Here is a 144179-nt window from a genome sequence, read left to right as displayed (position 1 = left end):
AGGGTTAGTAGTGATGGGTTCATAATACGTGCTGTCGCTCAGTAATCTTAGACATTCTTGCCTGTAGAAAGTGGTATCCAGAATCACTATGGCTCCCTCTTTATCTGCAGGTTTTACAGTGATATCTGGGTGGTGATAAAGAGAGCGAATCGCTTCTCTCCCTAAGTTGGACATATCCTGAAAAGGAGAGGTAGGTTTTAGGTTGTAAGTGTAGTTGTCATGGCGTACTGCTTTCTCAAAGGTAAGTACCTCAATAGGCACAAAAGTAGAGAGGGGCATGAGAGTTGATGGATTCCTCAAATTCGTATCCCTCTTCAAGGTTAGTGGAATCCAATCTTTAAAAAAGAAATATAGGCGGATCCTGCGCAACATAGCCGTCATTTCACAATTCAATCGGAAAGGATCCTCTTTAGGAGTGGGTACAAAACCCAACCCTTTCTCAAGCACAGATGATTCTGTAGGGAATAATATGGTATCTGATAGATTGACAACTATGGTTTCTTTGTTGGTGCTGCACTGCAGCTCCTGGTTATCATCTGCGGTTCTTCCTGGGCCCAATGTACACTTTGTCCTCTTCCTCTGTTTCTGCCTCTGCCTCTGGCCAGGCCTCTTCCTAAAAAAGGATTGTAAGAGAACTGTAGTTGAGGTTAAAAGAACGGATAGGGGGGCTGTTGCCACATTGGAAATTGTTGTTAGGGGAATATGGGGGCCATATTCATATGAGGAAATTGGCATCCGATTCATTGTCCATTCCTCTTCGCTACTCCAGTCGTCAGAACTTGAACTATAATACTGTGCACGAGTTCTACATTGGGAATTGTCAGTATCATCTGAGGATTCTGAACCACCCTCACGTAGGTAGTCCTCTCTGGTATATGGGTAGATCTTCTCTCAACTAAATTTCTTGATGTCCCTTTGTAATTTGGAGATTTTCTGACATGTCAGATGCTCTTTGGTCTCATTAAGTTCTGAATTTATCTCTGCTAGACGAGATTTGAACTGGGTACGTTGAATAGTAGTCTTAATAAATGTTTCCATCATGGAAATTTGGATGGTAATAGAGTCAGCTAGTCGTTTGGAGGTGCTAATTATCAAAACCAACCAATCACGAGTGCACTTCAAAGAAATTTGTGCCCAATCATTACGGAACTGTAGATCTTGTAGAAAAATCCTCAGGACATTAGTGACAATCAAACCATTGGGTGAGATATTAGCTCTGAGGTATTCCGTCATGACTGTGTCATGTAAAACTGTCTTGATTAGCTATTTTTTCAGAGCTGATAGTCTATCCCAATCTTCCTTAGAGCAGCCAGACAGACCACTGTTGTCATATACTAATATAGGTGGAGTTTGTAAAATGGCTTGGACAATATTGTCAGCGAAACTAAGGCCTTGTAGGTCTGTCATGATTGCCACAGGTGATACTAGACCTGGGTAATAGAATGTATATGCCCCACAGCTAAACTGCTGTACTAAATCATCAAAAACCAAAAAGGAGAGCTAGAATATTGGGAGATTTTAGAAAAGTAAATAAAGCTGGTCCTGTGTATAGTACTCCCATCTGAATCGCAACACAAAGAATACACAGTTCCAATAAGGGATAAAAAGATGAACCCCTAAACAGAGCAAAAAAAAGGGGGGAGAAAAGGGGTTCCTGAGAGTCCAGATAAGACGGAACAAGAGCCCTCACTCACCAGTTGGTGACATGCTTCATCATCGGGCTTTGCTCCTTGTCAGGCCGGCACTGCAATGCCTGACTGGCGCCACAAGGGGGCTCTTTGCCGGAGATCTATTACTATAGGATTATTACTGACCATTCTAGTTCGCCTGCTGGGACAGTGCTCCTACTGTTAAAACAGTTACTTAAATGCGTAAAGTACAACCAAGTGATCCAGAAACCAGGGAAATTGATGTTCTCAAATTAATGTTTACATATGTAGAACCTTTATAGGGTAGAACCTGCATAGGGAAATTGATTTAATATAATATAGACAAAGTGAGATTTCTGAGCAAGGTAACTATGAGATGTGTGTGTGTGATTGATATGATAGGTTTAATGAATTAGCAGAAGAATATGAAATTGATACACATATAATAAAAGTAATGGCACTGGAACTGTAGAATGGGTTTAGGTGATGAGGAAATTAACAGAATGGGTGTGATAGTTGTATATGCACTTACGAGAGAATCAAATTTGAAAAGTTTTAGAGAAAAGTGTGATCAGATTCCTTGCATTTACGACAAACTTTCCAAACTTAGTTAGAGCCACACAAACGGTATATGTAGGTGGGGGTACTGATGACAATTTCAAAGGTGCTCTGGGTAGATTTAAAAACATTATTTGACATTATTGTCCCTAAAGGTTTGTTGACTGAGTGTGAAGTGGTGATAACATGGCCAACAGAAGATCCTCCAACTGTGCTTTATCATAATGTCCCAGCTGTTATTGTTATGGAAAAGCTCAAAGAAGTTATTTGGCATTTGAAACAAAAAGTTCAAGTGAATGAGGTAATCTGGTTAAAGATCATGAGGGCTACTTAATAGCCAAAAGAATCAGTACATGCTTACTATGATAGAAAGGGCATTGCAGTTGAAGATTCAACAAAAGAAGGCATTAGTAGATTCATATAAGTGTTTGTGATGGGTTTGCATCCGTATTTAGTTCTTAGGAGAATGTGATGGGTTGGCAGACTAAGGGGCTGCTTTGAGAAAAGTGACTATGGTGGCAATGGGGTCTCTTAAATCAGGCCCACAGGTTATTGACAAAATACTCATTTATACAAGGTACTATAGTAATTGCTTTGATGTGAAGCAGAGGACATTTAAAAAGAATCTAATGATTGTGCACACTAAACCTTTCTAGAAAGATGGCAGGAATCAAACTACAGAAAAGACTCCAACGCATCCAGAACGCCTCCGCACGCCTCATCCTTGACATCCCCCGACACAGCCACATCTCCGGACACCTGAGAGACTTGCACTGGCTCCCCATCAGCAAGAGAATCACGTTCCGCCTCCTCACCCACGCACACAAGGCCCTCCACGACCTGGGCCCCAGGTACCTCAACAACCGCCTGACCTTCTACACTCCCACCCGCCAGCTACGATCGACCAGCCACGCCATCGCCGTCGTGGCACGCATTAGAAAAGCCACCATGGGAGGAAGATCCTTCTCCTACCTGGCAGCCAAGACTTGGAACTCCCTCCCCATCCACCTCCGTCTGACCCAAGACCACCTCTCCTTCAGGAAGCAACTCAAGACCTGGCTGTTCGAGCAGTAGCGGTCCCCCCTCCCCCAGCGCCTTGAGACCCTCCGGGTGAGTAGCGCGCTATACAAATTGATTGATTGATTGATTGAATCAGGTGATGGATCCAGGTTTTCATTTTGGATATGTTGATGGTGCAAATTTGAAAATGCGGGGAGTACATTTAGAGGGAAACACTGAGTTGAATGCTTGTTCCTCAAGGTAGAAGCTGAGTTTTTGTGAATAACTCAAATGGAATGAATGTGAATATTAATATGTTGAAAAAGAGTAGCCCTTGCCACTATTGTTGGCAGATTGGGCACCGGAAATGACAATGTGAACAGAATAAAAATCAAATTCAGAATTATTTTGCTCCCCAAATTCAACAGTCTCTGAAATAAATTACACAGAATGGGATGGTGCAGTTAATAGCCCCAGCCCAACTGGCTTCTGTGCAGAACATACAAAATCAGAGGCAATTGCCTGCCACTCCAATTTTGCAGAAAAACATGTGAAATAAAACATCTGTTTTCCAACAAAGTCTTTTAATGATTAATAATGAATTTCCAGTTTTCAGGATCTGTGAATAATTCTCAATGAACATGCCTGTGGGGGGAGGTGTATTGCATATTGATGCTGCCCTAGAGGTAGACCTCAGTGGTCCCGATGAAGATGGTCAAGTGTATTGTGACCCAGTATCATTTTCAATTGGTACAGTTGCTACCTGCTCTGTGGTTTATCCTATTGAGGTTCAAAACTGACCCCTCTTGGGAAAACAAGTCCATATTGTTGGAATCAGTAACAAACTAATTACAGATCTGGTTCTGGATTATGCATACTGTGCAGTTTCCACCTTTCAAACGGTGTGCCAGGTGCAAGCAGGCACAATGCACCGTATAAGGAAGAATGCACTGCCCGAGGGTAGTAGTGGACTTGCACTGCCCTTGAGGCAGCACATTCAAGTGAAATTCGGTGTGGCTGCTTCAAATCCACTCTATGTTCCCAGTGCAGACAGCCACCCACCTGCAATTTGAAGAGGGGAGACAGACCACCTTGCAAGTGGGTGCAGTGAGTGGCTGATTGTGTATGCAGGGGGGTATCTGGAAGGTCAAAAGGACCCCCTTTCTCCCCTCTAGGGAGCTGCATTTAAGAAGTGCACTGAAAGAGTGACACCTTTTTGTGGCACACTTTAAGTGCGAGTTCTAAGGATATGCTTGTTTCACTGTGTGTATGTTCCTTGTGAACAGTACCCTAAGTATGCCCAACTTCTGGCAGCTCCAATTTTGCATGGATTGACTTGAATGTAACTCAGAGTGGCCAGAAGGGGTTAGGGAGGGTACTGAGGGGAAGGAGATATGGAAAAAAGATGATGTGCACAATTAGCAGGATACTTAGGGCCTGATTTAGAGTTTGGCCGATGGGGTTAGTCTGTCATAAATGTGACAGATATCCCGTCTTCCATATTACAATCCCAATATATCCTTTGGGAATCATAAAATATGCCTGACAGAATACCTGTCACGTTTGTGACAGAGTAACCCATCTTCCGAACTCTAAATCAGGCCCTTAGTCTCTTATTGAAAATTACATTTATACATAAATATAGGACTTTTTATAAGAACAATGCTTTTACCTGGAATGTTAAAGAGAAATGGAACATCAGCTGAGTGTACACCCATAGGTCATATTGCCTCTTGTCTCATAGGAAGAATTTTCCACTACAATTCGCATTTGGAGGGCCTTAAGTGTTCTGTACTACACCTGGATTAGTGACTTCTTGTGTGACATACATGAAATATTGCAAGACCTATAGACTAGATGTCTTCTAGGCCTTTGTACTAATGTCATATTACTCAAGAAGCGCATTTCATCAGTTACCCAGCTGTAGAAGATAGCAACCAACACAATCACAATCTACTTGTAAACTGTCTTTGGCTTCACATACGATGAAGCAATGCACCACATGTTACTGGACATGAGGAGCGTGTTGATAAATTACGGAGGGATTCCATGTTTCTGGGTCAGCAATAATCACATAAGTGCAATTTGTGTGCTAGGCAGGGCTGGGAGAATGTGAGACTGCATGTGGCAAGGAGCGCTGGACAAATTGAATATCAGCATGACAGCGCTCACACAAGTCGAATCCCTAACTGTTGGTTGCTCAGGATACAGGACTACCAGTGCAGAGGATTCCGTGTGCACAAACACACACACTAGAGCTGTTTGCTGCTTCTTCTCTTCGACAATTGAATCTCAAACGGGGTCTCTTCAGGCTAGAGCATTTCCACAGACATTCACTCAGGAACTCAGGACTTTGACGCTGGATGCTAAATAATCTGAAGCAGTGATTGGGCGTGCTGGCTTATATGCGGTTCAGGAAATCATTGTGGCTGAGGCTTGTAACGTTGTCTCGTGAGGGGGTCACACCTATGAAGAAAAGCTTAACAAACACACTGTCCACATAAAATACAACAAAGTAACTTTGAAGACATATAACGATTTGATTAGCTACCAGTGAATGGGTGCATTGTCCCATGTTAACTTTTGTGGAGAATAGAGCATGTGTCTTCTACACCAATACCAGGTCCCATGCTATAAGTAGACTGCTCAACTGTTCAGAACTACACAAGTAATTTGTGAGTTACTCACTCAGTGCTATAGCAATGTACCCTATGCCAGCAAACCAAAATACTACTGCCATGCACTGTACTGTGTTACAACCTGATAGATTGGAAGATGGAGGCCAGACCGTCAAAGTTTTCTCTGAGTCTTCATCCATAATATGGAGCTGGTACAGAGGCAAAGTGATTCCCTCATTTGCAAGGATCTATGCCCAATCTAAATGAGGCAAGGCCCTCTTATGATAGTGGTCACACTACATGTGTGCCAGCACTATCTGTATTACAGAAGGGGATGCACCTTCTGTAATACCATTGTGCCTCGGGTAGACAAAGTGGGTGCACATGCCCATTGGGCCCACAGGGCAAAATGTATAACATGAAGCCAGTTCTCAGCTAATGTTCCCGTACAAATTGTTCCACTAGAGAATTATTATAAGTTCATAATTTGTGACACGAGTCCTGTAAACTTATTAGGTAGGCATCTTCTCTGCAAAATTGATTTGCATGATTTATTGTAGACAGTATGATGTAGTAATTCAAAATCAGGATAACAGCAAAACCACAAGAATCAAAAATGCATCATTCTCTGTTCTCACACAAGACACACAGTGAAAGAGGAGGTACGGTATTTCACAGGAAAAGAGATAAAGTTGATTACAAATGCAGAGCTAATGAAAATTAGTTAAACCACATGCAGCTTACTCTCAAACTCCTTGGTTTCGGCTTAAACAGGAAGTAGGGGACAGCATGAAATCCATAAATGAAAAGAAAATGCTATAATAGGGCATATTTAAAAAAGTGCCAGGTATTCCATGCATTTCTCCTGTGACTTGAGAAAAAATGAGTGGAAATGGAGGATAGTCAAAGATCGAGAACAATTATTAAAATTGTAGTCACATGCTGTTCTGTGGTACCAAATTACTGCTGTGATTTTGTTTACGATTTCTGCAAATGCAGAATGGTACACAGCCACTGACTTGTGCCAATAATTCTTCTCCATTTCTGTTTAAGAAGATAGTCAATATCTTTTTATGGTCTGTTCCTAAATAAAGTTCTTTTGTAGTGTTGTATCCTACAGGGTTATATCGAAAGCCTTTCCTGCTTTTCAAATACTAAGGAATGATTTGGAAAGTCTATAGCTGCCTGTATTTCAGTGTTGGTGCAATATATTGATGACCTGTTGATCCCTCCTAAAATAAAAGAAGATTGCAAGTTGTATACAACTACAATCTTGAACCATCTTCGTGACAATAGTCATAAAGTCTCTCCTACAAAAATGTAGTATTTATGAAAGTAGTTGTCTATCTTTGTCACCACATTAGAAAAGGGGTGGGAAATGTGTCTAAAGAACATGTTTCAGCAATTGTTAGAGTGAATCTACTACATACACAAAAAGAGGTGAGGATGTTTTGGGGAATGGTTGGTAGACAGAGGAATCTAAGCTGTTTCCTGATGGAAAAGCCTTTACTGAAGTTTACTCACAGTGATGTTTCAGATTTGGTCCCATCTGATGATGAATGCATGAGTGCCTTCTTTGAGCTTGAAGACAAACTCTATAGTGCATCCGTTCTAGGAAAGTAAAACTATGAAAAATATTTCTATTTGTTCAGTCATGAGAGAGAATGGTGTGCATTGTCAGCCCTTATCCAAAAACATGGTGTAATCAAAAGGCATGTGGCTTATTTCTTTGCTACATTAGATCCAATTGCTGCTGCACTTTCAAGCTGCCTAAAATGGGTATTGGCCGTTTGTCTTGGGATTCAGCAAAGCAAATGGACTGTGATGGATTACACACTTGTTGTGTTAGCCTCTCATTCAGTTGATATTTTTCTGATTCAAACACAAACTCAGCATTTGACAAACAGTTGTTTAACTAAATAAAAAACAAATATCAGTTGACAAAATTTAAGTTAGATGATGCAGTACACTGATGCCTGCAATGCGTTTGCTAATTGCAAACACATAAAGTGATAATGAGAACTGTGACTATGACTGCATTGATGTAATACAATTGTGTACCAAGCCAAAGACAAACATATGAAATGTTCCACTGAAACTGGCTTATCAGATTTTGTTTGTGGATGGTTCTTGTCTGAATGGAACATCGAAAGCAGCACATGCAGCTTGTACTGTATCAAATATTGTGGAAGCAATGTACTTGTGTGCTGCAATTTCAGTAAATATAGAGGAGATATTTGCACTTACATGCTGCTTATCTGATGGACTGAGTGCTATAATTTACACTGATATCCAGTACGGTTTTGGCGTGCTCCAAATATTGTGCACTTGAATCAAACAGTCTTGAAGCAACAAAAGCAACGTAAAACTGAGAATTAAAATGTCAATTGTTCTTTGTGATGTTCAATTCAGGCATTAAGTGATCTGAAGTAGCTCCAAGAAGAGGCACCTGAATATGAGAGGAAAATATGGAATTGGCAGATTGTACAAAAGACCAGAATGACATGCAGGTAACAGCTGCTGAAAAGCAACAAATTCCTCCTGACTTAATCTTCTTTCCTTTGTTTTGACAAACTCATGACCCAACACATCTTGATTAAGAATTTTTATAAATATTGGTACAATCTACACATTAGATATGTTGCTGAAAATTGGTATCAACGGTAGCTTAGCTGTCAGCAGAATAATCTGGATAAAAGAGCTTTGGTGATGATGAGCCACTTAGGTACGTCCAAAAATTCTTGTATCCAAATACAACTGGATGTTGTGGAGATGACAACAAGGAGAGCAAACAACATAACAGTAACAAAACTATTGATGAAATAATTGATCCCTAGATTAAGGTCACCAAGGGCCAGATGTAGAAACCGTTTTGCATGGCGCAAACTGCGAAATTCGCATCACGATGCACATTCCCATTTTGCGAGTCGGTACCGACTCGCAAAATGGGAATGTGACTCGCAAATAGGAAGCAGTGTTCCCTTTCTATTTGCGATTCGCACCGCGATGCAGAATTGCTTTGTGACCGCGAACGCGGTCGCAAAGCAATTCGCAGTTAGCACCCATGTCAAGTGGGTGCTAACTCATTCGCAAAATTGAAGGGGTCCCCATGGGACCCCTTCCCCTTTGTGAATGTCACCAAAAATATTTTTTCAGAGCCGGCAGTGGTCCAATGGACCACTGCCTACTCTGAAAAAACGAAACCAAATGGTTTCATTTTTTCTTTTATATTGCAACTTGTTTTCCTTTAAGGAAAACGGGCTGCAATACAAAAAAAAAAATGCTTTATTAAAAAAGCAGTCACAGACATGGAGGTCTGCTGTCTCCAGCAGGCCACCATCCCTGCGAGTGCAGGGAATCGCAAGGGGGTCGCAAATTACGACCCACCTCATTAATATTAATGAGGTGGGTCTTTGCGACCCCCTTGCGATTCGCAGAAGGTGTCTGAGACACCATTCTAAATACAATTTTGTGAATCGGGAATTGCGAGTCGCACTCCGATTCGCAAAATCGTATCTTGCTACATCTGGCCCCAAGTTCTTTACAGTCAAATAAGGGGACATACTTCCAGAGCAAGATGATGAAATCGTTGTGTGCACTGTTGCAAACTGAGCAAAAGTTCCATTGTAGTAATGGACCAGAAGTATCAGACATTGCTTTGTGAGTATATGGAGCTCTAAAATCTAATCCTGCAAAGGTCTGTCCCTTGGCATCTTTGAAATGGCTGAACATATTTAAACATGCACATACAAGCCCCAGGAGTACACCAAATAGCAATATGTGTCTCTCCCCTATAAAGTGTTAATGGAGAAGGCATTGAGAATTTCTTGCATCCAAGCAGCTGCATTTGTATCTATAATGATGACACTGTACTGGATTACTGCAAGATTGTGGCTTATGTTGTACAATTTATATTTCATCAGGTGAAATTGACAACAACGTCCCCAAAAGAAGAACAGTGCCAAACTCTTCAGCCTGCTGACTACGTATTGGTGGAGAACCATGTTCAGAACTCCCTATCAGGTCACCCTTGTGATTCACACTTCGGTAAAGTGTGGAGGACTGCCAAGTTAGATCCACACATCTGATAGGAAGAGGTGAAGACAACAGCTACTGATTAAGAGTGTCAAGCTCAACCTATCTCCTTGGAACCAAAGGGAGGTGAAGATCAAGTTCAGAATCAAGGAGGACAACAAGATCTTCTATCTGAAAGTCAAAGTGAAAACCAACAAACTCAGGGGAAAAGACTTAAGATGCAAATTCAATTTTTTAGAACCATCAGATGAAAACAGTTTGCTCTTTAAGACGAGACTTAAACTGTTCCAGGTAGAACTAAGAACCAAGTGGCAAGTAAAGATGAAGAAACAGCAGTTGTCATAAGGGCACCTAAAAAAGAGAACATGTATCAAGGTGGTAAGTGGCCTAAGACTGTAAGAGGCAGAAAACAAACTGTTCAAGGAAGTCCAAAGACTAGAGGCAATGAGAGAAGAATCAGAACAAGAAGAACAAGACTCTGATTACAGTGAAAGTGAACACCTAGCAGTTGAGATCAACAAGAGCGAGAATGCCTAACAGAAAGTATGCAACTTCTTAATGGTCTTTTTCCAAATACTGAATCAGAGGATGATGATGATGTGTCAGTCTGTGATATAACTGGTTGACAGTTTATTTTTGAAGAAGAAACACATGAATTATCTAACACTTCATAGTAAGAATCTGTTATTTTGTGTACCTAATATATTCAATCAAAGATATTAGGGTTTCTTTCCTGAACACTCATCGCATGAACTGAGCGTCTCAACTTTAAAAACCAAACAACATTGAAGTTTACTAACGTTTTCGATTTTCTACCTTAAAATTAGTGGTTAGGTTTTTGATTGTTCTCATTTCATTTAGAAGGATGGCAATGAACAAGCAAATTTGCTGCTCAAAATGTCATGTAGTATCACTAGTTTGGATAGTGATATTACTGGTTGGCTCACTGTTTGGTTTCACTAGTTGAAAATTATTTTCCTACAAATTAAGTTGACCACAATACATAGTGATATAACAAACACTAAGTTAACAATTTTTTCTAGGTAACTAAAATAGCATTACCTTTGTGTATATCGCACAGGTGCTTCCAAATGCTGCTTATACCTATAGAACACTGCTCTGGTGGACTTCTGTGCAGCATTTGTTTGTACATGGTGTATGCAACTTTTGGTCATTCATTTTTTGCCCGGGTGGAAATGTAAAGAATTTCCAGACCACTGCTTCCTTTTTGGGACTAGGGGGTTGTGCTACTGTATATGCTTATGGCAGCTCTAGCACATCACCCTCCTGTAATGTTCGAGTTCCCAAAAGACCAGAGATTAATATTGTAGTTTGCTGTTGCTTAGAATTTTGTCCTGAGGCCATGATGGACCCGAAACCTCTGGACAGCAGTCTCTCTTTTTATTAAACTCCAATGTGCTCTTGGATTTCAAGTAATTGTGTTTGGCATATGTCTGATGCCTGTGAGCTTATTTTTTAAGTAGTGTACCCCTAGTGGCAAATCAGATTGCTGCTTTCATTTTTATTGTTTTTTTGTTGTACCATTGGACTCGCGGTACTCTCTGGGTGCCCATAGAGACAACTGAAAATTGTTGTGTGACTCTTGCAAGGCTTTTATTTCCTTTTGTGGGTCCCGCGGCACCATATCATTTTTTCAAGTTTGATTCCTAGGGGTTTCCCAACGGGTCCAAAGAGCTAAGAGAATGTTAGGTTTTTAAATATAATTTCTGTGTTTTTAACTGTCACTATATTTCAGTACCCTAAAAAGATACTGCAGTACCAATGACTAGCAGTAAAACCACACCTGATTGGTGGTTGTGACACTATTCATGCAATTCGAAGTAGTACCAGCCCATTTTACTTAGGTAGAGTTTGGGATATCACTTGGTTCACACCATGTGTGGCCTGGTTCTTTCATTGTTTTGGCTTTCTGCATGTTTTGGGGATGAGATCAATAAATTTGATAATGGATGGCATCAGAAGGAGACCACCTTAAACTTCAAGACACTAAAGAGCTGGAGGAGGAAAGCAGAGGACATCCTAATCTAAAATTTTGGACCTTTTCAGAGTTCTACCCAGCAAGAACGTTTGTGCCAAGATGTAAAATGCAAAATGAGTGGCAAGGATTCAGCTGATGAAGGGAGAAACAAGTACTTCTTTGGTACTTCCAGAATGCATAATGCATCTTAATGCACAGCATACCCACCAGTTCAATGCTGCAAAAAGGAGAAGGCAGAAGCACCAGGGGGGCATCTACATTTGGCACTGGCAACCATCACGTGGTGGATCTCGGAGATACACTTCTATCGGATCCCTTGATGCTCAATGGCTGGACTGTGATCCATGCTGTGTCTGTGCTGAAATCTATTGTTTGAACTACAGCAGAGGTATGTCTGTAGGTGAACAAAGAGGCACTGCTCAGAAACACCTGGTGGTACCTCATGAATCTATGTGCAAAATAGTTTTTCAAAAATCATTTCCATTCCCTAGCTGAATAAATACATTGATTTCAATTATTTTCCATTTAATCGTTAAAAGTAAAAGAAATAAAAAAAAAAATCCATTTAGAACCTCCATTTTTGTTTTATTATGTTGTTTGTCATCTCTTTCCCTGACTATTAAAGTATAGTACTGGGAACCTGCATCTGAAAGTAGTAATGTAACCCTATTGTACAAGGTCTAGCCCTGTGCAGCAGGAGTTTGCCACATGGCTTGTCCTTGGGAGAGGCCCCTCATGTGCCTGCTGTGGGAGAAAAAACCTCATAATTTTATATATTTTTGTGAACGGCTGTGCTACCACAGCACTGTCAGTCTTGCAATAGTACCCCAGTACCTCATGCGGGCTTCACTGAGCCTTGGTGTAACACCAAGAAAGCTGAGAAAATAACAAAACTACTTTTTTTTTAATTTAAAGTTCTGAGAGATCATTATGCCCCCCCATAAGGGCTGGTGGTCATGGTGTACTTATCTTTCCTTCTTATATGCCCTTTTATTTACTTTTGACAAATTCACATTAAAGGCCTAACTCACAAATGTAGCTCACACTTTTCAGTAATTTACTGAATTTTGCTTTAATTACCCACATAATCTGAGTAAATGTTACTGCTAAAAAAAAAAAGTAGCAAGTGCTGCACTACACATGGACAAACACTGGTACTCCACCACTCTGCTATAAAACATAAAGGAAGTAGGGTAAAAGTAGGAAAATCCCACAGGAAATAATGTTAAACTAAATTAAATTATTTAAAATAGCTACACATATAAATAAATATATTTATTGTAAAATAATCTACAAATATATAAAAGTGCCTATTTATTATTTAATTATAGAATATTTTCTTCTGCAAATAAAACTGACTGAATATGACATTTTTTTTATATTAAATAATTATTATTCACCTTATTAGTCCTATAGATCACTTAATCATTAATAATGCTTAATAAAACAATGTAATTTTTTACTTTAGGAAGAAATCTATTTTTCAAGTTAAACTTCAGGAAAATATTTGTAATTGAATCAAATCTAAAATATTTCCATTATTAAAATATTTAATTGAAAATCAAGTTAATTGTGCCACAGCCTTTACATCTACGTTAATATTTACCCTCCCTATGATCTCCCCATGGTAAAGTATAGTATAAGAGAAAATGAAATGCTATCTATCTATCTATCTATCTATCTATCTATCTATCTATCTATCTATCTATCTATCTATCTATCTATCTATCTATCTAACTATCTGTCTGTCTATCTAAACTTACACATAAAAGGAAAGCTCGGACACCTTCGGTAAGTTGCAAAACTGTCTTTACTTGTTGCAAGAGACTTCCTCCCAAGGTGTTTTAGCCATAGCCTTGATCAAGAATGGGATGGCCACAAAATGTGCATTCTATAAACGAACAAACATAAAAAGATGACTAACACCCTTAGTGCAAACTTACCACAGTGAAAAGTGTCCGCCATGATTAAATGTCAATCTTAGTGAATTCAGTATTCTTTTTGCAATCTATTAATCAACAACGGTAGAAAAATCCCCATCTGATATAAATATATCAATGAATTTCAGTATTAAAATAATTCATCATACATACGGAAGCCATCATTTTTGCACCATGTTTATCAAATACAAAGAATTGTTTCCAAATCTGCATATTACCATATTTATACACTACTATCCAGAAATTATTATCCTCTCCCTAGGTTTTTTCATTTTTAATCATTTAATTAATTAATTTAATCATTCAAGAATTAGTATGTTTTAAAAAAAAAATCTATTTCCTAACTATAACGTCCTAATAACCTTTGTTTTTTTCATTGAATTTCTATGTTTTTTTATGTATAATTTTTTTCTTTACTATACACCTTTGGCCATGTGCAACTGGTGTTGACCTCAGGGCTGTGGCCAACCCCTATAACCGCCCAACCCTGCGCTGCAATTGGCCTCTGGCCATGTGTATTGGAGGCTGTCCACAGGGCCCGCCCTGCACCCAGTCCCTGCGCCCAACACCTATAACAACCCAACCCAACATGACCTCCCCCACTTCTCAGGCTGATGTCGGCCCTGGGGACCTTATATCCTTCGGCCCCAGCATAAATATTAAATTATTTTGGGAGGCTTTGTGGTCTCCCCCAACAAACCGATCTCAGCCCTGGTGATCCCATACTACGGGGCCTGACATAAACATGACATTTTTTGGGGGGAGGGGAGTCGATCAGCCCCCTCCCCAAAATGATCTTGGCCCTGGAACCCCATCCCTCGAGACCTGGCCTAATTTTGTTTTCTTGGTGGAGTGGGGCCATGCAGACCCCCTCCCCAGCACCAATATTGGCACTGGACCCAATCCCCTGGGGCCTGGCAATTTGACCAGGGTGCCCCCAGGGCACCCAGTCTCAATGTGGGGCACTGTAAGGTGAGCCTGATGGCCCCCACAATACCAACTGTCTCCCTATCTACTGTGGGAGTCAGCATTGCTGTCACAGAGAGGGAGCTGTGTCTGTGAGAGCAATGTTTCCACTGTCACCCTGCCTGCATCTCCGTGGGCAGGCAGACAGGCGAAACTCCATTCTTATGAAGGGACAGTTGTTTCACAGCTCTCACTTCATCGTGGAAGAATGTTTTCTGTGACTTTGTGGAACCTTCAAAGCTGGCACCAAGCCACAGCAAAGAGCCATGTCCTGTGGGTGGGCACCCCAGGACATAGCAGGAGCTAGCCATCTGTGGCTCTATGAGGGGGGCTGTGTGCCTCCCCTTCAGCAAAAAAAAACCTTGGGAGGTGGGATCCAGGATTGCAGGGGGTCCAAAATGGACCCCCTTTCTATTTTTTTTTCAGTTTGCCCCAGTGAGCTGGTGATATCCAGGGCTACGATGGGCCTCAAGGCACCCCTGCACACATGTAATGAATGCCCCAGGGAGGAGGCTGTCCATGGGCTGCAGGGAGGGACAGACAGCCACCCTGCACCACTGTTAATGATTGCCCTGGGGAGGTGGTGGTATCTGGGGCAGCGTGGGGCCAAGCTTTATCTCGGCCCTTGCTTGATTGATCACCCTGAAACTTTCCAGCCAGCATCTGAAGTGAGCGTTGTTTGTTCTTCGAAAGTTTTGTGAAGATTCATCAGGTGGAGCAAAAGTTATTAGCAAAACAAAAAATGCTTTTCAATAGAAACTAGTGGCCTAATTACGACCTTGGCAGATGGGATACTCCATCACAAACGTGATAGTTATCCTGTCTGCCATATTACAAGTTCCAATATATCCTATGGAACTTGTAAAACGACTGCCGGGATATGCGTCACATTTGTGATGGAGTAGCCCATCTGCCAAGTTCATTATCAGGCCCTAGGTCTTAACTATAACTACCTAGTGGTGACTGCCCCCTAGGTAGTTATAGTTAGGACCATGTTTTCATAGAAAAAGCATTTTTTGCCTTGCCTTTGGCACAGTTTAATGAATCTTCACAAAATTTTGCAAAAAGTGTTGCTATGATTCTTGTTGCACATGGAGGGTTTTGGGATGATCCTTCAAGCGGGGGTAAAGAAAAAGAGTGTGCTTGGTTTTTTATAGGCCCCTGGGTGGGCCATGTCCCGGGGGCATTGCTAATTTTGTGTTCAGCCCCAGGGACCACCATCTCCCTGAGGGTTTCAATCTAATATATGCGGTGGCCTGCAGTCCCCCTGTGCCCCTGGGACCACCACACCCCCAAGGCTTTCATTTTCATATACACAGGGGGTCCATGGCCCCCCCTTGCCCTGAGAACCACTACCTCCCCGGGGCATCCATTCAAAAAAATGTGGGGGGGCATGTGGCCCCTCACACCCTGGAGACCACCACCCCATGGGACAAATCTTTTAAGAAAGAAAGAGGCTCCCTATGTAACCCACAAGCCCCAGGTTCCACCACCTTCCCAGGGTTTCCTTCATGTTGGATGGGGGACATGTAGCCCCCCTCGAGGACGCTCTGATGTCCCTGGGGACTGCCACCCTCCATGGCCGGCTCCTGCTATGTCCCGGTGTGCCCACCCCCGGGACATAGCTGTTTGCTGTGGCTTGGATGCAGCTCTCAGCTGCAGCCAATCCACAATAAACACTTTGGTTTTTGTGTGCAGGGAACAGAGATGAAATGCTTCTGCAAGCACAGAGCTGCTCATAAAGCAGTTCCCTTGTTGCTGAAGCAATGGCACTGCAAGGGAACCCTTAAGGTTTCTCCCACAGTGTCAGGTAGCCCTTGAAGGGCATTGTGATTAAAAAAAAAATATATATATATATATATATATATATAAATCTGTTGGCTGTTGGGACAGCGGGCGAGCACTTTGAGGTCTCTGATGCCTCATAAAGGGCTAAAAAAAAGCCAATAGAGCATTAAGGGTTTGAGCCCCTTTGGACCCATTTACCTCTTTTTTTAACTACAAATCTTTAAGACTCATGTGGAAGGGTAATGTTAAGCTTTTTTAAATAACAAATACATTTTTCTATTTTAATTTATCCAGACAAATCTCATTCTAAGCATGTCAAACATCAAGGCCTAAACAACTATCTCTTCTCTCTCTCTCTCTCTCTCTCTCTCTCTCTCTCTCTCTCTCTCTCTCTCTCTCTCTCTCTCTCTCTCTCTCTCTCTCTCTCTCTCTTTCAATCTTTTATGCACTCACACACCCACTCAGACACGTACCCACTCACAGGACTACTCAGACACTCATGGACCCACTCACAGACCCACTCAGACTCTCATGCACTCACTCATAGCACAGTCAGACACTCACGCATCTACTCACAGACCCACTCAGTCAGTCCACACCCACTCACCCACCCACTGACAGTCATAATTATATATATAAATATATATATATATATATATATATATATATATATGTATCATCCTCAGTCACGCTCGTATGGACCCCCACTCAAATAGAGGGGTGGATTGCAGGCCCAGATAAGCACACTGGTCCAACAAATTGGCTGTCCTCAAATTGACAGCACTCACTCAGGCGTAGCTTACAAAATGCAAAACCTTGGCCACCATATTGGCACATCCACCATATTAAATCACCACATGAATGGATAATACGTTTTATAATTCAATCACCATTCCCCTCTAAGCGTCATTTGCATAAAATTCACGTATATTTACATTGCACAAGAGTTGATATACTGTATCTAATACTCAGTATATGCATTTTAAAGCTGAAAGTAAAATAAATGAAATTGCAAAAAAAAAAACTGACAGTAAATGTAAAGCAATCATAAAAATGAAAAACAATGTTAAAGAGGCCAGAGACTCTGAAGTTGAAACTGTGCACATGTTACACAGAGCTGTCACGTCAAGTACAGTGTTTCCCGGTTCCATCCAAAAGAATTATGGACTATGTAGTCCAGTAGTCCAGGGCAATGCATCGACCTTCCAGTTACATACAATGTATGTAACAGCAAGCTCATCTTGCCTGTAATTCATGTTGGGATAATACACATCCAGTGACTAAGGGCCAGATGTAGCAAACAATTTGCGACTCGCAAACGGCGAAAATCGCCGTTTGCGAGTCTCAAATTCGTGTTTGCTATGTAGAAATGCATTTTGCGAGTCAGAACCGACTCGCAAAATGCATTTCCGAGTCGCAAATAGGAAGGGGTGTTCCCTTCCTATTTGCGAGTCGCAGTGGTATGCAATTCCATTTGCGACCGAGTACGCGGTCGCAAATGGAGTCGCAGTTACCATCCACTTGAAGTGGATGGTAACCCACTCGCAAACGGGAAGGGGTCCCCATGGGACCCCTTCCCCTTTGTGACTGGACCCAAAATTATTTTTTCAGAGCAGGCAGTGGTCCAAGGGACCACTACCTGCCCTGAAAAAATCCGTAACTAAAGGTTTCGTTTTTTTTTTCTAAGTGCAGCTCGTTTTCCTTTAAGGAAAACGGGCAACACTTGGGAAAAAAAAACTGCTTTATTTAAAAGCAGTCATGGACATGGAGGTCTGCTGTTCCCAGCAGGCCTCCATCCCCGTGAGTGCCCAGAGTCGCTATGGGGGCGCAAATTGCGACCCACCTCATTAATATTAATGAGGTGGGTCTTTGCGACCCCATAGCGACTCCCAGAAGGTGTCTGAGACACCTTTCTGCATAGCAAATTGCGACTTGCAATTTGCGAGTCGCACGGACTCGCAAATTGCAAGTCGCAATTTGCTTCTTACCTACATCCTGCCCTAAGTCGTCAATTATCACACAATAAACATCATACAGTTGTGTATACACCGATGAGGCAAATCTATTAATGGGTGCATAGATCTTTATGTCTGTAAGTAACATTCACTAATAAAAATGTAAAGATATATTCAGAATACAATAACCCTGCTAAATCCTTATGTCATGCTAATAAATACAACCAGCATAGTTAGTCAATGACTAAGATGACGAGTGCATGGTACAATAATAATAACAATAAGCCATACAAGAGCTGCCAGTTGTCAATAAGGGTGGTTGGAGGCAGCCTGAGTTCATCGAATAAATGAATCTCTCCAGTTTTCATCAAAAGATATATTTGTGAACTCAAGGTCTGCAGGTTTGCGTGCATGCATTATCATAACAGCAACAACATACAAGCATACGAAATTGCATGCCACAGGCTAACACTGTCCCAAAGACATCACAGCCAAGTGCCCAAGTCATAGTTACCAAATGCATTGTCAAGTGATACAACAGAAAAAAGCATGCCAAGCCGTTACAGAACAGCATGCTAGAAGGCGGTAGATATCCCTGTCTCAACAGACTTGTGGGCATACTTATACTCTGCTTGCACCAGATTTGCATCATTCTTTTGATGCAAATTTGGCGTAAACTTAACACCATATTTATACTTTGACGCTCGACCCCGCAAACGTCAAAATTTTGCCGTGTGCATCATTTTCTGGATGCGAGAAACTGCCTTGCATTAATGACATGCAAGACAGGCGTTCCCGTCCAAACAATTACTTAAACACCCGTGCGCCATATTTATCCAACCGTGCAAAAATCCAGCACGGATGGAAGGCGGAGTCGGAAAATGGCGTGACAGCCCGATTTGTGTCAAAAATTAACGCCTGGGTCAGGGCAGGCGTTAAAATGGGACAAACATACCAGTACTTAAGGAAAACACACAGAAGCAACATTAGAGCTCCAAAAGAAAGACATTGAGGTGCTATTCATCCACCATGCATGAAGGCGTAGAGCACAGGGCCAACAGCAGCAGCTTCCACCACACCAACAGTGACCCCAAAGGCAATGCAGAAGGCAGGAGAGGATATTCCAGACCAAGACAACCCTTCTGGGCCTCAGGGAACATGACATCATCCAGAGGTACAGACTAAACTGGCAAACCATACAGCAGCTGCTGTGCCACGTTGAGCCACAGTTTGCACCCAGCTTGCAGACACCCCACATCATTCCACCCGATACTAAGCTGCTAGCTGTTTTCTACATGTTGGCAAGTGGCTCTTTTCAAACAACTGGTGCCCTGGTTGCTGGGATCTCACAGCCTTCATTCTCCACCTTCCTACCCAAGATACTGGATGCCATCATCTCCCTCACACCCCGCCACATTAGCTTCTCCAACACACAGCAGAAGCAGCAGGAGACCAAACAGGGCTTCTACCAAATCAACGGCTTCCCACACATGCTTCGAGCCATTGACTGCACACATGTGCGGATTGTGCCATCAGCTGCAACCGAGCATCTATACCGCAACAGGAAGCACACACACTCCATCAATGTGCAGGCCATTGTGGATCACCGGGGATTGATCACCAACATTGTGGCAAAATATTCTGGGAGTGTACATGATTCATTCATCTTTCGCCACTGCACCATCAATCAACACTTCCAGGATGGACGATATGGAAATGGCCTACTTGTTGGTGAGTACAGAAACCCAGTTATATACAAACTGCACAGCAACCCTGTAGGACACACAACACATACACCATTACATTAACACGTGGCCAGGAAGACACTGAGGTTGTGACACTGCTAATCATGTTTGATATCCTGACCCAATTGGATACACAACTATGGACAAATGACAGATGCAAATAACAACAGATGCCACTCCAGAGCCACACGGGACCAATTTAAAACCACACAGTGACAATGACATGGCCTTAACTAGCAGTACAACTTGGAAGATGAACCTTTCAGTATCACATCAATAACACTCAATCACACACCCTTCGAACCAATACGTACTGTGTAAGGGGTATGTAATGTGTTTTGCTGCAGGTCAAACACCAGGATACACATAGCATGATGATGATGACTCGAATTAAAGTGACATGGAATCATTGAGGCAGTACCAACATGTCACATCACTCCTGGGGTGACATTGCTCGCTAGCAATAAGCAAATGGACTGTGCTAAGAACACATATTGATGTGACAATAACGCAAAGTGCACACTGCTACACATACGGATTGAGACAAATACACATATACACAACAGATGTACAGGCATATGAACCTCCTGACAAATAAACCTTCCCCTCGCAACCAAATTAGCCAGCTTACCCGGAGCAGGTACAGTAGTGTAGGTGCACGTTTGCACATGAGTCAACTCAGTGAGGGCACAAAAATAGGTTTGCATAGAACTTGTCACACATGGGTTATTATTGCATCGTCAATTGTCAACACTTCAGTGCTGCCAACTTATGGAGATGAGTTGTACATTGTCACCTAGCCAAATCAAAGGTCCTTGTTGTTGTTTTTCACATGCTATTACATATGTTGAATTGGATGGGATCTTCATGCCACATAGTGCAACAGTGATACCACCACAGTGGAATCAATTCTGTGTGTGTAAGTATCATGCCACCTCCAGTGAAGGCACATGGATACTTCTTTCACATGACATAATGCATGGGAGTAGACAATGAACTGCAAGTTTACAAATATACTGCTGATATCAGGTCAATCAGCCAAACACCAGTTTTGATAATTAAACAACCCAATGCAGAAAGAACATCCTAGAAGCCCAGGATCCCACACAGTAACACCAACACAGATGAGTCACAGACAACACAGGATAACAACTGCTATGCAAAGTGATAATCATGGTGCAAGCTACATCCAAAAAATTTCACTCATTTTCTCTTTCAGCTGATCAGGTGTATGGGATCCAGCCATGGATCATGACCCCATTTGCCAACCTAAGCACAGCATCAGAGCGTGCCTATAATGAGGCACATCAGTGGACATGCACCATAGTAGAGAGGACTTTTGACATCCTAAAATCACAAATCAGGTGCCTCGACATCACCGGAGGCAGCTTATTATATTCACCTGAAATGGTATGCAAGATCATTTTGACCTGTGCCATCCTGCACAACATATGTGTAAGGAGGATCATTCCCCTCTATGAACCAGAGCCACAAATGCCTGAAGAGGAGGAAGAGGAGGATGTTGTCCATCAACATGAGGGGGACCATCCAAACACTGTAGCAGAATTGCGTCAGAGACAACACATTGTACAAAACTTCTTTTAAGTCTAGTCGCCATCACCACTGTCTTACCATATGTCATTTAACACCTCACTTTATCACTAAATCATGGTCTGGGTAATTATTTATGCATCACATGATCCCTAGGAATCATAATCAGAGTTTAGCCTCATGGAGCATTGCAGATCTACAGATTAGGATACAGAAAAAGCCACATCACATTTGATGGGTATGAATGTACACCTAACTTTACACACAGTGTAAATTACATATACCCTGTCCATTTCACATTTGAAGGGCAATATCAGAGTAGTACAGCTATGGCCACATCCATGTTGGCAACATGGTTCATTTCAGCATATGACACACAACTAAGACACCATCAATCATAAGTTAAAAAACTGCTTCATACATGAGGCAGTGGATGTGCCTTTGCATTGGTAACAGGAATGTATGACCAGTCCCTTGACAGCAGTAAGTGTGACATCAGCTATCTCTGCAAGGAGGAGAAATTGTGACAAGAAGTCCATGTAAGCTGCAAATGGATAGCACGAGTGCCCCAGGTATGACAAGCATTGCTCATGCAATCCCAGGTTATAAGTCCTGCCACAGGCATGTTTCCAGTCTCTCTCCAACCTTCTCTAGGGGGCCCTGTAAATGGACTATTTGTACCCTGATAAACCTTCATCTACACGCACCCAGACTCATATTCTGACTCCATTGTGCTTCCTACTTTAGTATGGCATGCCATAGTCATAGTTCTTCTGTCTGCGTGGACTTCAGGTCTGATAATGAACTGCCTGGTAGTCAGTAAGACCTGTAATCACCTGTCCATTGCTTCCCATGTGAAAGGTACTGTTGGTCCTTTGAACTTGATTCTCACCTACAGGACTTGTGAGAGACTGAAGCTGCACACACCTGTGAGCACTTCCATGCAGACCAGCCATTTGAACCTGCACTGCCATTGCTGCTGCGTGGAACGGCATAGAAGCTGCCATTATATGTATATCCTTGTTGTGCATTGCCATATAAATCACTTGTGCAACACAGGCCTTGGGGTATTGTGGAACGTTGCAGCCTACAGCACAAACGTTTTTTTTATTTTCCACAGTGTTGTTCCAGCTTTTCCCAGTCTGCTCACCGTGCATTTGCCTTGTTCATGTTAGTTCCTAACAGAGCCTGCATCCTGTTAGCCGGATTGGTTCCTGTCTTTGTGTTACCATAGAGGTTCCCTGTGGCTACATTTGTCTCATAGTCGCTTTCCATGCCCTCTCTTTCCTCCTGGGGTATTGTGTCTGGTAGGTAAATCCTCAAATAGATTGCATGGTGTAATCAGTTTACTTTTCGTATCATGGTCTGGGACATGTATTCAAATAGCCTAATCCCGGCCCTATCCCTTGTCTGGGTTTCATGTATGCATGAGTAACAAACAGTGACAGTGTACTATGCCTGTATGCATGGATTGGGTATGGTGCCTCCAGCACAACAAACAACGTTTGCTAATATGCATGGAAGGACAAAACGTGTTTATGCCCTAAAAGTCCTCACATAGATTCACATTGGCTTCAACCCAGTGATGGTGCTTGCGTGGTGACTAGCTGTGAGATTAATCAGCACAGAGGCACTGATGTTCCCAGTTGGAGTGGGAATTTTAGAGTCCACCCTGTGTATAAATGTTGTGATGAAACCTGCCGGTTTCTAATTACTGATCCATTAAGTTTGTGAGCACACCAAGGTTGCCCTGTTGTCAGACTCATAAAACTTCTGCAGTGCCATAGCTGGACTATCCTCATGTGTGTTGTCTATTCCTCTTTGGCTTTCGGTCAGTTCTGCATTGAAGGATACTCTGTTAATGCAGGGAATGGCTCCACAGACTCATGACTAGACCTGCACGTAACTGTGACAACACGGAGGCCAATAATGACACAGGGTACACATGGCCACACACTTGAACTGGACACCTTTGTGCAATTAACCACTGGAAATATGTGAACACATATAGCTTGGTCTGCTGGTCCTCCACTGCCACAAGAGAAACATAGGTCATTAATATGACTCAAACTGTGGAGTGGCATTACATTTTTGGATTGGCTTTGGGACTTTGTGTCACAAACACTGTACCTACATAGCATTTTCAAATGTCTGACTCATGGGTAGTATACAAACAAGTGACCAGGAAATGGTATCCAACATTCCAGTACATATGATGGCTTACTCTTGTAACATTGCCATTATCAAGCATCCTCTGTCTATCCTGTGCATAGTTTGTCATGGGAGATGTTTTGTCCCAAAAGTCTGGGAGGTTCACACAGCATTAGATACTACGTGTATGACAAACACATATGCTGACTCATTTCCACACTGAATAGCATCTGATGGTTATCCACATTTACAACACATGCATACCAGCACATTAATGAAAGCATGTCTTGTGACGGTCACACAGAGGCCCAACAACAATTGAAATAGCCAATTCACAGACATAAACACACAGGCCATGAGTGAATGTATTAAGTTGTGTAGCCTAGCTATCCTCTATTGATGCACCCCCTGCTCAAACTAGGTAATACCAATTTTTATTCAAAATATTTGGGCAGCTGTTGTGTCAGTTAAGAGTGTTCATCCAGTACAACAACATGAGTATTATGGTTCGCAGTAGTGTGGTCTGCCACATGTGCCCAAACACTGGAACACACAATGCAGGCGCAGACAGCCTATCTCTGTACAGTTACAGCTTTCATGTACATTAAAAATGAGAGAAATGACACAAACACAGATAAAGACAGATATTCTGACGCAAACGTGTCAAAAAAGTCGCATATACGTCACAATTTGCCGCATGTGCGTTGAAAAATGACGCTCACAGCCATTACATATACATTGGCCCTGAGCGGTAATTACTACACTGTACCCCATGAAGTTGGTTATCAAGGAAAAATATATGAAACTATGAATGCAGGGGAATTATGAAGTATTTGCGTCCAAAAAATTAGATGCACAGTCCGTAAGTATCATAAAAGTTTCATGTATCATCATAAAAATGCACCGCATTTGAGACAGGATGTGATGTAATAGGATATCCTGTTTACAGAAATGGTAAAGTGGGTGTGCTTTCACTTTCACTCTGCAGTCTATGATTTTTGTAGAATGTGTGGATGTGCTGAGAGTTTTGTCTGTCCAAATTGTGCTTCTGTCTCCGGTGTGCCATCCTATGTGTCATCTGTTGTTTTATTAATTGTCTCAGTTGTACAGTGTAAGTGTGTTTTTGTTATATTTGGTGTCTAATTTTGTCTTTGTACTGTTGGGAGTCTGTTGTGGGTATTGTCAGTTTGGGGATTGTTGGGCTTTTTGCAGGTTACTTAACTTTCATTTTCCTCCCTCCTTTCCCTGTATTTTCCTCTGTTTTCTTTCCTATAACTATCATTTCGGTCATGTTGGGTAGGCCACGTCTGGGGAGAATGGGTGAGGAGGAGCTGGGGGCATTAATTTGGCTGGTGTGCCACTTCCTACCCCTGATGATTGAGGCTGGTAGCAGGGTGATACAGGGGTATCACACAGAGGCGAGGAGGCTCAGGTGGTCCAAGGTACTGTACCATCTGAGGAGAATTTTCAACACACAGTGCAACGACCACCAACTCAAGCATCCCTGGGCTGATCTTGTTGCCAGAGAGCAATACTTGCTGGACCACCTGGGTGTGGTGATTGGTGGCCCTGTTGGTGAGTACAATTCGGAGTAATGTGCATATTTAAATGCTCTGTAGTGACAGTAGCAGATTTGTTGATATACTGCATGCAATGTTTTTGGACATATGGAATGCAAGTTATATATAAAATGGCCCTGATTTATACAATATTTGCTACACATTACCGTCATTTGTTGACGCAACAGCTGCACAAACTTGCAAAACAACTTGATCTTGTAAATTAGTGCTGCTTTTATGTCAATAGGTGATGGTAATACAGCTCAAACATATGTTTCATTCATGGTCTGTGAGTGTACCAGGAAAGAAATTTATTTCACAACCTAAAGCAAAGAATTAATGTGGTCCCCAATTATTTGGAATACATGTCTGAACTGTATTCCTGGCCATACGTACAAAGTTCTTCCTAACCTCAGGTAACATTTTAGACTGATACTTTGACTTGGTTTGTGCCGCAATTAAATTAGAAATGGATGCCAAAGTAATGCACACAGGTTCATATCTAAATGTTTGGTGCTACTTTCCATAGCTGTAGCATAAAACATGTAGCAAATGCTACAAATTGAGGAATACAAATATATCTTGCCCTCTGTTAATTGTTCCTGTGTGTTTTAATTTGCCTTGGGCACAATAGATGGAAAAGAGCTGATGCATTTGCCATCTGTGTCACTTTATAGCCATGCAATTCTCAAAAGTTATTGGATCATCAAGGGATACCTGAAGTTGGTGATTGCAAGGTCACAATTTATTACTCGCATGATGTTGTGCAAGGGACCCCTGACTGATTCTATCATACGTATAAAGTGCTCAAATACTTTGCTACTTTATGTTTGGTACACCCCTGCTGATCTAGTGTACCATATGTACAATAGTTAACTTCCCAGTATGAAGGCTATCACAGACATGGGTGTATGCTAAGATCAGAAGACCAGCATTAGTGTGACTGCTGCCATTCCCAAGGTGCATTCACATTGAAACCTACATCATCAAGATTGACACAGTAGGACATTTGCTAAACCATATTTCAATAATGGGACAGTGTCAGTTTTTGTATACCCTCAGATCACCTAACTTAACTTGACTAATGTAAGATGATGAATGTGGCTAACTGTGAATTTCAATACCCGATATGGCTACACAGGGCAGTAGTTGACACATTTCAGGTGCAATGACTACACCTGTGCCCAAAGTCACAGGATGACCAAATTAGACACTGTCAGCATATATTTCTCTGTTGTATGAATTTAGATAAATGGAGATCCACGTTTAGCATCAGATTGTCATCAAGTAACACACAGGATCCCTGCCATTATGGTGTCATAGGGGCCATATCTGGCTCAGGGTACACTGTCAATGTAGCATATGTAACCTATAGACAACACAGGCCCACATGAAATGGACCATAGACAGCTTAATAATTCATGAGCTAAACTCAATCCACATGATCATCATACAGGAACTGATTGTCCCTTGATGCACAAGCCGCTATACCTGAGTGACTGGTATTGCAGTGCACTAGGAACGTGGCTTTGCCTGTCTCTCATAACAACAAATCAATAAATGGAGTACACTCTATAAATGAATCTGCAACCAATTGAGGAATCTAATTTGTCACCACATGATTGTTAGGGCCAATGCATGTATGCATATGTGTGTGTATCACTCACTGGAGTGACAGGGTGAATACATGTTTGCAGTGATATGTTGGTTGGAGTGTCATCATGCCTGAGGGCCTAGACTATCAGATATAATGTCACACACAGTAATATTTTCTTCAAAGTGTTGTACAGAGCACAAACATTGAGCACATTTCACCCTTCCATGCTTTACAGATGGACGTGCGCCCTACACAATTGGAGAAGTGGCTCGATTTGTGGACCCAGACATATCCAGTAATTTTGATATTTCTGTTCTGTGTTGTGTTTGCAGATGTTGTGTGATTGACTCCTGTGTGTTAGACACATAGCAAGGTATGATGTGCTGGCACATGATCTGATATGTGACTTGACAGAAGTTTGACTTTTTTTTCCATCTTTGAGTTGGAAAATCAGTGGTTTATAGTCATCATTTGGGATTGTAGTGCAGGGCTGTAGGCATGGCCATGTGAATAGGGTGATATTTGCAGTTACATTTCTTGTAATGAAAATTTTGGAGGAAGCCATTTTCATGATTTAGTCAGCAAGTCATACCCTGAATCACACAGAGCAGGGATGCCGAAGTATTACCCACACACTTGAGCCTCCCTGTTAACTAATGAACATGTAGGACTGTATGTTTGACTTCCTAGCAGCATCTTGCTCCACATGTTCTGCTACATTTATGTGGCACTTGAGTACAACGTCATAGGTGTGCATGCAGCTCAAGCCCAGATGGGAGCTTGCATCTATGTGCTTGTTGTAGGTCAGGTATTGGTGATATCAAATGATGTTGACAATTGTCCCCAATTAGGAACATTAATGTGGATGTGATTGTAGAATGTTTGTGTCTATCCAAATTGGACACACTCCTTGCTTGTGGTGGTCTGACTTAACCCATGGACAGCTGTTCAAAGCTTCCTGGCTGTCCTTGATATTTGAAAGTATGTTTTGCATATCTATCCCCCCTGAGGCACAGGCTTAGGGTTATGAAATATGTGTACCTAGGTGTGAGGATCCCCAAGTGTAGTACACAGACATGTAATTCAGAAATTAATTTGTTCCAACCTAGGATACCCACTCATGATTAGCAACTGCACACCATTCTGGGAATACCATTTACAAATCACAGATCTTGTGGCCCTTGATTGTCATCCAGAAGATATTCATTAGTTGGCCTGTCACATGTGGAGGACTTGCAGCATTTGTTATGTGACTAATGGCAGAACAATGATGCTTAGATCATTTCAGTAGATACACATCTTTTTGAGGATTGCTGTGCTGTTAGATAGGACATGTGTAGGCTGCGTTGGCATGTACTTCCTCAGGGACAATCTGTGATCTGTACTGTAATTTGGCCTGTTTAAGCTAATTTTGAAGACTTTTTTGACTATCATCAGTAGCAACAATATGTAACTAATGTTTGGCTTCATCTTCTTTAACCGCAGCCAATATGGATAGCAATCAGATCCGCGAGTTCCAGAGGAGGGCGATGTGTTACCGCCAAGCATGGCATCAGCAACAGCACAACCCTCCACAGCTGGCACACAGACCACCCCTGCTGCAGTCATTGACAATGTTGAATGTAGGAACATGCAACAGATGTTGCACAGAATGGACAGGCTACATCAAAAGGTATCCCAGATTAACAGGAGAGTGTGCGGGATAAAAAAGATACTGCGGAGGGCAAACTTATAACTGTTGGACCCTCAGCCATTATTCCCTCCCCTCCCTCCTCTTTCCTTGTTCTTATATTTGGTGGGTTTAGGGGGCTTAGTGTTAGGTTAGAATAGGCTGTTAGTTTAGTTAGTATAAGTGGGTTGGGGGTGGAGGGTATGATATTTTTACATGTGTTTTTTTTGTGGGTGGGTGGGTGGGGGATGATGTTGGGGTTTGTGTATATTAAAACAAAGAAAATATATATAAAAAAATAAAAAAAATATATGATTGTTTAGGATAAGATAGTATGTGTTTAGGTTAGTATATGTTGTCCTCCATATGTCCCGTCATATAAGGGGGGTGGAGGGTTGATGTTTAGAGTGTTTAGTTAAATGTGTAAGTAAGTTTAGCTTAGGGTAGTTATGGTCAGTTGTGGGTAATTTGTAGTTAGGATAGATTAGGTTGGTTAAGGTGTTTCCCCTAGTTTTATTATCCTTTTTTACAGTTAAATAAATATTTAGGTACTCCTTTACAGTATGTGTCATATGCTTGTGGACCAGGGCCTTGGCATGGGTGAATAGTGTCAATTTAGTATTTGCATTTGTGTTCCATCCTGCATCCAAATGCCAATTGAGCTATCACATTGGCAGCTACACCAAAGCTACTTCTCTATGCATCTGCCATCCATTGCACCCACCACTCAAGGTTACTCAAGTTACTATGGTTCCCAATGTGTTGTTAAGTTTGGATGTATGTATTCAATATGTCATACTTTGAGACCATATTTTGTCTCTGGGATACTGTGGTGCGTCTGCCTGCAGCCTGATATTCATGTGAACCCTTCTAAGGTGAGTGATGGTATAATCTTATGTAGTATAGTATACATAAATCACACCTATCATTTCTTACATTGTACTGCCAGGTTACTTATTTGTCCGTACACTCGTACACATCCATTCCTGCTGTATGGTGTGTATGTGATGAAGTTTTAGAGTCAAATGTCATATACCTAAAGATTGTCTAGAAGAAAAATTTGAACATATTGATTTTCTGCTTAGCCATATCTTGAAGCAGACTTATTCTGTCCAACACAGCATTATACTGTAACTTTTCTATTTACTTCAGAATTAACCCTCAGGAAGGGCAGATGATGGTACAATCCAGACCTCAGTGCATAGTTATCAGCCCACATTCTTTCAAGACAGTTGTATTGACATTCTATGGCCATTGACATGAGGCAAACATAATTAATCTCCCTCACTGTTGATGTGTCACATTATACAGAGACAAAGTGGTTGTGTAAGTGCTATTTATTTTAAAGTGCTGTAGTGCAATATTTACATAGTCCAGGATTGTGAGTCCATTAGTGTGATGCCTTCTATTGTGATACTACACAAGTGCAAAAGGACATGTCATTGGACATGCTGGGGTGAAGTGTCATACAGTGCAGAGGAACATGAATTGCCAATGAGGTCATGAGAGACAATCACAGAGCGTAGTGTCAAGGTAAACAGTGTGCTGGAGAACAGTGCATGTGAGCAGCCATTGCAAGACTGGCATGTTACGAAGCACAGGACCTTGGTTATAAGTACCCATTTGGCAAGTACTTGTGCTACCGGATACTCTTATGGGTCAAGGTGATCTGTTCCACATCTTCATCTTCTGATGTGTGTGTCATCTCCTCTGCCCTTGGTGGTGGTGGGTTTGAAGGACGTGGAGTCAGAAATCCCGGTCAACTGTGGGGCTATTAAGGGCCGTACTGCTGCAAGGAGGAGCTGCTGGTTCTTAAGTATAGCAGCTACATCACTGTGGTAGGCAGCCAGGTCAGCCCCGAGGGGGTCAATATTGCATTTGTGCACGCAGTGAAAGGGTTGGTGTACGAGGTGTTGTGGCAACTCCCTTACTGCTGTGCTGATTTCCTTCACACTTTGTTGAAGTTCTTGCAAGATAGATGTTCTGCCTTGCATGGCTGCTGCCTGTTCAGCAGATGACATCATGCACGAACGCACCCCCTCTAGGCTGGCTGCCATATTTTGCATCCCCACCCGCACCTTCTTGGCCAGCTCCCGCTGTACTCCAACTACAGTCCTCTCAAAGCTGGTGCCAGTGTCGTCAGAGAACTCAGCTGGGTTGGAGCTGGCAGGTTGTACAATTGGGGAGGTGGGTGAATCCTCTGTGATGGCTGCTACTTCTGTGCTCCTCCTTGTGATTGAAGGTGGGGTCTGGAGGGTTCCAAGGACATCTTGGAGGGTCTGCTGGCTGATGTTTGTTAGCTCGTCATCCATGTCACCAGGTAAGTCCAGGACAGGCATATCCCCAGGAGAACCATCGTCCTCTGCAATGAGATATTGTACAATTAGTGTGTCTGTGTTGAGGCATTTATAATGTGACGTGCCTGACTTTCTATTAGTTGCACATTGTGGTCTTGGTTTCTGTTCATTGTTCCTGTCATTAAGATTAGCATTCTCCCAGGACTATGGCCCACCTACATGTCACATGTAGTGTGGGCAGTTTGGGGAATTGTCTGCGTCACATCCTCTAGGTGTAAGTTCTGCCCAAATTATATGTTGCCACCTTCTTGTCCTACTCAACCCTCCGTCTACTTCCATTATCATGGTGTGGCCTTGCACTGGCTGTGGGTGTTCTGATGGCACTTGCACCACATTTAACAATCTGGAACTGACCCAGTCTCTGATATTTCACATCCAGCTATATGTTGCAGAGACATAGCATATACTATGTATAGCATTGGCGTGGCACAATACAGTTGTCAGCATTGGCAGTGTGTAATTTGATGTTGGGGAATTTGTGCTACATTGGATTGCACTGATGGTCCTAGCAGTGTTCCATTTCCTCTTCTGACTGTGCGGGTGTGTTTCACTAGCTGGAAACATATGTCCTCCCCGTCAATGCTGTTATATTAGCAGTATGACAGTGGGCATGTTGCATGGTGGCATTGCAGCTATTGTGAACCAGGCACAGGGTAGACCCTGACATGTGCAGCATGGGTATGACATTACTGCTGTGTACCTCATAATGTTTATGACAATGCCTTATGTTTATAGCGACTATGGACATTAGCATTTGACAGGATTAGCAAATTTTTATTGATTACAGGGGATTGATAACGTTGTCATCCTGAACCCTCTAATTTGGGTGTGTTTGATCCATGGGCACGTAACTGCCATTAGCTACTTGACCTGCACACACAGCAGAGGTGTTAGTGGCAACTGTTGTCAATGTTAAATTCCACTTGCGGATATGGGCTGAGACTGTTAATTGAGCCCTGATTCATGTAGCGACAATACCAGCTGTCATGTGACAGCATGTCAGTTTTACGTTGTACCCTACCCTCATGGACTGGCTTTGCTTTTCCAACATCCTTGGCATGGCAGCATACTCCAATGTCAAGGTTGTTGGTGTAGTGTTGTGCTGTGCCCCAGGTTTGACCTGCCCAGCCCATGCCCTGTGCCATGCCCCTTTGCCCTTTCCACTCCCTGATTATCATGACTTACATGCATTGTGTAGTAGGTATGTCCCCCCATGCTTGCAGTTAACAATTAGGCATTTTAGTTCCCCCATGCCACTTACCCTGCATCTGTGTTGCATCCTGGTAGTCTGGGCTGTCCTGTCCTTGAATCCCTGTGACGAGATCCTCTGGGATGACGGCTGCAACCATCTCCTCCATGTGGTCCAGGGCCTCCTGCAGTGCTGGACTCCCACCTCCAGTCTGCAGTGCGGCCTTCCTGTTCCTTGCCATCTTTTCCTTTGTCCTGCGCTTGCAGTCATGTCAGCGCTTCTTGCACTCGGTGACTGTTCTCCGTACTTCTGCCACATTGTTGATCTTATCGACAATTTGTTGCCAAATTGCCTCTCTCCTCCCAATTGGCAAGTTAGAGGCGACAAAAAGTTGGTGCTGGTGTTCCGTCACCTCTTTCACCAGTATTTCCTGCTCCTCTGCACTGAATAGACATTTCCTTTTCTTCTTCTCCCTCTCATGGGTCTTGTGTGTGTCCTCCTGGCTGGTTCCTGGTCAGTTGTCATCTTTCTGGGGTCTCTCATGGCTTCTGGGATCCATTTTGGCTCTCCTTTGCACATTTTGCTGTGTTTGCACTGTTTTTTGGCGCAATCACGGCAAAAAAAGGCATGTATCTGGTTTGCGACATCGTAAATCGGATAAAAGTCATTTTCGCTGCGTTAACGTTGTTTTCCTTTATGACGTGGCACATTAGTTTGAGTAAAAAAAAATTACTCTAACCAGTGGGTTGCGCTGCCGAGCGTCAAAGTATAAATTTGATGCCCGAGTGTCGCTAAGATATGGCATTAAACTTTTTCACACAAAACTGCATTGTGCAGTTTTCCATCAAAAAGTATAAATATGTCCCTTGGTTGTTTTACTAATGCATTTGTGGAACAGCACTGCATAGATGCTTGCCTAAGTCGGCTTATAAACACTTCAGCAATCTTAGTTGGGGTGACTTACATACAAAAAAGTGCAGTGCTTCGCTTGATTTATATATATATATATATATATATATATATATATATATATATATATATATATATATTTATTTTCCATAGGAAGATTTTTTTTTGCTTTGCCAGTAACTTTGGCGCCACTTGACAAAATGATGACATTTTCTAAACTAATATGACAGTCGCTTGAGCTGCTGTCTTGATAATTTTTGTGTGAGCTCTCAAGCGGGGGCCAAGAAAAAAGGGAGATGCCAAACTGCATTTTCCTATGCATTTTCCCATAGGGTCTTTAGACACAACTACAGCACCAACTTCTAAATGGAATTTGACCAAATTTGCTGAAAGGTATATTTTGGTACGCAGATTGTGCTTTTTGGGATTTGGTGTAATTTGGTGTAAATCCAATATTAAAGGAAAAAGAAATATGTATGTTTAGAGAAGGGGACCCTCCATGGATCCCTCTGCAGAGGATCCATGGATTCACTCCGAAAAAGGAAGATTCCGATTTGCTGGCTGCAGCTTGACAGAAAAGGCGCAGCTGGCATTTTATACATATAAGGAAATGGTCCCCGGGGCTGAAATGTGTAGTGTGCATTAAATGAATTGGTCAGGTTACAGCTTCCCTGACCCATGAGTATAGTATATATGTGACAAAAATATATATAATGGGCAGCATAATGCCTTAAAAATGTTTTTAAATGCATGGGAGATCTGCGGATTCACTGCTGGGCCCAGCGGGCCCCCTGTGTAAAACTGTGAGAGATCTGTGGATCTTGATGTGAATCAAAAAGATATATATATACTCCCACACCCACTTTGACACCCATACATACACACTCACACCAACTCTGCCACCTACAAAGCCACTCTTACACCCACTCTGATACCCCCATAGATACTCCCACACCAACTGTGACACCCACATAGACACTCTCACATCCACTCACACACCCAGACACTGAAACCAACTGTGACACCCATAGAGAGACTCTCACACCCACTCACACATTCAGATAGATACTCTCACATCCTTTCACACACTCAGACACTCTCACACCCACTCACGCATCCAGACCGATGAACTCACACCAACTGTGACACCCATATAGAGACTCTTACATCTACTCATACATTCAGACACTCTCACATCCTTTCAGACACCCAGACAGACACTGTCACACCCACTCACCACATAGAGAGACACTCTGAAACTCGCTCACACACCCAGACACTGTTGCACCCCAAGACACACATAGACAGACACACTCACACTGACTCACATACCCAAACAGAGAATCTGACAGCCATTCAGAGACCCAGCTATCTAGTGGCATACCTAGTGATACACTTATGAAACCATTTACACAACCACTAACACATACTTCATAGTTGCTGGTGTGTATTGTATGTGTGCTTTAGGTTTGTGTATCCATGATGGATCTGAAGATCCACATGAGGATTAAAAAAAACAGGAATTGAAATATACTTAAATATGTCTATGGTAAAAGGATTGGCTCTGAAAAAAAAGCTGTTGTATTTATTATGTGTAGGTGATAACTATACATAAAACAGAATGCAGACTTTCAAGTTCGGGGCGGAAACATCCTCTTGCCTTTCTCTGTCGAGTGAACTCCATCATTTCTATACATACACCATCAATATCAAACAGTAAATTATTGTGGGATATAGAGCACATGTTGTGGTCTCTGGAGAATTCAGAAACAGTTTTAAAAACATGTTTCCTGGAGTTATCTGCGGACAGAATTCACTTGAACACTTCCACTTCTACCTTTGGCAAATGTTGAAAAATACTAAAGCATTCTGTGTAGAAATGCCATTAATTTACCAAAGGTATTTTTATTAGGATTTTCAATCCCAGGTCATTGCCACCACAGTGCAATGATGATGGAAACCCTCTCTGGCCAATCAAAGTAATGACCACTTTATGTAAACACAGTCCACTGTCAATACCACTCTTTCTCGCACTCTCTCTGGCCCAAAGCACAAATCTATGACCCACACTCTGAGCATTTTGGAGGGAAGCTGGAGTATCAGACAAGGGAAGGCTACAGATGAATGAGACAGATTTAAACTGAAAGGGAGTTAAAATGCAGCCTAGCACCTAAAATTTGAAAGATCAAATTTGAATGGATGGTGTAAATATGTTAGTGCTTAAAAGTAGGTAGTGTTAGTAGGATAAAAGTAAGTACATATGTGATTGGCTTTGTAGAAATAACAGTAAAGCATTGGTGTTTAGGATATGTTTATTATTCCAAACACTCAACCACCTCTGCTACAGTTGGTTTAGAAGTTAGGGCGCTGCTTTCATAAAGTGTTGTGAACGTATGACCTTCTGCTAGCAGAAAATATTTCAATATTGGTCACCATGGCAACAGAGCTACAGGAGCCACGGGGAAAGGGAAGAATAAAGACTAGAATCTGAATGACAAGGCACATTGGTAATAAAAATAGTGTTTAAGAAGGTTTGGGTATAAATGTAGACATTTATACATAGTGGGGTATAAAAGACATTGTTTAAGAACAAATTATAAAAAAAGATAATCTGAGCACTGCGGTGTGGATCCACAGATCTGCCCAAAAGTCCTACCGAATTTGGCTTTCTTTAGAGGAATGTTAGAAAGGGCTAACTATACTGCCCCTTCGGAAGTGCTATAACATAAGTTAAATATGAAAGGGACATTGTGATTTGTTTTCTGACTGAGTAACCTTCAATGCAAAGTTGAAAGGTTGTCATTAATGGTTGCCTTGTATGAGAGTGTTGTACCATTCTTCTGCTTGGTTTTCTGCATTTTCAGCAAGAAGAAATTATAATTGATACTGAGAGACAAACAAGGAAGACTTGTCTACTTACCTTCAGATTTTAAATAAAATGTTGAAACTTTGTGTAGAGAGATATATTGATGAACCACTTATCATTCTATTAAATGGTGTGCCTTTCCGCTGAAAAGTCTCTGACCAAGAAATTGTAAAGCTTCACCTTGAAAATGCTTTTACATAGAGAGCTAGGCTCCTCTGAAGGATGTGATCTATTGAGTTCAGCTATTTTGTAATTGAAGTAGAGGTGAAATGTTTGGGTAAGTTTAGGCCTTGCAAGCAAGCAAAACAGAGTCTTGAAATCTTTCACAGAAATTCATTACCTAAGACACTTTTTACCCGGAAAGTACAGATATTGTGATAACAAAAATGGTGGATACTTACTATACAAAAAGGACTACACACCTTGAAAACATATGCCTTTATGAAATACTTCAGCAGCATAGATATCATAATAATTTAACAGAAAATGTAGATGAAAGGACATATACCGTAGTTGGTTGTGCCATTTTTTGGGTTCGACACACTAAAGGAAGTTTATTAAATCACAGAAAACTTAGTTGCCAAACTCCTGATAAAATAGAGTTTTTTTCTATTTGGCACTTCTGCAACTGTTCCAGCCTTTGCCTTCTGAATCAGAGTTACTTGGACAGTTTAACTGGTACGAAGATTCTTTCAACACTTTGAAATATGGCATTCAGGTTTCAGTCTTTCCCAACTACAGGAAAATGTTAAATGATGAGATTAAACAGGAGGAAACAATTGCTGCTGAGATATCTAAGGACAGTTCATTGGGCAGCCAAACTTCAGGACCTCTAAGTCAAGGTCCTCTTGGACAACCAATCAACGAAAATTAAGCTACTATAATGGTGAATGAGGTGGAGACTGCAATGCAACAAGCAAGATAGGAAAGTGTTGATGATTTGGAGCAGTTATTTGATGACAATCAGAAATAAATATATTATTATATATATATATATATATATGTGTGTGTGTGTGTGTGTAAAAGAGAGAATAGAGCATCAATTCCTCTACAACAAAAATGAATGTAAATGTTCATCATTTAAGCCAATATCACTATCGGCTAGCGGTCAATCTGGCACTGGGTAATGTATTTTAACTGAATTTCTCACAGCCTACCTACACAGGACTACCAACTCAAATTTGTTGTGTGTAGTAAGAGCACCAATTGGATTGGCTGAACACAACATTAAAGGAATTACTTTGCATCAACTACTTATGCTACCTGCAGAACATGGTTACAAACTGGAGTACCAAATGTTGCCTGGTGATGTGTGTCATGAAGTCTCAAAAGTACTAAAGAAATTGAATCTTTTAATAATTGATGAGGTGAGCATGGTCTCAAACTTAGTGCTGGTCTTTCTACACTTGAGAATGAAACAGATTCTGAAGGCAGACTATGACGTATTGTTTGGAGGAAAGCATTTTATTGTATTTGTTGATCTACTACAGCTGACCCAAGTGGAAATGCAGCCCGTGTTCAAGACACTTCTACATGAAGAAACTTGAAATTCTTTGGGAAGCATTGGTAATATAAACATTTGGCTAAACTTCCAATATAAGGAATTACTTAGGAATATATGTCAAGCATCTGACATGGAATAAGGAAATATTCTGAAGGATGTTAGAGTAAGAGTTCTCACAAAAGAGGAAAACATTGCTTAGAATGTCAACGTATAAATAAATAATTTCCTAAAATGTAGTCTGCAGTATTGCTAACCTTCAATTTCATTGAAGAAGGGAAATCCATTTCCTGCCTGATCCCTATACTTCAGGAGTGCTCCTGTTTCAATGAACAGTTACTAAAACTGAAGAAAGAAGACATTTTTAACTTACAGCAATCAACAAATAGAACACCGGGGGTGACAGTAATTTTGAGTGAAAAACTACAAGAAAAATTAGAATAATTGGAGACATCTATTTCCAGAACTGGGGATTACAAAAGTGTTAATGTGTTTGCAAAAACTGTAGGGAAATTTTGTGGTGTAATTTAAATGTTGAAGAAGGATTAGTTAATAGAGATACGGGTAAGGTATTTAATGTAATTTTGTTCCCTAACTGGAAATGAGGTTGAATTCCTAGCTATTAAATTGGGTTGAGTTGATTGGTCAAGGTTGATCAAATTGGAAGGTCTGTTGTGTGTTTCTTGCTTGTGAAAGACTTGTATGTTAAGAGGAAGCAGTTCATAGTGTCTCTAGCATATCCTGTAACTATTCATAAATCTTTAGGTTTAAGTGTAGATGTAGCATTCATTAATATTAGTAGTTTAAGGAAGGTATGTCATATGCAGTCTTATCGCAGGTTACAACACTGTCCAGTTTATATCTGGTACAATTTGATAACAGTAAAGTGAATGCCCAATCAAGTTGTGTCAAAGAGTAAAATCAAATGAGAGGGTTTTATGCTCCTCATTTAGGACAGATCGGTTTATGAAAAACCTACCACCTGCCCAAAGTGAAAGCTTTCAAAGGATCATAGAGATGTTGTTTAGAAGAAGTATAAAAAGGAGAACAAGGACCTTAATAAGAAAAAAAGTACTGACAATGCCAGTGATATTGTTGGTCACCCGTTGTCAAACCCTTCTGGTGTCAACTGCTATGACAATGTGATTCTCAATGCACTGTTCTCTTTACCTCATGTTGTTCATGCAATTGAACAGAGAAAGGACCAAAGACTATGCTTGGCCTTCCTTACTTTGTTAGAATGCATGTGCAGTGATAGAACTAAGCCATATTGTGCATTTCATATTCAAGATCTTGTAGATGTGTGCACTGTATCTAGTCCCTTTACTCCAAATACTCAGGAAGATGCACACGGATACTAAATGGTAATCTTTGGTATCTTAGAAGAGGAGATGGTGCCTTTTGATGCCTTATTTGGACTTATTGGTCGATGGGACCATGAGTGTTAACATGATTCTTTTTCATCAAAAATACAAATAGATTCAAAGCAATATGTTCACAGAATAATAACTGGGGAAATGGTCAATTAGAACTTTTATCATCATCATCATCATTTAACTTTATTTCGGTAAGTAAAAACATACCATAAAAGTACAATACACATCGAATTTTAAGCGAGAGAAAAAAAACGCTAAAAATATAAACACAATAGCAAAGTTAAAAAAAAGTTAAAAAAAGAGTTAAGATCCAAACAAGATAAACAGCAAAGTATATATCTCCTAATAATAGAAAGTTCCACTCTACAAAAAACCAGCTCCCTAAGTCCATAAATAGTCAATAGTATAATGAAACAATATCTCTATGCTAAAAATTGAGAACTAAAATCAAACATCAAGGGTCAATAAATATACATAAACAAACCTAAAAATTATCTACCCAGTCTTATTCTTTAAAATTGCTAATCTAAAACGCCAGATTGATTCGAGAAATGTTGCCACCGATAAAACTATCTGGACAGATGAGTCCGTTTTTATAATTCTCTCAGCATGAAGATAGGACCTGACACCTATGAATTTACAAAGTGGGATAATCCAAAGAGCTCTTTGTTTGTGGTATGCATGACAATGAAAAAAAACATGTGAGACAGACTCTTCACTTTTGCAACCCATCGGACAAAACTTGGATCTATTAGCGGAACTAGACCATTTGAGCGTTAGAGAGCACCATGGGAGAGACCCTATTCTAAATCTGATAAAAAAAGGGCTCGTGCAAATGGAGATAATGCTGCGTCCATGAAGGGCTCAAATTCGTAATGACATTTGACTGATAAATAACTATCACACATAGACAACGGAACAATCTTAGTAAATTGAACAATCTGGACATTGTGCCAAAAAGCATCCGTCAGTAGCTGCACAGCATTTTTAGGAATGGAGGATGGATCCAGCCAGTAGGACCCCAAACCAAGGTGAGTTAGGGACCATTTGACATAAGCACACCATTTGGTTTTGATGATTGGATTACGTCCCACCAATTCAAGAAGCCCGCAGCGGAATGGAATAAGCAGGGGCCTTAAAGCGGCAATCTGCGAGATAGAAAAAAGGTTTAGATCCATTCGAATGGGCAGAGATGGAGTGCTAGAGGGAACTTTTAACAACATTTTCAAGAATTGATTTTCTGCCCTTGCCAAGTTCACCAAGTTGCAATGGCCCCAAAGTTCGGCACCATATAGGGTCCCCCCCCCCCGGCTTGAGATTTGTATATTTCAAGGGTGGGAGACATTGCAAATTTGGGAGATCTAGAAGCAAATCTTACGATGCCACCCGCCCTTTGCTTCAAGCACGGTAAAGATTTCTGGCGGTGAGCATGCCAAAGATGTGAGTCTTCCAATTGAATGCATAAGTAGTCAAAGGTACCCACTCTTTCCAAGGGAACACCTTCTAGGTATACCGGCCTCTTCATTTTACACCTATTATCCCCAAAGACCATGTATTTTGTTTTTGCTGAGTTGATTTCCAACCCATGGTCCTTACAAAACTCCGTGAATTGAGAGAGCAGTCTGGAAAGGCCTGTGGCGGTTCGTGAAAGTAGCAAGGTGTCATCCGCAAACAGAAGACAAGGGAACTTCTGCCCACCCAGGCTTGGGGCGTCGCCATGGCACTCTGAAAGGTATGGAATATATGCATTGATGAACAAAAGGAACAGGGTAGGCGCAAGGACGCACCCCTGCCTCACACCTCGGGCTGTTGGAAAAGCTGGGGTCAAATCGCCAGCCAGACCCCAGCGAACTTTGGCGTAGTTGTGAGAATAAAGATCTTTAATAATATTGATCATGGAACCCAGGACTCCAGTATTGCTCAAGACCTCCCATAGCTTAGTGCGCGGGACAAGGTAGAATGCTGATTTCAGATCAACAAAGGCCACAAATAGACTTTTATCAACTTTGCATATACAAAGAAGTGGCAAATAACTTATCCTAATGCTACAGCAATTAATTTATGGTGTAAACGTATGGAAGCTGAGAAAAGTAAAAAATAGAAAATGAAATACTTACATTAAACGTATGATTGTTTTACAGCATTACAAATGTGTAGTGCCTTATTAATGACAAGCCTTTGCATTGCAGAAACTTAAAGTTTATTTTGCAAATTTATAAAGTGTAAAAGTAGCTTATATTTATGTTTTCTCTCTTCTTACACAGATTATTGGGTCCATTTATTGTGGTAATGAAGGTGACTAATTACAACTTTACAATTTATAATGCATCCAATAAGAAAACCAGGTAGACATCAGTGCATTCTCTGACACAACCAAGCACATACTGATGCATACACATACACACCCAGGTACATACTGATGCATACAGTGATATACCCAGGAAGACACTCTTGCAAACACAGATACACCCAGGCATATACTGACACATACACTGACACACCCAGGCAGACACTCATACAAACACTGGCACACTCAGGTACACACTTATGCCTTACATTGACACACATGAACGCAGACACTGACACATACACTAACACACTCAGGCACACACTGATGCATACACTAACACACCAAGGCAGACATGCATACATACACTGACACGCCCAGAGACACACTGATGCATACACTGAGATACCCAGACACACACACTAATACACACACTGGCATACCCTGGTACACACTGATGCATAAACTGACATACCCAGGCACACATTAACACATACGCTGACACACCCAAGCAGACAATCATGCATATCACTGAGACACCCAGACACACACTGATGCATACACTAACACACCGAGACAGAGACCCATGCATACACTGACACATCTAGGTACATACTGATGCATACACTGACACACTCATGCACACAGTGAAGCATAAAATGATACCCCCAACACACTGAAGCATACACTGACACACCCACACACTCATGCATACACTGACATGCTCAGTGACACACACTCATGTATTTACTGACACTCCAAGCTACACACTGATGGATACACTAACATACACAGACATATGCTTATGCATGCGCAGAGACACCCAGGCACACACTAATGCATTGTCAGAGTCACCAGATCCTCGGGGTCTGTGCACGTTCCCAACACGTCCACCACTGAACAGCTCCAAGACTCTGATAGATAAATCACAGAGACTGAGAGAGTTCAAGAGGGGAAGAGGGGATTAGGAAGGGAACAGCTAGGAAGGAGACCTGTAGTAAGAAAAAGGTTAGAACACACAATATGAAAATGATATCTCCTGGAATCAATACTAGACTATGATTCTAAGGCTAGTCACTCTGAAAACATGAACAATCTAAGAGTTAAGTTTAAAATGACTAAGTTTCAAGATGGCCGGATAACTCTAGGGGAATCAAGATGAATTAAATGAAAACGTTCTTATTCCAGTACTTTCCTTTACATGAGAATCAGAAAAACATTCTGACTAAATTTTAAACCAGTCATATAAATCCTGTTTTGAGAATGTATACTAGGACCATACAATATTGCATCTAGAAACTCTGGCCTTCTGTGTACTCTTAAAATGTTTCAACACAAATTGCGCATATTGTATATATATATATATATATATATATATATATATATATATATATATATATATATATCTATCTATATATATATATATATATATATATATATATAGTAAACACCATAAAAGGATTGTGCACCATGAATAACACAATTTGGATTCAGGATACAAATCACATAACTTGTCAACTTGAATATTACATAATAAATATCTTAGAATAGTGGCATACAATAAACAACATGAAATAAACTCGAGGAGAGAACCGTGCTTCTTGCCGATTCAAGTGTTACCATGTAAAATACCAAGAAATGGTAGCGCGCAATGAATATCAAAGTCAAATCATCATTAATCGAATCGCGCGTCTTGCCGATTCGTAAAACACAATGTAAATGTCAAGAAATGACAGCTCAGAATAAATAACAAGATCAAAGTACAATGAAACGAATTGCGCTTCTTTTGCCGATTCTTAAGCCACCATATAAATGTCAAGAAATGGTAGCGCGCCATGAACAACAAAGCTAAATCCTCATGAAACGAGTTGCGCATCTTGCCAATTCGTAAAACATCATGTCAATGCTTAAACACTATAAAACGAATTGCGCGTCTTGCCGATTCTTAAGCCACCATGCCAATGTCAAGAAATGGTAGCACACAATGAATAACAAAGTCAAACCTTTATGAAACAAATCGCGCGTCTTGCCTATTTGTAAACTACCACATAAATGTCAAGAAATGGTAGCGTGCAAGTAATCTGTTACTCATTTAAGAATTAAACCAAGAATATGAAAATTCTCAATAACGGTGTTGGGACAGTCCAACCACCATCTTACCGCCTGGAACAATGATCACCAATGAAGGATGAAGGGCAGAAGACTGGAAGATCCAAATGGGCCGCCGGGACAGGAGCTCAGGAAGAAGCTGCTGCTCTGCACCAGGACCTCTGAATAGTGAGCACTGGGAGTTGGGCTGGCTCTCTTTTATAGAGTCTTGGCCCAGCCCAGAACCACGCCCAGGCATGTTGCAGGGAAAGTCTATGGAAGGCCCTGAAAAGGGGCCACACCCTAACACACTCTGAAAACCTGCAGCAATACATTGCAAAGGAACAGTATTTGTAAGCATATTAAAAATACGTTTTCAGGAGTGAACTCTGCAATACAAAAGGTTAAACCACAACATATCAGCACAATGAATACATTACGTTGTTTTGAGAGTGCTGGGTTTTTGCATTTTTGTCACCAATAGAGCGCGTTCTGCACTGGTTGACATGCATACACTGACATACCCAGAGAGACAATCATGCATATGCCAGCATACTCAGCACACACTAATGCGTACACTTCCTTACCCAGGCACACACTGATGGATACACTACCACACATAGGCACACATTCATTCATACTGTGACATAAATAGGCACACATTCATGCATACATGTACATACCCAGACACACACCAATGCATACAATGACATACCCAGACACACACTTATGCATAGACTAACACACTTAGGCACACACCAGTACATACACTGACACACACAGGCAGATGCTCATGCATACGCTGATATACTCAGGCACACACTCATGTATACACTGACATACCCAGGCACACATTAATGTATTCACTGACATTCCCAAGAACACACTGATGCATACACTGACACACACACACACACACAGATAATCATGCATATGCTGGAGACAACCAGCCACACACTGATGTATACACTGACAGCCCCAGACAGACACTCATGCATACAGTGACATACCCAGGCATAAACTCACATATACACTTATATACCCAGGTGCACAATGATGTAGACACTGACAAGCCAAAGAACACACTAATGCATTCACTAACACACTCAGACAGACACTCATGCATATGCTGCAATACCCAGGCACACACTGATGCATACCCTGACACAACTAGACAGACACTCATGCATACACTGACACCTAAGCACATACTTGCATGTACTTATATACTCAGTCTCATACTAATGCATATAGGGAGACATTTAGGCACACACCGATGCATACACTGACACACCTAGGCACACACACACATGTATACATTGACACACCCAAACAAAGTCATACATTCACATACACATCCAGGCAGGCAATATGAATACACTAATACACCCAGGCACACACTAATGCATTCATCAACACACCCAAGCAGACACTCGTGCATAAACTAATACACCAAGGCACACATTAATACACCCAGGGACACAGTGATGCACTATAGTAACACACCCAGGAACACACTCATACATACACTGACACACCCAGGCATGCACCCGTATATATGATGACATACCCCACACCCACTGAGGGATACACTGACAAAGCCAAGTCCACACTTATCCATACACTGACATACCTATGCACACAGTGAAACATACACTAACATAACCACTTACTCACTTAACTATACACGGACACACCCAGGCACACACTCATCCATATACTACAATTCCTAAGCACACGCTCATACATACACTGACACACCCAGGCACACATAGGTCCATAAACTGACATAGCAAGGCACATTCTCATACATACACTGACACACACAGTCACACATACTCTGACAAACCAAGCACACACTCATCCATACACTGACATACCAAAGCACACATCCATGCATGCATGTACATACCCAGGCATACTTTCATGCATACACTGACATACCCAGGCAGACACTCATGTAAGGACTGACACACTCAGGCTCACACCAATGCATACACTGACATATCCAGACAGACACTCATACAGACAGTTATGTACCCAGGCACGCACTACTGCATACAATGACACACCCAGGCATACTCTAATGCTTACACTAACACACACAGGCACAAATGCAACCATACTCTGACACACCAAAATACACAGTGATACATACATTGACATTACCAGGCACACCTCAACACATACACTGACATGCCCAGACATACACTCATGCATACACTGACATACCCAGGCACACTCTCAAAGATACACTAACACTCATAGGAACACACTGATGCATACACAGACACACCCAGGAACACATTGATCCATACACTGAGACACCCAGGAATACACTGATGCATCCACTGACAGATCCAGATAGACACTCGTGCATATGCTGAGACACCAAACCACACACTGATGCATACACTGACACACCCAGGTACACAATCATATATACAATTACAAACCCATACACACTAATATAGACACTGACACACCTAAGAACACACTAATCAATACACTAACATACCAGGAAAGACACTCATGCATATGCTGACATACTTAGGGACATACTCATGTCTACACTGACATACCCAGGCACACACTAATCCATACACTGACAGTCCCAGACAGACACTCATGCACACGCTGGGACAGCCAGGCACACACCCATATATACACTAACATACCCAGGCACAAACTGATGTATACACTGAATCACCAAAGAACACAGCAACACATAAACTAACACACCCAGACAGACATGCATGCATACGCTGACACACCCAACCAGACGCTCATGCATACACTAACATATCCAAGCATACTGTGATGCATACACATGCACTCCCAGCACACACTCACATATACCCTGTCATACCCAAACACACTCATACAATACATACACTGACACACTCAGACACTCATGTATTTAATGACACACCCAGGCAGACACTCATGCATCCACTAACATATAGAAGCACACAGTCATGTATACACATACACACCCAGGAACATACTCACGCATACTCTGACACAACAAGACACAAACTCTTACATACTCTGACACACCCAAGAACAAACTTATTCATTAACTGAATCACCCACGGACACAGATTGACAACATATATATATATTAAAATAATAATACAGCTATTTTCATGATAAGATGGTTCTAACAAGAACAGGCTTTAATTTTATTTTTATTTTTTTCGTCGTACATGCACCAAAAACTCTCAGGGGCAAAACCATTGAAAAATAATCATAACAGAAAGCAACATGTTTTCTAACTGGAAAGTACTGCAGGAAAAAATGGATGCAGAAAAGAAAAAATATAACATGACTGATTGTTACTCCCACCCAAAAATTTTCCCATGGATTTTTGTTCAAGTCTCCCAGCATGTGGCATCTCAAGCAGTGGGTTGTCATGGGTCCTAGATTAGGACACTTACCAGCAACAGTGATGGTGGCTGAGGTGGATGGGGCAGGCAAACTGGCTGTAGATGTTGAAGCACCAACAGCAGTTTCTCTTTTGCGTACCATCCTCAGGTATGATCTTCCATGGATTGTATTAAGATGCTTCCACATTAAGGTAGTTCTGTGACTGTATTTCATGCTCGTTCCAGTAGACATCTCCTTACAACAAATGGGGCATTACGCAATTGCTGATGTGACTTTCTTTTCTTTGGGGGGAATAATAAAAAATTGCCACACCCTGCCCTGTTTTTTAGGTGGACGACTCTGCTCTTGCTCATTTCCCAGCAGCAGGGCATGATCTTGTTCACCAGATGGATTAGATGCAGCCATGATTTCTAAAATCTGCAGTTGAAACAAGCTGGAAGCCTCAAAAGCAGACACTTACTGCCAGCCAGTTTAGCTCTCTGCACTGTTCTATAAAAATAAGAGGTTCTGCGTGGGGTTGTTTTTAAAAAAAAGCATGTGATGCTTATCAGGCCAATCAAAAAAGAAGATGTGCATGTATCATTGTGGGAATTCATGGATCCAATCCGCAGGTTCATGAAGTCACAAAAAATATATACCATGCAAGTAATTTAAAAAGCAAATCTATACTGATGTACATATACATTTAAATATTTCCACACTGACCTCCTTCATTAAATAATTGTACATTATATACATAAAATAATTTTGGGAAATTTGAACGAATCTGTGTATCCGATTCCATGAACACATTGCGATCACATGATCAGAATGAAACCCATAGAGTTCTTGTAGTCCCATCGCGCTCTGGTCCCACGGAGGATCCACCCATACGAGAAATATTGAGGAAAAATGTAAAACGTATTAAATATAATTTAAATAATTTACTACATATAGGCCCTCATTACAACATTGGCGGTAAATGCCGCTTACCGCCGTGCAGAAGGCCGCCAACACACCGCCGCGGCCGCGGAATTCCGCCACAGCTATTATGACCCACAGCACGGAATCCGCCAAAATTCAGACACCCACACAAGTCTGCCACACCAAAGGTCAGTGATAAACTGGTGAAAACAAAACCACCAGGTAGAGTCACAGCTATTCGGATCACAGGTGCAGCACACCTCCATTGCTAGGAAGATGCAGCTATGGTGAAGAATCGTTGACAGGGTCAATGGAGTGGGACAACACCCACTAAAACGGGATGACATCAGGAAGAGGTGGAACGACCTACGGGGGAAGGTGCCTTCCGTGGTCTCAAGACACCACATAGCGGTTGAGCAGACTGGCGGCAGACCCTCACCTACTCCCCCACAACTAACAACATGGGAGGAGCAGGTCTTGGCGATTCTGCATCCTGAGGGTCTCGAAGGAGTAGATGGTGGAATGGACTCTGGTAAGTCAAATCTTAACTATTACATCCCCCACCCTACCTGCATGCCATCACATACCCCCACCCTCACCCTCACCCCCATCACTCCTACTCCTCACAAATGTCCCACTATCAAAACCCACCCATCCCAACACCAAGTCCTGCATGCAACAACAAAGCATGGACACCCATCACCAAAGCATGGCCACTGCACATACCCATACACCCCCTAAACCATCATCACACAAGGTCCTACACAGGAATCCAAGCACTGGGGTACACGGACACCCACCCATTGCACACCCTGGCACACACAGATGTAATAAACATCCTTTTATACCCCTGCAGGATCCCTACCTAACGTCACTGGACAGGAGGGTCCACACATGTCCACACCACCAACAGAAGAGGCCCACAGTGATGACAGCACCTCTGTCCAACTGGATCTAGATGACCAGCCCGGCCCATCGGGGAACTCTGGACAGTTGGGTCCCCTGACACAGTCACAGGCCACCACAGAGCTTCCCCCTCTGGAAACACCAGCACAGCACCCACCCAGCAGACCCATACCTCTGTCCCCAAGACACGTCAATCAGCAGTGTGTCCATCACTACAGGGAACCCAGGCTAACCCACCACCCCAACAACAACAGGGACCTGGGGGCAGTGGTAGTGGGCACACGGTCCAGGGGACGGAGGCCCGGGAACACAGGGGAACTGGGAGAGCTGCTGTGCGACAGGGGGAGGACAGGCCCAAGGAACCCACTCTCCACGAGGCCCTCTCCGCCATCATGGGAGCCTACCACCACTCCCAGGAGACAATGGCAACGGTACTGGCCAAGTTTCAGGAGACCCAGCGTCTGCAGGAGGAACTGTATTTGGGCTTCACGGAGGAACTCAAAACCATCAATTCCACCCTGGGCACCATCATAGGGGTGCTGAAGGAAGTACTCAACACCAGGAGGGACACTGTGGCACAACAAGGGGCCCCTGACACTAGCATGGACGATGAACTGCCCACCACCTCTGCCGGTGCTAGTGGACAGGAGGCACCGCCACAGGACCACCACACCAGCACCCCACCCCCTGCAGAGGGAGAACCACCCCGCAAATGGTCCCTGAGATCCAGGACAAAGACAGAGAACGATGCCAAGACCCCCGCCAAGAAATGAGACCACCCTGAATGTTATCCTTCTGTCCCACTTTGTCACCCTGTCCATCCTTAAACTGCCCCAGCTACATTTCTTTTGCCCATTTGGGCAATGCACCTGTGAGACTAATAGACTTTACTCTGCCATGGACATTCCTCCACCATCAACCCTCACCATTTTGCAACCCCCTCCAATATTGAGCACTTAAATAAACACCCCTGAAGCACAAAACAATCTAGAGTCAGTTTGTGATTTCGGAATAGTGTATTAGTAACTACTGTGAAAAAAATGCTCTTTTAATTGCAATGTCAACATACCTATGTCACACAGCTCTAGTCCATGAGGAATCAAAGCAGATGTCACACAGTGGGACCCACATCTGTGAAATCGTAAGGGAAAGTGACAAATCAGTGACCATACACTGGGTGAAAACGACAGACAGTAGAGAGGTAGTAGTGTTAAAGTACATGTAGTAGGCAGGTTTGTATTCTTACCTGTGTCTCACTGGAAACATTGCTGGATCACGGAGTTCCTGTTGTCCATGTCCTCTTCTTCTGCTTTCTCGTATTCACTGTCCACAGGCTCCACAGCTGCAACAACACTGCCATCTGGACCATCCTCTTGCAGAAAAGGCACCTGTTGTTGCAAAGCTAAGTTGTGAAGCATACAGTAGGCCACGATGATCTGGCACACCTTCTTTGGTGAGTAGAGTAGGGATCCACCTGTCATATGTAGGCACCTGAACCTGGCCTTCTGGAGGCCCAAGGTCCGCTCTATTATCTGCTGAGTTTGCCCATGGGCCTCATTGTAGCGTTCCTCTGCCCTTGTCCAGGGATTCCTCACTGGGGTCAGTAGCCATGACAGGTTGGGGTAACCAGAGTCACCTGCAAATGGCGAGGGACAAATGTTAGACACACACTAACCTGTAGGGATATCCCGAGACCCAGACAACCATTCCCACTGACTTGCTTCCAGGTGCTCACCTAATAGCCACACACGGTGCCTCTGGAGTTGACCCATCACATAAGGGATGCTGCTATTCCGCAGGATGTAAGCGTCATGCACTGAGCCAGGGAATTTGGCATTAACATGGGAGATGTACTGGTCAGCCAAACACACCATCTGCACATTCATGGAATGATAACTCTTCCTGTTTCTGTACGCCTGTTCACTCCTGCGGGGGGTACCAAAGGCACATGTGTCCCATCAATGGCACCTATGATGTTGGGGATATGTCCCAGGGCATAGAAGTCTCCTTTCACTGAGGGCAAATCCTCCACCTGAGGGAAAATGATGTAGCTCCGCATGTGTTTCAGCAGGGCAGACAACACTCTGGACAACACGTTGGAAAACATAGGCTGGGACATCCCTGATGCTATGGCCACTGTTGTTTGAAATGACCCACTTGCAAGGAAATGGAGTACTGACAGCACCTGCACTTGAAGGGGGATTCCTGTGGGATGGCGGATAGCTGACATCAGGTCTGGCCTTAACTGGGCACACAGTTCCTGGATTGTGGCACGGTCAAGCCTGTAGGTGATGATCACATGTCTTTCCTCCATTGTCGACAGGTCCACCAGCGGTCTGTACACGGGAGGATGCCGCCATCTCCTCACATGTCCCAGTGGATGGTGCTGATGAAGGACAACAGCGAGCACAGAGTCAAACAACTCAGAGGTACGTAAACACAGCTTACACCGAACACAAATCGTAATCCGATATTTGGCCTGTATGTGTGTTGAGGCTAGGGCTAGGTATGTGTGACGCAGTTAAAAATTAAGCTCTGTGGGCCCCTGAAATGGCGGCTGCCTGACCTGTAAAGTGGGACAATGGGATGTGAGGTAACTGCGCTGGCGTTGTACATCGCCGCGGTATCCTGCATTGGTTAACATTGGACCTATGGGTCCCAGGAGCGAATGACGATGTACGCCGGCGGTGACGATACGCACCGCTGTGGACGTGACCACCATTTTCTATCTGTTTAATCACTTGATACCTGATCTGACCTACACTGCAAGTGCTGCTGTGACCTCTGTCTGGAAGAGACAATGGCTCGTGCGACTGGGGAAAGGGCCCCTGCCTTAACATCGGAGGAGTTGGAGAAAAACGTGGATGGGGTCCTCCCCCAGTACACGCTACTCTACGATCCTCCAGACAAACAGGTAATTACACTGGGAGCATGCTGTATGGGCTATACCTGTGTGGAGTGCGGTGGATGATAGATGGGGGGGAGATTGATGCGTGAATGAAACGACGGTGAGTGCATGTGCATCATGGCAAGGGTAGGGATGGGGGCCAATGACTGTGACGGTGCATTTGGTAACAACTTTCCTTTTCCCCCTGTACAATTCATGTAGGTCAGCGCCCACCAGAAAAAAGATATTTGGCGTGCCATCGCCAAGGACGTCCGGACCCTGGGGGTCTACCACAGAGCACCCACTCCCGTAAATGATGGGAGGACATTCGCCGCTGGAGCAAGAAGACGGCGGAGGCCCAGCTGGGGATGCCTTCCAGCGTGGGAGGGGTGCCCGTCGCACCATGACCGCCCTGATGTTCAGGATCCTGGCAGTGGCTTACCCGGAGTTAGATGGGCGCTAGGGGGCATCACAGCAGCCACAAGGGGGGAGTACACTCTCATTCTGCTGATTTTGCGCGCAGTGGAGGTGTCTGGGTAGGGGAGGTGGGCTGTGGGTTTCTCTAGGCCAGGGCAAGTTTAGCAGGCAAGGTCCCCTTGTGCTGGCAGAGCCTGTGGCACACCACCCCACCTGTGTACAGTGCCAAATACACCTAGTCAGGCTCCTGTGAAATTGATGTGCGCGGATGTCATCCATAGCCTTGTAGGCCATGTCCCATGGATTGAACAGTGGAGGCCAAGTGCGCAGAGTAGTGCAGGGGGCTTCTGTGTCTGTCGTATTTGTGGTCTCCCTGTTCTTGTGTGCATTAGCATCAGCAGGCGGAGGAGCAGTGGCAACGGAGCAGGAGGGAGCTGCATCCCACATGGCCCTGGAGGGCGAGACAACGGAGTCGGAGTACACCAGTGGGACTGAGGTCGAGTGGAGCTCCACGACGGGGACAGGAGCTGACACTAGTGACACGGGCTCATCCTCTGATGGGAGCTCCCTTGTGGTGGCGGCATCATCTGTGCCCCCCCATCTACAGGTACAGCCGCCATCCCCCCTACCAGCACCGCCCTCCCAGCAGCCCCTCAGCTTTTGACCCGTGCCCACTCACCCAGGAGGGTGGACATCGCCTTCGCCCCAGGCACCTCAGGCCATGCCCCAGTCACCCCTGCTGCCCTCAGTGAGGAGGCCATTGACCTCCTCAGGTCACCTCACTGTTGGGCAGTCTCCCATTTTGAATGCCATCCAGGGTGTAGAAAGGCAGTTGAAACAAACCAATGCATTCCTGGAGGGCATTCATTCTGGTCAGGTGGCCCTTCAGCGAGCTTTTCAGACTCTGGCCTCAGCACTGATGGCAGCCATTGTCCCTGTCTCTAGCCTCCCCCCTCCAACTTCCTCCACCCAGACCCAATCCCCTGTACCTCAGTCTATCCCAAGCACACCTTCAAACCAGCATGCACAAACCTCAACACACAAGGGAAGCTCAGGCAAACATAAGCACCACACATCCCACAGGCACTCACACAAGCATCACACACATGCAGACACACCAACATCCACTGCCTCCACTGTGTCCCGCTCCTCCTCGTCTCCCTCCTTCCCCCCAGTCTCATCTACACTCACACCTGCATGCACTACCTCTACAGCCACTACTGCCATCACCAGCACACACGCCACCATACCCCGCTCACGTGCAGTCACCACCACCACTGCCATTCACACTTCCCCTGTGTCCTCTCCCAGTGTGTCTGTGACACCACCTTCCAAGATACACAAATGCAGGCACACACCCACCCAACAGCCATCCACGTCACGACAGCCTCCAGCACATGCACCTTCACCCAAAGTCACCAAGCCAACACCTCCTACAACCACAACCTCTTCCTCCACTCCCAACCCCCTCCAGCTAACCGTCCCAGTGTTTCCCAAAAACTTTTCCTGTCCAACCTTGACCTCTAGCCCCGCTGTGCCAGACAGGACCGCCAGCACCAGCCCGCTGGGTCAGACAGGACCGCCAGCAACTGAGTCACTTCAAAGGACACCGCTGCAACAAGCACCACTGAACAGGGCACCGCCACCACAAGCACCGCTGAACAGGGCACCCCCACCACAAGCACCGCTGGCCCATGAGTGCCAAGGGCACTGACGCTACTGAGTCCGCCACAAGCAGGATGAAGCACTCTGGGCATCAATCCCCCCTCCAGAACCAGTGGAGATTCACATCCACTACCTCAGTCCTTAGCAGGATGAAGCACTCTGGGCACCATGCCCCCTCCAGAACCAGTGGAGATTCACATCCATTACCTCAGTCTTTAGCAGGATGAAGCACTCTGGGCACCATGCCCCCTCCAGAACCAGTGGAGAGATGCATCCACTACCTCAGTCTTTTCAGGATGAAGCACTCTGGGCACCATGCCCCCTCCAGAACCAGTGGAGATTCACATCCACTACCTCAGTCCTTAGCAGGATGAAGCACTCTGGGCACCATGCCCCCTCCAGAACCAGTGGAGACTGACATCCACTTGTGAGACTGTGGCTTTGCACTCCCCAGGATGGAACAGTGGGCAACCCACCCACTGTAGAGACTTGAGAGACTGTGGCTTTGCACTCCCCAGGATGGAACAATGGGCAACCCACCCACTGTAGAGACTTGAGAGACTGTGGCTTTGCACTCCCCAGGATGGAACAGTGGGCAACCCACCCACAGTAGAGACTTGAGAGACTGTGGCTTTGCACTCCCCAGGATGGAACAGTGGGCAACCCACCCACTGTAGAGACTTGAGAGACTGTGGCTTTGCACTCCCCAGGATGGAACAGTGGGCAAACCACCCACTGTAGAGACTTGAGAGACTGTCGCTTTGCACTCCCCAGGATGGAACAGTGGGCAAGCCACCCACTGTAGAGACTTGAGAGACTGTGGCTTTGCACTCCCCAGCATGGAACAGTGGGCATGTGCCCTCTTGTGGATTTGGCATCATGCACTCAACCGGCTGAGGTGCCCCCCCTTTCCCTTCCCCTGAGGTGCCTGGTTTCTTGCTCTATGATGCCCCTGCAGTGTTCTCTCCGTCATGGTCGGGGATCTTGTGTGGGCCTCGCCCATACTGTGTGGGCCCAGTGTTCCACAGACTTCATTGGAGCACTACCTGGACTACTAAGCTTGGTGTATATTTTTTTGCGTACTTGATTTTAATATATTACAATGGTTACACTCATTTTCTTTTGTCTTTGCATTCTTCCGGGGGGTTTGTGGGGTGTAACTATAATGTATCATGCTGTATTGGTGTGTGTGTTGTTGTGGGTGAGGGTGGGGATGGGGGTGTTGCATGTGTGTGTCCCTGTTTTTTCCCTTCCCTTTGTCATAGGTGCAGTACTCACCGTTGTATTCGCCGCCGGCGTTCGTGCTCCTGGTAGAGGAGCAAGAAGATAAGAGCTGGCAGGATCTGCAGCTCTGGTTCCATGGCGTCCGGGTTCCTCGTGAGGTGTGTAGAGGTGAGCGTTTTCCCTTCGACGTCCTGTTTCCGCCGTATTTTTGTTTGCGGTGAATCTGCCCCGGAAAAGGTGGTGGATTGGTAGGTTGTGATACTGTGGGCGGTACTTTGTCCTGCGCCTGTCTGTTGGCGGTGACCGCCGCGCTGTTTGTTTGTACCGCCCTCGCGGTCGGAGTGTTAAAGTGGCTGTCTTTGTTGGCGGTTTCCGCCATGGTCGTAATTGCAATTTTTTTACTGCCGGCCTGTTGGCGGTCTTACCGCCGCTTTAACACTGTCCGCCAGGGTTGTAATGACCACCATAATTCCTAAACAGTTTTTAATTTATTTTTACTTTAGAGAAATGAAAGTATTAATAAACATTATATCTTAAAATATTAAATAACAAAACAGTAGCAAAAAAATGAAAAAAATAAATAGACTTTGGCCCTCATTGCAACCTTGGTGGTAAATGCCGCTAACCGCCATGCCAACAGCCGCCAAGATACCGTGACCGCGGCGGTAATCTGCCATGGGTATTATGACCACACAGAGAATACCACCACAATACATACACCCACACAAGTCTGCCACACCAAGGTCAGTGATAAATTGGAGATAGCAAAACCCACACCGTCACGCCAACAGGTAAAAGCCCACAGTATCACGACCCACGAATCAACGTGGCGGGCTTTCAACCGCGGTAAACCATTCGTGGTACACACCACCGCGCTCAAACTGGACACACACTTACAAAATTACACCACATTGGACAATTCAAACTACACACAACTGACACACATACACACACCACACCCTCACACTCATACCACTATAAAACACACACCCACATTACCCACAACCCCTTACAACAAAACAAAAGAGCCCAAGCTTAGAGAGACAAGCCGGGAGCACCCACCCAATCTGAGGCACAGAACACAATCACACATACACCATCCACGCACATCATAGTATACACTTCAACACATCACCCCACATATCACCTCGCACATCCACACACATAACACTCACACCACATCCATGGCACCCCAGGTTTTCTGAGGAGGGGCTAAGGGTCATGGTGGAGGAAATCGTCCAGGTAGAGCCACAGCTATTTGGAGTACAGGTGCAGCAGACGTCCATTGCAAGGAAGATGGAGCTATGGTGGAAGATTGTTGACAGGGTCAACAAAGTGGGACAGCACCCAAGAACCAGGGATGACATCAGGAAGAGGTGAAATGACCTACGGGGGAAGGTGCATTCCATAGTTTCAAGACATCAGATTGCTGTACAGAGGACAGGCGGCAGACCCCCACCTCCTCACCCACAACTAACAACATGGGAAGAGCAAGTCTTGGCGAGCATGCATCATGAGGGCCTCGCAGGAGCAGCAGGACGACTGGACTCTGGTAAGGCAAATCTCTATTACTATATCCCCCACCCTACCTGCATGCCATCACATACCCCCACCCTTAACCTCACACCCATCACTCCACCAACTCACATATATCCCACTATCACAACCACCCATCCCAATACCAAGCCCTGCGTGTTACACCAATGCATGGACACCCATCACAGACCTGCATGGACACCCATCACTACAGCATGCACACTAGATAGACTCACCCAGCCCACATAATCACCACTCACACAAGGCCAAGGCAACAGTGAACACACAATTGTACAGGGAAACACAACCATTGTACAAGATGGCACACACAGATACAATAATAATGCATTTGCATCACAGCAGGACCCCTACTCAACGTCACTAGAGAGGAGGTGCTAGCTACATCCAGCACCCCCTAGAAGAGGCCTACAGTGATGACAGCAGCTCTGCACACCTGGATCACGATGACCAACCTGGCCCATCAGGGACCTCTGGACAGTCGGTTCCCCTGCCACAGTCACAAACCACCACAGCACCCACCCAGCGGACCAATACTTCTGTTGCCAGGACACATCAATCATCAGTGTATCCACCACTACAGGGACCCCAGGCAAGCCCACAAACCCAGGATGATCAGGGACCTTCGGTCAGTGGCAATAGGCACACCGTTCAGGGGACAGAGGCACAGGACAACAAGGAAGCTGGGAGGACTGCTGTGCGACAGGGAGAGGACAGGCCCAAGGAACCGACCTTCCATGAGGCACTCTCAAACATCATGGTAGCATACCACCATTCCCAGTAGATCATGGGCACAGTACTGGCCAAGTTACAGGAGACCCAGTGGCTGCAGGAGGGACAACCTGATGATCAGGGAGGACCTCACAAAAATCTACACCATCCTGGTCACCTCTGCAGGGGTGCTGGCTGACATGGGCAAGACCATGAGGGATGCAGTGGAACAACAAAGGCCCCTTGACACTAGCCAAACCGAGGAACAGCCTTCCACTTCCGCTGGTGCTAGTAGACAGGAGGCCCCACCAAAGGACCAACAGGCCACCAGCACCCCACCCCCTGTAGGAGGAGAACCACCCAGCAAACAGTCCCTGCAATCCACGCAGAAGACAGAGAAAATTGCCAAGACCCCAGCCAGGAAATTGGACTCTCCTGATTGTGACCCTTCTGTCCCACTCTGTCACCATGTCTACCTAGAACTGCCAATACTCCCCTTCCTATTCCCTATTGGGCAATGCACCTGTGATACCAAAATACTGAATCTACCATGGACCTTCCTCCACCATCCCCCCAGCCCCTTACACTTACCCCCATACTATTCAGCACAAAAAATAAACACTCTTGAAATATAAACCATACTGGAGTCAGTGTAATGGTTGGAAAGATGTATTGTTACAACATTCTCAAAGTATTGCAACGTCTATGTTCAGTGAATTATACCATAGGATGACAGTTGGTGGGCAGCAGTACATATAGCAGAAGCCAGAGTGGGGTACACAGATCTGAAAAAAGGGAATCCAAAGTCAGTGTGCATAGACAGAGGGTAAGAGGCTACCTTGTGCAATGCCCAAAATTATACTTAAGTATGAAGTTGAGTTACAGTCTCTTTCCTGTGTGTCACTGGAAGTACTGCTGTATAATGTTTGTTCTGTTGTCCACATCTTCTTTATCTGCCTCCTCTTCCTCAATGTCCGAAGGCTCCACCACTGCCACAAGACCATCTCCAGGCTCCTCCTCCTCCAGAAAAGGCACCTGTCGTCTCAAGGCCAGGTTGTGCAACATACAGCATGCCACGATGATCTGTCACACCTTCTTGGGTGAGTAGTACAGGCATCCACCAGTCAGATGGAGGCACCAGAATCTGGCCTTCAGGAGGCCGAAGGTTCTCTCAATAATCCTCCTTGTCCACCCAGGTGCCTCATTGTAACGTTCCTCTGCCCTGGGATTCCTCACTGGGGTCAGTAGTCATGAGAGGTTAGGCTAACCAGAGTCACCTGTAAATATCTAGGGACAACTGTTAGAGACACATCAAACCCTTAGGGGCAACCCCATACTCAGATCCCAACTTATACTGTGTGGGGACCTTGGCCTCACTTAATAGCCACACCCGGTGCCTCTGGAGTTGCCCAACCACATAAGGGATGCTGCTATTCCTCAAGACATAGGCATCATGCACTGAGCCAGGAGATTTGGCATCCACATGGGAGATGTACTGGTCCGACAAACACACCATTGGCACATTCATTGAATGACAGTTTTTTCTATTCCTGTAGACCTTTTCATTTCTGCTGGGGGGGGCAAATGTCACATGTGTACCATCAATGGCACCAATGATGTTGGGGATATGTCACAGGGCATAGAAGACAGCCTTCACTGTGGTCAAATCCTCAAACTGGGGGAATACAATGTAGCTGTGCATGTGTTTCAGCAGGGCAGAAAACACTCTGGTCAACACGTTGGAGAACATTGAATGAGACATCCCTGATGCCATGGCCACTGTTGTTTGAAAGGAACCACTTGCCAGAAAATGGAGCACTAACAGGACCTGCACTAGATGGGGGATTCCTGGGGCTGACGAATAGCTGACATCAGGTCTGGCTCCAACTGGGCACACAGTTATTTGATTGTGGCACAATAAAGTCTGTATGTGATGATAATGTGTCTGTCCTCTATTGTCGCCAGGTCCACCAAGGGTCTGTACACCGGAGGATGCCGCCATCTCATCATCTGCCTCAGCGGTTGTAGCCTATGGAGGAGAACGGTGAGCAGAAGGTCATAGTTCCACAGTGGTGGCACAACTGTTTGTGAATGTATGTCACAGAAGCAATATGTGAAGCCGAGAGTCAGTAGATGTGCCAATATGTGCTGTGACGCAGTAAGGTGCAATGCAATCTGCCCCCCTGAAATGGCGGCTGCCTGACCTGTTAGGAGGGACAGGGGGAAATGTGGTAAGTGCGCTGGCATTGTGCGCCGTCGCGGTAGGCGGACGATGTCTCCCGCGCAACCTCACATTGTTTATCATTGGGCCCGATGGGTCCTAGGAACCAATGGCGATGTACGCCGGCAGTGACGGTATGCACCGCCGCGGACGTCACCGCCATTTTCTAGCTATTCACTCACTTGCTACCTGACCTTCAACAGGAGAGGGCCTACACTGCAAGTGCTGCTGTGACCTGTGTCTGGAAGTGACTATGGCTACAGTGTCTGGGGAAAGGGACCCTGCCTTCACTGCGAAGGAGTTGGAGAAACTGGTGGATGGGGTCCTACCTCAGTACACGTTACTCTACGATCCTCCAGACAAACAGATGAGTTCACTGAGAGCATGATATGTGGGCAATGCATGTTTTGAGTGGTGTGTATGTTAGCCACATGATGGGGTGTGCTGAGGTGCCCTGGCCTGAGTGCTGCATGAGAGGTGGTCAGTGCATGGGTGGGAACTGGGGGGCAATGAGTACGCCGGTCCGGACGGGTGAGTAATCACATTTTCCACTGTCTTTTCCCTCTAGGTCAGTGCCCACCAGAAAAAGGGTATCTGGCATGCCATCACCAAGGAGGTGCGGACCCTGGGGGTCTATAAAAGGCGGAGCACCCACTGCCGCAAAAGATGGGAGGACCTGTGCCGCTGGACCAAGAAAATGGCGGAGGCGCAGCTGGGGCTGGCCTCCCAACATGGAAGGGGTGCTCGTCGCACCATGACCCCCCTGATGTTCAGCTTCCTGGCGGTGGCCTCTCCGGAGTTGGATGGATGCTTGAGGGCATCAAAGCTGCCACAAGGGGGTGAGTACAGATTCAGAAAGCTGACTTTGAGCACTTTAGGAGGTAGCTGGGTGGGGGATGTGGGCAGTGGGTGCCCCTAGGCCAGGGCGATCATGGCAGGATAGGTCCCTTGTGTGCAGGCTCTACAGCACTCCTACCCCAATGGTACAAGTGGCCAACTACTACTGGGCAGGGTACTGTGGGGGTCAGGTGTGCAGATGCTGGAGTTAGGCATTGTACACGATGGGCTGGTGACTACCTTAGTGACTGGTTGGGCATGGCCTAGTACATAGGGCAGCTCAGTGTGTGTTGTGTCCGCCAACGGTAGTGGTATTGCTGGCATTGACCAAGTGTATCCTCTGTCTCTCCCCCCTTTTTGTTTTGACACCCTGTCCTTGTGTGCATTAGCATCATCTGGCGGAGGAGCAGAGACACTGGCGATTGAGGGAGCTGCATCCCACATGGCCCATGAGGGCAAATCCACTGAGGGAGAAGGCACCAGTGGGACAGAGGGGAGCTCCATGACTGGGACAAGAGGGGATACCAGTGCCAGCGATTCCTCCTCCGATGGAAGCTCCCTGGAGGTGGCGGACACCTCTGTGCCAACCCCAACAACAGGTACAGCTGCCACCCAACCTACCAGCACTGCCCTCCCAGCAGCCCCTCAGTGTGTTTCTCGTGCCCGCTCACCCAGGAGGGTGGGCATCTCCTTTGCCCCAGGCACCTTAGGCCCTGCCCCAGTCAGCCCTGCTGCCCTCAGTGAGGAGGCTATTGACCTCCTGAGATCCCTCACTGTTGGGCAGTCAACCATTCTGAATGCCATCCAGGGTGTCGAGAGGCATTTGAAACAAACAAATGCATACCTGGAGGGCATTCATTCTGGCATGGCGGCCCAACAGAGAGCATTTCAGGCTCTGGCCTCAGCACTGATGGCGACCATTGTCTCTGTGTCTAGCCTCTCCCCTCCAACTTCCACTACCAAGACCCAATACCCTCTACCTCACCCTATCCCAAGCACACCTTCAGATCAGCATGGACACATCAACTCACAAGAGTGGCTCAGGAAAACATAAGCACCACACATCATCACACAGGCACTCACACAAGCACCACCCCCATGCAAACACACAAACATCCACTTCCTCCACTGTGTCCCCCTCCTCCTCTTCGTCCACCTCCCTCCCAGTAGCGTCTCCACTCACACCTGCATACACTACATCTTCAGCCACTACCTCCATCACCAGCATGCCCATCACAATAAACCCCTCATGAGCAATCGCCACCCCCGCAACCATGCACACGTCCCCAGTGTCCTCTCCCAGTGTGTCTGTGAGCCCTCTTCCCAAAGTACACAAACACAGGCACACACCCATTCAACAGCCATCCAACTCACAACAGCCTCCAGCCCATGCACCTTCAACCAAACTCAGCAGACGTACACCTCCTACAACCACTACCTCTTCCTCCATTCCCAAACCCCCTCCATCGTCCCGTCCCAGTGTGTCTAAAAAGCTTTTCCTGGCTAACAGTGACCTCTTCCCTATGCCTCCCCGCCCCGTCCTTCCCCTAGGCCTAGGGTGTCAAGATCCCAGGCTAGCACCTCAGCCACCAACTCGGCATCTGCTGTGGCCCCTCAAGTCCGAGGAGATCGAAGGGGGCACCCGTCAGGGCTGGCAGTGTACCACCTACCAATGCAAAAGACCAAACGATTCCGCCACCCGCCAAGGTTAAGAAGGGGCCAGCATGCGCCACGGACAAGACGGATGACTCACTCAGCAAGGCCTCATCCAAAAAACAAGAGGACAGTGCCAAGGTCCCAACAGTGTCTACCAAGGTGGGGAAGGGAAAAAAGAGCAAAGTCAAGACACTTCAGGGCTCGGAGCCTCCAGGTGACGGACTGGTGAGCACCATCACTCCTGACAGGCCAGCAATCTGTACCGTGGTAAGCACTGCCGCAAGCACTGCCACCTGCACCTCCATCTGCACCAGCCCCTGCACCGTCGCTGCCACAACGACAGTCAGCAGCATCATCCCCAGTGGGCAGCCATCCAAGGCTGCTGGAGACGGACTGGTGTCTCCCTCCACTACTACCAGCACGTGCACCATGGGCAGCATTGGCAGCATCTCCACTGCAGACACCGCCATCTGCACCACCACATGCCCAGCCAGTGCCACCACATTGGACATCAGCAGCATCCCCAGTGGGCAGCTGCCAAGGCTGCAGGAGATGGCCTGGACCCTGCACCCACCACTTGAAGCACCACCACCAGCACTGGCACTACCAGCAGTTTGCAGCCTAAGTCGCCACAGGATAGAATCTGGCTCTGCCTCCATGGAGTATCATGCTACCTGTTCCCTGCACAACTCGTGCCTCAGACACCCAAGTGAGGGAATGGGAACAGCCACACCCCAGGTGCAGCTTCACTGGGCACAAAGCCCCCTCCAGAACCAATGGAGAGATGCATCCACCCACCCTATACTTGGCAGGATGAAGCAGACTGGGCACAAAGCCCACTCCAGAATCAGTGGAGATATGCATCCACTATCACTTTCCTTGGCAGGATGAAGCAGACTGGACAAAAGATCTCCCCACCAGAACCAGTGGAGAAGGCATCTACTATAGAGACTGTGGCTTTGCACCCCCCAGGACCAAGCAGGGGGCAAACCACCCACTTGAGAGGCTGTGGCTTTGCACTCCCCAGGACCAAGCAGTGGGCAAACTACCCACTTGAGAGACTGTGCCTTTGCACTCCCCAGGAGCTAGCAGTGGGCAAATCACCCACTGGTGAGACTTGAGAGACTGTGACTTTGCACTCCCCAGGACATCGCTGTGGGCATGTTGTCCCCTCCAGGAGCAGTGGCGTAGTACCATCTTCCGGCTGAGGTCCCCCCTCCCCTTCCCCCTGAGGTGCCTGTGTTTTTTTGACCTGATGCCACTGAAGTGTTCTCTCCATTTTGAGGCAGGAGTAAAGTGTGGGCTTTGCTCATGATTTTTTTGGGCCACCGGTCCACGGACATTTACAATGGACAGTGTACGGCCCTCTGTACATCTTGTAAATATTTGTATGAACTGTTATTCAAAATTGTTACCTTTATATGCATTTCCTAAATATCACAGATTTGACTTGAATCCTTTTGTCATGGTGTTCTTCCAGGGGCAGGGGGTTATGGGGTGTAAATGTAATGTTGCTGCATGTTTTTGTATGTATGGTATTGTGGGTGTGGGTGGGGGTGTTGCGTGTTGCGTGTGTGCGTCACTCTCTTTTTCCTCCCACGTCCCCTGTGTGCTAGGTGCAGTACTCACTGTAGTCGTCACCACCGCCTTCTCTGAAATTTCTGGTGTATTAGCAGATATACCAGCATGGAGAGGACCTGCAGTTCGGGCTCCATGGCATCCTGGTTCTTTGTTGAATGTCGAAAGGTGAGTGGTTCCCCTTCAGTGTACTGTTTCGGTTGTGCTTTTGATGTCATTGGTACTGCTCTGGAAAAGTTGGTAGATTGGTGCCTTGTAATACAGTGGGCGGGACATTGTCTTCCACCTGTCTGTTGGCGGTGACCGCTGCGGTGTTTGTTGCTACCGCCCTGGCGGTCGGATTGTTAAAGTGGCTGTATGTTTTGGCGGTGTCCACCGTGGTCGTGATCCCATTTTTTTTACCGCCGGCCTGTTGGCGGTATTATTGCCGCTTTAACACCGACCGCCAGGGTTGTGATGAGGGCCTTTATATCATAAAAAAGTTTAAAACTTGGAAAAAAATAAAAAAAATTAACAAAAAGGTAAAGTATTTAAACATCCTAAAAATGTGTAAATAACATTTTGGAAAAAAAACATAAACATTCACTAACAAAACAACAAATAAATTGTTATAAGTAAATGACACAAACCTAAAAAACTTTAGAAATGTATTGAAAACTACAAAGAATATATGCACGTTAAAGTTAGGAAAACAAAACACAAAAAAATTAAGAAATTCACTGAAAAAAACCACAAAGTTTCAATGTACTATGTTTAGGAGAAAAAAAAATACAAATATCTTAAAAATTCACTGAAACAAACATAGGTTACAGGGATTATAGTTAGGGTTACATTTTGAATGTAAAAAAACAGAAATTCAGCAGTTATAGTTACCTCACTTAACTATTAGTTACACCCCCCTATTACACTGCTTATGACCTCACATATTACATCACTCATAATATGGTCAGTGACATCACTGATAACATCATCCACAGAACCATTCACACACCCAATCACACAACCACATAACCACTCACATGCCAAGAGATATACCTATACAATCACTTACAGACTCACGCAACCACTCACTCACCCTCTCACATACACATACAACCACTCACACACCCAATCACAAACCAATCAAACAACTCACACAGCGACTATATATATATATATATATATATATATATATATATATATATATATATATATATACATATTCGCTGAAATAAAGAAAGATTACAGGGGCATTAAAGTTAGGCTGAGTTTTCACATGTACAAAACTAGTGAAATTCAGCAGTTATGGTTACTGCTAACTATAATCCCATAATGCACTGCTTATGACCTCACATCATTGATGACATCATCCACTGAGTGTAAGTGGTTGTATGGTTGTATGGTTATACGAGTGGATGAGTCAGTGGGTTTATGGGTGAGTGAGTAGTTGAATCAGTAGTTGTATGGGAGAGTGAATGGATGTGTTAGTATCTGTATGGGTGAATGAGTATGTTTGTGAGTCACTGTATTTGTTGAGTAAGTGGGTGTGTGAGTGGACCTACAGGTGAGTGGGGGTGTGAGTGATTGTTTGGGTGAGGAATGGAGTGTGTTTGTGACTCTATTAGTAAGTGAGTAGGTGAATCAGTGAGTGTATGGGTGGGAGAATGTATGTATCAGTGGCTTTATGCATAAGTGAGTGCATGTTTCAGTGATGTCATGGAAGAGTGAATGGATATCTGAGTAGCTGTATTGGTTAGTCAGCAGGGCCGATATTTATACTTGGTTTGCTCTGAATTAGAGTCTTTTTTTACGCTAATTCAGTGCAAACCTAACTCCATATTTATACTTTGGTGCTAGACACGACTAGCTCCAAAGTTAAGGAGTTAATGTTGTTTTCTGGACAGGAAAACCTACCTTGCGTCAATGAGACGCAAGGTAAGCGTTCCCATCCAGAAAAGGATGATATGGCCTTTGCGCCATATTTATCTTCCCGTGCTAAAATCCAGCACGGGGTGGGAGCCTTAAATAATGGCACTAAGCTTGCTTAGCGCCGTTATTTAATGCCTGGGTAGGGGCTGGCATAAGGAGACCTGTAAGCATATTTCCATGGTCAGAGACCATGGAAATTGCCCACAGGTGCCCTTCCATGGCCCCAGGGACACCCCCACTCACCCACACCAGAGGACACCTAAGTATGGGGGACCCATCCCAGGTAAGACCGGGTAAGTATTTTTTTTGTTTTTTACCAACACCCATTTGGGGGCCTGACTTGGAGACCACTGCACGGCGCTGGCCCTAGTGGCCATGCCCAAGGGACATTCGTCCCCTGGGCATGGCCATTGGGGTAGTGGGCATGGCTCCTGCCTCCTGCAATTGTTTGCCTCTATACAGTGTAGCACCATATTGCGGCGCACAAGCCACCGGTTCCCCCTCTGCCTCCCCAGCCCTATTAGCGTCCTTTCCAAGGACGGTAACAGAGCATTAGCGCCGGCTAGTGCCAGTCCATAAATATGTCACCTGGCCGGCGTCTTGGAATGGTGCTAGCCGGCGCTATACTTTTTCACGCAAAACTGCGCTAACGCAGTTTTGCGTGAAAAAGTATAAATCTGCCCCTGGGTGCATTAGTGTCTGCATTGGTGCATGAGAGGGTGTATGAGTGGCTGCACAGGTGAGTGAATGGGTGTGTGCTTGAATGGGTGAGTGAGTGGTTGTGTTAGTGACTGTGTCAGTGAGTGAGTGGGTGAGTGAGTGACTGTACAGGTGACTCAGAGGATAAATGAGTCATTATGTGCATAAGTGCCAGGCTGTGTTAGTGACTGTATAGGAGAGCAAGTGGATGTGTGAGCAGCTGTATCAGTAAGTGAGTTGGTGTATTATTGCCTCCATGAGTGAGTCAATGGTTGCAGAGGTGACTGGGTGTGGTAGTAGTTGTATGGGTGACTCACTTTATGTGTAAGTGTATATGTTGGTGAGTGAGTGGCTGTGTTTGTGACATGACGGCTGAATATGTGGGTGTGTTACTGTTTGTATGGGGGTGTGAGTGGGTATATTAGTGGTTGTGTAGGACTGTTATTGGTTTATATGAGTGGTTGGACAGGTGTATGAGATAGTGTGTGAGTGTATGGGTATATGAGTGGATGTGTGAGAAGCTGTATAAGTGCATGATTAGCTGATCTAGTGATGTATGGGTGAGTGAGTCATTTTGTTAGTGGCTGTGTGAGTGAGTAATAGCGTATGTCTTAGTAGTTTTTTGGGTCTGTAAATGAGTATGTTGTCGCGTAGGCTCTCATTATCCTAATGAGACTACTGGATTTTGAGCAGCAAGATCGTTCACAGTGTGGGGGACTAAGTTTGACCCACGGTGGAGGACCCTTGTCACTCGAAATCCGGGTTTTGCTCCAGCTAACTAGCAGTGCCTCATCTCTCCCAAATGGAAGCGACAATTGGGCAGCCGAGCGCATGACATCTTAGCACTTCCCAGGGAAGTCGTGGTCACTCAGGTCACAACCGGTTCTCTCATACACAGTACGGTCTCATATATAAATGACAAAGGCAGTTTAAGTTTTAAAGATTGATTTAATAAAACAACTGCATTTTGGATGGCAAAGCGTGAGCTGCAATAACCAGAACTACACAACACAGTAGGATTAAAATAGTAACGATGAGAGTGAAGCACAAGAATAAGGCTATCATAGTGCCGCTAGATTATCTTCTCTCTAAGTTATATTTTGAGCACAGCATTTGAACCTCTGAGCCTGCCTTTCAGGTTCCCCAGGGAGGACATCAACCCTCATACCTGAGAAAAGGCCTGTAATCTGCATCAGCATCTGCAACAGGGCATTGAGCATCTAGTTGTAGGTTCCTGGCTGGAATCTCCCTCCTGACCTATACTAGGACTAGGCAGTGTTTTTATAACTAACACGCAGATGTTCTAAGAAAATGTCCCTACGTAAGAATGTGTATCTTCTATGAGTACTGGAGACTAAACTTCTACCACGTTTACTGGCAATGTACCAGACCGTAGCCTTGACTGAAGCACAGAGCGATCAAGAATGCATTATTTGAGAACAAAGTGCTGAACTTAGCTAAACAGTGTGATAGAAGAAATTAAAACAAGACCGTAAAACTGGTTATTGTAAAATAACAGTGTGAAGCTGAATAAAATATATCTAGGGCAAAGTGCACAGCGGCCTAGTGTTAAACTAACGTGCATGAAGCTATATTAAAAATGGCTACACTACACCCTCCCCTTGTCAGTAGAAAGTGGTTTAAGCCGAAGCCAAAATGCCCAAACTAAAATATATTTCAAACCCTACTTAATTTTAACAAGTTAAGAGGACACACAAGCATACTATTTGGTAATTTTAAAACGAACATGTGGCTAAACAGCCGAATTCAAAAGAAAATGTCAATTTAGGACCATTCCAAATCAAGCATCAGTCATGGAAAGCAGGAGATTCTCCACCTCGGCAGATGACAAAATCGGTAAATCCACGCCAAAAACTATCAAGGAGCAGGTGTGTTCCATAGTCCCAGCGTCAACCAAGGCGGTATCCCGTGCAGTGCCTGTGAATGAGTGAATGGTAACTTCCTCCAGGAAGGGTAGCTCGTAATCGGCTTCTCTGAGAAAACACAGTCGCAGCACGCATGTCTGGTAATGAACCCTCAACGAGAACATCAACAGATCAGCATCAATCACTGAGGGGCGTTGCTGTAAGAGACAAACTTCTAGTGCCTGTTCAAAAGAGCACGGGCTGCACACAATCCAAAACCGGTCTGAATGACAGAGACCAGTCACACCCCAAATGTTCCAGTAGTGTTGCTCCAAAGTGCTGCATCATGCGTTCACGACACAGCTGCGCTGATGAGAGCACCCTCATTTGTGCTTGTTGCGGCGGGACAGCCATTACGGAAAAACAACAGCAACAGCAAAATGCTGACTAATAAAGTCAAAGTTATCGGAAATCCCCCAAAAATGCTTCCAAAAATTGAATGAATAGCCAAAGGTATCAAACTGAATATGGAGGAAAAGATGTGCTAATCCAGCCGTGCTGGACGCATTAAATGTACGTCCACGATTTCACCAAAGTGTCTCGGAAAGTTTGTATTTATCAGGGACTGAATTTCCGTTGATGACCTTGCCACCTGAAGTGTATAGGTCTCTCATGCAGATGTAAGGGCCACATGCTTCTGAAACAATAAAGCCTTCAGTCTACTTAACTTGTCAAAATTCACCTTGGAAATAGCAATGTGAGGCCAAATATCTGCTACCTCCCTAATTTTAGAGGGGGGAAACAACACGTTCCCGCAACATATAATGACCTTAGTGACCGAAACAACGTAAACTATTCCGGCCCGCAGGCCACAACAGTCTTCACTATTGAGGAGGACGTAGCTGCCGTTTGAAAGCACCTGGAACGTACTTTTGCCAGTTATTACATTTTGCAGGGGCAGGTATACTGAGCATGTTGGCAACTGGTCTGTTGTACTGTTTCATTTAAAAAAATCATTTGAACGGGATGAGACATGCTCTAAACAATGTTTCTCTACCCTTGGTCTGCCAATTTTTTGTTCCCCAAACACTTTTCAAATCAACATTTTTTGACCAATATTCATAAACTTCAATTGATAACCGGGAAACAAAGGAGTTCGAATATATACATTTTGTGTTGGTCAATGACATTTGTTTATCCCTAGTCAGAGTTATCTTAAAATAATATGACTCAGCATTTTTTTGATGATGCCCAGAAAAATAAGCACATTTTTCAAAATAAGTTTTTGAACTCCCTTGCGGGGAAGTTGGGCAATGTTCCCATTGTGCATAATCAAATATTGTTTTTGGACTGCTAACTTTATATATGAAGTGGTGCCCATAATAATTATAGCAAAACATGTCACCATAATTGTCTTTAAACTGGTAAACATCTTCGTTTTCATACACAGTATAATATTGCAATTCTGTCATCATGGAATCAACTGTTTTCACATCCCAATCATCAGATACAATGCCTGGTATTACTATATCGTTCATGGATAACTTTAACACATATGGTATTTGAATTATTTCAGTGGGACCATATATATCAAACATTACTTTATCCCACACAATCCCATCCGGAATTGGCACTGCAGAAATGTTCACAAAGGACAAGTCTCTTCGAACCATATGTGATGAAAAATGTGGTTTCAATACCTCCTCCACTTGTTCAACTTCTGATCTCTCTGGAAGAAAATGACCATGTATTAACAGAAAAAAGGTAATAACAAACCCAATCCAAAGAAAAAAGGCTAGGACAGTCAAGGAAAGCCACACATAGTACCATGGAAAAATGAAATACGTATCTTTAAGCCAATGTATCAGCTTACGTGCACCCAAAGTAACCAGAGGCAGTTCGTGCAAAAGGCGTTGCCGTAGTCAATGGAGGAGTTGGTGTTTCCTGTGGTGGTACACTGTAGATAGCACCATCCGTCTGGCTTGTAGTCATAGTGACTTGATCAAATGTTTCTAAGTTGCTTGTAGTTAGTGGAACCAATGCAAGATCATCATCATCCACCCTCCCCAAGCTCGGAGAGGCATCAGTGTTCCTGTAAACAACTTGAAGCGGAACTTCTTCTCCAGTAGTGAGAGGGATTCTGGAACTACTGGATCTTCCTCTTGGTCAGCTGTGTAGAATCGGCCACATGTTGTAGCTTGACATTGTCAATAGAAACAAAGCGCTTTTCTGGCAATGGTGGTAGAATAACCGTTCTGGTACCGTGTATCCCCAACACAGGGACTGGTGCTCGATAAGAAGGGCCAAATTCTTTTTTCACTGCAACCTTTTCACGCACAAGATCCCCAACTCTGGGAATCCAGCCAGTAGGTGTTTCTGGCACATCCTTAATTCCTGTGGAGGCAGCACTTTTAGAAGAGTTGTCTTCATGGAACTGCTGTAATTCCTGTAAAACAGTGAGACGATCATTTATGTCAAAAGGTGTTTCCGCTGCCTCCACACCAGGACCATCAAGATCCGGAACAAACATTTGTGTTCCGAACAGGCACTCATATAAAGTGCGACCCCCCAGGGACCTTCTAGGCAGGTTATTTAGTGCTCTCTGAACTCCGTACAGGTGGGTTAGCCAACTACGACCCGTAGCTAAGACTCTGGCAGTTAAGGATTGCTTTAAATTGCGGTTTAATCACTCCACAACAGAATTTCCCTTGGGATGAAATGGAAACGAGTACTGAAGCCATGGTGTCTCTGAATGCCCTTGAGGCAAAAGCAGGTCCCTGGTCCCAATGGAATGCTGCAACTGCATATGTACCGACAAAGACTCGCAAATCTTTAATAACAATCCGAGCTTCAGCTGAGCATTATGGCCACACCCACACAAATCTGGAGCAAGAATCAACAGCGACTAGTATATATTTGTATGCACTATCAGGTGTTAATAGACCGCAATGATCCAAGTACACACATTGTAGTGGTCTATTTGAGATTAAGAGGGGTGTCTGCGGCGGGTGCTTAGCCGTGGAAACTTTAATTTGTTGACAGATATCACAACAAAGGACATACTTCTTAGTCTCTTTATAGATCCCAGGCCACCAATAATGGGCCTGCAAGAGTGAAATTGTAGCAGCCACGCCAGCATGTGCAGATGCCACCCCCTCATGCGCTGCTTTAATTCATTGTGATCTTACATATTTATTGGGGATGTTGCGTACGCCTGGAATTTTAACTTCAGTGTTCAGCATACTTCCCATCAAGTACTGATATTTATAAGGAAATCCTTTAGGATAAGGCTTACCATCAACCGTAGCTTTTATGGCAGCCGTAATGTCTGTGTCTGGTTAGGAACTCGAATGAGTCACTGCAGCTACAGTGGCAATTGCCACTGCCAACTTTGCGGCTTCATCAGCCAAAGTATTTCCAGCGACGTGTATCCCAACGCGCTGGTGTCCAAGTGTATGCACAACAAGGGCTTTGGGTAGCGTCTCTTTCAGGTCTGCCACCTTCCCCCACAGGAGTCTGTGTTTTATGGTGTTGCCTTTCGAATCTCTGAACCCATTCAAGCGCCAGTAATGCAGGTATTCATTAAAAGATTGGACGCAATAATATGAATCACAAACAATCAGTGTGAACTGTGTTGGAGCTGTGTGTTCTAGTGCCATTAGTAGAGCCTTTAGCTCAGCCAATTGTGCTGTTCAATCCCCTAAGGTCTGTGTATAAGTATGTTGGGGACAGAATTTCTTCTCCTCCATTTAGCCGCTCACGACTGCACATGCAGCAAAATATTGATGTTTGGTTCCAATCGCTGGTTGCACAGAGCCATCGGTGTACATGACTACATGATATTGATCAATAGGCAAGGTGTCAGCGGGAACTGGATATTCTACTTCATATTGTAGAAATTCTTGAGTTTGTAACTTTGGGTCAAAGATGTTGCCTACATCAGTGGCTGTTAAAGACGTAGCCCATTGTATCCAACGTGGATGAAGTGCTTTTGCGTTCGGGACGTTAGCTTTTGTAACAGCCTCAAGGCTCAACGACAATTATGCGTTTTCCTTGGGCAAGTGGTCTTTCTTTAATAACAGCCATCTGGACAGCAGTGAGAAGTTTCTCCGTGGGTGCAAAGCGTTGTTCTGCAGCGGAATACAAATGTGATTTGTATGCTATCGGGACGGTCTCACCTTCATTAAAGGTGACATATGTGAAACAAATGGCCCCAGCTATCACCTTGATGACCAAATGTGTCTAATTGTCCCGTTTGTGTAAATGTTTTGCTGCTAGCATGTGTGCTTGTAACTCTCAAAGAGTATGTGTGTGTTCAATTGTCCAGTATTTGCCCGAAAAATCAGGACGTATCAATTCATGTAAAGGTTTTATGCGTGTAGCATAATCAGGAATGTATGTTCTGCCAAAATTTGTTAAATCTCTGCTTTCAGGCACTATATTCTGCCAGAAGAATCCATTCGAGATATCTACAGTCGTTTTATATTTTTTTTCGCACAATGTTGCTCATTAGTGCGGTGCTATGCGAATTTTGTATAGCATATGTACGTGTATGTCCGTTTAAATGTTTGTAGTCTAAAACTATTCTGTATGAATGGTCCGGTTTAGCTACAGGAAATAAGGGATTATTCATTGGTGAGACACAGGGTTCAATCACCCCCTGGTATTCTAATTGCGTAAGTATTTCTCTCACCAGTGCCCTTGCTTCATGTTTTATTGGATACTGCGGCTGTGGCTGAGGTTCACCTTTAATGGGAATTACATGGTATGGAGAATCCCTGTCCCACCCTATGTGATTTCTACATAACGCAGGTGCTTGTGCGAGAGCCCATTCTATAGAATAGGACTCAGCGAGTTCCTCTGGAACAAGGGGCGAAAAGGAAGGTTTAATAACCTCCTCTCCATATGGGCAGGTGCGGACAAAATCAGGTGGCCAATCTTGTTCAGCCAACAAAATGTCATATATTTTAACTACCCGATCCCAGAAGATTGTGTGTATGGTGCGTTCAATGTCTCCTTCTAATTGTAGAGTTACTCTATATACCCTATCGGGTTCGGAGACACGCATATCTGCTGTTTCTACTTGTATGAAGTCATCAGTTGCTTTCACCTCCAGATGCTCTAGAAGATTCCGGTGAACTATTGTGACCTCTGCTTCGCTGTCTAGCAGTTCTAGAGCCCATTTCTTGTTCTTCAAGACAACCCTCTTCCTGAGTGGCATGTCTAACTGAGACAGCTGCCGCTTTTTTCTTTTTAAATTGTTGTTTTTGTTTTACTGGTTTCTCTTCCTTCTTAACAGAAACCTCCGAAGAGCGTTGTGATTCCTGTCTCGGTTTCACATACTCTGGTCTCGGCTCCGATCACCCACCTCTCTCATTTCTCTTTTCCGATGAGTCCTGAAAGGAACAAGATTTGCGTGTATCAGTATATTGATATTTATCAGGTGTTTTTATATTCTCTCTATTTCTGAGACTATACCTATTCTGTGGGGTCTCCGTGCGTGGAGATTCTCCCCTTTCTTTTTTAGGCGTTTGTTGTTTTTTCTCCCAGCGTTTCTTATTACCCTCAGGTTGTTGATTAGTATTGTCTTTATTAATTTTACCCTGAAATTGAGGTTTTTGTGGTCTAGACCCAAGGCTATCCGATATTGGGATTTGTTTCTGCTATTATTTTAGGCAGTTCTCGCTCCTGATCTTGTTGCTCTACGTCACGTAGACACATGCGCACTGCAAGTGCAACTGCTTCTCCTTTAAGGTTACTTAGGATAATTGAAGAAACTGTGGCAAAGTTGCCCATCAGTTGTATTCCCAAGTCTAGGGCCGGAGCAGCCCCGTATTCATCTTGAATTTGTTTAAGCACTTCCGGTAGGTTGGCTAGCGTTGGTGTACCGTGTGCCGTTGTATAGAGCACTGCAAATACCATGCCCCATGTATTACAGTTTTCAACTGAAGGAACCATCCCAAAGGGCAAGCACATAGTTAATATTCTATGTTTATCCTGAGGTCCCATACAGAGAAATACTGCCTCCAGCGTATTAATTTTTTGTGCTAGCCAAAACAGAGTTTCCTCTCGTTTGGCTGGGACTTTACCCATAATAGAGTGTACAGTCACCGGATGCATACCTGGTGTTACTGCATGTGGTTGTTGTGGAGCAACACGCACTGGGTTTGTATTTAGTGTCTGCATCACAAATTGTACTAATCGTCTATATATTGCCGTTAATTCAATATATAAGCGTCGAACCTCAGCTACCGCCATATTCGCAACTGCAGGATGAGGTGTATATGTGGCCAATAAAGGCCAGGTAGGACCATCATTACTTAGTGGACCAAACCTTACTGGTAATATTGTATGGGGTAGGGTGCCATCAAGCCAATTATTGTGTTCTTGATAAGATAGAGGTATCGCTAGGTATGCCTACGCCCTGTACTGCCCAGGAGCGTTCGCAACTGTATATGTATGAAATGTATAAGTGTTCCCATCAACTGCTGGAAATGTTTTTTTTTTTAAAGAGTTGTGTTAAGTCACATGGAATGGCTGCAAACAGGAAATTCAAAAGTGGTAGGATTGACATTTTAATTAAAGCAATGCGGCCCAATATCGAGAGAGGAAGAGGCCTCCAACGAGCAAGTAAAGCCTGAGTTTTCTGAAGTAGAGGAGCGAAATTCAGTTCATAAAGATCACTTATATTGGCCGAATAGAAAACCCCCAAATATCTCTTTGGGTTGAGGTTTACGCATCCTCTTAATTCAGGAAGAAGACAATTAGAAGTAGTGCCACAAAGAATGATGTCGGTCTTGGTCCTATTAATCTTATAGCCACCAATTTTCTGAAATTCTTTAAATATATTAAAGGCCGCTTCCTGAGAGGAGTATTTTGTGTCCAAAAACAAGATGATATCATCTGCATAAAGTTTAATTTTCCCCATTAATTTTAGAGGTGCCTGAACCTGAGTGTTCTGTCTGATTTTGATAGCAAGCGGTTCAATAAAAAGGGCAAACAAAATAGGGGATAGCGGGCACCCTTGTCTAGTGCCTCGTTGTATTTGAAGCTGTCCCACCGATCTTGAGTTTATAACAATATTAGCGTCAGCATTTGAATACAATCTTTGAATTAGAGAGATCACTTGAGTGGGAACCTTGTAGCTGGAATCCCTATTTCGCTCCTTTATCTGGCAGAACAGAAAAGCCTGAGCCGCTTTGAGCATACTGTATGCCGATAAGGAGAAGGGGGGACTGGCCTTACCCAATTTAAAAGATTATTATTATGCTTTCTTTGCACACTATTATGCCAGCTTTAAGTTAGAATCCTCCGTGGGCTCCAAGTTTTTTATTGATTTTCGGGTACTAATATGCCAAGAGCATAACATTCGGGACCCCGCCCTTTTGACCAAATCACCCCAAAAAGTGCGTTATAAAATTCTTAAATGTTTTTTTAAGAGAAGAGTGGATTTCGCTAGAAAATATTTAATCCCATCTGTACATTTTCACACCCCACTCTCACAGATTTCACTAGGTTCAGGGACACAGCTTAACGAAATCACGGTGAAAAAGTGGAAGCGCGCTGGATATAGTAAAATTGGAGATTTCTGGGTTGAGGGTAACTGGGAAGCCCCATGGAAAATCATGACTACTGTCAATAATGATCTTTTGCTGGTCAGATCCTACAACATATTGATGAGGGTTTTTAAAGACTTAGATATTAATTCTATCATTAATACCCAATCACTGGTATCCAAATTAGTTACTCCTTCGCGGGCAAGGAAAGCAGGGGCATGGAGAAGGCTCTTGGCAGAAAGGTTTAAAGTGGATTTGCGGATAAGAGTTCAGAAGAAATGGGTTAGTCAGGAGGGCATGACGCTCTCAAGTGAATACTGGGAGACTATCAACCGCCTAAATTTCTCTGCACTTCGAGGGGCTAATTGACATAGAATTATATTTTTTAGCAAATGGCTGCTATATCGAACCCCGCAAGCCCTATCCCGTATGGGGATCGGCCACCCAAATACGTGTTTTCGGTGTAAGGAAACAGGGGCAGCAGGCTGGATACATACGATAGCGACATGTAAATGTATACAGAGATATTGGGAAGAGGTCTTTGCAACGTTAACATCCATTGTTTTGGTTCCCATTTCTCTGAGTGTTCGCCTGCTCAGTCTGGGCTATGAGCCCGAGGCAAGACTTCCCCTCGGCTGGAGAAGCTCATATTTATAGCCACAGCAGTGGCTGGGTCACTGTTGCTGAGAAACTGGCGGTCTGAAGTGTCTCCTACTAGTCAAGGATGGTACAATAAAATGATCCAAGTTAGACTTCAGGAGATGAGATATGCTAGGAGAATAGGCAATGTCAAAAAGTTCTCTCTAATTTGGGGAAAATATTTTTTGGATAAGTCTGATTGATTCTTTTTTTCTTTCTATTTTTTCTCGTTTTATTCTCTGAAAGTGACAATGTATCCTATTTTGTACAGAGGAAAAAAAATAATAAAAAGAAATAAAAAAAAAAATAATAATAATAACTGCTGGAAATGTGACCCAAGAGTGAAACAGCTCTGTTCTACATACCGCATAAGCGTCCACCACAAATGTGACTGGACCTCCCTGTGCTGTAAGTCCATGTGCTAGTAAATGTGTCGTAAGTGGTTGTCTCATGTTAAGAGCTATTTGTACAGCCTGGGGATTCACCATTATAATAGCAGTAAGGGTTCAGAGAAGGCACACCAAGACAGGGTCTTTTTATCTTTTAAGGTTCAAGCTTGAACAACCACCCGCTGTAAAATAGGGTTACCTACACGGCGGCGGTGGAAACCTCAGTACCACGGACATTTTTGTATACGGAACTGAGGGGTCATTATATAAAAATGAGACCGAGATATGCCAGTGGACCCGAAAATTAAAGCCTGACCACACATTGGCAGCGCCATGTCACGTAGGCTCTCATTACCCTAATGAGACTACTGGATTTTGAGCAGCAAGATCGTTCACAGTGTGGGGGACTAAGTCTAACCCACGGTGGAGGACCCTTGTCACTCGAAACCCTGGTTTTGCTCCGGCTAACTAGCAGTGCCTCATCTCTACCAAATGGAAGAGACAATTGGGCAGCCGAGCGCATGACATCTTAGCACTTCCCAGGGAAGTTGTGGTCACTCAGGTCACAACCGGTTCTCTCATACACAGTCTCATATATAAATGACAAAGGCAGTTTAAGTTTTAAAGATTAGTTTAATAAAACGACTGCATTTTAGATAGCAAAGCGTGGGCTGCAATAACCAGAACTACACAACACAGTAGGATTAAAATAGTAACAATGAGAGTGAAGCACAAGAATAAGGCTATCATAGTGCTGCTAGATTATTTTCTCTCTAAGTTATATTTCGAGCACAGCATGTGAAGCTCTAAGCCTGCCTTTCAGGTTCCCCCGGGAGGACATCAACCTTCATACCTGAGCAAAGGCCTGTAATCTGCATCAGCATCTGCAACGGGGGATTCAGCATCTAGTTGTAGGTTCCCGGCCGGAATCTCCCTCTTGATCTATACTAGGACTAGGCAGTTTTTTTATAACTAACACGCAGATGTTCTAAGAAAATGTCCCTAATTAAGGATGTGTATCTTCTACGAATACTGGAGACTAAACTTCTACCACGTTTACCGGCAATGTACCAGACCGTAGCCTTGACTGAAGCACAAAGCGATCAAGAATGCATTTTTTGAGAACACAGTGCTGAACTAAGCTAAACAGTGTGATAGAAGAAATTAAAACAAGACCGTAAAACTGGTTATTGTAAAATAACAGTGCAAGGCTGAATAAAATATATCTAGGGCAAATTGCACAGCGGCCTAGTGTGTTAAACTAACGTGCATGAAGCTATATAAAAAATGGCTACACTACAATGCGACTACTGTGTGTGTAGACAGATGAGAGTTTGCATGGGGGTATGAGTCGGTATGAGAGTGTTTCTGTGGATGGCGTCTGTGAGAAAGGGCCTCTTTTGACATGGTAGTCCCTCACCTTTTGCCTGAAAATGATGTGGTTTGAAACTGTAAGTGCCCTAGGCCCCTGCTAAACAGGTTTCCAAGGCCAGATCTCTTTTGCCAGCACTGTACTATATTTGCCACTTTAACCACCCTTCTACGTCCCTAGTAAATGATACCCCTGGTACCTAGGGCATGGGTACTGAAGAGTGACCACAGATCTGTAGCACCGATTGTGTCACTCTGAGAGACCCCATATCAGCCTCAAACTGGCTGCCATTGCCTGTGCATGGCAAGGTGCATTCAAAAGTTGCAAACTTGACATGGCACTCACCAAAAGTATCATGGCCCCTAACACTGCATGCAATATAGGTAAGTCACACCTCTAGCAGGACTTACAGACTTAAGGCAGGGTGCACTATAATGCATGTGAGGGTATATGTGTGCATGAGCAAATATGCCCCTACTGTGTCTTTGCAAAACTTTAAGACATAGTAAGGGTACTGGGAAGCCAATACATGTGCTGGACACTGGTCATTACGAGTTCCCCAGCTACAAGATGGACTAATGCCAGTGTTGAATTTACTATAAAATCGTCACAAAGGAAACCTTAGGAGGTGCCCCCTGCAAAACCTAACAGCCATGCCATGGTTGCTGACTGGCCCTAACAAGCTTGCAACTCCCATACACGATTCTGGACTACTGGGGTGAGAGCGTTTTGCTCTCAGGAACCCTTTCCAGGGTGGATGTGTTACACCTCCTCCCCCAGGCTGGCACACTGCACCAGCAGTCACTTTCAAAAGCTTTACTGCCTTTGAAATCTGACCCCTGCCTCTGCTGCTAGCAGCAAATGGCCGCCCAAAGGTGTTTCCCCCACTTTGAGTAGAAAAACCAATAGGAAAACTTATCCAGAGTAGGAGTAGTGCCCCCCTCAGCCTGCCCCACCCCTTAAGTGTGTCAGGTGAGGGGACAACTCCATTTCATTTTCCTCCATCTTGTTTGGTAGGAAAACACCCAATCAGGGTTAGGGATGTGACCCCTTCCCACAAGAAGTGGCCACTTAATGGGTGTAGCCACTATAAAGTAGGTGGCTCATTGGCCACTACCAGGTACTCCTCCTGACGCCCACTAAATGCAGTATTTAGTGAGCATCCCTAGACCAACAGATCAGATTCAATGGACATAAGAATACTAGGAAAATGGAAGACCCGTGGCTCGAACAGAAGTCCTGGTACACCAAGATAAAGGTGCCAAACCATGCTTGCTTCTCCTAGGACTTGACAATCACTGCAGAGCTGTCGCCTGGAAACCTGAAGGACTTTACTAAACCACAGAGCACCTCCAGCCTTCTAAAAACCACTAAGAACCTTCCTCAGAGAGAAGGTATCACTGTCCTGCAAACTGCAATCAAGGAACCAGTTAAGTCCAGTTCACTGACTGGCCACTGACCAATGAACCGGACCCAGGAGCCCAAACAAAATCCACATGACAGACCCAAAGGATAAAACCTACCAGTGTGCCAAGTTTGGTGGCACTGGAACTTTCAGGGTCAGAGAAGTACCATTGCCTGTGGTACTGGACCCCAAATGTTGGATACCCAGAAGCAAAGTCCCCTCTGGAGTCTCCAAAGCACAGATACAAGTACCAGTCAATGGACTTCATAACACCCAGGAGCCAGCCCCCAGAGCAGCCGTGCTGACCTGCAACCTACCCTCCAAGTGTCCTGCTCCTGACTCCAAGGCCTCCAACATGCACAAGTACTGGCTTAACTATTTGCACTGCACCCGGCCTCCTTGGCTCCAGCATCATCAAACCAGCTGTGCTCTAGGGGTTCCTAACCCCTTGTGACCTCTACTTTCCAAGGGGACACACCGGGCTTACCTTCAAGTTCACCTGTGCAATGTGTTCAAAGTGGCCCCTTCTCCATTGTGCACCAGCTCCAAGACTTTCAGCTGCTGCTCTTGCTTGAACCGGGAATTGCCCAAACATCGGCTGCTGTCCGAAAAGACATCTCGACGATCTCGACTTAAAAAAAAAAGATGACGCTTGTGAGAGCATTGCCTGATTTTAAGTGCCTTTTTAAACATTTTCCCATTCTATCCTAAAGTGCGTAATTACGCACAAAAAAAGCATATCTTTTCTAAACTTTGAAAAATCATAACAAAAGAAGTTCATATATTGATGATCTTGGTCTTATAAATTGTATAAAAATCTGAAGTATTTTTGTAAATTGGTCTTGAGTTATTCTTCAAGATGTGTGTCCCCATTTATTGATATTGTGAGTATAACAAATATTTAGCACATCTCCAAGATAAGCCTAACTGCTCACCCACACTACCAGAGAAACAGAGCATTAATTGGTCTACTTTTTACCTCTGGATCCCAAGGAGGGGTTGCTTGGACTCCCTGCATAGTACACATTATTTTCGTACACTCTTTAGACAGCCAGCCTCCGACAATGTCATGTCAATTGAGATGTCTTCAGAGATGCCATGAATGATGTCACTGGCCATGTCATGAGTGATGTAATACTTGAAGTCATAAGCAGAGTATGTGAGTAAGTGTATCAGTGTCTTAGTGGTTCTGTGAGTGGGAGCATGATGCTCTGAGTGGGTTTGTTACTGGATGCATCAGAATCTGAGTGGGTCTCTGAGTGAGCGTGTCAGTGTCTGAGTGGGTCTATGAGTGGGTACACGAGGATCTGAGTAGGTCTGTGAATGAGTGCCTTAGCGACTGAGTGGATCTGTGAGTGGGTAATGAGGTTCTAAGTAGGTTTGTGAGTGAGTGCATCAGAATCTGAGCGGGTCTGTGTAGGAGGCTGGCCTGATTTGTAGTGGGTACCTTGGGTACTTACACCTTACACCAGGTCCAGTTATCCCTAATTAGTGAAATGTAGTAGTGTTCTAGCAGCTTAGGCTGATAGAGGTAGCTATAGCAGAGCAGCTGAGGCTGAACTAGGAGACACGCAAAGCTTCTGCAATACCACTTATAATTACACACTACTTATACACAAGTAAAAACAATACTCAGTGTTACCACAAATAAAGATATTTATTTGGGTGACACAGTACCAAAAATATCTTAGAGACAATACTCCTTCTGGAGGTAAGTATTATACACAATATATACACTAGACACCAAAATTAGACAAGTAAATAGTCATAGAACAATGCAAACAATAGGAAATGCTATAGAATGCAATGGGAGAAAATGGGTCTAGGGTCAACACAAACCCTATACTAAGAAAGTGGAATGCGAATAACAAATTCCCCCCTAGACAAGAGTAGTGTGTGCAGAATCGCTGGGAGAGTAAGAATACAGTAAAGGTAAGTTAATTACCCCACCCCAGAGCCCAGAAAAGCAGGAGTAAAGTACTACAAGTTTCCTTAGGACAAGTCAAAGCCTGCAGATATTCACCCTAGGAAGGTGCCAGCAGGTTCCTGTATGATGCAAAAGATGTTCTACGACGTGAAGATGATTGCAGATGAGATTTCTTGTTGGAAGTTGCCTTGCATTAAAATGAAGCTGGATGGACACAGGAGAGAACTGGGGGCCTCAACTCTGTGTGAGGAGGAAGAGGGGGCTTTCAGCACATTAGAGAGCCCTCAGGATGCCAGCCAGCACCCACAGGAGACACAGAATCCTGGGACAAAGGAGGTGAAAAATGCAGTTGATGCAGCACAACAAAAGAAGGTCCCATGCCACCAAAGAACAACTCAGTAAGTTGAGCATCACAGGATGGAGTGCTGGGGACCTGAGCCAGGCTATGCATGAAGGAATTTTTCAAAGAGTGCACAGAGGCCTCAGGAGAAGAGGAAGACGCAGTACACAGGGGTACTGTCGCTCTCGGGGAAGGCAAGGTCTTATCTCCTCCAAATTGCATCTGCAGGACCTCAGGACAGTCTATGTCGATGATGTCCACCCTCTGTGTCCTTAGGAGCACGCTCGTTTCTGTGAGAGGAGTCCCAGGGTACCGGTCGCCGCCTTGGAAGGTGCCTGCTTGGAGCAGGGGAGTAACTTCTTCACTCCACAGGAGATTTCTTTGGTCCTTCTGGTGCAGGATGAAGACAGATAGTCCCCAGGGCATGCACACCATAGAAACTGTTGCAGTTTCTGACTTGGAGCTGAGGTTGCTGAAGAAGAGTGTCTCTTGTAGACACTTTGCTGCAGTTGCAGCGTTTCTTGGAGCAGGCTGCAGTTGATCCGATGTCAGAAGAGTCTGAAGTTCTTTCAGAGGATTCCGGAAGGAAACTTGCAAGCAGAATCTGAAGAGAACCCACAGAAGAGACCCTGAAATAGCCCTGAGGGGGGATTGGCTACTTTATCAGGTATGGACCTATCAGGAGGGGTCTCTGACGTCACCGGCTGGCACTGGCCACTCAGAGCCCTCCCGAGTGCCCCCACAACTTGCAAAGCAAAATGGCTGAAGTCTGGGACACACTGGAGGAGGTCAGGGCACCACCCCTGGGTTGGTGATGGACAGGTGAGTGGTGACTGCCCTTTCCTTTGTCCAGTTTCACACCAGAGCAGGGGAGAAGGGGTTCCTGAACCAGTGTAGACTAGTTTATGCAACGAGGGCACCATCTGTGCCCTATAAAGCATTTCCAGAGGCTGAGGGGAGGCTACCTCGCCCCAGCCTGTAACACCTATTTCGAAAGGGAGAGGGTGTAACACCCTGCTCTCAGAGGACATGCTTTGTTCTGCCTTCCTGGGCTGGGCTGGGCTGCCGAGACCCCAGGCAGGCAGAACCCTGTCTGTGAGGTGGTAGCAGCTGTAGCTGCAGTGCAAGCCTCAGAGTGCTGGTTTGGCAGTACTGGAGGTCCATGTTGGAGCCCCCAGGATGCATGGAATTGGCTCCCCAATACCATATTTGGAATGGGGGGACAATTCCATGATCTTAGACATGTTACATGGCCATATTCAGAGTTACCATTGTGAAGCTACATATAGGTATTGACATATGTGTAGTGCACGTGTGTAATGGCATCCCCGCTCTCACAAAGTCCGGGGAAATGGCCCTGAAGTATGTGGTGGCACCTTTGCTAGTGCAAGGGTGCTCTCACACTTAGTAACTTCACACCTAACCTTCAGCAAGTGAAGGTTAGACATATAGGTGACTTATAAATTACTTAAGTGCAGTGAAAATGGCTGTGAAATAGTGTGTGCGCTATTTCAAGTAGGCTGCAGTGGCAGTCCTGTGTATGGGTTTGTCTGAGCTCCCTATGGATGACAAAAGAATTGTTGCAGCCCATATGGATCTCCTGGAACCCCAATGCCCTGGGTACCTAGGTACTATATACTAGGGAATTATAAGGGGGGTCCAATATGCCAGTTGAAATTGGTAAATGAAGTCACTGGCCTACAGTGACAAATTTAAAAGCAGAGAGAGCATAAGCACAGAGGTTCTGATTAGCAGAGACTCAGTGACACAGTTAGGCACTACACAGGCATACACATTAGGCTATAAATTATGAGCACTGGGGTCATGACAAGCAGGATCCCAGTGAGACAGGAAAAAACATACTGACATACAGGTAAAATTGGGGATAATATGCCAAGGAAGATGGTACTTTCCTACAGTCTGTGAGTGGGTATGTCAGTATCAGACTCAGTCTGTGAGGGGGCTCATTCGATTCTGAGTGCATCTGGAGTGGGGGTGTCAGAATGGATCTTTGAATGGGTGCATGAGTGTCTGAGAGGCTCTGTCAGTGGGCATGTGAGGGCCTGAGTGGGTCTGTGAGTGGGTGCATGAGGGTCTGAGTGCATCTGTGAGTGGGTGTATCAGAACCTGAGAGGGTCTGTGAGTGGGCGTGTCAGCATTTGTCTTGCATAGGGATGAGCACCTACAAATACTGTGGAGGTTGGTCCCTATATAACCTCTAAGAAAGCCAGGTCATTCAGTCATATATTTCTGTGTAGCTTGGGAGCAGATAATTTGTTAATGAGTAATACCAAGAGGTTCATTAAGTGTGATATCGTTAAAGCTTGTAAATATGGATTGAGCTGTAGGGAATATCGGACCTTTGAAGTCTGAAGTATCAAAATACAAGACAGATTAACTTGCAAAACAGAACAAGTTGTTCATGTATTAAAATGTAGGTGCAATAAGTTATATGTGGGGAGCACGATTAAGAAATTAAAAGTTAGAATTCTACAGCATATTTGAGCTATCAGGAATGCTGGTCGAAGTTATCTGTTCGCTGGTCACTTTGAACAACACCATGGTCATTCCCTAACAAGTTTAAAGTATTATGGAATTAAACATGTGAAATCTCACCCTTGGGAAGAATAGGGAAAAGGAGTGGAGAAGGGAGGGATCCTGATTAATCATAACACTTGTAACAGGGGTACCAATGGGGACACAATTATGATGGTGAATTGTATGTCCACCTGTAGAGTTGTTTAATCTCTTTGTGAACTGTTTTATGATTCTAAGATTGGTTGGTGGAACCTACTTGGATTATGATTCTGTACCCATACTTAGAGAATGGTTGCAGGTCCACTTCTTGGAACCCAGTATTAGGATGTTCTGTTTACACATGATTACGTTATGAATTGCATGAGATTAGCCATTTTAACTTTATGGGCACTCGTCATCTAGGGGTATTAGTGGATTACTTCCCTCTAGTTAGGAAATATTACACAATGCCCCTGTAGATTAAGTGATTTTTTTACTTGAAATAATTTTGATTAATGGAATATCGACTTGCACTTTAAGGAAGCGCTAGCACTTTGCCCTATCTCATTTTGATTGGTTGTATTTTAACCAGATATAATGTGATGTGTTGTAAATATAATTGATTTGGAGAACACTGAGGATGGAGAATGCTAGGCAGTTGAGAAGGAATCTTATATTTGTACATTGCCAGTATCCCCATAATGTCAGGTTGATGTGTACCCTAAGGAAGAATTAGCAAATTATGGCCCTCATTATGACATTGGCGGTAAATCCTCCTTACCGCTGCAGTGATGGCTGTCAATATACCGCTGCAGTGGTGAATATCCGTTCATCATATTGTGACACACAAACACCAATTCAACAGAGTACTGCCACATACACAAATCCGCCAGCCCACAGGTCAGTGATAAAGTGGCAGAATGAACACCCACACCGTTACACCAACAAAACAATGCCCACCACATTATGACCCACTAAGCACCACTGCAGACATTCAACGGTGGTAAACCATTGGCGGTACATACCATCGTGCTCAGAATGGACAACCACATACAAAACAACACTACATTAGCCAATACGAAAAACACACAGCTGACATTCATACACACACCACACACACCCACCCACAGCAATATAAAACACACACACCCACAGTAACCACAACTCTTTACAAACAACAATTACTGCCAGGAGATTGACATGAACAGCACAGAGACAACTAGACACACACACCACTTACACCTATACATCCCTCACGCATCCCACATCACACATCCCACCACGTTACTCAACACACTCTCATCAATACACACCACACAACACCCATGTCCCCACAAAGACACCCCTGTTTCACTGATGAGGAGTTAAGGGTCATGGTGGAGGAATTTGTCAGGGTAGAGCCACAGCTGTTTGTGGCACAGGTACAGCAGAAATCCATTGCCAGAAAGATGGAGCTATGGCGGAGAATCGTGGACAGGGTCAACGCCATGGGACAGCACCCAAGAACAAGGGACGACACCAGGAAGAGGTGGAACGACCTACGGGGGAAGGTACATTCCATAGCAGCGAGGCACCAGCTCGCCATACAGAGGACTGGCTGTGTACCCCTATCTTCTCCCCCACAGCTCACAGCATGAGAGGAACAAGTCTTGGCATTAGTGCATTCTGAGGGACTCGCTGGGGTAGCCGTCGGACTGGACACTGGTAAGTCAACATTTACTACTTATCATCCACCATACCTGCATGCCTTCTCACACCATCATCCTCATTCCCATCACTCCACTCCAACCCACACACTGCACCTACACATATGACTAACCACAATGCCAAGCCCTGCATGGCATACCAATGCATGGACACCCCTCCCAGCCCTGCATGGACACCCATAACCAAAGCATGCACGGCATAGGGAAACTAACAATCATACAATACATAACCACACACAAGCAAAAGTTAGCAGGGCAACAGCAATGATAGCGGGGAAGCCAGGAATGCACAATATGTCACAGACATGAAGCATAATCTATCACTTACATCCCTACAGGTGCCCAAGCCAATGTCAGAGGAGAGGAGGTGCCACGACAAACCAGTCCCCCAACAGAAGATGCCCCCAGTGATGAACATAACTCTGGACTTCAGGATCTGGACCAATAACTTGGCCCATCAGGGACCAGTGGGCAACCGGTCACCCAAGCCTACTCACATTCTACCACAGAGCCTCCCCCATCAATATCCAACACCACAGCACCCACAAAGCATACCCACCCCTCTGTCCCCTGGAACATGTCAATCAGCAGTGTGCCCACCTGTACAGGGACCCCAGGCCACACCTCATACTCAAGACAATCAGGGGCCTCGGATCAGTGGCAGTAGGCACACTGTTCAGGGGACAGAGGCACAGGCCAACAGAGACACTGGGAGGACTGCTGTGTGCCAGGGGGAGGACAGGACCAGGGATCCGACTCTCCAGGAGGCCCTCTTCGAGATCTTGGGAGCCTACCAACATTCCCAGAACACGATGGGCCAGATCAATGACAACGTGCAAGAAAACAGGTAGCTGCAGGAGGAACAGTATCAGGGGATCGGGGAGGACTTGCAGGCTATTAACACCACCTTGTTCTCCATAGCAGGGGTGCTGGCAGACATGGGCAACATCATGAGGGCGGCAATAGCACAGCAGCGGGCCCCTGCCACTAGCCACTCCATTGACCAGCCCTCCATCTCTGCTGCAGCTAGTGGGCAGGAGGCCCCCTCATAGGACCCGCAGGCCACCTCCACCCCTCCTCCTGCAGAAGAAAAACTACCCAAAAAATGTTCCCTGCAAACTAGACAGAAGCCAGAGGCACTTGCCAAGACAACCACCAGGAAGTGAGACTCTCCTGATTGTCCCCCTTGTGTCCCACACTGTTACCTTGTCCACTTTGAACTGCCTTTGTTCCCCCTCCTATGGCCCCTTGGACACTGCAGCTGTACTACAAACCGACTGGAACAATACCATGGACCTTCTTCCATCATCACCCCATTCCACTGCACTTTTCCCTCAATTTCATAACACTACAATAAACACCCTTGAACACAACTTGACTACTAGTATGTTATTTTTTGAAAATGTGCATTTATGGAAACAGTCACATCTAGTGCAAATGATCTGAACACTGTGAGAGCATAGAAATAATGACCTGTAGCTGTCTGTAGTCAGCACATCAGTCACAGTTGTCATATCACCAACATCTGTAAAATGACAACCCATAGGCAACAGTAAGTTGAGATGCAAAGGAAGTTAATGCCATCATGCTACAGCCACACAGAATACACAATAGTCATAGGAAAGGGCAGTTGCACTGTCTCACCTGTGTGTCACTGGAAGTATTGACGGATAACCGATGTTCTGTTGTCCTCATCCTCAGCCTCTTCGTCCTCACTGTCCTCAGGGTCTACTGCTGCCACAGGGCGCTTGAGGGCATCACAGCAGCCACAAGGGGGAGTACACTTTCATTCAGCTGACTCAGTGCACTTTGTAGGTGTCTGGGTGGGGGAGGTGGGCTGTGGGTTCCCCTAGGCCAGGGCGAGTTTAGTAGACAAGGTCCCTTCTTAAGGCAGGCCCTGTGGCACCCCACCCCACCTGTATACAGAGCCAACTACACCTAGCCAGGCTCCTGTGACATCCATGTGTGCAGCAATCGGGCATAGCATTGTAACCCATGTCCCTGTGATTGATTAGGGAACTCCAAGTGCACGGCGTAGTGCAGGGGGCTTCTGTGTCTGTAGTGTCTGCCAACTGCAGCGGTATTGCATGCACTCAACATGTCATTCGTCTGTCTTCCCCCCCTTTTTGTGGTCTCCCTGTTCTTGTGTGCATTAGCATCATCAGGTGGATGAGCAGTGGCACCGGAGCAGGAGGGACTGCATCCCACATGGCCCTGGAGGGTGACACAACGCAGTCTGAATTCAACAGTGGGACGGAGGGCAAAGGGGAGCTCCATGGCGGGGACAGGAGCTGAGACCAGCTATACGGACTCCTCCTCTGATGGGAGCTCCCTTGCGGTGGTGGGTGCCTCTGTGCCCCCGCATCTACAGGTACAGCCGCCACCCCCCCTAACAGCACCGCCCTCCCAGCAGCCCCTCAGCGTTTGCCCCGTGCCCGCTCACCCAGGAGGGTGTGCATCTCCTTCGCCCCAGGCAACTCAGCCCCTGCCCCTGTCATCCCTGCTGCCCTCAGTGAGGTGGTCATAGACCTCCTCAGGTCCCTCACTGTGGGGCAGTCTACCATTTGAATGCCATCCAGGGTGTAGAGAGGCAGTTGCAACAAACCAATGCATACCTGGAGGGCATTCATTCTGGTCAGGCAGCCCAACAGCAAGCTTGTCAGACTCTGGCCTCAGCACTGATGGCAGCCATTGTCCCTGTCTCTAGCCTCCCCCTCCAACTTCCTCCGCCCAGACCCAAACCCCTGTACCTCAGCCTATCCCAAGCACACCATCAGACCAGCATGCACACACCTCAACACACAAGGGAAATTCAGGCAAACATAAGCACCACACATCACACAGGCACTCAATCAAGCATCATACCCATGCACACACACCAACATCCACTTCCTCCACTGTGTCCCCCTCCTCCACGTCTCCCTCCTCCCTCCCAGTCTCGTCTCCACCCACACCTGCATGCACTACATCCTCAGCCACTACCTCCATCACCAGCACACCCACCACCACACCCCGCTCACGTGCAGTCACCACCCCCACTACCATTCACACATCCCCTGTGTCCTCTCCCAATGTGTCTGCGAGCCCTCCTCCCAAAGTACACAAACGCAGCCACACACCCACCCAACAGCCATCCACCTCACGACAGCCTCCAGCCCATGCACCTTCACCCAAAGTCAGCAAACGTACACCTCCTACGACCACTACCTCTTCCTCCACTCCCAAACCCCCTCCATCTACCCGTCCCAGTGTGCCCAAAAAACTTTTCCTGTTCAAACTTGACCTCTTTCCCTCTTTCCCTGGTCCCAACCCAGCACCTCAGCCACAACATCTGCGGGAACAGTGGTGCCAGTAGTAACCGGCTTCTGGAGTGCGCCAGGCAGCCGGGCAGCCAGTGTGGCAAGGAGCCAGAGCAAGGACAGTCCCCCACCTCAAAAACACAAAAAGTTGGCCAGTGTCCGGCGGGAGAGAGGAAATAAATCTGCCACCAAATCTACTCCCAGGGGTAAAGTTGGGAGTGTGGAGACAGCTGCGCCACCATCGAAGGTGGGGAAGGGGCACAGTAAAGCCAGCAAGTCTGGGAAAACCTGCATGGCGGACATGACCGCCACCAGCACCGTTGCCAAGGACACTGCCGCCACCAGCACTGCTGCCCAGGAAACCGCCGCCACCAGCACCGCTGCCCAGGACACCGCCGCCACCAGCACCGCTGCCCAGGACACCGCCGCCACCAGCACTGCTGCCCAGGACACCGCCGCCACCAGCACAGCAGGCCAGTGAGCGCCAAAGATTCCGATGATACTGAGGCCGCCATGAGCAGGATGAAGCACTCTGGGCACAAAGCCCCCTCCAGAACCAGTGGAGAATGACATCCACTACCTCTGTCCTTGGCAGGATGAAGCACTCTGGGCACACAGCCCCCTCCAGAACCAGTGGAGACTGTTATCAACTTGAGAAACTGTGGCTTTGCACTCCCCAGGATAAAGCAGTGGGCAACCCACCCACTGGAGAGACTTGAGAGACTGTGGCTTTGCACTCCCCAGGATATAGCAGTGGGCAGACCACCCACTGGAGAGACTTGAGAGACTGTGGCTTTGCACTCTCGAGGATGTATCAGTGGGCAAACCACCCACTGGAGAGACTTAAGAGACTGTGGCTTTGCACTCCCCAGGATACATCAATGGGCATGGAGCCCCCTTGTGGATCTGGCGTCGTGCACTCATCCGGCTGAGGTGCCCCCCCTCCCTTCCCCCTGAGGTGCCTGTTTTATTTCTATCTGATGCCCCAGCAGTGTTCTCTCCGTCTTGTTTGGGTATTGAGTGTGGGCCTCGCCCATGCTTTTTGGGCCCAGTGGTCCACGGACTATGATAGTGGAATACCTTGGACTTGGATTCTTGGTGTATATATTTGTTTATAGTGTGAATATCTTAATATATGTATATATGTTTGAATACTGTCTTTGTACATATTACAATCATTTGACTCATATCCTTTTGTCCTTGCATTCTTCCAGGGGGACCTGGGGGGTGTAACTGTGATGTATCATGATGTATTGGTGTGTGTGTTGTCATGGGTCAGGGTGGGGGTGGGGGTTTTGCGTGTTGCGTGTGTGTGTCACTGTTTTTTCCCTCCCCTCTCTCCTGTGTCGTAGGTGCAGTACTCACCGTGGTCTTCGCCGCCGCCGTTTGTGCTCTTGGTAGTGGAGCAGGAAGATAAGGGCTGGAAGAATCTGAAGTTCCGGTTCCATGGTGTCCTGGTTCCTCATGGGATGTATAGAGGTGAGCGTTTTCCCTTCCAAGTCCTGTTTCCGCCATGTTTTTGTTTGCGGTGAGTCCGCCCCGGAAAAGGCGGTGGATTGGTGGCTTGTAATAATGTGGGCGGTACATTGTCCTCCGTCTGTCTGTTGGCGGTTACCGCCGCAGGGTTTGTTTGTACCGCCAGGGTTGTAATGACCACCTATATGTGCATAATAAGTCCCTTAATACAAATCCTATGGTGTTCCAGATCAAGTTCAGATTATTTCTTTGTCCTCATGCAAAAATACTTTGTTTGATTTTGAAAACATAATTCTAGAGTGTTCTTATGTTTTGTTAGTCAATATGTAACTTTTCATTAAGAGATTCATTGAGAAGTTGTATTAATCATTCTTAATTCCTTCCCAGGTAACCAGACATCTTGAGGCCTAGTTATTTAGTCCATGCTTAAGTTATCCATGGTTACAGTATGACAATGCTTAGAATCATAGTCTAGTAAAGAATAATATGATATAATCTCAATATTGTGTGCTTTAACCTTTTGCTTCCTACAGGTCTCCTTCCCAGCTGTTCCCTGCCTAATCCCCTTTTCCCCACTTGGATTCTCTTAGACTCTGTGACATTTTAATCGGAGTATTGGAGCTGTCTTGTGGTGGACATGTTGGAAACGTGCGCAGACCCCGAGGATCTGGTGACTGACACGTATTCCCTTGGCGATGGCACGCCAAATACCCTTCATCTGGTGGGCACTGACCTAAAGGAATAGCGAAGTTACTTTTCCGTACAGTTCTTCTCACACACTGGACACAAACCTCCCACCCTGTCCCATTAAAACACACACTCACCATCCTCACATGCTGGCCTGTTCCCCCCGTCTCTTCCATCCACGACACTCCATAAAATCATGTCCCATCCACCATGCACACAGTTCACTCACCCGTTTGTCTGAAGGAACATAGAGTAGCGTGTACTGGAGGAGGACCGCATCCACCAGTTTCTCCAACTCCTCCGCAGTGAAGGCAGGGGCCCTTTCCCTAGACACTGTAACCATTGTCGCTTCCAGACACAAGTCACAGCAGCACTTGCAGTGCAGGTCCTCTCCTGTTGAAGGTCAGGGTTCAAGTGAGGGAACAGATAGAAAATGGTGGTGTCATCCACTGCCGTGCATACTGTCACTGCCGGCGTACATCGTCATTGGCTCCTGGAACCTATAGAGCCTAATGATAACCAATGCTTAATTGCCTACCACGACACTGCACAATGCGAGCGCAGTTACCTCATTTCCCCTTGTCCCACCTTACAGGTCAGGCAGCCGCCATTTCAGGGGGCCACCTGGCAGGCCAACTAACTGCGTCACACCTATTTAGGCCAGGAATATGGATAGACAAAGGCACATAGAGATGATTTAACGATTGTGCAAAAAGCCTTGTGAAACCTATGTGGTGTATGACCCTCTACTTACCCTTATCCTCCATAGGGCATGTCCGCTGGGGCAGGTGATGAGATGGCGGCATCCTCCGGTGTACAGACCCCTGGTGCACCTGTCAACAATGGAAGACAGACACATCATTATCATTCACAGACTTGATTGTGCAACAATCCAGGAACTGTGTGCCCAGACCTGATGTCAGCTATCCCCCATTCCACAAGAATCTCCCCTCTAGTGCAGGTCCTGTCAGTGCTCCATTTCCTGGCAAGTGGGTCTTTTCAAACAACAGTAACCATGGCATCAGGGATGTCACAGCCAATGTTCTCTAACGTGTTGCCAAGAGTGTTATCTGCCCTGCTGAAAGACATGCACAGCTACATCGTTTTACCTCAGGTGGAGGATCTGCCCACAGTGAAAGGTCACTTTTATGCCCTGGAACATATCCCCTACATCATTGGTGCCATTGATAGTGCACATGTGGCATTTGTCCCCCTCCACATGAATGAACAGGTGTACAGAAACCGGAAAAGCTACCATTCAATGAATGTGCAGATGGTGTGTTTGGCAGACCAGTACATCTGCCATGTGAATGCCAAGTATCCCGGCTGTGTGCATGACACTTACATTTTGAGGAATAGCAGCATCCCTTATGTGATGGGACAACTCCAGAGGCACCGTGTGTGGCTAATAGGGGAGCCCAAGGTCCCCTGGGAGATTCCCTAATGTTTGGAGGATGTCTAACAGTTGTCCCTCGATATTTGCAGGTGACTCTGGTTACCCCAACCTGTCATGGCTACTGACGCCAGTGAGGAATCCCAGGACAAGGGCAGAGGAACGCTACAATGAGGCACATGGGTGAACTAGAAGGATAATAGAGCACACCTTCGGCCTCCTGAAGGCCAGATTCCGGTGCCTCCATCTGACAGGTGGATCCCTATACTACTCACTGAAGAAAGTGTGCCAGATCATCGTGGCATGCTGTATGTTGCACAACCTGGCTTTGCGACTCCAGGTGCCTTTTCTGCAGGAGGATGGGCCTGATGGTGGTCTTGTGGCAGCTGAGGAGCCTGTGGACAGTGAAGAAGAGGAGACAGAAGAAGAAGATGTAGACAACCGTAACAATATCATCATCCAATACTTACAGTGAGACACAGGTAAGAGGATGGAACTGCTTCCCACATCTCATACTCTTGTAGGACCTAGCATAAATCTGCCTTTTTACCTCTGTGTATGGACCCTGACATGTGACTTTGGCTATCCATTTCACAGATCTGGGTCCCACTTTGTGCCCTCTGCTATGTTTACTAGTGGACAACAACTGTGTCACATTGGTATGTGAACATGTACATTGACATTGCTATATTTCTGAGAGGTTGCAATTACACATTTGTGAAGGTAGAGACTGACTCCAGATTGATTTGTGATTCAAGGGTGTTTATTTCTGTTCTAATAAGTGGAGGGGGGTGTGCAATGGGCTGGGGTGATGGTGGAGGAATGTCCATGGTTGAGTTCAGTCTCTTGGTGCATTGTCCATGGGGGCATAGGAAGGGGAGCAATAGCAGTTTAAGGTAGACAGGGTGACAAAGTGGGACAGAAGGGTGACATGCTCTTATTTACTGGCGGGGGTCTTGGCAATGTTCTCTTTCTTGTTCCTGGATCTCAGGGACCGTTTGTGGGGTGGTTCTCTTTCGGCAGGGGGTGGGGTGCTGGTGGATTGTTGTTCCTGTGGCGGTGCCTCCTGTACACTAGTGCCGGCAGAGGTGGAGGGCTGTACATCGTCCAGGCTAGTGTCAGGGGCCCGTTTGTGTGCCACTGTGTCCTTCATGGTGTTGGCCATGTCTGCCAGCACCCCTGCAATGGTGACCAGGGTGGTGTTAATGGACTTCAAGTCCTCCCTGATCCCAATGTAGTGTTCCTCCTGCAGCCGCTGGGTCTCCTGTAACTTGGCCAGTACCGTGCCCATGGTCTCCTGGGAATGGTGGTATACTCCCATGATGTTGGAGAGTGCCTCATGGAGGTTCGGTTCCTTGGGCCTGTCCTCCCCCTGTCGCACAGCAGTCCTCCCAGCTTCCCTGTTGTTCTGTGCCTCTGAACCGTGTGCCCACTGCCACTGACCCCAGGCCCCTGATTGTCATGGGTTGGTGGGTTTGCCTGGGCTCCCTGTATTGGTGGACACACTGCTGATTGACGTGTCCTGGGGACAGTGTCATGGGCCCGCTGGGTGGGTGCTGTGGTGGTGTTGCCTGAGGGGGAGGGTCTGTGGTGGCTTGTGACAGTGGCAGGGGAACCGACTGTCCAGAGGTCCCTGATGGGCCAGGCTGGTCATCTTGATCTAGGCGTGCAGAACTGCTGTCATCACTGTGGACCTCTTCTGTAGGGGGACAGGATATGTCTGGCACCTCCTGTCCGGTGACGTTGGGTATGGGTCCTGTTGGAGTGTAAATGCATAGTTTTAGTATCTGTGTGTGCCATCTTCTGTATTGGGTGAGGTACCCTCTACTCCTGTGCTTGCATTATTGTGTTTGCCCTTTTGTGATAGTTGGTTTGGGGTCTGTGTGGGTATCTGTACTGGACATGCTTTGGTGATGGGTGTTCATGCAGAGGTGTTGCATGCTGGGCCTTCGTATTGGGATGTGTGGGTTGTGATAGTGGGGCATATGTGAGGTGTTGGAGTGATGGGGGTGAGGGTGGGGGTGGGGGTAAGTAATGGCATTCAGATGGGGTGAAGGGATATGGTAAATAAGATATGACTTACCAGAGTCCAGTACTCCTGCTACTCCTGTGAGGCCCTCAGGATGCAGTATTGCCAAGACTTGAACCTCCCATGTTGTTAGTTGTGGGGGAGGAGGTGGGGGTCCACCGCCAGTCCTCTGTACAGCAATCTGGTGTCTGGATACCACTGAACACACCTTCCCCTGTAGGTCGTTCCACCTCTTCCTGATGTCATCCTGTGTTCTTGGATGCTGTCCCATTGCATTGACCCTGTCGACAATTCTCCGCCAGAGCTCCATCTTCCTAGCAATGGAGTTGTGCTGCACCTGTGATCCGAAAAGCTGTGGCTCTACCCGGGTGATTTCTTCCACCATGACCCTGAGCTCCTCCTCAGAAAACCTGGGGTGTCTTTGCAGTGCCATGGGGTGGTGTGGGTGATGTGTGAGGTGCTGTTTGTTGTGCTGTGTGATGTGTTGTGTTGGAGTGTGTTGTGTGAGGTGGGTGGATGTTATATGAGTGATGGTGCAGTGTGCCTGTGGATGCTGGTGTTGTGTTTGCTATTCTCTCTCTCTCAGCTTTTTCAAAAATATGTTGTTGTAAGGGTTTGTGGGTAATGTGGGTGTGTGTTTTATAGTGTTGTGAGTGTGTGGGTGTGGTGTGTGTATGTGTATCAGGTGTGTGTATTTCGAATTGTCGGATGTGGTTGTGTTTTGTAAATGTGTGTGTATTTTGACCGTGGCGGTGTGTACCGCCAATGGATGACCCTGGTTGAAAAACAGCTGCGTTGTTTTGTGGGTCGTGATAGTGTGGGCGTATTCTTGTTGGCCTGACAGTGTAGTTTTGGTATCGCCAGTTTATCACTGACCTTTGGTGTGGTGGACTTGTGGGGGTGTCTGTATTGTGGCAGATTCCGAGATGTGGGTCAAAATACCTGTAGCGGAATTCCGCCGCCGCCACAGTATGTTGGCGGCCTTCAGCACGGCAGTAAGTGGAATTTACTGCCAGGGTTGTAATGAGGGCCTAAGTCTGAATGTAGGAAGTTGACCGGTACCTCCCAGCCCGCGTATCCGTAGAGGGCTCCAAGGTTGCGGATCAAGGTCCAGGTTTGTCCCGGTCAAAGGATTTTCACCTCGAAAAAACAACTAAGTCCGAAGGTAAAAATCTCCACAGAGGTCTCCCGCGACGCGTATCCGAGGAAGAGTTCCAGGAGGTCGGATTGGACTGGCAGGTTCGTCCCGCTGAAGAAAATCTTCAGAAAAATTACTAAGTCCTAAGGTAAACTTTTGACCGAGGCCTCCCTGTAGCCGAGCCTGGCTCAATCGCAGTCAGCTTTAATCTTTGGCTTTGCCTCTGTCGAGGTGCGACCAGATGACCAGATTGGCGTTTTTTGTTTCTATGCGCTAGAAAGTAATAATTCTTTAAAAATTCATTTCTCCGTTTCCCCTTTTCCGATTTTATTTGTTTTTGTGTCATTTCAAAGCTAAAAATATTTCCTATTTTTATAAATTGATTTTTGGATTTTTAAACTGTTTCCTGTGTTTTGTTTAATTGCTCTTTTGTTATATTTGAATGCTTTACACTCTGTCTCCTAAGTTAAGCCTTGTTGCTCGTTGCCAAGCTACCAAGGGTTGAGCTGGGGTAGTTTACTGAGACCTAACTAGACCTAAGTGGAGGTTAGTGGCCTGTTGCTAAGTGTATGTACTTACCTGCCCTTACCAATAACCCATTTTCCAACAGTGTGTATATGAATGTATATGTTATTTTAAGAATATTAATAGGATATTTGAAAAATTATCTTATTTTGATATGCATACCTCACTTTCCAAGAGGTAGTGTTGCAATCTGGTGTGTAAGTATGATTGGAGGGGTTGTGTGCTTGGTAAAGAAATGGCAGAAGAATTGAGTGATGTTGTTATTTGGGGTAAAGTAATGATGAAGGACGAGTTGTTATAATGGTGTCTGTTCTAGAGTATGTACAGTCTCTGTTGAAGGTGTCATGCAGAACGTCGGCCGTGAATATTTTCATGTTTGTTCATCCTTTCTATAATAAAGCCGGATTGTCTTTGGACAAATTTCTGGTAGTGCCGCTGGTTGGAAAGGAGACTGAGTGGTATATATTGTTTTTTTTAGCTCAAAGAAAGGGGAAACACTCCGTAGTGGACTTTCTGTTTATTCACTCATAAACAGTCAACGCGTTTCGACACAATGGTCTTGTTCGCGACTGTTAGTCCTACCTTCATGTTGACAATAAATACATTTTTATGATCCAACGCATTCTGGATCTCGTAGTTTAAATCCATTTATACATGAAAGTATTCCAATTACAAAACAATTCTTTATGAGAGAAAAGAATCATTAAAACATTATTCTTCATTTGCTACAGTCCATCATGGTTGATACGTACTTACATGTTTCAAATTAGTTAAAACCTCAATCAATTTTAATTCAATTATTTTTCACTTCCAATAGTGAGATTCATCAACATCAAAACCAAGAGTGAGAAGATGAAAATAAAAACACTAAGTGGGTATCTATTACATTGGTACTCTATTTCATCTCATTGAAACATCATTATTGTTTTGTCTTTGTATGTAAATATCTTAATTATCAAATATATACATACAATTCCTCATCAAGGTTCAAACCCATTAGGTATTTTGTTCTTAGTGTCATAATATATCTTGATTCTTTTCGCCTTAATGTTAGAATCTTATCACCCCCTCTTGGTAGTTGGGGTACTGTGTCTATACCATAATACCATAAACTTTTCCATGTATGATCTTTGTGTACCCTATTTATATGTCTTGCTGTGGCATAAGTTACATCTTTGTTTTCTATACATGCATATATGTGTATATAAAAGCATTGTTTTACCTGCTTATATCTTTGGCACCGCTAAGCTTTTCAAAAACATTTGCCAGTCACATCAGCAGCTGCATGGAAAGTTTCAGGGTGAACCATCCAGGGGGAGCTGAGAAAAAGGGGTATCCTAAACATGTTTTCATCATTAATATTTTGAACAGCAATAGCACAGAAAGTACTGCATGGAATAACACCATGGCCCATATTTACGCTTTTTGCCTCAAAACTGCGCTAACGCAGTTTTGTGGCCAAAAGATTAGTGCCAGCTTGCGTCATTTCACAATGCCAACCGGGCACCATATTTATTGAATGGCACAACCCGGCACTAATCTTGGTCCACTGGTCCCCTAACTCCTGGTCTGACCCAGGCATTAAATGGTGTTAAAGCATTCTTAGCACCATTATTTATCCCCACCTCCCACCCGTGCGTCATTATAGCACAGGGGACAAATATGGGTCTATGGGGATAGCACCATTATTTGGATGGGAACGCTACCTTGCATCTCATTGACACAATATGGGTTCACTCATCCAAAAAATTGTGCAAACTCCTATATTTTGAGGTTAGACATATCTATCATTAAAATACAAATATGGAGTTAGGTTTGCGCAGACTTTTCATCAAAAAAATGAGGCAAATGCTGCAGAAAAATGTATAAATATGGGCCCACGTTTGGCAGAAAGGTAGGTCCTGGTCCAGAAAGCAACCTTTTCTTTGTTGTGGTGTAATTCTGTTCAGTAGGTTCGGAGAAATTAAGGAGGAAAAACATTGTATATAAGTACACGAAGGATTTGCAACCGCTATGTGCAGGGATCTGATTTGCTATCAACACTTCAACCAGGAAGTGTTGGCAACCATCTCGGGACTTGGTAACCGAGTCCTGAAAAAATGCAAAAAAAAGGGGCCTCGTTGCAGACACCCTGACCCCTAAGCTCCCCCGAGGCAAAAATAATTTTTTTAAAAATTTTGGTCTGGATACACGACAGATCCGCAGATTCAATGACAATTTGAAAAAAACAAAAACAAAGCACAGAGTCCCACTCTTCATGTTTATTAAGCCCCCTGGTGGGCCAAGTCCCAGGGCCATTCTTTTATAAGTGCTCAGCCCCGGGGACCACCACCTCCCTGGGGCGAAATGGAAATAATTTTTTAGGGGCTCCTGCCCCCACCACACCTCTGGGATCACCACCTCCCCATAACAAAATTATTTCTTGATGTAAGGGAGGCCAGTTGGCTTTCCCCTTAGCCCTTCGGACTGCCACCTCCCCAGGGCTTCAATTAGTTAAGAAGCAGGGGGGCCATCAGACATCTCCACTGCCCCGGGGATCACCGCCTCCATGGGGTATATGAAATACATAGGGGAGAGCCCAGCCCGTCTCCCACCTTGGGGACCACCACCTCCATGTGGTTTCATATGTATTTAGTGCGAGGGGGCCGCGTGGACCCTCCTACCCACAGAGATCACCACCTCCCTGGTGCAAAGATAAAAAATAGTGAAGGGGTCCCATTTGTACCCCCTTTAGCCCCAGGTATCACCAACTCCCCGGGCTATATCTTGTTGGACCGGGGCCACGCCCCCTCATGGAGCCACTGATGGCCCTGGGGACTGCCACCCTGCCCCCTAGGGCCAGCTCCTTCTATTTCCCAGGGTACCCACCCCTGGGTCATAGCTGTTAGCAAACACACTGTCAAGCAGGTCCCACTGTCAAAAACAAAACTTTCATCTCTGTCCCCTGTATGCAGTTATGCATGCAGGGACAGAGATGAAAGGTTTGCTTCAGCAACCAGGGAGCTGCTTCTTAAACCAGCTCTTTGGTTGCTGAAGCAATGGGACCTCAGAGGAGGCCTTGAGGCTTCCCCTGCAATCCCAAATAGCCCATAAAGGGCTTGTTAAAAAAAAACAAAAAAAAACAAGTACGGACTGAGGGGTCCCCCGCAGTCCCTGATAGCCCATAAAGGGCTTAAAAAAAGAAAAGCAATTTCTTGCGTTGAGAGTCAAGTCCAGCCAGACTTGTGTGCCTCTTAATTATTTATTTTTTTAACAACAAATCTATAAGGTTCATACTGAAAGGTAATTGTACTCTTTTTAATGTCAAAAAACATTTTTATTTTTAATTTGGCCAGAAATATCTCATTATAAGTATGTCATATATCAAAACCTAAAAAACTCTCCATCTCTCCCTCTTTCGCTATCTGTTTCAATATTTCTCCCACTCACACCCCTCCTAAGCCACTTATGTACCCCCTCACAGACCCACTCAGAGACTCATGCACCCTCCCACAGTCCCACTCAGATCCCCGTGCACCCACTCACAGCCTCAGTCAGACTGACACATACCGACGCACAGACCCACTGATGCACCCACAAAAACAATGATGTATGCACTCTCGCACCCAGACAGATAATATGACAGCCACTCTCACCCCGGATACACCCTCCTACTCCTATTCTCACAACCAGAGAGGCCACAGTCAAATCCTACTGCGCACGGCCAATGGGTCATGCACAGCACGGGGTTGGGTGGTTAGGGGGTCTATATATCCATAAAGAAAAGAGATAATTAGCGGCGCGCTCTAACTGCTGGTAAGAGTGGTGGAATTGACCACAAACCCCAACAAATTAAACAAAAGCACAAAATACAACCAAGCTCTCATGATTTGGAATTTCTCTATTTATTGCCATTAATCACCACCTGTGTTCCATCTTTCTCTACTGACGAGTTTCGACAGTTCATTTTTCTCAAAGTGGTTTGTTAAAAAATTGATTAGTCCCTTTGTTCCCTTTACTTTTTATATCACAATGAAAGGCTCTATGGGAATTGTGGTACAATGTCCTGCATCTGATGTAAACTGCTGGGCATAGCACAACCAGTTAAGTATGATTGAGATAACTTTCACCGTAGAGGTGCAATATTCATTAGTTGATTATTCTAATCATTCTAAAACTTTAAATCAGCTCAGTGCTTGTGTTCTAAGAAGTTAATATTAATCTGTGTCACTTCAAATTTACATAATTTTTCCTTCGGCCGAGTCATGTTAGTTTTTTTAATCACTTGTTGTGCCAGCACTACCAGCCTTTGCTCTCCCACTGGTTATTCATACAATTTTGTATGTTATGCATATCCAAAACTCCTGGGCCCTGTTCCTACTGAATACCAATTCAGATGCAGGCCCTCGGTGTCATGAGGGATGTCATGTATGAGGTCATAAATGTGAAGTCATTTATAAGGTAATAAGCAGGGCATGGCAGGGAAACAAGTGATATGTAGCTCTGCTAAATATTACTGGTGAATTTCAGTGTTTCATTTGTAGTTCAAAACAGATTTCACAACTTTGCACCCCTTTTACTAATCCTTGCGAAATTTTGCAAACATGCTCCTCCTATTTTATTTTGGGAGGATTGAAAGTTGTGCGATGTTTGGTCAAGGAGGTGCTAAGAAAAAGATTGGGTCCCAAAATGGGCTTCAAATCCAATGCTTTGTCCATAAACCTTTGTATCCAATTTCTTTAAACAATTTTGGCTCCTAAATCAAGGACGGACGGATCAGTACAAAGATTTTCAGCCACAGATTGGCAGAGGGTGTGGGCCCAGAGGAAGAAGAAGAGGAACAGACAGGCAAAGAACAGGAGACAGAGAAGGAAACTCAAGACCGGTGGGAGTGGTCACCCGTGCTCTAAAGTAAACAATTTGGATGTTATAAATCTGTCGGGCAAAGTGCTATCCAATGTGGAAAAGAGTCTCTTAGCTCTGGGTCTCTTTGTCTGCCCAACAGGCTGTTTCAATTATGTACAAACTATAATAGTTACTTTCAAATTCAGTCGCAAGATAAAATTGAAAAATTGTATCAGACTAAAGTGAATGGTTCTTAGCGAAAGGAAGTAGGCTGTGAATATAGTAATTTGTGTATTTCAGACATTGAGACTTTGCATACATTGGCAGATCTGCATGATGGGGAATCTGGTCATGAGGATGGCATTTTGAATTTGGAGGGTTTGGGCATTGCCTTAGATGATCCATGTCCTAGTAATTTGAAGCTAAAGTCTACATTCTTACCGGCGATCCAATGTGATGCACGTCATGTATTTGAACGGGAGGTCATTAAAAATTTGAAAAAAATGAGATACAAAGGGAAAAATGGTAAAAAGAACTTATCAAAAGCACAGTGGAAAGCTCTTCAAGATCTAAAGAAAGATCGATCTATTTTCATCCGGCAATCTGACAAGGGTGGCAATGTAGTAGTTCAGGACGTCAGCAAATATGTTGTGGAAGGTTTAAGACAGTTAAGTTTGAGTGAATGTTACAAACTAATTGGATATGAGGATATTAAAATGATGAATGATGAGTACCACAGTATGTTGGTTGACTGGAGGGAGAAAGGTTTAATAGATTGGGATGAATTTTAGTTCCTTAAATGTGACCATCCCAGGATTCCAGTACTTTACCTCCTACCTAAGGTCCACAAGGATAAAAATAACCCCCCCGGGTAGACCAATAGTTTCGGGTATGGGTTCTCTTTTGAAAAATACATCAAAGTGTATAGACCACTTTCTACGTCCTTTTGTTGAGGCATTACCATCTTATTTGAAGGATACAACGCATTTTCTTAAGATCATTGAAGGCATCCAGTGGGAGGATGATTACCTCTTGCTAACGTTAGATGTTACCAGCTTATATACCTGTATAGATCACGATTTAGGGGTGAATGCAACCAAATATTTCTTAAGAGTAAGATCATTGTCATTGTTTTTCCATTCAGAAATGCTGTGTGATATAATGAAGTTCTGTCTTCAGAACAATATATTTATTTTTGATAACAAGCTTTATAAACAGTTGCAGGGCACAGCGATGGGTGCATGCTTTGCCCCCAGCTACGCAAATTTATTCATGGGCTGGTGGGAAGAACAGGTATCTGTAACTCTGACAGAATTTGATAAGAATGTAATTTTATGGTGTAATTTTATAGATGACATCTTTGTGATCTGGAAGGGGGATGAGAAATCAGCAGAGCATTTTGTACAGAAATTAAATGAAAATGATTATAATTTGAGATTCACAAAACATCTGCACTCTAAACATGCAGTGTTTTTAGTTGTGGAAATTACAGCAACTGCAGGAGGTCTGATTTCAAAATTACATGGAAAGGAAACAGCTGGTAACAGTCTGCTGGATGCTCGTAGTACACACCCGAGAAGTCTGATACAAAGTATTCCTTATTGGGAGTTACTTAGAGCCCGTAGGAACTGTGGCAACGAATTAGATTTCCAACAAGTAGGTGATGAGATGTGTGAGAGATTCAAAGAAAGGGGTTATGGGCTTAAGTCCATTGACTCAGCCCGACGTAAAGTGGAGAGTTTGAGAAGGGAAAATCTCCTCTACCAGATGGATAAGCAGGAAAATAGAAGTGAGGACAAGGTTAGCTTTATAACTACTTTCAGTAATCTAGCCTACGAGGTACAGAAGGTATTGAATAAGAGTTGGCACATTTTACAAAGTGATTCATCATTGGTTAAGTGTATTGGAGAAAAACCTCAAATAACATTCAGGAGAAGTAGGTCCCTTAGGGATGATCTATGTAGAAATGAAGTAGTAAGAGTTAATGACACTAGGGGTAACCTTGACAATGGTTTTTCTTGTTGAATGAGGTGTAAGGCTTGTAGGACGAGCAATAACTGCAGTAAGTTACAGATACCAGGGAGAGATGAGGCTTTCATGATCAAAGGGAGTTATAACTGTATGACAATCTACTGTATGTATTGCCTTATATGTCCATGTAACAAATTATATGTAGGAAGCACGATACATACTGCTAATAAACGTGTGCTTGAGCATAGGAGGGAAATAAAAAATGTAGACAAAAGCTATCCAGTAGCAAAGCACTTCTTTAGTTATCATGACGGCAATTAGAACCTGCTGAAGTTTGTGGTCATTGACCAGGTTAAACAGAGTAAAAGGGGAGGCAACAGAGAACGGACATTGGAGTCTCGTTATATTATAGATTTTGAGACATTGGACCCCATGGGACTGAACTCCAGCGAAGAATTGAGTATACATTTGGGATGAGTGATTCAGTTTGGAAAGGGGGATATGCATTCTTCCACTTTTAGATGTGGGTTGGACCCTTCTCATTGATATTGTATTTAATTTAGGTAAATGTAATTTTTTTTGGTTCATATATTTTGATATATAATATTGCAATTATTTATTTTTCAGTTTCATAAGAGAGGAGGACTTTAAGAGTTTTGGAATGGAGAGGACTGTGTGTAAACAAAAAAAGAGAAATTAGTTAGAAAACAGCAATATGGTATAGTAATCTTGCCTACTTGGGCAGATTTTGTAATTTGTAATTTGTAATCTGTAATTTGTATATTGTATATAGAACCAAATAAGCGTGCTTTGAGGATCAACACTAGTAATGACTTTGGAAATTCTTGAGTATTAGGTAATATGCAATATATTGTACTGTTATAAATAGAAATTGAATTAGTTAATTATAGGTTGAGTAAATGTTTGAATTATCTTTGTACATTTCTTTGTATAGGCGCTTAGTTTGCAAAAGGTACACCAAAATGGCTGCCATGGATATGAATGGATTTAGTCCTTTTTTTTATTTTGTTAGATCAGGATATTTAAATGAGGTGGAGGAATGTTGCCTCATCTGTGATCAAGGCTTATTGCCGAAACGCGTTGGATTTCATTTGAGTGCTGTGAATAATTGTTTGACCGTATACAGAGGTGTCCTGGCCCTCTTTGGAATCAACAAATAATTTTGTGACGAATATTTGGGTGTTCCCTGTGCCTGACCGGGACCGCTGTGCTGAGCTGACGCATTGTGGGGATCAACTTTTGTGAATAATATATATATATATATATATATATATATATATATATATACATATATATATATATATATATATATATATATATATATATATATCCTAGGATCGGTGTCATGAGTGATGTCATGTATGAGGTCATAAATGTGAAGTCATTTATAAGGTCATAAGCAGGGCATGGCAGGGACACAAGTGATATGTAGCTCTGCTAAATATTACTGGTGAATTTCTGTGTTTCTTTTGTAGTGCAAAACATGAATCAGATTTCACAACTTTGCACCCATTTTACTAATCCTTGCGTAATTTTGCAGACATGCTCCTCCTATTTTATTTTGGGAGGATTGAAAGTTGTGCGGTGTTTGGTCAAGGAGGTGCTAAGAAAAAAATTGGGTCCCAAAATGGGCTTCAAATCCAATGCTTTGTCCATAAACCTTTGTATTTCGCATAGCGCAAAAACTGTGAGCTGTATTTTTATGAAATTTGGCAGTATTACATTTTAGGGGGTGCAGATGAATCTTTGCTGGTACTGCAAGTAAGTAGAGTAAGTAAATGTGAAGTTATTAGGTTTTTAAACTTAGTGACATCTTGTAGCACAATCTAACTAAAAGTAGCAAGAAAACCCCCAAAATAAACTAAACTGCATATGTAAAGTTTCTGATTTACTACAAAAGACCCATTTATGGTTACATGCTAATGGAAACCTGCAAACAAATACATGGCAAATAAACTATGGCCCTTATTGCAACATTGGCGGTATTGACCACCTACCGCCACGGTGACAGCAGCCAACATACCGTTGCTGTGCTTACCAGCTGCCCACCTGCATTTTGACCATGGATGGAATTTCCCCAGAAGGCTGGCGGAATACCGTCGACGGTCATGGCGGCAGACGTCGGTAAGGTGGCGCTGCTGTCAGCAGCAGCGACATGCCAGCAAAACACCGCCGACTGTATCATGAGCAATGACACGGCCTGCCCGTGTTTTGTTGAGAGACGCTGCTGCTGGCAGCAGCGCCGCGTCCAGTCTCCCGCCGGAGGACCCCCTGAAAAGCAGGTAAGTTGGGTTCTCCAACAGGAGAGGGGATTGGGAGGTGCTGTGTGCGAGTGTGGGGGTGTTTTGTGTGTGTGGGGAGGGTGTATGTCTGTTTTTGTATGCGTGCATGCGGGCGTGAGTCACGTTGAATGAGTGCATGAATGACTGAATGCGAGTGTACGTGTATGTTGTGTGTTGTGAATGCATGTGTGCGACAATGTATGTTAGAGTGTGTTGCTGTGTGTGAGTATATATGTGTGCATGTATGGGTGGATGTAGGTATGCATGTGTGTATGGGTGAGTATGTGTGCGCATGTGGGTGTGTAAATGTGGGTGGGCAGGAGAGGGAGGGTGGGGGACGACTCTGGGGAGGGGGGCGGGGAGACCCCTATCAGTGCCAGGGAAGGAATTCCCTGGCACTGATAGTGCCTACCTCCATGGTTTTCGTGGTGGTACGCCTGCCACGAAAACCATGGCGGTAGGCGGGGTCATAAACCTGAGGGGGGATTGTGACGGCCGCCTGGCTGGAGACCGAAGTCTCAGCCCAGCAGCCATTACCACCCTGGCGGACAGAGTGGTACATTGGTGGTTTGGCTTGAGCCAAACCACCAATGTCATAATTCGGAAAAGGTACAGCCAGCCTGTTGGCAGTACATTTCCCTAAATTACCGCAGACTGCCAGGGTTGTAATGAGGACATATATCTTAATCTACATAAATTTTATTTGCATGCTCTCTGACTGGCAGAAGAAAACTGTGTCCAATAAGCTAAACAAAAAACTCCTCTAATATGTACTCCTGTGCCACACAATGGAAAAATGACCTATCAGTGAGCTGCACAAACTACTATATAAAGGATATGATAATTGGCCAGTAGAAAAAAATTCTTAATTTTTAGAACAGTAATGATTGGCTTTCATTCACTTTGGGCTATATATGTAGCACAATCCTACTGACAGTAGCAAGGACGCCCAAATCATAAACTAGATTGCATATGTAATGTTTCAGAATTACTACATGAACAACTAAAAGACACATTTTATGATCACATGATTATGTAAACCAAAAAACAAATACATAACAAATACAATAGATACAAATAAATAAATCACATTAAATCTGATTGCAATAAAAGAGTTATAGTTAGAATTCCCAAAGAATTCCTCAGATATTACGTTCCTACCCATTTGATGAATCACCACAAATATTTCAAGACTTATAGCATTTTCTACATTTAGAGATGATGTAAATCTTTGTGGTGAATCGTTAAGGGGTCGCAAAGATAAAAGAGGGTCCCAAAACACATTTTTCCACTAATGCATTTTCCATAAACTATTTTTGACCTATTGCAAAAATGACTGAATGGATTTACATGAAATTTGGTAAGATTATTAATTGTGGTGCAGAGATGATGCATTATGGGTATTGCAGTTAAGTAGAGTAAGGATTTGTTAAGTAATAAGGCAATTAAATTCAAACTTAGTTACATCTATCACAGCAGTACTTTCATGGAAACTATTGTGAAACTACATGGTACAGGGCCATAAATGATATATAATATATAAAAATTAAATAAAAAAATTCCTCTAATTATTACCCCTTCAATAATGTGGTAATGGGTAGGGACCTACTACTTACCATCTCTATGGCCCTAATATTGAACACATCCAAAGTGTAATAAAAACAATATGGCTGCCTTTTCATTCTCAAAAAACAGACACTCCCATTTATATTCTGGCTCATCATTACCATGTACCACGGCATACTGCAAAGTGTTCACTGTATACCATGGCCCAAAATGTAATTGAGGCCTAGCTGTATTATTGGATTGTGGTACCCTTGTGTCATCTGTGGTGCCCATGTGCAATGCAATACTTAACATCAGAATTACAAAGGAATGCAAGGACAGAAGTGTGATCCTGTGTTGATTGGTAAGTCTACAGAAATGCAAGGCAGAGAAATTCAATGTTTTGCATTACTCTGCACACCATAATCTACACTGCTGCTCAATTTCACACACATCCAAATAAAATGCCACTGAATGCCTCTCCAGAGAACTCGCCTCCACTTTCTATAACTCCACTCTACAAACCTCTAGTACACTTCACTAGTCCCCACTCCACTCTATCCCTGTACACTCCACTGTCTAAATTTGCACGCCACTCTATGCCTGTACACTCTATTGTACAACACCCTACTTCACTCTATGACAGTTAGCAACACTGTATGAGACTGCACTTCACGCTACTGTATGAGACACCACTGGAATTTGTAGCAGTTTCCTTGACTCTATGCCACTCCACTGTTCACCACTCCAATCTATAGTAGTCCACTGTATGTTATTCCACTGTGTGTTACTCCAGTTTATGATAATACACTCCACACCACTACAATATATGGCCCTCTATTCTGTGCAGTGCCATTTTATGAAACTCTTTTCAACTCTGTATAACTCAACTCTATAAAAGTCTACCACACTTCATGGCACTCTATGACATTCCATTCCACTCTGACCCCGTACACCCCACTGTCCATCTCTATACTCCACTCTATGCCCATACTTTCTAAGGCACAACACTATGGAACTCATTGTGACACTGGTGGTAAATCCCGCTTACCGCCACGCTGATGACCGCCAACTTACTGCCGCAGTGGCAGATATCCGTTCACCATATTATGACACACACACACCAATCTGACAGAATTTACCCACATACACAAATCCACCAGACCAAAGGTCAGTGATTAAGTGGCAGTCCCAAAACCCATACTGTTACGCCAACAAAACAACACCCATCACATTATGACCCACGAATCAACACGGCGGACATTCAACAGTGGTTAACCATTGGCAGTACATACTGCTGGGCTCAGAATGGACACCCACAGACAAAACAACACTCCATTGGCCAATATGAAAAATACACACCTGACAACCATACACACACCACACACACTCACCCACAGCACTATAAAACACCCACCCACTTTACCCACAACCATTTACAAACAACAATTACTGCCAGCAGACTGAGAAGAAGAGCACAGAGAGAACTAGACACACACCACATACAGCCATGCACCCCTCACGCACTCCACATCACATACCCTACCACATTACCCAATTCACCCTAACCAACACACATCACACAACACCGATGGCACCAGAAAGGCACCCCCATTTCAATGAGGAGGCGTTAAGGGTCATGGTGGAGGAAATTGTCAGGGTAGAGCTACAGCTCTTTGGAGCACAAGTACAGTAGATATCTATAGCAAGGAAAATGGAGCTATGGCGGAGAATGATGGACAGGGTCAACACCGTGGGAAAGCACGCAAGAACAAGGGATAACATCAAGAAGAGGTGGAACGACCTACAGGGGAAGGTACTTTCCATAGCAGCAAGACACCACCTCGTTATACAGAGGACTAGCAGTGGAACCCCACATCTCACAGCATGGGAGGAGCATGTACTGGCAATACTGCATCTTGAGGGACTCGCTGGAGTAGCCAGCCGACTGGAGACTGGTATGTCAACATTTAACACTTATCACCCCCCATACCTGCATGCCAAAACACCCCCCCTCATCCTCACTCCCAACACTCCACAACATCCCACACACTGCACCTACACATATGACTAACCACAATGCCCAGCCCTGCATGCAATACCAATGCATGGACAGCCCTCCCAGGGCTGCATAGACACCCATCACTAAAGCATGCACAGCATACAGAAACTAACATAACCACAATACATCACCATACACAAGCAAAAGCTGGCAGGGCAATACCAACCATAGAGGGGAAGCTACGGAAGTACAAATGTCATACTCTTGAAGCATGATACATCATTTACATCCCCACAGCTATCCCAGCCAATGTCAGTGGAGAGGAGGTGCCACCCCTATCCAGCCCCCCAACAGAAGAGGCTCCAAGTGATAACAGTAACTCTGAATTTCTGGATCTGGATGACCTACCTGGCCCACCAGGAACTACTGGACAGCTGGTCACCCAAGCCCACTCACAGACCACCACAGAGCCTACTCCTTCAGTTTCCCACACCACAACACCCACCCAGCGTACCCACACCTCTGTCCCCAGGACGTGTCAATCAGCAGTGTGCCCACCTATACAAGGACCCCAGGCCACACCTCACCCACAAGACAATCAGGGACCTGGGGTCAGTGGCAGTGGGTACACCATTCAGGGGACAGGGGCACATTCCAACAGGGACACTGAGAGGACTGCTGTGTGCCAGGGGGAGGACAGGAGCAGGGGAACTTATTCTCCAGGAGGTACTCTTTGAGATCCTGGGAGCCAATCAACATTCCAGGACACGATAGGCCAGATCCTCGACAACAGAGAACAGGCAGCTGCAGGAGGCACAGTGTCAGGGGATCAGGGAGGACTTGCAGGCTATTAACAACACCCTGATCTTCATTGCAGGGATGCTGACAGACATGCCCAACATCATGAGGGAGGCAGTTTCACACCAGGGGGCCCCTACCACTAGCCAGTCAACTGAACAGCCCTCCACTTCCGCTAGTGGCCGGGAGGCCCCACAACAGGACCCACAGACCACAAGCATCCCTCCCCATGCAGAAGGTGAACCAGCCCGCAATCGTTCCCTGCGACCCAGACAGAAGCCAGAGACACTTGCCAAGACCACTGCCAGGAAATTAGACTCTCCTGATTGTCCCCCTTGTGTCCCACTCAGTCACCTTTTCCACCTTGAACTGCCATTGATCCCCTTCCTATGTCCCCTTGGACAATGCACCTGTGCTACAAACAGACTGGAAAATACCCTGGACTTTCCACCATTATCACCCCATTCCATTGCACTTTCCCCTCAATTTATTAGCACTACAATAAACACCCTTGGATAAAACTCGACTACTAGTATTTCATGTATTGAAAATTTGTATTGATTGAAACAGCTACATCCATTGCAAATTAACTGTACATAGTGAAAGCATAGAATGAATGACCTGTTGCTGGCTGTTGTAATCACATCACAACATTGTTGTCATATCACCAACATTTGTAAAATGATAATCCATAGGTGAAAGTAAATAGAGGAAACAAGTGGGTATTGCCAGCATGCCAATGCCACACAGAATACAACAATAGTCATAGAAATGTGAAGTTGCACTGTCTCACCTGTGTGTCACCGGAAGTACTGACGGATCACTAATATTCTGTTGTCCACATCCTTATACTCTGCCTCCTCATTCTTACTGTCCTCAGGATCCACTGCTTCCACAGGGGCATCTCTAGTCTCCTCCTCCTGCAGAAGAGGTACATGGGCCCATATTTATACTTTTTGACGCAAAACTGCACCAACGCAGTTTTGTGTCAAAAAAATTAGCGCCGGCTAACGCCATTCTGAAGCGCCATGCGGGCGCCGTATTTATTGAATGACGTTAGCCGGCGTTAGCCGCCGGCGCCGTCTGGTGTGCGTTAAAAAAAACGACGTACACCAGGCAGCGCCGGCGTAGGGGGATATGGAGCTTGGGCGTCAACAAATGGGGCAAGTCAGGTTGAGGCAATTTTTTCGCCTCAACCCGATTTGCGCAATTTTTTTTCACTCCCAACCCCCATAGAAATGACTCCTGTCTTAGCAAAGACAGGAGTCATGCCCCCTTGCCCAATGGCCATGCCCAGGGGACTTCTGTCCCCTGGGCATGGTCATTGGGCATAGTGGCATGTAGGGGGGCACAAATCAGGCCCCCCTATGCCGCAATTTTTTTTTTTTTAAAACACTTACCTGAACTTACCTTAATGTCCCTGGGATGGGTCCCTCCAGCCTTGGGTGTCCTCCTGGGGTGGGCATGGGTGACAGGGGGTGTCCCTGGGGGCACCTCTGGGCTCCTTCAGAGCCCACAGGTCCCTTAACGCCTGCCTTTTGCAGGCGCTAAAAAACGGCGCAAAAGCGGCCGTACGTCATTTTTTTTGACCCGCCCACTCCCGGGCGTGATTTTTGCCCTGGAGTATAAATCCCACGGACATGCCTCGGAGTCGATTTTTTAGACGGGAACGCCTACCTTGCATATAATTAACGCAAAGTAGGTGTCCACGCTAAAAAATTACGCTAACTCCATGGACTTTGGCGCTAGACGCGTCTAACGCCAAAGTATAAATATGGAGTTAGATTTGCGTCGAAATTGCGTCAAAAAAAACGACGCAATTTCGGCGCAAACGGAGTATAAATATGCCCCATGGTGTCTACGGGCTAGGTTGTGCAAAAGACAGCATGCTACTACTATCTGGCAGACCTTCTCGGATGAGTAGCACAGGGATCCACCTGTTAGATGGAGGCAACTGAACCTGGCCTTCAGGAGGCCAAAGGTCCTCTCAATTGACCTTCTGGTTCGCCCAAGTGCCTCATTATAACGTTCTTCAGTCCTTGTCCTGGCATTCCTCACAGGGGTCAGCAGCCACTATAGGTTTGGGTAGCCAGAGTCATCTGAAAGAATAGAGGGACAACATTTAGCCACACACTATCCTATTTGGCTAACAGCAGAGGTATACACCAACATACACTGGGTAAGGACCAAGGCTCACCTATAAGCCACACACTGTGCCTCTGTAGTTGGGACATCAAATTTGGGAAGCTGCTATTCCTCAGGGAAAAGCCATCATGCACTGACCCTCAACATTTAGCACTGACATGTGAGATGTACAGGTCCACCAGGCACACCATCTGCACATTCATGGAGTGGAAACTCTCATGATTCCTATACACCTGTTCATTCTGCGGGGGGGACAAAAGCAATATGTGTCCCATCAATCACCCCAATAATATTGGGGATATGTCCCATTGCATAAAATCTGGCCTTCAAGGTGGCCAAATCTTCCACCTGGGGGAAAGCAATTTAGCTGCACATGTGTTTTACCAGGGCAGACAAGACTCTTGCCAGCACAATTGAGAACACTGGCTGTGACATTCCTGCTGCAAGCCTACTGTCACTTGGAAAGAACCTGTTGCCAGGAAATGGAGCACTGATAGAAATTGCACAAGAGAGGGGATCCCAGTGGGATGATGGATAGCTAATATCAGGTCAGGCTCCAACTGGGCACACAGCTCTGTGATTGTTCCCCTGTCCAGTCAATAGGTGAGTATTATGTGCCTGTCCTTCAGTGTAAACTAAGTCCACTAGGGCTCTGTACACGGGGTTATGTTTTCATCTCCTATGTATCCGCAGGGGTAGGAATCTAAGGGACACAAGAGTGAGTAGGCTGTCACAAATTGAACAACAAAATCACAACAGCAGTGCACATCGTGCAATCATTGTTTGGGAGAGTGTAATTTAAAATGATGTGCCTATTTTTCCTGTGACACAGAAATTATCGATAGGAGGTAGGTGGTCGTGAACTGCAGTGCAATTCTTTATTGGATTATATTGGGACCTATGGGGTACAGTGGCCAATGGGGATCTACGCTGGTGGTGACGGTGACGATGTAGACCGCCGAGGACATGACCGCCATTTTCTCTATCATTCCTCCTATTTGGCCAGAAATATCTCATTATAAGTATGTCATATATCAAAACCTAAAAAACTCTCCATCTCTCCCTCTTTCGCTATCTGTTTCAATATTTCTCCCACTCACACCCCTCCTAAGCCACTTATGTACCCCCTCACAGACCCACTCTGAGACTCATGCACCCTCCCACAGTCCCAATCAGATCCCCGTGCACCCACTCACAGCCTCAGTCAGACTGACACATACCGACGCACAGACCCACTGATGCACCCACAAAAACAATGATGTATGCACTCTCGCACCCAGACAGATAATATGACAGCCACTCTCACCCCGGATACACCCTCCTACTCCTATTCTCACAACCAGAGAGGCCACAGTCAAATCCTACTGCGCACGGCCAATGGGTCATGCACAGCACGGGGTTGGGTGGTTAGGGGGTCTATATATCCATAAAGAAAAGAGATAATTAGCGGCGCGCTCTAACTGCTGGTAAGAGTGGTGGAATTGACCACAAACCCCAACAAATTAAACAAAAGCACAAAATACAACCAAGCTCTCATGATTTGGAATTTCTCTATTTATTGCCATTAATCACCACCTGTGTTCCATCTTTCTCTACTGACGAGTTTCAACAGTTCATTTTTCTCAAAGTGGTTTGTTAAAAAATTGATTAGTCCTTTTGTTCCCTTTGCTTTTTATATCACAATGAAAGGCTCTATGGGAATTGTGGTACAATGTCCTGCATCTGATGTAAACTGCTGGGCATAGCACAACCAGTTAAGTATGATTGAGATAACTTTCACCGTAGAGGTGCAATATTCATTAGTTGATTATTCTAATCATTCTAAAACTTTAAATCAGCTCAGTGCTTGTGTTCTAAGAAGTTAATATTAATCTGTGTCACTTCAAATTTACATAATTTTTCCTTCGGCCGAGTCATGTTAGTTTTTTTAATCACTTGTTGTGCCAGCACTACCAGCCTTTGCTCTCCCACTGGTTATTCATACAATTTTGTATGTTATGCATATCCAAAACTCCTGGGCCCTGTTCCTACTGAATACCAATTCAGATGCAGGGCTGCATAGACATACCAAGATGCGAGAAGACCAGCACATTACTTTGTCAGATGGGACTGTCTCTTTCCTCCACAGAGTTGGTCTAAAAGCATATTAAAAGTCCAGACCATTACATGTTCTTCTATTCTTCCAATGTGAGTACAGAACACAAAGATTAGTATTGTGTGATGCCACCGCAGGTTAAATATCTTTGATTGCTCTTGGTGCTGGGCGCAGCCATCATCATTAAATCTACAAGCAGTCATTAAGAGGCGTGCTCTAACTGCTGGTATGAGCAGTGGGTTTGACCACAAACCCCAACATATGAAAAAAAGTATATACATATGTATATATGTGTGTGTGTGTGTGTATATATATATATATATATATAAATGCTTATATATATATATATATCTCCTAGGATCGGTGTCATGAGGGATGTCATGTATGAGGTCATAAATGTGAAGTCATTTATAAGGTAATAAGCAGGGCATGGCAGGGAAACAAGTGATATGTAGCTCTGCTAAATATTACTGGTGAATTTCAGTGTTTCATTTGTAGTTCAAAACAGATTTCACAACTTTGCACCCCTTTTACTAATCCTTGCGAAATTTTGCAAACATGCTCCTCCTATTTTATTTTGGGAGGATTGAAAGTTGTGCGATGTTTGGTCAAGGAGGTGCTAAGAAAAAGATTGGGTCCCAAAATGGGCTTCAAATCCAATGCTTTGTCCATAAACCTTTGTATCCAATTTTTTTAAACAATTTTGGCTCCTAAATCAAGGACGGACGGATCAGTACAAAGATTTTCAGCCACAGAGAGGCAGAGGGGGTGGGCCCAGAGGAAGAAGAAGAGGAACAGACAGGCAAAGAACAGGAGACAGAGAAGGAAACTCAAGACCGGTGGGAGTGGTCACCCGTGCTCTAAAGTAAACAATTTGGATGTTATAAATCTGTCGGGCAAAGTGCTATCCAATGTGGAAAAGAGTCTCTTAGCTCTGGGTCTCTTTGTCTGCCCAACAGGCTGTTTCAATTATGTACAAACTATAATAGTTACTTTCAAATTCATTCGCAAGATAAAATTGAAAAATTGTATCAGACTAAAGTGAATGGTTCTTAGCGAAAGGAAGTAGGCTGTGAATATAGTAATTTGTGTATTTCAGACATTGAGACTTTGCATACATTGGCAGATCTGCATGATGGGGTATCTGGTCATGAGGATGGCATTTTGAATTTGGAGGGTTTGGGCATTGCCTTAGATGATCCATGTCCTAGTAATTTGAAGCTAAAGTCTACATTCTTACCGGCGATCCAATGTGATGGCCGTAATGTATTTGAACGGGAGGTCATTAAAAATTTGAAAAAAATGAGATACAAAGGGAAAAATGGTAAAAAGAACTTATCAAAAGCACAGTGGACAGCTCTTCAAGATCTAAAGAAAGATCGATCCATTTTCATCCGGCAATCTGACAAGGGTGGCAATGTAGTAGTTCAGGACGTCAGCAAATATGTTGTGGAAGGTTTAAGACAGTTAAGTTTGAGTGAATGTTACAAACTAATTGGATATGAGGATATTAAAATGATGAATGATGAGTACCACAGTATGTTGGTTGACTGGAGGGAGAAAGGTTTAATAGATTGGGATGAATTTTTGTTCCTTAAATGTGACCATCCCAGGATTCCAGTACTTTACCTCCTACCTAAGGTCCACAAGGATAAAAATAACCCCCCCGGGTAGACCAATAGTTTCGGGTATGGGTTCTCTTTTGAAAAATACATCAAAGTGTATAGACCACTTTCTACGTCCTTTTGTTGAGGCATTACCATCTTATTTGAAGGATACAACGCATTTTCTTAAGATCATTGAAGGCATCCAGTGGGAGGATGATTACCTCTTGCTAACGTTAGATGTTACCAGCTTATATACCTGTATAGATCACGATTTAGGGGTGAATGCAACCAAATATTTCTTAAGAGCAAGATCATTGTCATTGTTTTTCCATTCAGAAATGCTGTGTGATATAATGAAGTTCTGTCTTCGGAACAATATATTTATTTTTGATAACAAGCTTTATAAACAGTTGCAGGGCACAGCGATGGGTGCATGCTTTGCCCCCAGCTACGCAAATGTATTCATGGGCTGGTGGGAAGAACAGGTATCTGTAACTCTGACAGAATTTGATAAGAATGTAATTTTATGGTGTAATTTTATAGATGACATCTTTGTGATCTGGAAGGGGGATGAGAAATCAGCAGAGCATTTTGTACAGAAATTAAATGAAAATGATTATAATTTGAGATTCACAAAACATCTGCACTCTAAACATGCAGTGTTTTTAGTTGTGGAAATTACAGCAACTGCAGGAGGTCTGATTTCAAAATTACATGGAAAGGAAACAGCTGGTAACAGTCTGCTGGATGCTCGTAGTACACACCCGAGAAGTCTGATACAAAGTATTCCTTATTGGGAGTTACTTAGAGCCCGTAGGAACTGTGGCAACGAATTAGATATCCAACAAGTAGGTGATGAGATGTGTGAGAGATTCAAAGAAAGGGGTTATGGGCTTAAGTCCATTGACTCAGCCCGACGTAAAGTGGAGAGTTTGAGAAAGGAAAATCTCCTCTACCAGATGGATAAGCAGGAAAATAGAAGTGAGGACAAGGTTAGCTTTATAACTACTTTCAGTAATCTAGCCTACGAGGTACAGAAGGTATTGAATAAGAGTTGGCACATTTTACAAAGTGATTCATCATTGGTTAAGTGTATTGGAGAAAAACCTCAAATAACATTCAGGAGAAGTAGGTCCCTTAGGGATGATCTATGTAGAAATGAAGTAGTAAGAGTTAATGACACTAGGGGTAACCTTGACAATGGTTTTTCTTGTTGTATGAGGTGTAAGGCTTGTAGGACGAGCAATAACTGCAGTAAGTTACAGATACCAGGGAGAGATGAGGCTTTCATGATCAAAGGGAGTTATAACTGTATGACAATCTACTGTATGTATTGCCTTATATGTCCATGTAACAAATTATATGTAGGAAGCACGATACATACTGCTAATAAACGTGTGCTTGAGCATAGGAGGGAAATAAAAAATGTAGACAAAAGCTATCCAGTAGCAAAGCACTTCTTTAGTTATCATGACGGCAATTAGAACCTGCTGAAGTTTGTGGTCATTGACCAGGTTAAACAGAGTAAAAGGGGAGGCAACAGAGAACGGACATTGGAGTCTCGTTATATTATAGATTTTGAGACATTGGACCCCATGGGACTGAACTCCAGTGAAGAATTGAGTATACATTTGGGATGAGTGATTCAGTTTGGAAAGGGGGATATGCATTCTTCCACTTTTAGATGTGGGTTGGACCCTTCTCATTGATATTGTATTTAATTTAGGTAAATGTAATTTTTTTTGGTTCATATATTTTGATATATAATATTGCAATTATTTATTTTTCAGTTTCATAAGAGAGGAGGACTTTAAGAGTTTTGGAATGGAGAGGACTGTGTGTAAACAAAAAAAGAGAAATTAGTTAGAAAACAGCAATATGGTATAGTAATCTTGCCTACTTGGGCAGATTTTGTAATTTGTAATTTGTAATCTGTAATTTGTATATTGTATATAGAACCAAATAAGCGTGCTTTGAGGATCAACACTAGTAATGACTTTGGAAATTCTTGAGTATTAGGTAATATGCAATATATTGTACTGTTATAAATAGAAATTGAATTAGTTAATTATAGGTTGAGTAAATGTTTGAATTATCTTTGTACATTTCTTTGTATAGGCGCTTAGTTTGCAAAAGGTACACCAAAATGGCTGCCATGGATATGAATGGATTTAGTCCTTTTTTTTATTTTGTTAGATCAGGATATTTAAATGAGGTGGAGGAATGTTGCCTCATCTGTGATCAAGGCTTATTGCCGAAACGCGTTGGATTTCATTTGAGTGCTGTGAATAATTGTTTGACCGTATACAGAGGTGTCCTGGCCCTCTTTAGAATCAACAAATAATTTTGTGACGAATATTTGGGTGTTCCCTGTGCCTGACCGGGACCGCTGTGCTGAGCTGACGCATTGTGGGGATCAACTTTTGTGAATAATATATATATATATATATATATATATATATATATATATATATATATATATATATATCCTAGGATCGGTGTCATGAGTGATGTCATGTATGAGGTCATAAATGTGAAGTCATTTATAAGGTCATAAGCAGGGCATGGCAGGGACACAAGTGATATGTAGCTCTGCTAAATATTACTGGTGAATTTCTGTGTTTCTTTTGTAGTGCAAAACATGAATCAGATTTCACAACTTTGCACCCATTTTACTAATCCTTGCGTAATTTTGCAGACATGCTCCTCCTATTTTATTTTGGGAGGATTGAAAGTTGTGCGGTGTTTGGTCAAGGAGGTGCTAAGAAAAAAATTGGGTCCCAAAATGGGCTTCAAATCCAATGCTTTGTCCATAAACCTTTGTATTTCGCATAGCGCAAAAACTGTGAGCTGTATTTTTATGAAATTTGGCAGTATTACATTTTAGGGGGTGCAGATGAATCTTTGCTGGTACTGCAAGTAAGTAGAGTAAGTAAATGTGAAGTTATTAGGTTTTTAAACTTAGTGACATCTTGTAGCACAATCTAACTAAAAGTAGCAAGAAAACCCCCAAAATAAACTAAACTGCATATGTAAAGTTTCTGATTTACTACAAAAGACCCATTTATGGTTACATGCTAATGGAAACCTGCAAACAAATACATGGCAAATAAACTATGGCCCTTATTACAACATTGGCGGTATTGACCACCTACCGCCACGGTGACAGCAGCCAACATACCGTTGCTGTGCTTACCAGCTGCCCACCTGCATTTTGACCATAGATGGAATTTCCCCAGAAGGCTGGCGGAATACCGTCGACGGTCATGGCGGCAGACGTCGGTAAGGTGGCGCTGCTGTCAGCAGCAGCGACATGCCAGCAAAACACCGCCGACTGTATCATGAGCAATGACATGGCCTGCCCGTGTTTTGTTGAGAGACGCTGCTGCTGGCAGCAGCGCCGCGTCCAGTCTCCCGCCGGAGGACTCCCTGAAAAGCAGGTAAGTTGGGTTCTCCAACAGGAGAGGGGATTGGGAGGTGCTGTGTGCGAGTGTGGGGGTGTTTTGTGTGTGTGGGGAGGGTGTATGTCTGTTTTTGTATGCGTGCATGCGGGCGTGAGTCACGTTGAATGAGTGCATGAATGACTGAATGCGAGTGTACGTGTATGTTGTGTGTTGTGAATGCATGTGTGCGACAATGTATGTTAGTGTGTGTTGCTGTGTGTGAGTATATATGTGTGCATGTATGGGTGGATGTAGGTATGCATGTGTGTATGGGTGAGTATGTGTGCGCATGTGGGTGTGTAAATGTGGGTGGGCAGGAGAGGGAGAGGGAGGGTGGGGGACGCCTCTGGGGAGGGGGGCGGGGAGACCCCTATCAGTGCCAGGGAAGGAATTCCCTGGCACTGATAGTGCCTACCTCCATGGTTTTCGTGGTGGTACGCCTGCCACGAAAACCATGGCGGTAGGCGGGGTCATAAACCTGAGGGGGGATTGTGACGGCCGCCTGGCTGGAGACCGAAGTCTCAGCCCAGCAGCCATTACCACCCTGGCGGACAGAGTGGTAGATTGGTGGTTTGGCTTGAGCCAAACCACCAATGTCATAATTCGGAAAAGGTACAGCCAGCCTGTTGGCAGTACATTTCCCTAAATTACCGCAGACTGCCAGGGTTGTAATGAGGACATATATCTTAATCTACATAAATTTGATTTGCATGCTCTCTGACTGGCAGAATAAAACTGTGTCCAATAAGCTAAACAAAAAACTCCTCTAATATGTACTCCTGTGCCACACAATGGAAAAATGACCTATCAGTGAGCTGCACAAACTACTATATAAAGGATATGATAATTGGCCAGTAGAAAAAAATTCTTAATTTTTAGAACAGTAATGATTGGCTTTCATTCACTTTGGGCTATATATGTAGCACAATCCTACTGACAGTAGCAAGGACGCCCAAATCATAAACTAGATTGCATATGTAATGTTTCAGAATTACTACATGAACAACTAAAAGACACATTTTATCACCACATGATTATGTAAACCAAAAAACAAATACATACCAAATACAATAGATACAAATAAATAAATCACATTAAATCTGATTGCAATAAAAGAGTTATAGTTAGAATTCCCAAAGAATTACTCAGATATTACGTTCCTACCCATTTGATGAATCACCACAAATATTTCAAGACTTATAGCATTTTCTACATTTAGAGATGATGTAAATCTTTGTGGTGAATCGTTAAGGGGTCGCAAAGATAAAAGAGGGTCCCAAAACACATTTTTCCACTAATGCATTTTCCATAAACTATTTTTGACCTATTGCAAAAATGACTGAATGGATTTACATGAAATTTGGTAAGATTATTAATTGTGGTGCAGAGATGATGCATTATGGGTATTGCAGTTAAGTAGAGTAAGGATTTGTTAAGTAATAAGGCAATTACATTCAAACTTAGTTACATCTATCACAGCAGTACTTTCATGGAAACTATTGTGAAACTACATGGTACAGGGCCATAAATGATATATAATATATAAAAATTAAATAAAAAAATTCCTCTAATTATTACCCCTTCAATAATGTGGTAATGGGTAGGGACCTACTACTTACCATCTCTATGGCCCTAATATTGAACACATCCAAAGTGTAATAAAAACAATATGGCTGCCTTTTCATTCTCAAAAAACAGACACTCCCATTTATATTCTGGCTCATCATTACCATGTACCACGGCATACTGCAAAGTGTTCACTGTATACCATGGCCCAAAATGTAATTGAGGCCTAGCTGTATTATTGGATTGTGGTACCCTTGTGTCATCTGTGGTGCCCATGTGCAATGCAATACTTAACATCAGAATTACAAAGGAATGCAAGGACAGAAGTGTGATCCTGTGTTGATTGGTAAGTCTACAGAAATGCAAGGCAGAGAAATTCAATGTTTTGCATTACTCTGCACACCATAATCTACACTGCTGCTCAATTTCACACACATCCAAATAAAATGCCACTGAATGCCTCTCCAGAGAACTCGCCTCCACTTTCTATAACTCCACTCTACAAACCTCTAGTACACTTCACTAGTCCCCACTCCACTCTATCCCTGTACACTCCACTGTCTAAATTTGCACGCCACTCTATGCCTGTACACTCTATTGTACAACACCCTACTTCACTCTATGACAGTTAGCAACACTGTATGAGACTGCACTTCACGCTACTGTATGAGACACCACTGCAATTTGTAGCAGTTTCCTTGACTCTATGCCACTCCACTGTTCACCACTCCAATCTATAGTAGTCCACTGTATGCTATTCCACTGTGTGTTACTCCAGTTTATGATAATACACTCCACACCACTACAATATATGGCCCTCTATTCTGTGCAGTGCCATTTTATGAAACTCTTTTCAACTCTGTATAACTCAACTCTATAAAAGTCTACCACACTTCATGGCACTCTATGACATTCCATTCCACTCTGACCCCGTACACCCCACTGTCCATCTCTATACTCCACTCTATGCCCATACTTTCTAAGGCACAACACTATGGAACTCATTGTGACACTGGTGGTAAATCCCGCTTACCGCCACGCTGATGACCGCCAACTTACTGCCGCAGTGGCAGATATCCGTTCACCATATTATGACACACACACACCAATCTGACAAAATTTACCCACATACACAAATCCACCAGACCAAAGGTCAGTGATTAAGTGGCAGTCCCAAAACCCATACTGTTACGCCAACAAAACAACACCCATCACATTATGACCCACGAATCAACACGGCGGACATTCAACAGTGGTTAACCATTGGCAGTACATACTGCTGGGCTCAGAATGGACACCCACAAACAAAACAACACTCCATTGGCCAATATGAAAAATACACACCTGACAACCATACACACACCACACACACTCACCCACAGCACTATAAAACACCCACCCACTTTACCCACAACCATTTACAAACAACAATTACTGCCAGCAGACTGAGAAGAAGAGCACAGAGAGAACTAGACACACACCACATACAGCCATGCACCCCTCACGCACTCCACATCACATACCCTACCACATTACCCAATTCACCCTAACCAACACACATCACACAACACCGATGGCACCAGAAAGGCACCCCCATTTCAATGAGGAGGCATTAAGGGTCATGGTGGAGGAAATTGTCAGGGTAGAGCTACAGCTCTTTGGAGCACAAGTACAGTAGATATCTATAGCAAGGAAAATGGAGCTATGGCGGAGAATGATGGACAGGGTCAACACCGTGGGAAAGCACGCAAGAACAAGGGATAACATCAAGAAGAGGTGGAACGACCTACAGGGGAAGGTACTTTCCATAGCAGCAAGACACCACCTCGTTATACAGAGGACTAGCAGTGGAACCCCACATCTCACAGCATGGGAGGAGCATGTACTGGCAATACTGCATCTTGAGGGACTCGCTGGAGTAGCCAGCCGACTGGAGACTGGTATGTCAACATTTAACACTTATCACCCCCCATACCTGCATGCCAAAACACCCCCCCTCATCCTCACTCCCAACACTCCACAACATCCCACACACTGCACCTACACATATGACTAACCACAATGCCCAGCCCTGCATGCAATACCAATGCATGGACAGCCCTCCCAGGGCTGCATAGACACCCATCACTAAAGCATGCACAGCATACAGAAACTAACATAACCACAATACATCACCATACACAAGCAAAAGCTGGCAGGGCAATACCAACCATAGAGGGGAAGCTACGGAAGTACAAATGTCATACTCTTGAAGCATGATACATCATTTACATCCCCACAGCTATCCCAGCCAATGTCAGTGGAGAGGAGGTGCCACCCCTATCCAGCCCCCCAACAGAAGAGGCTCCAAGTGATAACAGTAACTCTGAATTTCTGGATCTGGATGACCTACCTGGCCCACCAGGAACTACTGGACAGCTGGTCACCCAAGCCCACTCACAGACCACCACAGAGCCTACTCCTTCAGTTTCCCACACCACAACACCCACCCAGCGTACCCACACCTCTGTCCCCAGGACGTGTCAATCAGCAGTGTGCCCACCTATACAAGGACCCCAGGCCACACCTCACCCACAAGACAATCAGGGACCTGGGGTCAGTGGCAGTGGGTACACCATTCAGGGGACAGGGGCACATTCCAACAGGGACACTGAGAGGACTGCTGTGTGCCAGGGGGAGGACAGGAGCAGGGGAACTTATTCTCCAGGAGGTACTCTTTGAGATCCTGGGAGCCAATCAACATTCCAGGACACGATAGGCCAGATCCTCGACAACAGAGAACAGGCAGCTGCAGGAGGCACAGTGTCAGGGGATCAGGGAGGACTTGCAGGCTATTAACAACACCCTGATCTTCATTGCAGGGATGCTGACAGACATGCCCAACATCATGAGGGAGGCAGTTTCACACCAGGGGGCCCCTACCACTAGCCAGTCAACTGAACAGCCCTCCACTTCCGCTAGTGGCCGGGAGGCCCCACAACAGGACCCACAGACCACAAGCATCCCTCCCCATGCAGAAGGTGAACCAGCCCGCAATCGTTCCCTGCGACCCAGACAGAAGCCAGAGACACTTGCCAAGACCACTGCCAGGAAATTAGACTCTCCTGATTGTCCCCCTTGTGTCCCACTCAGTCACCTTTTCCACCTTGAACTGCCATTGATCCCCTTCCTATGTCCCCTTGGACAATGCACCTGTGCTACAAACAGACTGGAAAATACCCTGGACTTTCCACCATTATCACCCCATTCCATTGCACTTTCCCCTCAATTTATTAGCACTACAATAAACACCCTTGGATAAAACTCGACTACTAGTATTTCATGTATTGAAAATTTGTATTGATTGAAACAGCTACATCCATTGCAAATTAACTGTACATAGTGAAAGCATAGAATGAATGACCTGTTGCTGGCTGTTGTAATCACATCACAACATTGTTGTCATATCACCAACATTTGTAAAATGATAATCCATAGGTGAAAGTAAATAGAGGAAACAAGTGGGTATTGCCAGCATGCCAATGCCACACAGAATACAACAATAGTCATAGAAATGTGAAGTTGCACTGTCTCACCTGTGTGTCACCGGAAGTACTGACGGATCACTAATATTCTGTTGTCCACATCCTTATACTCTGCCTCCTCATTCTTACTGTCCTCAGGATCCACTGCTTCCACAGGGGCATCTCTAGTCTCCTCCTCCTGCAGAAGAGGTACATGGGCCCATATTTATACTTTTTGACGCAAAACTGCACCAACGCAGTTTTGTGTCAAAAAAATTAGCGCCGGCTAACGCCATTCTGAAGCGCCATGCGGGCGCCGTATTTATTGAATGACGTTAGCCGGCGTTAGCCGCCGGCGCCGTCTGGTGTGCGTTAAAAAAAACGACGTACACCAGGCAGCGCCGGCGTAGGGGGATATGGAGCTTGGGCGTCAACAAATGGGGCAAGTCAGGTTGAGGCAATTTTTTCGCCTCAACCCGATTTGCGCAATTTTTTTTCACTCCCAACCCCCATAGAAATGACTCCTGTCTTAGCAAAGACAGGAGTCATGCCCCCTTGCCCAATGGCCATGCCCAGGGGACTTCTGTCCCCTGGGCATGGTCATTGGGCATAGTGGCATGTAGGGGGGCACAAATCAGGCCCCCCTATGCCGCAATTTTTTTTTTTTTAAAACACTTACCTGAACTTACCTTAATGTCCCTGGGATGGGTCCCTCCAGCCTTGGGTGTCCTCCTGGGGTGGGCATGGGTGACAGGGGGTGTCCCTGGGGGTATGGGGGGCACCTCTGGGCTCCTTGAGAGCCCACAGGTCCCTTAACGCCTGCCTTTTGCAGGCGCTAAAAAACGGCGCAAAAGCGGCCGTACGTCATTTTTTTTGACCCGCCCACTCCCGGGCGTGATTTTTGCCCTGGAGTATAAATCCCACGCACATGCCTCGGAGTCGATTTTTTAGACGGGAACGCCTACCTTGCATATAATTAACGCAAAGTAGGTGTCCACGCTAAATAATGACGCTAACTCCATGGACTTTTGCGCTAGACGCGTCTAACGCCAAAGTATAAATATGGAGTTAGATTTGCGTCGAAATTGCGTCAAAAAAAACGACGCAATTTCGGCGCAAACGGAGTATAAATATGCCCCATGGTGTCTATGGGCTAGGTTGTGCAAAAGACAGCATGCTACTACTATCTGGCAGACCTTCTCGGATGAGTAGCACAGGGATCCACCTGTTAGATGGAGGCAACTGAACCTGGCCTTCAGGAGGCCAAAGGTCCTCTCAATTGACCTTCTGGTTCGCCCAAGTGCCTCATTATAACGTTCTTCAGTCCTTGTCCTGGCATTCCTCACAGGGGTCAGCAGCCACTATAGGTTTGGGTAGCCAGAGTCACCTGAAAGAATAGAGGGACAACATTTAGCCACACACTATCCTATTTGGCTAACAGCAGAGGTATACACCAACATACACTGGGTAAGGACCAAGGCTCACCTATAAGCCACACACTGTGCCTCTGTAGTTGGGACATCAAATTTGGGAAGCTGCTATTCCTCAGGGAAAAGCCATCATGCACTGACCCTCAACATTTAGCACTGACGTGTGAGATGTACAGGTCCACCAGGCACACCATCTGCACATTCATGGAGTGGAAACTCTCATGATTCCTATACACCTGTTCATTCTGCGGGGGGGACAAAAGCAATATGTGTCCCATCAATCACCCCAATAATATTGGGGATATGTCCCATTGCATAAAATCTGGCCTTCAAGGTGGCCAAATCTTCCACCTGGGGGAAAGCAATTTAGCTGCACATGTGTTTTACCATGGCAGACAAGACTCTTGCCAGCACAATTGAGAACACTGGCTGTGACATTCCTGCTGCAAGCCTACTGTCACTTGGAAAGAACCTGTTGCCAGGAAATGGAGCACTGATAGAAATTGCACAAGAGAGGGGATCCCAGTGGGATGATGGATAGCTAATATCAGGTCAGGCTCCAACTGGGCACACAGCTCTGTGATTGTTCCCCTGTCCAGTCTATAGGTGAGTATTATGTGCCTGTCCTTCAGTGTAAACTAAGTCCACTAGGGCTCTGTACACGGGGTTATGTTTTCATCTCCTATGTATCCGCAGGGGTAGGAATCTAAGGGACACAAGAGTGAGTAGGCTGTCACAATTTGAACAACAAAATCACAACAGCAGTGCACATCGTGCAATCATTGTTTGGGAGAGTGTAATTTAAAATGATGTGCCTATTTTTCCTGTGACACAGAAATTATCGATAGGAGGTAGGTGGTCGTGAACTGCAGTGCAATTCTTTATTGGATTATATTGGGACCTATGGGGTACAGTGGCCAATGGGGATCTACGCTGGCGGTGACGGTGACGATGTAGACCGCCGAGGACATGACCGCCATTTTCTCTATCATTCCTCACTTGTTTCCTGACCTTCCACAGGAGAAGACCTACACTGCATGTGCTGCTGTGACCTGTGTCTGGAACCTACCATGGCCTGTGTGACCGGGGAAAGGGCCCCAGCCTTCAATTCAGAGGAGTTGGAGCGACTGATGAATGGGGTCCAACCCCACTACAGATTGCTGTATGGGCCTCCAGACCAACAGTTGAGTACACCTTGGGCACGATGCATGTGGCATGAATGCATGGAGATATGTGTGAAGGCATTGTGTTAGGGTGGGTGGGAGGTGGGGGAATGTCTGTTGGCAGTGTACATGTTGTGAGCTGGCCTATGTGTGTTGCAATGGTGATGGGATCGGGTATGGTGGGCCATGTATGTGACAGGCTGGACTGTTGTTTAATGGAGTTCACCTGTATGTATTACCTCTGCAGGTCAGTGCCCATCAAAAGAATGGATTATGGCATGCCATCGCCAAGGACGTGCGGACTCTTGGGGTCTATTGAAGGCGAAGCATCCACTGCCGGAAACAATTGGAGGACCTGAGATGCTTGGCATGGAAGACCGCAGCAGCCCAGCTGGGGATGGGCTCCCAATGAGGAAGGGGTGTCGGTTGGACCCTGACCCCCCTGATGGCCCGCATACTGGCAGTGGCATACCCTCAGTTGGATGGGCGCTTGAGGGAATCACAGCAGCCACAAGGGGGTATCATTACAACTTATGGGTTGGTAGCCAGATGCTGGTTGTGTGTTATTGGTTGACCCTGAGGCCAGACCAGACATAGAAGCATAGGTCCTCAGCAGGGTAATGGTTGCAAAGCAAATACAGGTAACCTAGCTTGTAAGTATTCATTTCTAGGTAGGACTGTGTTGGTCCCAGGTGTCCTGAAGTTGGTGGTTTGTGCTCCTCCTCATGCCTTGTTGACCAGCCATTTCACTGGTAGTGCAATGCATAAATGCATAGTGCGTAGGCCTGTTACCTGCGTGTGAGGGTGCTGTGTATGCCAACGGTAGTGTTGGTGCAGTCATTGACCCAGTGTATCCTTTGTCTCTCTCCCCCCTGGAGGCAGAGTCCACCGATGCCGAGGGAACAAATGGGACAAAGGGTGGGGGAGCACCACGGCGGAGCCTGGAGGGAACAACACAGACTCTGATACCTCCTCCGATGGGAGCTCCCTGGTGGTGGCAGACACCTCTGTGACCACCCCAGGTGCAGGTACAGCCACCACCCCATTACCGGCACCACCCTCCCAGTAGCCCCTCACCGAGTTGCCCATGCCCGTTCACCCAGGAGAGTGGGCATCTCCTTTGCCCCAGGCACCTCAGGTCCTGCCCTAGTGAGTCCTGCTGCCCTGAGTGAGGAGGCTATTAACCTCCTGAGATTCGTCTCTGTAGGGCAGTCAACCATTGTGAATACCATCCAGGGTCTGGCATCCCAGATGCAGCAATGCAATGCATTCTTGGAGGGCATTCATGGTGGTTTGGGAGCCCAACAGAGATCTATTCAGGCTCTGGCCTCCTCTTAGATGGCAGCCATTGTCCCTGTTTCTACCGTCCCCCTCCAACTTCCACTTCCCAGTCCAATTCTCCTCAACCCCAACCCATCCCAAGCACACAGACAGATGAGCGTGCACACAAGGAAACAAACAAGAGTGGCACAGGCAACCACAAGCACCACACTTCATCCCACAGGCACTCACACAAACAACATACCGTTGCAGACTTGACAACATCCACAGCCTCCACTGTCTCCTCCTCCCACTCCTCCTCCACCTCCCTCCCAGTAACGTCCACACTCACACCTGCATGCATTATATCTACATCCACTATCAGCATCACCACACCAAACAGAGCACACACCACACTGGAAGACCCTCCACAACACCCATGCACACATCCCCTCTGTCCTCTCCCACCGTGTCTATCCCCCCCCCCAAAAGGACACAAACGTAAGCATTCAGACAAAAAAAAGCCTATGCACCTGCACCCAAATCTAGCAGACATACACCTCCAACAACCACTCCCTCAACCTCCACTCCCATTACTCCTCACTCCTTCTGCCCCAACGTCTCTTAAAAGCTTTTCCTTGCCCAACTTGACCTCTTCCCTACCCCCCCATCCTGCACGTATGGGCAGGGTTCCACAGACAAAGCCCAGCACCTCAGCCAAACAGCCCACCATCTACTCATGCTGGTTAGGATACCAGACCTATGACACTGAAGGGTTAGGAGCCAGCACCACCAGGGATGAAAGGGAAGAGTCCTGCACCAGCTGTGAGGAAGGGGAAAGGGCCTGCACCAGCTGTGAAGAAGAGGGAGGAGCCAGCACCAGCTGTGAAGAAGGGGAAGGAGCCTTCCCCAACTGTCAGGAAGAGGAAGGAGCCTGCACCACCAGGCAGAGAGGGGAAGAGCCCATCCACCCGTGCCAGGAAGGGTAAGGGATCCCCGACCCATGAACAGGAAGAGACGGGCACTCTACGCCAGTAGAAGCTGTTAGGCAAACACCGCCACCACCACCAGCTGTCACTGGGCCCCCACCGCCAGATGTGGATGTGCAGCCATCAGTGAGTGCAGATGCTGCCCAGGGGCCTCCTCCAACAACCACCACCATGCAGCCCTTAGTGAGTACAGGGACTGCCCAGGAGCCTCCTCCAACCACCTCCACAGTGCAGCCGTCACTGCCGGCGGACGCCATGTAGTCCATCCTCCAGGGGCTGCTGTGCACACTGCCCCCTCCAGAACCAGTGGGAATGTCACCCACTCCAGAGACTGTGGCCTTGCACTCCCCAGGACAAAGCAATGGGTATTTTGCCCCCTCCAGAACCAGTGGGAAAGAAACCCACTCCCAAGACTGTGGCCTTGCACTCCCCAGGACAAAGCAATGGGCATGTTGCCCCCTCCAGAACCAGTTGGAAAGACACCCACTCCAGAGACTGTGGCCTTGCATTCCCCAGGACAAAGCAATGGGCATGTTGCCCCCTCCAGAACCAGTGGGAAAGACACCCACTCCAGAGACTGTGGCCTTGCACTCCCCAGAACAATGCAATGGGCATGTTGCCCCTTCTAGAACCAGTGGGCTTGTTCCTGCATCCGGCTGAGGTGCCCCCTTCCCCCCGAGGTGCCTGCCTATTTGCAAACTGATGCCCCTGCAGTGTACCATACGGGTGTGCTCAGGACTCGAGTTGGGCCTTAGGCTGTGCCCTGTGGCCATGTGGGCCCCTTGAACATTGGACTGGGCAGTGTCCCTTCATGTACATGTGTACTTATCTATTTCATTGACAAATCAAATTATTAATTTTGATGTTGATCTAATTACAATCACTTTCATCAATTCTTGTTGGCACCTACATTCCGCTATATAAAATGTTCCCATACAGTACAGCACTCCACTCTACTGTATGAGACCACACTACAATTTATAATAGTTCACTACCTATTGTACACCAGTAGACTCCACTGCATATGCCTCTATTCTATGACACACCAAAACACTCTATTGTGCTCCACTTAACTCTACTTCACTGCGTAGGACTTTACCTCACCATATGCTACTATACCACAACCCACTCTATGCAGCTCCACTGTTTCACACATTACTGTACTCTATGTAATGTCTCTCTACAACACTCTACTACATTGTGCACCACTCTCTGTCACTTCACTCCTTCCTATGCCTCTTCATTCAACTGTAAAAGACTGTACAAGACTGTACTAAAGTGTTTGCCACTGTAAAACACTATTCTCTTCTCTATTCTACAATACTCTAGTCCACTATATAACACCGTACACAACTCCTTGTTTCCCACTGTATTGTACACTACTCCACTCTACTCTGATACAGTACTCCACTCTACTCCACAACTCCACTGTATACCACTTCACGCTATGCCACTTAATACCAATGTACTCTAGAACACTGTATGCCAATCCACTGTTCCACACTCTAAACACTGTACTGACACTCGATGATATGCCACTCATCTCTCTACGATATGCCACTCAACTATATGATATGGCACTCCACTCTACAACAGTCTCGCCCACTGTACTCTGACACTTCACTTGATGATATTCTACAGTATGATACCCTACCTCACCTTACATCACTCTAAAACACTCTACAATATGATAGGCTACGACAACCTTCTCCATAGTTCTACACATTACTCCACTGTATAACTCGCTACTCCAGTCTACAGTTCTTGACTCCACTATATGAGACAAGGTACCACTATACTACATAACACTTTACTACACTGTACTGTACTCCACTCAGTTCAAACAACACACTTCTCCAGTGTACTGTAGAGCACTCCACATAACAACGCTCTACTTTCAACACGAGACTCTGCACTTTGAAACACATTTTAAATTAAAATTTCAAACAAACATTGCAATTCAATGAAAAAAACAAAGGATAAAACTTAGTTAGATATAAAAATCTATTTTCCTTATACAAACTAAGTTTAAACTACACAAACTTTAAAAATTCTAAAATTCTATACGTATTACTATCATTTACAATTTATTGACCACCTTCAGATTCTTATAAGTTGCTGATCTTGTTACATACTCTTTACAGCTCGCTAACCAGAAAACACTAACTGGGGGCCCTATGGCTCCTCCTGTGGCTTCCAGCATTTTGTGTTGTGTGTGTCCCAGGTGGGTACCATGGCAGCCACGTAGGGTCCCAGGGCATGGGGTCCCAGGGGACGTAAAGGTTCTGGGATTGGGGTCTAGTTCCCCCTCCTGAATTTAAAAAATGATTGGGCAATGGGGTCCACTTGGCTCATTGTGGCTCAGGGAGTGGGGCTGCATACCCCTTCCCTTTACTTTAAAAATAGGACCCCATGAGATCAATTCCATGGGGCTACTGCTGGCTCTGGGAGGGGTGTCATAAGCCCTCTCCCCTTAAAGAATAAAGGCCTGGGGGATGGTGTCCTTGGGGCCATAAATGCTCAGGGATAGGGACCATACACCCTTCCCTTTACAAAAAAGAAAGGCCTGGGTGATGGGGTCCCCAAGGTCATGAAGACTTGTGGAGAGGTGTCGCCTGCCCCGCCCCTTAATAAAAGAGAGACTCCATGGGATTGGGTCCTCGGAGCTGTAAAGGCTTGGAAAAGTGGGCCACATGCCCCCCTCCCCAATAAATAAAAAAATACATCTCCTGGTTGGTCACCAGGACACGAAAAAGAATTAAACATGTGTGGCAAGAGCCCCTCATTAATTATTCACTGCTCCCTTGGAGGAGTGCCCCATAATACCCTGCAAGGGCTATACTTCATATATTTTTTGAGCCTGGTGGTGTTCCTAGAATAGGGAAGGGCACCACTGAGCCTTATTCAATGTTGTTGGGGGCAGCACGGAGTCAAGTAGAGTCCCAGCAACATTAAAAAAAAATGACAGCTAGTGTCTGCAGTCATTAAATCTAAGACCCAGGGAAGACATTCCATATTTTTGAAAGCTCTTGTAGCTAGATGTCTATCCTCCTCAGCTGTAGTGCAAGTCTCTCTTGTGGTTGTTTTTATGATTGCATTTGCTAGGACAGAAAAAGTTTTAAAAATACTTAAAAGGACAACTCAGAAATATGTTGGTTGTATAGTTTCTGACTATATATTTTAACATTTTTCACTCACAAAATGTAATAATAAAAACTATTCGAAAACAAAGTCCCAAACATATTTGTTATTAACTTTATTAACCATTTTTATTATAATCATTATTAATAAGCATTGTATTGTGTGAATTATTGAAATATACTTTTGCTTAGGAATATTGGTGTTTTTACGAGAGAGATGATAGATAAATATTTATTCACTCTACTCTTAATAAAGCCACTAAGCCTAAGTCAGTAATTCTGCCTCAATGTGTTCATGAGATATAAGACCAACCACACTCTGTGCATGCCAGAATTCTGTGTGTGGTGTAGCGTTGGGTGCTCACAGGCCAGGCTGTGTGACCAACAGTACACCGCACACAAGGGGTTGGCTGCTTGCCTAGGATTGACTGCAGAGTCTAACCACAGGCCAGGGCCTGTGTTCAACCCACCTCTCCACATAGTCTGCAGCCAACACCCTGTCTGGCATGTCTAAAGGTCAACAATGTGCAGAGTTGCTTGCTTGCAAGAAGTTGCCCGCTGGGTCATGCACACTGGGGGGTTGGCTTTACATATTGTAATAAATTGTTACTTTACATTAAAAAACCCTTGAGGTTTGATTTGTGTTTTTGGATCATTAGAGAAGCAATTTAGCTTGGGTGGACATTGGTAATCAGGGCCAATTTGTTTCTGGATAACATTTTAAAAATGGCAGATGTGATGCCGCAATGATGTCATATTTTAGGAACCATGAGACCTATATACTTCATTATGGTGACAAAACATAGGTTTTGAGGGTGGTCTTATAGCAAAAGAAAATAACTCCTCAGAGCAACTCTTCTGCCATTTTCCAAAATGTCAGGTCTATGATGATGTGTTTTAGCCATCATATTTGTAATTGTTTTAAATATTGTTTTTGTTTCAGTTTTTCTGTTGATTCAAATTCACAAATATGAGCGAAGCTGGTCGCAGCAGAGGATCTTTACCTCCTGACAGAATGTTGCTGACCACAAAATCTGAGGACTTCTTCAACAAGACAAAATGTGTCATATGCCAATCTAATCTGAAAGAAAAGCTAACATCAACTGTGACTGGACTGAAGAGAATTTGAGATGCTGCAGAAATATGGCAAGACGAAGTTTGCAAAAGATTGAAACTGATGGTTGAAGAGGATCAAATATTTCATCATCAAACAATAAGTGCTACATGTCATATACAATTAAAAAAAGCCTGGAAAAAGTTTGTAATTTTTTTTTGCAGAAAACAGTGAATCACAACAAGAATCTCAGGCGCTCATTGCCAGTCTGGCGGTGGTCCAACTGCCAAATTATGACCGTGGTGAAAGCGCCACGGTTAGACCACCTGCACCACCACTTTCTCACCAGCTGATAGCCTGGCGATGCCCGTGGTCTTAATCTGCCAGGCTTATTACTTCCATGTCCGCCAGCTTTTGCATGGTGAGATGGGGCCCCTGCACTGCCCATGCACTTGACATAAGCACTGCAGGGTCCCCCATGGGCAGCCATGTTGTGCTTTTGATTGCCTGAATTAGCGGCAGTGAAAAGCGTGATGGGTGCTGTTGCACCCGATGCATGGTACCATTACCACCGGCTCAATTACGAGTCAGCGTCAATATTGTGCATAGTTTCCTGGTGGGCCAGTGGGTGGAAACTCAGTTTCTGCCCTCTGGCCCAGCAGGAAACTCTTAATAGGGCCTGAGGGTGGAAGACCAAACTGGCGGTCTTGCGATCTAATGAGTTTGGCGGCATCCTCTGCCACCTGCCAAACTTGTAATGAGGCCCTCGGTCTCCTGAGAAAGTGACAACAAACACACCCAATGCCCATCCACTTAGAAAATCAATGGCTACCCCTCGTCCACCTCCAACAACTGATCAGAAAGCAGAAGACCTTGAATGTGTTATCTGTGGTTTAGCTAGAACAAGGGCCAAAGAGATTGACAAAAGAACAAAGTACAGCGACATGAATGCATTTGCAGCAGATTTGTGAGCCCACCTGAACTGCATTTATGCATGCATTTGAAAATATGAATGTACAGTGAGCTCCCAGCAGCAATGTTACCGCCAGCCTACAGTTAAGTCTCCACTCTGTGAAAAAGCAAATTAAGCTTTAAAACTACTCTTGAGTGCTGGCTACAGGTTCACACTCAGTGAGATCTGAGAAATAATGGTCAACGTTGATGAAACTGTATTGATTCATAATAATGAATTTAAGATTTTTCTGGTGAGAATGTACAATGACAGAATGTGTTTTTGTCAGTTTAACAAAAAGAATGAACCATTTATTGTGTTCTGATTTGACTACTGAAGTCCTTCAAAACAAGATCACAGAATGCAGTAAAGTCAGCAGGAACCATTTAAAGAAATGTCCTGAAAGATTTGGATTTTGGAGTTAATGACAAATTTTCCAATTCCCCAGAGCTCTGCAAATCATGGGAGTGAACAAGAATGACTGATGTTTTCTTAACATATCTTACGCCATTGTTTATCATATGTAAAGCAAAACTGTTACAAACTCAAGTTCTTTAGTTCGGAACAGAAATCAACAACATTGATGATAGCTTTGAAGATAAAAGCAAAAAAGTGGCAGACAATCCCATGAACTGACAGGCTCATGCTGTGCAAATGTACTGTCTTTTCAAAATCATGATTTATGAATTACATCACAGCAAAAAGAAAACTCCACTGCACATGATGACTGCCCACGTAATCTATGGCAGGTGCAAAAGTAGAGACCTGGGGCCTGATGTATGAATCTGGCCCATTGCGATTCGGTAATTGCGATTTTTAAGAAATCGCAATTACCGACTCGCAAAGGGACATATATCACATTTGTGAATCGGTAATTGCGATTTCTTAAAAATCTCAAATGCAATTACTGATTCGCAAATTGCAATACTGGCCCCATTCGCAGCTATGGGCCTGTTGGCCCATAGCTGCAAATTTTTAGCATTTTGCAAATTGCGATTTCTGAAACAGAAATTGCAATTTGTGAAAAGCAAAGGGCCAGGGTGCTGGGGGCCTAAGGCCCCCTCTCCTGCACCCCATTTTTTTTTTTACACATGTAAAGTACACACATGCCAAAAGGGCATGTGTGCTTTACCTTTCAAATTTAAAAATGCAGTTTTACTGCATTTTTAAATTTTGCACCAGGTTACCACCTGGTTGCAGGTCATGGTATTTTGCACTTACAAAATACCATTCTGCGAAAAATCGCAATTTGCGATTTTTTGCAGAATTGCATTGCGACCTGGATTTTGCGAATCGCAAATTGCGATTTGCAAAATCCAGGTCACAACGCAGAAAATCGCAATTTTTGCGATTTTCTGTTTTTGGTCTGCGAATGCAGTTGATGCATTGCAGACCCTGAATTTGCACTCGCAAACAGCCGATTTCGCTGTTTGCAAGTGCAAAATCAGATGATACATCTGGCCCCTAATCACTTCAATGAATAGGACTGGTGCATCAACAAAGTATAATGACATAGGCCCTCATTACAACCCTGGTAGTCGGTGTTAAAGTGGCGGTAACACCGCCAACTGGCTGGCGGAAAAAAAATTGAATTACTACCACGGCGGAAACCGCCAACATAGACAGCCACTTTAACACTCCGACCGCCATGGCAGTAGAAACAAACAGCGCAGCGGTAACCGCCAACAGATAGGCGGAAGGCAATGTACCGCCACACTATCACAAGATGCAAATCCGCCACCTTTTCTGGGGCGGAACCAACGCGATCAAAAACACGGTGGAAACAGTACACAGAAGGGGAAATCACTCACCTCTCGACACCCCACGAGGAACCAGGACGCCATGGAGCCAGAACTGCAGATCCTTCCGGCGATCATCTTCCTGCTCCTCTATCAAGAGCTCCTGAGACGGTGGCGACGACCACGTTGAGTACTGCACCTACAACACAGGGGAGGGAAAAGAGAGTGACACACATGCAACACGCAACACCCCAACCCCCACCCTCACCCACAACACCAGACACACAAATACATGCTGCAACATTACATATACACCCCGAACCCCCCTTCAATAACACAAGGACAAAAGGAATTGATTTGAACAATTGTAATAAAAAAATAATCCAGTACTCAAAACTATTAATACAGTATATACAATTATGTACACCAACTACACAAGTCCGGATAGTGCACAAATCATTGTCCGTGGACCACTGGGTCCATAATGCATGGGCGAGGCCCACACTAGATACCTGACTTCAAATGGAGAGAACACTGGCGGGGCATCAGATGGAAAATAAACAGGCACCTCAGGGGGTAGGGGGGCACCTCAGCCTGATGAACGCACGACACCACTGCTCCACAAGGGGGCTCCATGCCCATTGATGTATCCTGGGGAGTGTAAAGCCACAGTCTCTCAAGTCTCTCCAGTGGGTGGTTTGCCCACTGCTTTATCCTTGGGAGTGCAAAGCTGCAGTCTCTCAAGACTCTCCAGTGGGTGGTTTGCTCACTGCTTCATCCGGGTGAGTGCAAAGCCACAGTCTCTCAAGTCTCTCCAGTGGGTGGTTTGCCCACTGCTTTAACCTAAGGAGTGCAAAGCCACAGTCTCTCAAGTCTCTCCAGTGGGTGGTTTGCCCACTGCTTTATCCTGGGGAGTGCAAAGCCAAAACCTCTCAAGTTTTTTCAGTGGGTGGTTTGCCCACTGCTTTATCCTGTCGAGTACAAAGCCACAGTCTCTCAAGTCTCTCCAGTGGGTGGGTTGCCAACTGCCTTATCCTGGGGAGTGCAAAGCCACAGTATCACAAGTGGACGCCTTTCTCCACTGGTTCTGGAGGGGGCTTTGTGCCCAGAGTGCTTCATCCTGCCAAGGACTGAGGTAGTGGATGTCTATCTCCCTAGATCTGGAGGGGGCTTTGTGCCCAAAGTGCTTCATCCTGCCAAGGACTGAGGTAGTGGATGCCTTTCTCCATTGGTTCTGGAGGGGGCGTTGTGCCCAGAGTGCTTCATCCTGCCAAGGACTGTGGTAGTGGATGCCTTTCTCCACTGGTTCTGGAGGGGGCTTTTTGCCCAGAGCGCTTCATCCTGCCAAAGACTGAGGTAGTGGATGTCAATCTCCACTGGTTCTGGAGGGGGCTTTGTGCCCAGAGTGCTTCATCCTGCCAAGGACTGAGGTAGTGGATGTCAATCTCCACTGGTTCGGGAGGGGGCTTTGTGCCCAGAGTGCTTCTTCCTGCCAAGGACTGAGGTAGTGGATGTCAATCTCCACTGGTTCTGGAGGGGGCTTCGTGCCCAGAGTGCTTCATCCTTCCAAGGATTGAGGTAGTGGATGCCTTTCTCCACTGGTTCTGGAGGGGGCTTCGTGCCCAGAGTGCTTCATCCTGCCAAGGACTGAGGTAATGGATGTCAATCTCCACTGGTTCTGGAGGGGGCTTTGTGCCCAGAGTGCTTCATTCTGCCAAGGACTGAGGTAGTGGATGCCTTTTTCCTCTGGTTCTGGAGGGGGCTTTGTGCCCAAAGTGCTTCATCCTGCCAAGGACTGAGGTAGTGGATGTGTATCTCCACTGGTTCTGGAGGGGGCTTGATGCCCAGATTGCTTCATCCTGCCAAGGACTGAGGTAGTGGATCTGAATCTCCACTGGTCCTGGAGGGGGCTTGGGGCCCAAAGTGCTTTATCGGATGAATGACCACTCGGGATGGCAGCCATGTCTGCGGTGGTGCCACTGGCTCAGGATGTCGCGGGGCCGCTGGCGGTGCTTGCTGCGGTGTCAGTCGCGGCGGTGCTGGCTGCCGGCTTTGTGGCAGCGGTGCTGGCTGTGGGCTCTGTGGCAGCGGTGCTGGCAGCGGGCTCTGTGGCAGCAGTGTTGGTGGTGGGCTCTGTGGCAGCGGTGCTGGCGGTGGGCTCTATGACAGCGGTGATGGCGGAGAGCTCTGTGGCAGCAGTGCTAGTGCGGGCTCTGTGGCGGCGGTGCTGGTTACGGGCTCTGTGGCGGCGGTGGTGACTGCAGGCTCTGTGGCGGTGGTGCTGGTGGCGGACTCAATGACAGTGGTGCTGGCGGCAGGCTCTGTGGCGGTGCAAGTGGCAGTGCAGGTGGCGTTTTTCTCCGACGTACAGGTTTGCGTCTATGTGGACAGAAGGTGTGACACTGGTCCCTCAGTCGGTGCCACCATGCCCTCTCCTGCCCTGCCCTTCAGATTCTGGCCCTTCCCCACCCTGGATGGTGGCGCAGCTGTCTTGCCACTATCGCCTTTCGTTTTCCCTGAGCCCCTGAAGGCAGGTGTTTTCTGTTTCTCCCTCCGGGATGTGGGCAATTTGTTTAGTTTTGCAGGTGGCGGAATGTCCTTGCCCTCACCCTGTGGAACACTGGCAGCCCTGATGGTTGGTGCACTCCAATAGCCCGCAGTTGCTGGCACCACTGTGCCTGGGGATGTGGTGGCTGAGGTGCTGGGTTGGGACCTTGAAGCCTGGCCCTAGGGGACGGACGGTGGGGGGAGGTGTAGAGAAGAGGTCAATATTAGCCAAGAAATGTTTTTTAGACACAATGGGACAGGTAGATGGAGGGGGTTTGGGAGTGGAGGAAGAGGTAGTGGTTGTAGGAGGTGTGCGTCTGCTGGATTTGAGTGAAGGTGCATGGGCTGTAGGCTGTTGTGAGGTGGATGGCTGTTGGGTGGGTATGTGCCTGCATTTCTGTACTTTGGGAGGAGGGCTCACTGACATACTGGGAGAAGACACTGGGGATGTGTGAATGGTAGTGAGGGTGGTGAGTGCACGTGAGCGGTGTGTAGTGATGGGCGTGCTGGTGATAGAGGAAGTAGCTGAAGATGTAGTACATGCAGGTGTGAGTGTAGACGAGACTGGGAGGGAGGAGGGAGACGTGGAGGAGGGGGACACAGTGGAGGAAGTGGATGTTGGTATGTCTGCATGGGTATGATGCTTGTGTGAGTGCCTGTGGGATGTGTGGTGCTTATGTTTGCTTGAGCCACCCTTGATTGTTGATGTGTGTGCATGATGGTCTGATGGTGTGTTTGGGATAGGCTAAGGTACAGGGGATTGGGTCTGGGTGGAGGAAGTTGGAGGGGGGGAGCCTAGACACAGGGACAATGGCTGCCATCAGTGCTGAGGTCAGAGCCTGAAATGCTCTCTGTTGGGCTGCCTGGCCAGAATGAATGCCCTTCAGGTATGCATTTTTTTCCTTGCAAATGCCTCTCAACACCCTGGATGGCATTCAGAACGGTAGACTGCCCAACAGTGAGGGATCTCAGGAGGTCAATAGCCTCCTCACTGAGGGCAGCAGGGCTGACTGGGGCAGGGCCTGAGGTGCCTGGATCAAAGGGGATGCCCACCCTCCTGGGTGAGCGGGCACAGGACACACGCTGAGGGGCTGCTAGTAGGGAGGTGCTGGTAGGGGGGGCGGCTGCTGTACCTGTTGATGCGGGGGCACGGAGGGGCCCGCCACCGCAAGGGAGCTCCCATCAGAGGAGGAGTCACTGTCGCTGGTCTCTGCTCCTGTCCCCGACTTGGAACTCTCCTCGCCCCCCGTCCCACTGGTGGCTTCAGACTCCCTTGTTTCGCCCTCCAGGGCCAAGTAGGATGCAGCTCCCTCCTGCTCCGGTACCACTGCTCCTCCGCCTGATGATGCTATTGCTCACAAGTACAGGGAGACCACAAAAAGTGAGTGGGGGAGACAGAAGAAAGACATGTTCAGTGCATGCAACACCACTACCTTTGGCGGACACTACAGACACAGCAGACCCCTGCACTACACCGTGCACTTATAGTTCTTAGATTATTCACAAGGCCTATCCCCGATTGCTGCACACATGGAAGTCACAGGAGCCTGACTAGGTGTAGATGGCACTAATCACTAGTGGGGTTGGGGTGCCACTGAGCCTGCCTCACAAAGGACCTTGTCTACCAAGCTCGCCCTGGCCTAGGGGAACCCACTGGCCACCTCCCCTACCCAGACACCTCGTAATGCGCGCAGAGTCAGATGATTGTGACTGTACTCACCCCCTTGTGGCTGCTGTGATGCCTTCAAGCGCCCATCCAACTCCGGATACGCCACCTCCAGGATCCAGAACATCAGTGGGGTCATGGTGCGACGGGCACCCCTCCAATGTTGGGATGCCATCCCCAGCTGGGCCTCCGTCGTCTTCTTGCTCCAGCGGTGAATGTCCTCCTATCTTTTCCGGCAGTGGGTGCTCCGTCTGTGGTGAACCCCCAGGGTCTAGACGTCCTTGGCGATGGCACGCCAAATATCCTTCTTCTAGTGGGTCCTGACCTAGAGGAATAGTACAGGGTAAAAGGATAATCTTTACCCATCCGCACCGTCATACTCATTGGCCCACGTTCCCACCCTTGCCCTGACACACAGACACTCACCGTCCGCACATGTCTCTTCCAGCCACACCACTCCAAACAGGCATTGCCCATGCAGCATGCTCAGAGTGTACTCACCTGTTTGTCTGCAGGACCGTAGAGTAGCATTTACTGGGGGAGGACCCCATCCACTAACTTCTCCAACTCCTCCGAAGTGAAGGCAGGGGCCCTTTCCCCAGACACATGAGCAATCATCGCTTCCAGACCCAGGTCACAGCAGCACTTGCAGTGTAGGTCATCTCCTGTTGAACGTCAGGTATCAAGTGAGTGAACAGACAGAAAATGGCGGTCACGTCCGCGGCAATGCGTACCGTCACCGCCGGCATACATTGCCCTTGGCTCCTGGGACCCATAGGGTCCAATGTTAACCAATGCAGATTTGCGCTGCGGTCTTCGACCGCCTACCGCAACGGTGTTGAACGCCAGCGCAGTTACCTTATATCCCCTTGTCCCACCTTACAGGTCAGGCAGCCGCCATTTCATGGCATTAATAATAACTGTGTCACACCTATCTAGGCCTTGCATACAGACAGTAACAGGCACATTGCGGATTAATAAATGTGTGGTAATGACATTTTGTAATACCTCAGTGTTGGCTGACTTTCTGCTCGCTGTTCTCGTCCATAGGGCACGTCTGCTGGGGCATGTGAGGAGATGGCGGCATCCTCCAGTGTACAGACCGCTGGTGGACGTGTCAACAATGGAAGAGAGACACGTAATAGTCACCTACACACTTGATCGTGCCACAATCCATGAACTGTGTGCCCAGTTGGAGACAGACCTGATGTCAGATATCAGCCATCCCACAGGGATCCCCCCTCTAGTACAGGTCCTGTCAGTATTCCATTTCCTGGCAAGTGTGTCTTTTCAAACCACAGTGGCCATTGCATCAGAGATGGCCCAGCCAATGTTCTCTAACGTGTTGTCCAGAGTGTTGTCTGCACTGCTGAAACACATGCACAGCTACATTGTTTTCCCTCAGGTGGAGGATTTGCCTACAGTGAAAGGTGACTTCTATGCCCTGGGACATATCTCAAACATCATAGGTGCCATTGATGGGACACATATGGCCTTAGTACCCCCCGCAGGAGTGAACAGGTATACAGAAACCGGAAGAGCTAACATTCAATAAATGTGCAGATGGTGTGTTTGGCTGACCAGTACATCTCCCATGTGAATGCCAAGTTTCCTGGCTCAGTGCATGACTCTTACATTCTGAGAAATAGCAGCATCCCTTATGTGATGGGGCAACTCCAGAGGCACCATGTGTGGCTAATAGGTGAGGAAAAGGACCCTATACCCTGTGAATAGTTGTCTAGGTCTGGGGTGGTCCCTACGGGTTAGTTTGTGTCTAACAGGTGTCCCTCAATATTTTCAGGTGACTCTGGTTACCCTAACCTGTCATGGTTACTGACACCAGTGAGAAATCCCAGGACAAGAGCAGAGGAACACTACAATGAGGCACATGGGCGAACTACGAGGATTATGGAAAGAACCGTCGGCCTCCTGAAGGCCAGGTTCCGGTGCCTCCATATGACAGGTGGTTCTCTCTACTACTCACCAAAGAAGGTGTGCCAGATCATCGTGGCCTGCTGTATGCTGCACAACCTGGCTTTGTGAAAACAAGTGCCTTTTCTGCAGGAGGATGGTCCAGCTGGAGGTCTTGTGGCAGCTGTGGAGCCTGTGGACAGTGAAGAAGATGAGGCTAAGAAGAGGATATCGACAACAGAAACAACGTTATCCAGCAATATTTCCAGTGAGACACAGGTGAGAAAACATCACTGCCTCCCACATCCCATACTATTGTTTGACCTATCATAAGTCTGTCATTTTCACCCAGTGTATGGACCCTGACTTGTCACTTTGCCTTTCCATTCAACAGATGTGGGTCCCACTTTGTGACCACTGCTATATTACCTCATGGACCAGAGCTATGTTGCATCGGTATGTTGATATTTAAATTGACATTGCTATATTCCATAGTTATTGCAATTATACATTTGTGAAAGCACAGACTGACTCCAGATTGTTTTGTGATTGATGTGTGTTTATTTTTATGCAAATAAGTGGAGGGGGTTGTAAAATGGTCAGGGGTGATGGTGGAGGAATGTCCATGGCAGAGTCCAGTCTATTTGTTTCACAGATGCATTGTGCAAAGGGGCATAGGAAGTGGAGCAAGGGCAGTTGAACGATGGACAGGGTGACAAAGTGGGACAGAAGGATGACATTCAGGGGGGTCTCATTTCCTGGCGGGGGTCTTGGCAATGATCTCTGTCTTGTTCCTGGATCTCAGGGACCATTTGCGGGGTGGCTCTCCATCTGCAGCGGGTGTGGTGCTGGATTCGTGGTCCTGTGGCGGTGCCTCCTGTCCACTAGCGCTGGCAGAGGTGGTGGCTGTTCATCATCCAGTCTAGGGTCAGGGGCCCCTTGTTATGCCACAGTGTCCCTCCTGGTGTTGACAAGGTCCTGCAGCACCCCTACAATGGTGACCAGGGTGGTGTTGATGGACTTGAGTTCCTCCCTGATCCCCAGATAGTGTTCCTCCTGCAGCCGCTGGGTCTCCTGAAAGTTGGCCAGTACCGTTGCCATGGTTTTCTGGGAATGATGGTATGCTCCCATGATGTTGGAGAGGGCCTCGTGGAGAGTGAATTCCCTGGGCTTGTCCTCCCCCTGTCGCACAACAGTCCTCCCAGTTCCCCTGTTTTCCTGTTCCTCTCTCCTCTGAACCGTGTGCCCAATGCCACTGCCCCCAGGTCCCTGATTTTCTTGGGCTGGTGGGTTTGCTTGGGTTCCCTGTAGTGATGGATACACTGCTGCTTGATGTGTCCTGGGGGCAGAAGGATGGTCCCGCTGGGTGGGTGCTGTGCTGGTGTTTCCTGAGGGGGGAGGCTCTGTGGTGGCTTGTGACAGTGTCAGGGGAACCGACTGTCCGAGGTCCCAGATGGCCGGGCTGGTCATCTTGATCCAGTTGTGCAGAGATACTGTCATCACTGTGGGCCTCTTCTGTGGGGGGACTGGACATGTCTGGAACCTCCTGTCCGGTGACGTTGGGTAGGGGTCCTGAAGGGGTGTAAAGGCATGATTATTGCATCTGTGCGTGCCATCGTGTGCAATGGGTGAGTGACCCTGTACTCCAGTGCTTGCATTCTTGTCTAGGTCCTTGTGTGCATTTGGTTTGGGGTCTGTGTGGGTATCTGTAGTGGACATGCTTTGGTGATGGGTGTCCATGCTTTGGTGTTGCATGCAGGGCTTGTTGTTGGGACGTGTGGGTTGTGATAGGGGGACATATGTGAGGTGTTGGAGGGATGGGGTGAGGGTGGGGGTATGTGATGGCATGCAGGTAGGGTGGGGGATATATTAGTTGAGTTGCCTTACCAGAGTCCATTCTTCCTGCTACTCCTGTGAGGCCCTCAGGATGCAGTATTGCCAAGACTAGCTCCTCCCATGTTGTAAGTTGTGGGGGAGGAGGTGGGGTCCACCCCCAGTCCTCTGTACTGCAATCTAGTGTCTGGAGACCACGGAACGCACCTTCCCCCGTAGGACGTTCCACCTCTAGCTGATGTCATCCCGTGTTCTGGGGTGCTGTCCCACTGCATTGACCCTGTCGACGATTCTGCGCCATAGCTCCATCTTTGTAGCAATGGAGGTGTGCTACACCTGTGATCCGAATAGCTGTGGCTCTACCCGGACAATTTCCTCCACCATGACCCTGAACTCCTCCTCAGAGAACCTGGGGTGTTGTTGAGGTACTATCATGTGGTGTGGGTGATGTGTGAGGTGGTGTTGGTTGTGATGTGTGAGGGGATGTTTTTGTGTGTGTTGTCTGAGGTGCGTGGATGTTGT

The sequence above is a fragment of the Pleurodeles waltl genome, chromosome 2_2, assembly GCF_031143425.1.
Source record: "Pleurodeles waltl isolate 20211129_DDA chromosome 2_2, aPleWal1.hap1.20221129, whole genome shotgun sequence".
Classification (NCBI taxonomy): domain Eukaryota; kingdom Metazoa; phylum Chordata; class Amphibia; order Caudata; family Salamandridae; genus Pleurodeles; species Pleurodeles waltl.
The sequence above is the reverse complement of the archived record's forward strand: the minus strand, read 5'-3'. Positions refer to the sequence as shown.